The 108,981-nt window shown below is 46.9% G+C and overlaps 1 protein-coding gene and 2 long non-coding RNA genes across 6 annotated transcripts; all 3 read right to left on the bottom strand.

The window, feature by feature from the left end:
* Positions 1-32,331: 32,331 nt before the first annotated feature.
* LOC138846561 (uncharacterized) lies at positions 32,332-51,522 on the bottom strand. 4 transcript variants are annotated; one of them, XR_011384065.1, is made up of 3 exons: positions 50,646-51,522; positions 44,549-47,419; positions 32,332-44,335 (listed from the first exon to the last, which is right to left on the bottom strand). It is a non-coding gene; the product is annotated as an uncharacterized lncRNA (long non-coding RNA). The 4 variants fall into 4 exon arrangements; XR_011384064.1 differs by having other exon boundaries at positions 32,332-44,888; positions 47,289-47,419; XR_011384063.1 differs by having other exon boundaries at positions 32,332-47,419; positions 50,646-50,857; positions 51,044-51,522.
* A 3,152-nt stretch (positions 51,523-54,674) lies between these two features.
* On the bottom strand, positions 54,675-108,467 carry CYB5B (cytochrome b5 type B). Its single transcript, XM_002711664.5, has 5 exons — positions 108,100-108,467; positions 73,902-74,030; positions 72,257-72,286; positions 60,788-60,816; positions 54,675-55,922 (listed from the first exon to the last, which is right to left on the bottom strand). The coding sequence occupies exons 1-5, from the start codon at positions 108,259-108,261 to the stop codon at positions 55,832-55,834; spliced, it is 441 nt and encodes a 146-aa protein (XP_002711710.1). The 5' UTR covers positions 108,262-108,467; the 3' UTR covers positions 54,675-55,831.
* On the bottom strand, positions 87,545-92,070 carry LOC138846564 (uncharacterized). The gene is made up of 2 exons (XR_011384070.1): positions 90,325-92,070; positions 87,545-89,953 (listed from the first exon to the last, which is right to left on the bottom strand). It is a non-coding gene; the product is annotated as an uncharacterized lncRNA (long non-coding RNA).
* Positions 108,468-108,981: the final 514 nt, after the last annotated feature.

The raw sequence follows: 108,981 nt of genomic DNA, 5'->3' as shown, positions 1-108,981 counted from the left end.
TCGCTGCTTCTGTGGGGCCGGGGGCGTCTCCCTCGTGCCTTCCCCACCTGAAGGGAACCAGGGGGACAAGGAGTGTGAGAAGCAGCTTTGTGGACGCTCAGAACCTCCCTGGGCAAGGAAGTGAGTCAGCAGTGAGTCAGCCCCGCAGCCCTGCTTTCATTCTTGGTATTGTTCCATGTGGCTGCTCCTCTCTGTCACCCTCTCCTCTGAACCACATGTGCGGCCTGGAGGCGGCCCAGAAGGGCTCCCGGGTGCTGAGGACCTGCGGTGGACCGTGCGCGGCGCCTGCCAGTGGCCACCCACGTGCTCACCTCTCACCCTTGTGTCACCCACAGTCCTGTGGTACAGATGAGCACACTGAGACCCTGAGAGGTGAGAATTTGGCCAACAGCTCAAAGCTGGGAATAGGTCTGGACTCCCCCAGCGCTCTGTCTCCCGGGGCTGCCACGCGACAAGACACGTGCCCATTGCCCTATACTCCTGGTGACTGGGACCCCAGTGCAAACTGTTCCCTCTGTATAACACATGGTTGTGGAAAAGAGCCGGAGAGTCCGAGCTCAGACCCTGATGGCCAGGCCTGAACCTAGGCCCATCTCTACCCCTGCAGGAAGGACTGGCAGGTGAAGCCCCTTTTCAATGACAATGTCTGTCACTGGGAGATGGATGGGGGCGATGTCACCAGAGGAGAGGGGGCGCGCATTCTCAATTCTGCTCCCTCCTAAACCAGACCACGAGCCACACAGCCAGCCATTCAGTTTATTAGCAGGGTGGGTGGGACAAGTGCCAAATGATGCCACGGTGGGGGGCTCACGCCCAGGGATGGAGCATTTTTCTGTCTTTGAATCTGGCTGATTTTTGGTAATTTACTGTTCTCATAGGTAATATGTTCACATGATCCAAAAGCTATACACATCATGCATGCACGCATATGCAATCATTGTTGAAGCATCTTTCTCCTGCTGTTTTCAGTTTCCTGTGCATCTTTTCTTGATAGACAAAGAGGTACACACATACACACACACACACACGTAGACACACTTCCTTATATACAGAAGGCACAGGCTCCTTTGACAAAACAGAAATGTTGGAGAGAAGACTGTGTTGTTGCAGACGCTTTAGTGAAAAGAAATCTGTGGGGATTTTCTCCCTTAGGGGCACCTTTTCCTTCATTTTTGTGTTTTTTTTTTTTTTTTTTTTTTTTTTTAAGAAGTCAGGTTTAATGAGGCAGAACTTACATACAGTCAAGTTCGCCCTCTTTGGTGTTAGACTTGCAGGATTTTTAAAAATTATCTATTTTCATTTTTATTTGAAAGGCAGAGAGATAGACAGACACAGAGAGATCATCCATTGGCTGGTTCACTCCCCAAATGCCTGCAATAGCCAGGGTTGGGCCAGGCAAAAGCCAGGAGCCCAAAACTCAATTGGTTCTCCCTTGTGAGTGATAGGGACCCAAGGACTTGAGCCATCTCCTGCTGCCTCCCAGAGGGCAAATCACCAGGAAGCTGGAATCAAAAGGGGACTCAAGCCCAGGCACTTGGACGTGAGATGTGGGCAGTTTTGTTTTGTTTTGAAGATTTATTTGAAAGTCAGAGTTGTAGAGAGAGAGGGAAAAAGAGAGCGAGCGGCCATCCTCTGGTTTACTCCCCAGGTGGCTGCAATAGCCGGGCTGGGCCAGGCTGAAGCCAGCAAGCAGCAGCTTCTTCAAGGTCTCTCACATGGGCAGCAGGGGCCCAAGCATCTGCACCATCCTCCGCTGCTTTCCCAGGTGCATTAGCAAGGAGCTGGATCAGAAAAGGAGCAACCGGGACAGGAACTGGCGCCCCTATGGGATGCTGACATCACAGGGGGCTTACTTGCTCTACCACAACACCAGCCCAGAAATATAAGTGTCTTACCTGAAGCACCAAACACCTGCTCCCAGTCCTGCAAATTTTGACAAATGCTACAGTTGTGTAGCCACTATCACAATCCAGATGAACCATCCTCCTTACCCCTGATTCTTCACGCCGCTTTGCAGTCATCCTCTACCACAGCCTCTGTGTCCCTGGCACCCACTGATATGTTCTCTGTCCTTCTAACTCTGCCTTTCCCAGCATGGTGCATGAATGGAGTCAAACAACAGGCAACCTTCTGAATCTGGGTCTTGTTCACGGAGCTTAATGCATCTGAGATTCAGCCCCGCTCTTGCTGGGTGTGCTGCAGGTGTCAGGGGTTCTGTCCCTGGTTACTGGAGAGTTGTCTTCTGTGACATGGATCTCCTACAGCGTCCCTGCATTTCAGTGAGGGACATCTGGGTTGTGTGCAGTTTGGGGTTATAAACATAAGGTTTTATGTGAGCAGACATCTTTATTTTGTTGGGGTGAACACCCAGGAGTGGGATTGCTGGGTTGTAAAGAATCATCCCCATTTCTCTCTCTCTCTCTCTCTCTCTCTCTCTCAAGATCTTAATTGGCTTTCTTTGAGATTCTAGGATTGGGCAATACTTCATTTCATAAAATAGAATAAGCATTCCTTTATTTCATTTTAAAATGTATTTATTTATTTTCATTTTATTTGAAAGGAAGAGATTGCCTATCCATTGATTTACTCCTCAAATGCCCGTAAGAGCCAGGAGCTTGGAACTTGGATTAAGGGACAACAGGGACCTGAGTACTTGTACCTTCTGCCTCCTAGGGTGCAAATAAGCAGGAAACTGGAGCTGGAAATGGAACTGGGACTCAAACCCAGGCATTCTGGAATGGGATGCGGGCATCCTGAGAGGCATCTAAACGCCCATCCCCTTTGTCTTATTTTTAACCGTTTCCATAGCCCCATGGCCCGCTCTCATTGGCCTCATTCCCAGAGGGCCGTGGGCAAGACAGATTCACGGGCCTGCCTCAGACCTCGCTCCGCAGATACGTGACAGAGGCGGGATTCAAACTCAGGTCTGGGTGGCAACAAACCTGCTGGGAGCTGTGATGTGATACTGTCTTCCTGCCAGTGAGACCCACCGCACAAGGGCTGACAGTGTTAATAAAACACAAAGCTCGCTGTCTTTCTAACTTTGGCTCCCTTACAAGAATTCAGCCTTGCGCTGGGAGGAAACCCTGGCAAGGGCCTCTGTGAGCTGGCAGCACGCTCTGCTGCCCGGAGACTACCAGCCTTCCCAAAGGGAATGGTGCCTGATGTTTATGAGTGGGTATGGAATGCGCTCTGAGCCGTGTGTAGCTCACTTAGCATGCATCATCTCAGCAGAGAACCACTCCAGCGGGGCGGACCTGCCTCTCCCTGCAGCCCACCCACACGGCCGCCAACACCTGACCAGCTGCGTGCAGGCGAAGCCTACTCGTGACCCTTCATTCACGCTGTCTGAGCTGCACGGCCCTCCCCTTGTGTAATGACAACTCAGCCATGCTTAACGCCCTCCTGGCACACCTGGATTGGCAAGGTGGTGGCCTGGAGAGGGCATGCGCCTGGGACTCCAGTCCTCCCTTTGGGAGTTCGTGGAGACTCAGGAAGGCTCTATGGGGGCCTGTGTGAGGCCTGGCACCCAGCGGGCAGGCAGCAAATGTTGGTCCCCTTCACTTTCCCTAATAGAAGGGACAGGTGCTAAGCCAGCCATCCAGAGAGCAGAGGCCTGACGCTGTCGCCAGCATGCCATGTGCTTCTCTGAAGTCACCTCCCCGCTCTGCGTCTTCAGTCTGCAGTCATAAAATGAACCACGGCCAAGTTCACTGTATGCCATGTAATTATCAATACTGCCTTTCTTTCTGTTGAAAGTGGAGGAATTAAGGGGAAAGTTCCTCAGCCTCCTGGCTAGCGGGCTCTGCCCTCCCCCAGCAGACGTGAGATCTTACAGCCATGAAGAAGCTATTGGAAGCGGCAGGAGGCCTGAATCTTATCAATCCCACAAGGCCAATCCCCCAGGGGTGTGTGGGGGGGTGCTTCACTGGGGCCCAGAGTAAGTGGATTCTCTGCCTCACTCTTTGTAGCAGCTTGAGTCCAGTAAAATAGAAAAAGTGATGGCTCCTACATCCATAGGCTTTGGGCCTGGGGACCTGGAGCGCACAGAGACCCTGCTGGCGTGAAAGGAGACCACATGGGTGAGCCAGAGGTCTCACAGGAGTTCCATATGGCCTACATCTAGGGTGACCAACTTGTCCTGGTTTGCAGTGAGCATTCCACATCCCAGCAAATCCCTCATCCTAGGCAAACTGGAATGCTTGGTCCCTGTACCTCCAGGGTCATTTCGTAAAGTTGAACTCACAGCCAATATTCAAATTTTATAAGATTCTGCATTGAGCATTCTAAATGTCCAGAATCTCTTAAAAGACGAGAGGACCAGGGTAGGAGATCGGCTGAGCCATGAAGACATTCGTGCTGCATACATTCGAGTCCTGGCTTTGGCTCTCGACTCCAGTTTCCTGCTGATGCACACCTTGGGAGGCAGCAGTGACGGCTCAAGTAGCTGGATCCCTGCCATCCACGTGGGAGACTTGGATTGGGTTCCTGGCTCCTGGCATTAACCTGGCAGGGCCCCAGCAGCTGTGGCCATCTGGGGAGTGAACTAAGGGATGGGAGCTCTATTTGTCCCCCTCTGTCTCTCTGCCTCTCAAACAAAGCAAAACTGGAGGATCTGGTCACTCGGTGCCTACATTTGAACCTGGCAATAAGAGGCTGGGGCTGGTGGTAGCTCCTCTGAGGTGGGTCAAGTACTCACTACTTTGCCACAGTCCCTATCACTCCTTCTTGTCTTGTACCCACCCATGTGCCTCACTCCTTGAATTACCTGCCAGGCCCCTAGAACACTGGAGTTTGCCACCTTCCACGTAGGGCCTTCAAACCTTCAAAGAGCTTACAAATCCAGGAAATGAAACTTTAAAAAGCTGCCCTTTAGTGGCTTCAAAGCACCATTAGTTTTCTCACTGGTATTATTCATTTAAAAACTAATGTAAATGATAAGGATCTTCATTGTTTATCATAAAACTTAAAATGTAAAAGTCAACTCAGGGGCTTTCCTCTCAAACTGACCCTCAAAGACAAATTTTAGTTGCAAGCCACGGAAAATGCATCTACAGGGGCCAGTGCTGTGGCACAGCAGATAAAGCTGCCACCTGCAGTACCAGCATCCCATATGGACACCGGTTTGAGTCCCGACTGCTCCACTTCCAATCCAGCTCTCTGCTATGACCTGGGAAAGCAGTAGAAGATGGCCCAAGTCCTTGGGCCCCTGCAGCCACTTGAGAGACCTGGAAGAAGCTCCTGGCTCCTGGCTTTGGATTGGCCCAGCTCTGGCCATTGCAGCCATTTGGGGAATGAACCAGTGGATGGAAGACCTCTCCTCGCCTCTCTCTCTCTCTCTCTCTCTCTCTCTCTCTGCTTCTGTCTGTGACTCTGCCTTTAAGCTAAATAAATAAATAAATAAATAAATAAAGGAAAAGAAGCCTAGAGTAGTTTAAGAAAGGAGAGAGGGAGGGGAAGGGATGGAGGAGGGAGGGGCAGGGAAAGACTGAGTTAATGACTTCTGCAATCAGATTGCAGACCAGTGGGAGTGGATGTCTGGATCCAGGGTCAAGTGGATTCCAAAACTCGGGGCTCTGCTCCAGCCAGAACTCGGTTCCAGCTTCTTTCTGCAAATCAGCATCATTGTCTCAAGCCGGTTTCCCCACACAGAGGAGGAAATGAGCAATGGTAGCGCTGAGCTCACACCCTTGTATTTGAAACCCCACAGTGGGGAAGGTGGTGGGGGTGGGGTGGAATGTCTTCTTTTCCGCCAGTTGGAAAAAATCCTAGGGAAGAATTCTGATTGGTGCAGCTTAGTTTTGTTTCCTGTCCTAAGTCAATCAGGAGTCTGCTTTCATAAGAAAGGGAGGCTGGATATCTGGCAGGCCCAAATCACAGCCACGAACAGGCTGCTTCGTCTCTGGGGTTCTAATGATCTCCACGTTGGGAAACTCATCTCTGCAGTCTAGATTTTTCTACCTAGCATGGCACTCATAATTGCCCACTCTGTGCCAGGAACTATCTTAAATGCTTTGCATATTAAATACTTATATAAACCATGGTGCCCCCCTTAGCATGGTTCACCTTAATTTTTCATCTTTTTAAAAAATTTTTTAGGAATTTTTACTTTTTTATTTGAGAGGTAGAGGTACAGAGAGAGGGAGAGACAGAGAGAAAGGTCTTCCATTCACTGGTTCACTCCCCAAAGGACTACAACAGCCGGAGCTGTGCTAATCCAAAGCCAGGAGCCAGAAGCTTCTTCCAGGTCTCCCAGATGGCTGCAGGGCCCCAAGGACTTGGGAAATCTTCTACTGCTTTCTCAGGCCATGGCAGAGAGCTGGATCTGGAGCCCATATGGGATGCCGGCGCCACTGGTGGAGGCTTAGCCTACTACGCCACAGCGCCAGCCCCAGTTCTTCATCTTTAAGATGATTTAGTTGCAGTATTACATACATTTTCAGTTCACGATGTTTTTGACTTCCCACGGGTCTGTTAGGCTGTAAGCCCACCCTACACTGAGGAGCATCTGTAAGTGCACATTATCTCACCGAGTCGTCTCAAGACCCCCGAACAGAGCTCACTGTTCCTGTTTCCCAAACTCAGGAAGTAAGGCGCAGCCATTAGGTAGCGGAGACCCTTGCCTAAGTGGCAGATGAGACTGTGCGCGCAGGCAGTTGGGCCGCGAATCACCGGGCCCAGTCCAGTCTATCACAGCTGCCGATCTGAGAGCTGCACACGACGCTGCAAAGGATGGGTCCCAAACACCCACGAGCTGGCAGTGCACAGAGCTGCGGCCACCAATAGTGAGGCTTTCCATCTGGGAGCGTGGGAGGGGGAGGGGTGAGAGGTCCCCCAGATTCCTGCCACGCTTGCTGCCTGGGCTGGGGAAGCGGCTCTGGTCTGCCGCGGAGCCACCGGGCGCGGCACTTTCTGTGTCTTGCCCTGCCAGGCACCGCACACCCTCCTGTGCTGCATTCTCGCTTCTCACCACGTCTGCCTCCAGTGACCCAGCCCTGCATCAGTAAGCAGAAAGATCGTGTTTTCTTTTTCCCTGTTTAGCGTTCCTGCTTCAGACCTGAATACGAACAGCAATGAGCTCCTTGAGCGTCTTGGGTTTTAGGGAAATTCAATTCAATTGAAAAAATATGCAGTGAGTTTCTACTTGGAGCCTGACTATGTGGCCTGGGATCATAACAATAAATGAGAAACAGACTCTGCCCTAAAAAATGGAGGCCATATTTAAAAAAAAAAAAAAACACCTCTTTATCGCTAAACTGCCCTGTTCTGGGTTAGGTAAAGGATTTCTTGAAGGCCTGAGTTCCCTCAGTTTCTAAACTTCTCCAGTGGCTCCTACGAACCCCAGGCAGTCTCACTACTCTAGAACGCGGCTGGCATGGACAACAGCCCCCCCCACCCCCAAGAGTAAATCAGGCTTTTCAAGTGGGCCCAAACAAGGGCTTCCTCTGTCACCACCCCCACCCGAGGGAGCTGATTTGTCCCCTGCCTTGTTCACCTGCAGGAATTCTGCTTGTCTGTTATCACCTCCAGGCCACAGCCATCCTCTGGACTGTTCTTTATCCACAGCTGTTTCATTTTTAAAAGTTGTTAATTATTTGAAAAGCAGAGAGAGACAGAGAGATCTTCTATCACTGATTCATTCCCCAAATGCCTTTTGCAGGGCTGGGCTAGGCCAAAGCCAGGAGCCAGAAACTTCCATCCGAGTCTCCAAGGCGGGTGGCAGCGACCCCAGTACCTGTGCTGTCACCTCCTGTCTCCCAGGGTCTGCATTAGTAGGAAGCTGGAAATGGAAGCAGAGCTGGGACTTGAACTCAAGCACTCAGATACGGGACACTGGTATTTCAGGTAGTTTTTTTTGTTTTTGTTTTTTTTTTTTTTGACAGGCAGAGTTAGACAGTGAGAGAGAGAGACAGAAAGGTCTTCCTTCTGTTGGTTCACCCCACAAATGGCCGCTATGGCTAGCGTGCTGCACTGATCCGAAGCCAGGAGCCAGGTGCTTCTTCCTGGTCTCCCATGTGGGTGTAGGACCCAAGCACTTGGGCCATCCTCCACTGCCTTTCCAGGCTACAGCAGAGAGCTGGACTGGAAGAAGAACAACCGGGACAGAACCAGCACCCTAACCGGGACTAGAACCTGGAGTACCGGCACTGCAGGTGGAGGATTAGCCTAGTGAGCCGCGATGTACCAAATGCAGTAGCCTTAGGCAGCCATGTTGTTACCACATGATTCGCCTCCTGAGCACAGCTGATTGGTTTTGAGTGATCACCTGACCCAGGGGTACCCATCCATTGGCTTCTTCCTCCTTGAGATTCCAACCTGAAAGTTCAGAGGCGCAGTGAGGATGGTGGGCCCTCTGCCCCAGGAGGTCTTTGTGCCCCTGAGGTAGGTGTCAGGATGGCCCGAGGATGCGGGTAAGAGAGCATCAGGAGGCACTGCCTCAACTGCAGGGGAGGACAGGAGGCGGCTCAGAGCTGGAATTGAACGCCACGAACGCCACTCCTGTCCTTGGATGTCTGGTACCTTTCAGTCCACCTTGCAGCGAACTCCCAGTTCACTGGAGCAAGTCTGACATGGTCTCATTTAGCTTCTGGCAACCAGCCAGTGACTGGAGCCTCCAACTGTTTCACCCACACCATGGTTCTCACATCCTGCCTGTCCTCAAAACGCCGCGCTGTCCTTTTGGCCCCCTCCCTCTCCCCTGGACTTCCCCTGGGCCTCTGGGCCCAGCGCAGGGCCTCGCACTCCGAGGCGACGTTCACCTCCAGACTCCACTGCCTGGCTCCCCAGCCTTCCCCATCGGGCCGAGCATCTAACCTCATTCCCCACTACTCCTCACTCCACACCCTCCAGTGTGGTTAAACCAGTCTCACCAAGACATCCGGCTGTGTCTCGGGGCCTTTGCTCACGCTGGAACGCCCTCCTTCCTCTTCTGCCCCGCTTTGTCCTTCGAATACCAGCCCCTCCTTCTCATTCGTTTCTCAGGCCCTGAAGACCCACTATGCACCACCCACGGTGCCCAGGCCTGGGTTACAAAACCCAGGCACCACCACCTTGCCGGTGGCCGGGACCTTCTGCGAGAACCTCTCTGGTGTTGGTCTTGCCCACCCCACCGCCTCCTGCCACCTGGATTGTCCTCATCTCCGGGGCTGGACCCCCGAGTTGTACTTTTGAGAATTTAAATTTCCATGGTGGAGCCCTGGGGACGCGCTGGGCACCTCAAAAATAACTCTTCGCCGCCTGCCTGCCCCGCTGACAGTGTCTCCCGCCCGGCGAAACGCAAGGACAGAGAAGCGCTTGTCTGCCTTCGCAGGCCCGGGGATAAACACTCAGCCTGGGTTTCAGCTGATCCCAGTAACCCCGGCCATGAAGCTCCATCTAAATCCAGGGGGGAGATGAACAAATAGAGGTTTCGTTTGTTCTGTGTAGTCCCGGCCGCTCCGGGGGAGGCCTCCCCGGCCCGCCTCGCCACAGACCCACGCTCAACAAACAAGGCAGCCACCTCCGGGTCCCCTCCCTTGTCCCCAGCCCTCTGAAAGACACCTTTCAGCGCCGTGCCTGTCCTGGGTGGCGGCGGGCAGGACCCGGGGCCCCCCGATTTCATTCTCTCCCCAGAGGGTGAAGCCCGGTGCCTCAGCCCGGCCAGACCTCACCACAGAATTCCTCTGCACCGAGAAAGTGCGCTCTGGAAACACAAAGTCGCCCTTTCAACTCGGGAAGCAGAAAGAAAATCCTCCCCACCACCCAACCCCAAACCTGCGCTTGGCCCGGCGCCCGAGGTGGCTGGCAGGTTCCCAGTGAATCACTTCCCGCTGGCCCGTGATTGCATCAGCGCGGCCCAGTGAGGCCGGCGGGAGCTTCCTGGTCCCCTGAAGACGCCTCCCGCCGCCTGTGTGCCCGATTCTGCCTCCCTCTTCCCTTGTGAGCCCGGCTCTTTTAACTAACCCGGGCCAGGCCACGAACTGGGTTCAACCCAGCTGGCTGAGTCTGGAGACTGATAGTTCTGGAAAGTTCTCTGGCAGTTCTGAGGCAGGAGCTGTTGTACCCATTAGGGGCTGTGCCTCCGAAATCGAAAACTGGCTCCCTCCCTCTGTCCCCCACGAAACCTTACACATGAAGTCGCCGCTTGCAACTGTCCAAAGCCGAGCCCAGTGATAACAACTGTCACTTAAAAATATTTTTTTTGTTGTTTATTTGTAAGGCAGAGCCACAGAGAGGGACAGACAGAGAGAGACAGAAAGACCTTTCATCTAGCAGTTCACTCTCCAAATGAAGGCAACAGTGGGGGCTGGGCCAGGTAGAAGACGCAGACTCTGTGTCTCCCCCGTGGAGGTAGGTGCTATGATTAGCCCCATTTCACAGATATGGCAACTGAGGCCCAAAGAAATTAGGTGGTGGCTTGCATTGTGGTGCAGTGGGTTAAGTCACTGCTTACAACACCGGCATCCCATATGAGCACTGGTTCAAGTCCCAGCTGCTCCACTTCCAATCCAGCTCCCTGCAAATGCACCAGGGAAGGCAGCAAAAGATGGCCAAGTATTTGGGCCCCTGGCATCTGCATGGGAGGCCCATATGGGTGATGGCTTTGGCATGGCCCTACTTCAGCCATTGTGGTCATTTGGGGAGTGAATCAGTCAATGGAAGATCTCTCTCTGTCTTTCCTTGTCTCCCTGCAACTCTGTCTTTCAAATAAGTCAAATCTCTTAAAAAAGAAAGAACAAAGTTCGGTGGCTGGTGCATAGCAGGCGAGCGGCTAAGCAGGGGCTCAGAAGAAGCCAGCTGCTGCCTCCACACCGTCTCCCTCCTTCTCCCCTTTCTAAGGTCTCCCATCCTCTAAGGACGGAGCAGGATCCTACCCCTCCCAGACTTACCTGCAGCCCCCTCGGAGCTCTGCCGCGTCCGACTCCGTTCACTCTGTCTGTCAGCACCTGCCAGGCCATCCTGAAACGCTCACTCACTCACACACCGCATTAAACACCTGTGTGCGCCAGGCCCTGTGCCAGGAGACGCAAGCGTGAACACAGCAGACAAACGGCCTTGCCTTTGTGAGCTTTGCGTTCTGGTGGAGGGAGACAGAGGCGAAAGGATATAAATACACAGAAAGATGGATACATTCGGGGCGGGCGGTGGGCACGGCCTTAAGGCACAGGGTAGATGCCTGCATCCCACAGCAGCGTGCACGGCTCTGGCCCCCAGCTCCGGCTCCTGACTTGAGCTTCCTGTGAATGCTCACCCAGCAGCAGTGACTTAATACTTGGGTCCCTGCCAGCCACGGAGGAGACTCAGATTAAGGTCTCAGATCTTGGCTTGGGCTCAGCCCCGGCTCATGCAGTTGTGGACATTTGGGGAGTGAACCCACGCTCTCTGTCTTAAATAAATAAAAATTTTTAAATAGATGTACGTGTATTAGACAGCAATAATAGCTGAAGAGAGAAATGAGGCTGAGAAATGAGGGAGAAAAGACACAAAGAGAAGCCGGGGTGGGGGGTGGCGGAGGGGTGATGGGGCTCATTAGAAGGTGATGCCAGACTTCCAATCTAATGCAGGTGAGAGTGAGCCATGCAGGGGGAAGGGCATTTGAAAGAAGGGAACAGCAGCTGCAAAGGCAGAGACAAGGCGGTGGCTGGTGAGTGCTAGGAGTGACAGGGAGGCCAGCCTGGCGGGGGCAGAGTGACTGAGAGAGCAGCAGGGAGTGAGCTGGGCAGTGAGGCGAAGCAGCCAGGCCTTCGTGTTGGCGTGCTGTCTGTTCTGAGTAGACGGGATGCCGGCGCAGGCTTTGGGGCATGCTGACTTTTGAGCAGTGCCACGCAGGCTGATGTGTTGAGAGCAGCACACGTTTAGGAGGCTTCTAATGACCCCAGTGAGAAGCGCTGGTGGCTCAGATGGAGGAGCGAGGGAGGGGAGGGCACTCCCATTCTGGATGTATTCTGGAGTCAATCAACAGGATTTGCCGGCAGATTGGAGGTGGGAGGTGAGCAAAAGAGGGGAGCCGGGAGTGATATCCAGGTTTTTGGTCTGAGCATCTGGAAAAACGTAATTGCCATTTGCTGAGATGACTGGAGGAAGAGGTTTGGGAGGGCCATCAGGAGCTGGGTGTTGGCCTTGTGCCGTGGAGATGCCCAGTAGAGGGCTCGGTGGACAACAGCCAGATCAGTGAGGAATTGTGGGGTTGGGAGAGGCGGGGGAGAGCCTCTGGAAACACAACTATGGACGTCCTTAGGGTATGGACGCTGCTCCCCGAGCCACAAAGGTGGGTGAGATCAAGGGAGTGAAAGTAGCTTAAGAAGAGAGGCCTAAGAACCACGCCCAGGCCGCACCAACATCCAGTCCCCGAGAGAAGGAAGCAGCAGGAGACCAAGGGAGAGGGTGACAGGAAGAAACCCAGCAGCGAGTATCAAGGAAGAGAGAAACTTGCGCTGTGGGTCACGTAACAAGAGGACTGAAACTTCACCAGCGGATAAAAATAAGAAATGCTTCATTAAATGGTTCTCTTGGGGTGGGCTCTGAGGCCCAGAGGGTTAGGCTCCCATACTGTAGGGTGGGTTCCAGTCTCGACTGCTCCGCTTCCAATGCAGCACCCTGCTAATGCACCTGGAAGGGAGTGGATAACTGCCCAAGTGCTTGGGCCTCTGCCACCCATGTGGGAGACCCGGATGGAATTTCAGGTTTCTCGCTTCTTCCTGGCCCAGGGAAGGAACCAGTGGATGGAAGAGTGTCTCTCTGTCTCTCCCTCTCTCCCTCTGTATGTCACTCTGCCTTTTAAGTTGATAAAAAAGTGAAAATGTTTAAACATTAAAATTGTTCATGGTTCTTTTGCTTAGACTTCTCAAGCAATTGCGAGCTTGGGAGGCACAGGGATTGTGTTCCAAATCCTGTACCCTACCCCCCCCACCCCCGTTCCTTACCCCCACATACCCCAGCTTTGCTAGGGACTGAGGGTCAGCTTACCAATTAGGGACCCTTGGACTCCAGCCGAGCAGCCGAACAATCTCTTAGGCAAGTCATTGCCTCCCAGGTCCAGCGGAAGGAGTACACGGCCAGCTCCCCCTTAAAGAGAGGTTGGAAGGGACCACGTGAGGGCGGCGAGGGGGAGGTGCAGACATCTGCAGGCATCGGCGATTTACGAAGACGCATTTCACTTTTTACGGTGCCCGTGGTGCACAGGGAAAGAACAAGTCTTGGGGCTGCAGGGCTGCTGGTGTGGGTGGCTTGGGAGCTGTGTCTGGTGGGATCCATGCTGCCACCCACTCCGGGGTGGGGGTGATGGCAGGATTCCTCTGCTCTGGCAGGTGTCAGAGCCTGGGAACTGGGAGAAAGAGGGCTGGCAAAGAATCCCAGGGGTTCCGCTAGGCCCAGGGACCTGTTTTGGGAGCAGTGACACTGAACATGAAGTTCTTAACATTTCAGTCAAGTGTAGAATAGGGACCAGCAAGGCGTCTGCACCGCTCGCCCGTGTGTTCACCCGCTGAACGCACCCAGACAGCCCACATTCTCCGAGCCCCTCGCGTCCCCCTCCCAGCCACCACTCTGCTCCAGGGCAGCCGCTGCCCTGACTGCGAACCGCAGGGACTAGTTTTGCCTGTTTTGGGGCCTTCTGTGAATGAGGCTTGCCTTGCAGCGTCTGTCACTCAGCCTGTGAGATCATGCACGCTGTCACGTACAGGCGCAGCCCCTCACTTCTTGCTCCTCCACCATCCGATGATGCTACAACACGCTAGTCCCTTCTACTGGCGATGGACGTGGGAGCTGCCTCCATATGAAGACCATCGCTAACAGTGCCGTCCCAAGCACATCCAGACATGCCTAATGCTTGCTTTTTGCTCCCAACAGTTTATTTCGAAGTTTTTCAACCACTTAGAAAAAATGAGGGCATTGCACAGAGAACGTCTGGTCTGCCTTGGAGCCACTCATGTTCTAACAAATGTTTAATATATCGGCCTCCTCAATGATCTGTCCTCTCCACACATCCATCAATCCATCTTTTTCAAATAGATTTCAGAGTAAGTTGTACACAGCAATGGCTTTACCCCTAAATACTTCAGTATCACTGATGAAAGTTCAATATTTATGAGTTTTTCTTAGAGCAAAAACTTCTCCAAAATGAAATGCATGTATGTTCACTATATCATTTAATGAGGGGCCGGCGCTGTGGCGTAGTGAGTAAAGCGGCCATCTGCGGTGCCGCCATCCCATATGGGTGCTGGAAGAAGCTCCTGGCTCCTGGCTTTGGATCCGTACAGCTCCGGCCATCACGGCCAACTGGGGAGTGAACCAGCAGATAGAAGACTGACCTCCCTCCCTCTCTCTCTCTCTCTCTCTCTCACTGTAACCTCTCTCTGTAATTTTGCCTTTCAAATAAATGAATACTTTTTTTTTAAAAGTAAATTGTCTCAAAAAATCATTTAATGAGTTTAAGAAATTTGGGGGTGGTATCGTGGCACAGTAGGTTAAGCCACCACCTGTGACACTGGCATCAAATATGAGTGCCTGCTTGAGTTCTGGCTGCTCCACTTCTGATCCAGCTCCCTGTCTAGAAAAGCAGCAGGTGATGGCCAGAGACCGTGGGCCCTGCTGCTCATGTGAGAGATCTGGACAGAGTTCCAGGCTCTGGGCTTTGGCCTGGCCTAGCTCTGATCCTTGTAGTCATCTGGGGGTGAATCAGTGGGTAGAAGATCTCTCTCTCTCTCTCTCTCTCCCTCCCTCCATCCGTCCCTCTCTCTCTCTAACCCTGCTTTTCAAAAAAATAAACCTGAAAGAAAGTGAGAGAGAGAGAGAGAGAAAGCAAGAGAAAGAAAAAGAAAGAAAGAAAACCATGATGAGGACCCACTGTATCTACCAGAATAGCTTCAATTAAACACCCACTGTTGGCAAGGATGGTGAGCAGTACTCTCTTGGCTACATTGTTCTCATCAGGGTTTTCATTTGCATTTCCCTGACAACTAATGGAGTTGAAAATCTTTTTGAGTACTTCTTGGCCACTCATATGGAAGCTTTTGAGTTTTAACGTTTACACTTAGGTCTACAATCCATCTCAAATTAATTTTTTGTGGATAGTATAAGGTAAAGGTTGAGGGTGGGATTTTCAAATATTTGAAAGCACTTGTTCCTGTACCATTTGTTGAAAATACTTTTCATGTTGTCATCTTTGTCCAACACTGAATGATCACATAAATGTATTTGTGCTCTGTGTTCTGTCCCATGAGCCGGCTTTTTGATCTTTATGATAAAACCAGACTGCCTTGATTCCCATAGCTTACCAGCCTTGCAGTCAGCGAGGGTGAGGCTCTTCACTTCTTGCAGGATTGCTTTAGACAGCCTTGGTCTTCCACATGAAGTCTAGAATCTGCTTATCATTTTTTTCTTTTTTATATTAAACCTTTTATTTATTTTTATTTATTTGAAAGGTGGAGAGACAGATAAAGATATTCCATCCACTGGTTCACTCCCCAAATGCCTGCAGTACCTGGGACCTGGCCAGGCTGAAACCAAGACCCTGAAATTCAACGTGGGTCTCCCATGTGGGCTGCAAGGACCCAACTACCCGGGTCATCACCTTCTGCCTCCCAGGATGCGGTTAGCAGGAAGCTGGATTTGGGGGCAGAGCTGGGACTCAAACCCCAGGTACTCCAGTGTGGGAGGCAGGTGCCCCCAGCACGTGCTACTGGAGGATTGTTAAAACTATGAGAGCAGACTTGTGTGCTTCTCCCTTTAATCTCCTCATCCTGCCAGGTTTCGCTTCATGTATTTTGAAACTCTGTTATTAGGTGTAGACACATCCATGATACTTTCCTGGTGATATTTATGGTCACAACATTTCCCTTTTGCTCTCTGGTAACGGCTCTGTCCTGAAGTCTACTTGGATGGGCACCCACCTGCCACTGCAGCTCTCCCATGCGTACGGGCTGCATGGCTTTCCTTTCCACCTGTTTCCTGCAGCAGCTCTGACGTGTCTCTTGCTGCAGAGTACGGATACGCCATGCTTCTTAACCATTCTGGCAATGTATGTCTTCCAACTGAAGTGCTTCGGGCCATTACCTTTGAGGCAATTCCCAGCGTGGTTAGCGCTGAGCCCAGCGTTCCACTATTTCTTTTCTGTTTGTTCCCTGGGTTCTGCTGCTGCTCCTCTGTGGCCCCTCTCATCTGTGTTGGGGGGAATTGGATATTTTTTTAGAAATCACTTTCATCTATCTGTTAGCCTTGAAAATGTGTTAAATTTACATTTCTTTGCATTTTAAGTGGTCACTGTAGAAATTATAATATCTATCAGTGATGGTTCATAGTCCATTTAGAATTTATATTGTATACTTTAAAATATGTATCATGTATTATAGCTATATAAACTATGAACCTCACAATGCAAGGTTAAAGTTCTTCTTTAAACATTCATAGAATTCTAAACAAAGAGGCAAATTACTTTCTATATTTGCTTAGATTTTTCAATTTGAAAGCCCACGTTGGAGTGCTTGGGTTTGATGCCGGCTCTGGCTCCCGACTCCAGCTTCCTGCTAATGTGGACCCTGGGAGGCAGCAGTGATGGATCAAATGGTTGGGCTCCGGCCACCCACAGCGGGGCCCGAGATTGAGTTTCAAACTCCTGGCTTCTCTTTCAAATAAATAAAAACTTTTTTTTTTTTTTTTTTGAAGGGGAGAAAGCACACTTGCCTCAAGTACAAAATTAAGGGGGTACGAGAACTCAGCAATCAAGATAAATACTATTTTAACACAATATACTTTTTTTTTTTTTTTTTTTTTTTTTTTTTTTGACAGGCAGAGTGGACAGTGAGAGAGAGACAGAGAGAGAAAGGTCTTCCTTTTGCCGTTGGTTCACCCTCCAATGGCCGCCGCTGCAGCCGGCGCACCGCGCTGATCCTGGCAGGAGCCAGGAGCCAGGTGCTTTTCCTGGTCTCCCATGGGGTGCAGGGCCCAAGCACCTGGGCCATCCTCCACTGCACTCCCTGGCCATAGCAGAGAGCTGGCCTGGAAGAGGGGCGACCGGGACAGAATCCGGCGCCCCACACAATATACTTTTTAAAAACAAAGTGTAAAAAGTCAGCAGTGAACAAAATGCTAAACTTTTACATAAGACACACTGACTGCACTGTACAACCCACACCGCCTGCCGCCCCCTCATCTCAGCCCTCTTGGATCCTGCCTTTAATTGAAACGTTGGTGTCTTCCTCATTGCAGAGGTAGTTTTGCTTTTGAAAAATATTGCATAAAATGGCATTTATCTTGATTATGGGGGTTCTTGCCACTCCCTTATATTTTGGACTTGTGTCACCCTAGTCCCAGCCAGGGGCAGCAGCGTAGGCCTCTGATATCTTCCCTGGGAGTGTGTTGTGCTCCAGGGGCTTAAATTGCTGCTAGGGATGCCTGCATCCCTTAGAGTTGGGATTGAGACCTGCCTCTGCTTCTGACCCCGCTCCCTGCTAATGTACCTGGGAGGCAGTAATGACCCAAGTACTTCGGTCCCTGCCACCCACAGAGACCCAGATGGAGTTCCCGGCTCCTGGCTTCATACTGGCCCAGCCCTGACTGTTATGGGCATTTGGGAAGTGAACCAGTAGATGAAGGAGATCTTTCTCTCTCTCTCTCTCTCTCTCTCTCTCTCTCTTTCTCCCTATCCCTCTCCCTCTCCCTCTCCTCCCTCTCCTGACCCCCCCACTCTGTTTTAAATGTTGTTGTTGTTGTTGTTTTTTAAATCTTCTTTGCAGTGCCAGTGCTGTGGCATAGTTAAAAGTTAACTGGCCTGCAGCACTGGCCTCCCATATGGGCACTGGTTTGAGTCCTGGGTGCTCCATTTCCAGTCCAGCTCCCTGCTAATGTTCCTGGGAAAGCAGAAGAAGATGGCCCAAGCACTTGACCCCTATACCCACGTGGGAGACCCAGAAAAAACTCCTGGCTCCTGGCTTCGGATTGGCTCAGTTCTGGCAGTTGCGACCATTTGGGGAGTGAACCAGTGGAAGCGAGACCTCTCTCTCTGTCTCTTCCTCTCTCTGTAACTCTTTCAAATAAAAAAAATAGATCTTAAAAAAAAAAAAAACTTGGCTACATCGCCATTCCGAACAAAAGAAATCCTGTCAGCATACTTTTTGATAACATAAAAATATATTTTTGATACATAAAAGTATAAAGCTGTCACCTTCCTGGTGACAGCCAAGGGAGGGATTTGGTAAGTTCTTGGCACAGTTAATTTAGCAGTTTTATAAATAGGAACTCTAACAGACTTCTGGATCCCAAAGTCAAAATTCATTCACTAACGCCCCAACTTTCCTTGTTTCAACATAAGAGACTAAGAACAAGGTTATGAAACACACACATACAAAAGTACATTTTGTTGTTTGTCACAATGCACACTGATGTATTTATTTTGTGTTTAAGGCTTCAGATGGCTCCAGTGATTAAATCTCAGATCTGATCCTTTGTGGCAAGAAAGGTCCCAGGGTGCTATTCAAAAAATATTTAAATATGAGGCCGGCACTGTGGCACAGTGCTGCCGCCTGTGATGCCGGCATCCCATATGGGTGCCGGTTCGATTCCTGGCTGCTCCACTTCCGATCCAGCTCTCTGCTATGGCCTGGGAAAGCAGTGGAGGATGGCCCGAGTCCTTGGGCTCCTGCACCCACATGGGAGACCCAGAGGAAGCTCCTTGCTCCTGGCCTTGGATAGGCCCAGCTCTGGCCATTGTGGCCATTTGGGGAGTAAACCAGGTGATAGAAGATCTCCCTCTCTTTGTAACCCTGTCTTCCAAATAAATAAACCCTTAAAAATATTCAATTTTAAAGAAAAAGGTTATTGAGAAGTCAAAAAATTTCAAATAAAATAAATCTTTAAAACAAAACAAAAATATTCTATCTCTTTTTTCCAATCCCACCTGCATGTCCAAAGAGGCAACACAGAGTGACAGTGAGAACCCCAGACTGAGAATCGCAGGCTCAGGACGTGTGATGCACTTCCATCTGAGCAGGTCCCCAGCTGGCGCCACAGTTTGCCTGAAACGCGGTGCCAGTGTCTCTCTGTCAACCTCCTTTTCTCATGCAAAATGATTATAGGCCATCTTACGTATCCTGTTTCTGAAATGATAAAAGTTAATTCCAAAAACAATTATTTATAAAGAACATTTTGAAAGAGACAGGAATACATAGAACCTGATTATATTTCTTTTTATCTTTTAAAATTTATTTGAAAGGCAGAGAGACAGAGATAAAGATCTTCCATCCCCTGGTTCACTCCCCAAAGGCCCCCAACAGCCTGCGCTGGGCCAGACTGGCCAGGAGCCATGAACTTGATATGAGTCTTCCACAAAGGTGGCAGGGAGCCAAGAAGCCATCATTATTGTCTCCCAGGGGTGCACATCAGCAGGAAGCTGGAATTGGGAGTGGAACTTAGACTTGAACCTAGCTACTCCTAAATGGGATATGAGCATCCCAAGGGGTGTTTTAACCACTAAGCCAAATGCTTGCCTCCAGATTTTATTTTTATTTTTTATGTTTATTTATTTATTTGAAAGGCAGAGTTACAGAGAGACAGAGGCAGAAAGAGAGAGAGAGAGGTCTTCCATCTGTTGGTTCACTCCCCAGATGGCTGCAACGGCCAGAGCTGAGCCAGATGCAGGGACCCAAGCACCTAGGTCATCTTCTGCTACTTTTCCAGGCCATAGCAGGGAGCTGGTTTGGAAGAGGAGCAGCCTGGACTCAAATCCGCGCCATACGGGATGCCAGCACCATAAGTGGAGGCCTAGCCTACTACACCACAGTGCCAGCCCCGGTTTTTATTTTTCATTTTATTAAAGATGTATTTATTTATTTGAATATCAGACTTACAGGGAGAGAGAGAGAGAGGGAAAGAGAGAGAGACAGAGAGAGAGAGATAGAATCTTCCATCCACTGGTTCACTCCCCAGATGGCCACAATGGTCAGAGCTGGGCCAGGTTGAAGCCAGGAATTTCATCTGGGTCTCCCACATGGATGGCAGGGACCCAAGCACCCAGACCACCTTTTACAGCTTTGCTTTTCCTAGGCCATGAGCAGGAACCTGAATTGGAAGTGGAGCAGCTGGGACTTAAACAGGTGCCAATATGAGATAGTGCCATTGCAGGTGGCTTTACCAGCTATGCCACAATGCCAGCCCCTAAAAAAAAAACTGTTTTTCAAAAGAGGCAGGAATCTGGGGCAGTTGTAAAGTCACCACTTGGGATGCCCATACCCCATACTGAAATGCCTGGTTCGAGTCCCAGCTACTCTGCTTTGGATCCAGCTTCCTGCTAATGCACACCCTGGGAGCAGCAGGTGATGATTTAAGAACTTGGGTCCCTGCCACCCACATGGGAGACCCAGATGGAGGTTCTGGCTCCTGGCTTTGGACTGGCCTAGCCCCAGCTGTTGAGGACATTTGAGGGAAGAAACCAACTGATGGAAGATCTCTCTTCACTGTCTCTCTGTCTCTGTGTCTCTCTACTTCTCAAACAAAAATAAAAATTTTAAATGTATTTTTAAAGTTTGAAAAAGGACAAAGAAACACTCAAGGGTCTTCTGTCAAGGCCAGGCATGACGGGGATGTCGCTGTTCGCGCACGCAGAGGTGAGGTGGCCTCCAGTGGTCCACACCACTCTAAGCTGCCCAAGGTGGCACCTCCTGGCCACTGCTAGGAAATCTGACATTAACCCAGGCTTTGCAGCTACTTCTGACCTGCAGCCAGCCTCTGGAAGTGGTCTCCAGCTGGTCAGGAGACACCTCCGTGGCTCCTTCGCGAGGTCCCAGGCCAAGGCATGCCACGACCCGCCCTCGCTCCTCAAAATGAGTGCTCCTTCTGCTGAGCTGACCCAGGAGCTTCTCCTCCACCCCAGCCCGTTCCTTCCAGATCAGAGTGGTCCTGGCCAGAAAGCCAGGTGCAAAATCCTCCACGCATCCAAGAGCATCTCACCCCAGCAGAGTTCAACACACGCCTTGGCGCTGACCTGGGCAGCACGCCCCCTCGCACCGGCCCCTCCGTGCCAAGTGCCAAGGCGCACACCTGGACCCCGTCCTCTGGGAGGGAGAAGAGGCAGGTGAGCGCTGCCCCGATCAGGGAGCAGAGAACGCCCAGGGTGAACACTTCGGCGCTTCGGCCTTCAGAACTCATTAAACAGGAACTCTGTGAACTCCTCCCGGTGCCAGCCCAGCCTGGGGAGCACCATCCGACTTGCAGTCAGCGGCGAGAGGAGGTGGAGAGGGCAGCAGGCCCTGGGGCTTCAAAGAGGAGGAGCGGGTCAGGGAGGCTCAGGAAGAGAGAATCCATCACAGAGACCGCATCAAGGACGCCGCAGGTCTTTCTAGTTCCCGGGAAAGCGGCTGCTAGACTGTGCCAGGCTCGCAGCCCAGCCGGCCTCCTCCTGGGGAACCGGACTTGTCTAGGTCCCCTGTGCTGAGGACAGGTCAGCCTCCCACCGATCACTATTCAGAGGACAAGGTTCTGGGACTTCCCGCGAACCTGAGCGCGGCCGTGGGAATCAACACAGCCCCAGCACGCGCAGGCTCTTCTCTGCCAACCTTTTCCTAGTATTTACCAAGTGCAGACAGCAACTCGGGGAATGCCCCATCACCCTGTGTGCCCGGTCCCATTATTATCCCAGTTTGACAGCTATGGCAACCAAGGCACAGAGAGGTTAAGGAAAACGCCCAGCGTCACTCACCTGGTAAATAATACAGCCAGGATTTGAACCCAGGCCCAGCGGGCTTGAGTCCATGCTTTGACCCGTTTCTTAAGCGAGGCCTCCCAGCTTGCTCTACCTCTGCTTCTCAACAACCCGACCTTGAGAAATCATGAACAGCCAGGGGACAGGCTGTGCAACGGTGCTGGTCAGATTGGGAAAAGGCACGGGCAGTGCCACCTGGCGCACGTACATTCTGCACCCCACCCTTCACTCATCCTCGGCTTCAGCCTTCCCTGTGCGGAATCAGGGGCCCATTCTTTGAAGGGGGGAAATCACAGGAGCACAGTTCATGCAGTGCAAGCTGACCAGGGAAACGTGCGGAGGGGGATTCGAGCTCGGCCGAGCGGTGCTGACGTCAGAAGCAGGGTGGGCGCAGGAGAGGATGATGCTGGCACATAGAGGTGAGAGGGCCAGGGCTCCAGGCAGCTCTCCTGGCCACTCCCCGCACGGCAGGTCGGGGCCTTCCGTCCTGCAGATCCAAGCCCGCACATAGCACCCCTCTTTTTAGCATTTCCCCCATGAGGCTGACAATTCCTGTTGGCTTCTGACTAATTTTTGTAACCCCAGTGCTAGGCAAAGACTCAATAAACGCAAAAGCCTCCAAGGTGGAGAAGCACAGGTGTCTTGGGTGGGGAGCGAGTAGGTAGGTTCACCTGCATAGAGAGGACAGAGCCCGGGCTTCTCACACCCCAACATGCATCAGAATCACTGCGGCTCTTGTGAACACCAAAGTCCTGATTGAGTAGATATGGGCGGGGCCCGACATTCTTATTCCAACAAGTTCACCTGTAAGGCCACTACTCCTGGTCCCTGGACCCCACTTTGAGAAGCTAGTGGCTCCCTGCCCCCTGCCCAGCACACACCACGCATGCTTCGTCCCACACCAGGACTCCCATCCTCCAGCCTCAGCCGCTCCTGACGCTGCTCCCGCAGCCTTTGCCAGCCCCTGCTCCCACTTTTCCTCCTCCTGTGCAGCCCCCGGTTGCAGGACAACCTACCTGACAGCTGCAGTGCCCCCACGGCGTGGCCTGCGGATCGCTGGGGTGGGGGCTTGGTGAGCAGGCTCCTGTAGTCAAGGATCACAGCCGGCATTATCTCCAAGAAGCTCAGGGCTTGTCTGCAGCTCTGAGAACTCCTGCAGAACTGTGTCTGAGCTGGGGCAGGTGGGGCAAGGGAGAGACTTAGTGCCTCTCGTCTCCATCAGCACCTGCAGCAGCTGAGGTCTAAGTCAAGGACAGGGTTTGCCGCCCTCTGCTCACAGAGACTGCTGCCCTCAGACTCTGGGGGTAGGGGTGGAGCCTCCTGAGCGGCCCCTCTGTAATCCAGGGAGGGGTAGTAAGAGAAGCGACACCCTCTTCCCCACCCAGTGAGGCTCTTCTCTTCAGAACCTTGGTCCTTCCCCTGTCCTTAAAGACACTTGCCTCTTTCTGGGCAGGAAACTGTAAAAGGGGAGATGGAGCCTCCCGCCCCAGAGGCCGAGTGTCCCCCACGCATATTCTCTGCCCCCAGGATCCTGGGGGACTGGGCATGACCACAGGGACATTTCACAGCCTGGTGCCCTGGGCAGGGGCTGCACCTCCCCAGCCTCGGAGCCCAGCTTGGCTCCCCTGTGCCAGGGAGCCGACAGCTGCCTACCTCGCAGGGCCCTGGGCGCCTCCTTCCGCCCCCCTGTCTCGCTGCAAATCCCTGCTTGCTCTTTCGCTTTTCAGGGAAACCTCCTGAGTGCACCTTCTATCAGGACTCAGACTGAGCCAAAGGATTTCCTCTTTACCAGGTACCCCGTTTGGCCTAAGCCAGGGATTTAAGCTTTAATCACAGACGCTGAGATGCCGGAGAGCCAGAGAGGCAAGGCTTTCTGTAGGGGGAGGGGAGGCAGCAATCCCAGGCCCTGGGCGGGTTTCTCATTCATTTCATTCCCTCCACCACTAACTCCTCCGCAGACTCAGAAACCACCGGGTGCCAGACTCAGCGCTCAGCCCTGTGGGGACCGAAGACCATGAGGAGCAGGCCACAGCCTCCCTGGCAGGCCTGTGGGCCTAGGGCAGGCTGAGGGCCCTGGGATGGCACTGAAAGCGACAGGCGCGAGATAAGGGCCCGATGAGAATGCAGACAGAACAGCCTGAGAGCCTCAGCCTGGCCTTGCTCCAACACTGGGGACCCGGGAGGACCTTGGTGTAGGGCTGAGGTCACACAGCACCCTCAGAGCAGAAGCCAGGGCAGCCCCTCCCTCTGGCTCCTCGCTGGGACTCCTCCCTCGGGCCCATCACCTCCAAAACCCCCACCCCCACCCCAAGGGTCTTCCTGGCTCTGCCCTGTGCTGGGGCTTTGCTCACAGGAGCTCTGTCCACCCTCCCAACCGCTCTTGGACTAAGCTCATTGCTCTCATTTCATAGCTAAGTAAACCCAGGCTCAGGTCCCCGACTTGTCCCAGGTGCCACCAGCAGACACTGCAGGCATCCTACCTGCCCGCTTCCCAAAGGCACAGCCCTGCCTTTGACCTTTCACAAGGAACAGCGTTGTGTACAGACCACCAGGGAGGTGTGAGGCAGCATCTCATTTAACCCTCACAATGGCCCGGAGGGGGTGCCCGGCTGGAATGTCCCCACTTCACAGAGGAAGAAGCTGACACCACGAGGGGACCTCACTCTTTGAAGGGCCCACAGCTGAGGTGTGGGGAAGCCAGAGTTTGAACCCGGGAGACCAAGTGAGTTTATACCCCTAACCCCCTAGGACCTATATTATTATTTTCTTTAAGTGGGCTCCTTGGTAGAACCCTTGTAGGTTTATAGAAAAAATACAGCTTCCATATACCCTATGCCCAGTTTCAGGACTAGCTCTATCTTTTGTTAGTCTGATAAACTTGTTACAACTCATTGAATGTATCAATATCGATACATTGTTACTAACGGAAGCCCACAGCTTATGCCACTTCCTCAGTTTACCAATGTCTTCTCTGTGTTCCAGGATCCCGCATTTCCCTGAGTACCCTATCTGCTTAAGGATCCTCTGGGCTGTGCCAGTTCCTCAGAATTTTCTTATTTTTGATGACTCAACTTTTTACAAAATTGTGGTAAACTATAATGTAAGATTTTCAATCCTTGCTTTTTAAAATTTATTTTATTTGCTTGAAAGGCACAGAGAGGGGGTCGGTGCTGTGGCACAGCAGGTAAAGGTGCCGCCTGCAGCACCGGCATCCCATATGGGCACTGGTTTGGGTCTCCGCTGCTCTACTTCGGATCCAGCTCTCTGCTATGGCCTGGGAAAGCAGTGGAAGATGGCCCAAGTGCTTGGGCCCCTGCATCAATGTGGGAGACTCAGAGGAAGTTCCTGGCTCCTGCTCCGGATCGGCCATTGCGGCCAACTGGGGAGTGAACCAGTGGATGGAAGACCACTCTCCTCTCTCTGCCTCTGCCTCTGCCTCTCTGTGATTCTTTCAGGTAAATAAATAAACTCTCAAAAAGAAAGAAAGAAAGACACGGAGAGAGGGAGAGAGGGAGAGGGAGAGAGGAGGAGTGAGGAGAAGAGAGGGGGAGTGAGGGGGAGAGAGAGAGAGATATCATCTGCTGGCTCAAAAATGCCCACAACAGCCAGGACTAAGCCAGTCCAAAGCCAGAAGCCCAGAACTCAGTCTGCGCCTCCCGTGTGGGTGGGAGAGACCCAACCATTTGAGCCATCAGCCTGCTGCCTCCTAGGGTCTGCACAAGTAGAAAAGTGGAATCCAGAGCAGAGCTGGGACTCGAACCCAGGCATTTCCCATGAGCTTCGTGAAGCCCCCGTCCTGCCCCACATTTTCCCCTTTTCGCTGAGCAGTGTTTGCTGGAACACATCTACTGTAACTTGACGACCTGTTCCCTTGCGGATGTACATGTGAGCTGTTACCAGTTTAGGCTCCTGTGACTAAAGCTGTCGCACACATTCTTGTGCACGGGTGTTTGGTGGGCAGATGTTCTCGTTTCTCTTAAGTAAAGAGTTTTTCGTACATTTCCATATCGACCACCACCTTGTTCACACTCAAAAAATGTTTGCTGTGGAGGAGGGCATTTGGCACAGCGGTGAAGATGCCACATGGGACACCCACGTCCTGTAACAGAGAGCCTGGACTTGAGTTCTGGCTCCACTCCTGAGCCCAGCTTCCTGCTAATGCATGCCTGGGAGAGCGGGTGATGGCTCAGGTACTAGGTCACTGCCACCCACGTGGGGGACCTGGATTAAGCTCTGGGTTCCTGGCTTCAGCCTGGCCCATCATTGGCTGTTGGCAGGTGTTTGAGGAGTGAACCAGTGCATAGAAGATCTTGCTCTCTCTCTCCCTTTAAAATAAATAAATATTTAAAAAAGACTTTGATAAAACAGAGTCACAGAACTAAGAGCAATACTCACCTCAAACACTGAAGTGCTACAGCTTCCAAAGCCGCCTGTGACCCCAACGGCAAAGGCCGAGGAAGAGAAAGGACGTCCAAGGAGACACTGCTTCAGTTAAGAGCACTGAGACAGGACAACTTTGAACAAGAGCCAGAACGTGGGAACAAGCAGGCGGCTCCTCCTGTGGGGACAGACACTTCTCTCCCACACGCTGGCTGGACAGGGAGTCCTGGCGGGCATCCCTGCTGTGTACAAACCAGGGACTCTGATGGTGGGGGTGGGGGCGGGGGGAGGTTGAGCGATAGCAAAGGTTATGATGGTTGTGGTTTATCAGTGAGATTTTTCATGATGTTTGGTAGGAGGGTACTTCAAAACTGTGGAATTAAAAGAGAAATCTGTCTTTGTGCCCAAAAAAGTTGAAATCCACACTTAATTTGTTTCATAATATGTGTTTTCCATAAACTTTTTTTTTTTTTTTTTGAGAGGCAGGGAGAGAAAGCCAGACAGAGCTCCCATTTGCTGGCCCATTCCCCAGATGCCAGCAACAGGCAGAGCTGGGCCACTGATGAACCGGGAGTCTGTAATTCAATCCAGCTCTCCCATGTGGATGGCAGGAACCTGAGGCATCATGGCTGTTTCCAGGGCTTGCACTGGCAGGAAGCTGGAGTCAGGAGCCGGAGCTGGGAATCAAACTCAGGTACTGGGACGTAGGACACAGGTATCCTGGCTGCTACGAAGGCAAATGCCGGCTCCATCTGAACTCCGGAGGGTTCTTGTATCCTGTCTGGGAACAGCATTAACACCCTTTCTCTCTGCCTCCCCACTGCTACTCCTGAATTGCCACCCTGAGGGAGGGGTACACCCTGGCCAGGGAAAATCCGGAGCAGGAGGCGATCCAGCCTTGGTTTCCCCTGGGCTCTGGAAGATGCCTGTGTGCAGTCAGAAACTGTGGGGTTTTAGGGGCCAGCGCTGTGGTGCAGCAGGTTAACACCCTGGCCTGAAGCGCCTGTATCCCACATGGGTGCCAGTTTGAGACCTGGCTGCCCCACTTTCGATCCAGCTCTCTGCTATGGCCTGGGAAAGCAATGGAGGATGGCAAGTCCTTGGCCCCTGCACCCACATGGGAGTCATGGAAGAAGCTCCTGGCTCCTGGCTTCAGATCGGCACAGCTCCAGCTGTTGCGGCCAACTGGGGAGTGAACCATCGGATGGAAGACCTCTCTCTCTCTCTCTCTCTCTGCCTCTCTCTGCATAATTCTAACTTGCAAATAAATAAATAAGTCTTAAAAAAAAAAGAAAGAAAGAAAGAAAGAAAGAAAGAAAGAAAGAAAGGGCTGGTGCCGTGGTTCCCTAGGCTAATCCTCCACCTGCAGCACCAACACCTGGGTTCTAGTCCCAGTTGGGGCACCAGATTCTGTCCTGGTTGCTCCTCTTCCAGTCCAGCTCTCTGCTGTGGCCTGGGAAGGCAGTGGAAGATGGCCCAAGTGCTTGGGCCCTGCACCCGCATGGGAGACCAGGAGAAGCACCTGGCTCCTGGCTTTGGATCAGCGTGGTATGCCAGCCGTAGCGGCCATTTAGGGGGGTGAACCAATGGAAGGAAGACCTTTCTCTCTGTCTCTCTCTCTCCCTGTCTAACTCTGCCTGTCAAAAAATAAATAAATAAATAAATAAATAAATAAATAAATAAGAAAGGAGGGAAGGAGGGAAGGAGGGAGGAGGGAAGGAAGGAAGGCAGGAAGGAAGAAACCAACCCTGGGGTTTTACCACAGACATAGCCGTGTGTGCTTTTGTCTCCAAAGGTCCTTTCAGCTCTGAAATATTATGACACAACAACGATGACGCTTTTTTTTTTTTTAATTTGACAGATAGAGTTAGACAGTGAGAGAGAGACAGAGAGAAAGGTCTTCCCTCCATTGGTTCACTCCCCAAATGGCTGCCACAGCCGGAACTATGCCGATCCGAAGCCAGGAGCCAGGTGCTTCCTCCTGGTCTCCCATGCGGTGCAGGGGCCCAAGCACTTGGGCCATCCTCCACTGCCTTCCTGGGCCACAGCAGAGAGCTGGACTGGAAGAGGAGCAACCGGGACTAGAACCCAGAGCCCATATGGGATGCCGGCACCGCAGGTGGAGGGTTAACCAGGTGAGCCACGGCGCCGGCTCCAATGCCTCTTTCTTCAGTACTTGTTTTTTCTTCTTACAAAGGTATATGTGTTCACCATAGAAAGTTAGGTAGATCAATAACGGTGCAGGAAACACAATACAAAAATCACTCACGATTTTGCAACCCAGTGCTCTCTCTTGTTGACGTTCACTCATTCATTTAACAAACATTTGAGTACCTGCCATGGACAGAGTTTGAAACATATCATGTTAGGCTATTTCGGCTTCTATTTTAACAAGATCATTCTGCTTTGTAACCTGCCTTTCCCTTAATAGACAATTGTGAGTGTATTCTCTTGGTGGTAAATATTTTTCTACCAAGTTCCACTTTTTCATGTTAATACCCTCAGAGCTGCATTTTGAGCAGATTCATAACCAGCTGTTTAGGATAATTCCTGGGTTGTTTAGGACTCCTGGGTTGATAAGCAGCACACTTAGAGGCTTTTGGAGGCACTGCCAAACCAGCCCACACCCCATCCTTTCTTCCTCCCGCTCACACACACTTCAAGAAAGGTCTGGGGCTGGTGTTGGGGCACAGCAGATTAAGCCGCCACTGGCGTCCCATGTTGGAGCACCTGTTCAAGTCCCAGCTGCTTCACTTCTGATCCAGCTCCCTGCTAATGCACCTGGGAAAGCAGCAGAAGATGGCCCAACTATTTGGGTCCCTGACACCCAGATGGAGTTCCAGGCTCCTGGCCTCAGCCTGGTCCAGCCCCAGCCGTTGAAGCCATCTGGGGAGTGAACCTGCAGATTGCAGATCTCTTTCTCCCTCTCTCTGTGTCACTCAGCCTTTCAAATAAATCTTTAAAAATAAAATATCTAGGGGCTGGCATTGTGGAGCAAAGGGTAAAGCCACCACCTGTGATGCCGATATCCCATATGGGCACTGGTTTGGGTCTTAATCGCTACACTTCCAATCCAGCTCCCTGCCAATGTGCCTGGGAAAGCAGTGGAAGATGGCACAAGTGCTTTGGCCCCTGCACCCATGTGAGAGACCGGAAGCAGCTCCTGGCTCCTGGTTTTGGCCTGGGTTTCCAGCCTGGGCCATTGTGGATCAAAGATCTCTCTCTCTTCTCTGTCTCCCTCTCTCTGTAACTCTTTCAGATAAATAAATGTTTAAAACAAAAGGTCTAGAAATGTGCTGTTCATTTCAGTTCCAGCCACATGTAGTTACGTATATTTAAATTAATTTACTTATAAATGTTTTATTCATTTGAAAGGCACCGTGATAGAGATCTTCCATCTGCTGGTTCACTCCCCAAATGCCCACAACAGCCAGGGCTGGGCCAGGCCAAAGTCAGGAGCCTGGAACTTCATCCGGGTCTCCCACATGGGTGGCAGGGGCCCAAGCACTTGGGTCATCTCCTGCTCCCTCCCAGGCACATCAGCAGGAAGCCCATTATCTGAAGTGCAGAGTAGCCAGGACTCTAATAGAATACAGGCATCCCAAGCAGTGGCTTAACCCACTCTCAACAGTGCCCATCTTTTTTTATTTTTTTTTATTTTTTTTTATTTTTTTATTTTTTTATTTATTTTTTATTTATTTGAAAAGCAGAGTGAGAGGAGAGACCTTCCATCTGCTGTTTCACTCTCCAAATGGGTACAACAGCTAGGGCTGGGCCAGGTTGAGGCCAAAAGCTGGAACTCCATCCAGTTCTCCCACATGGGTGCAGGGACCCAAGCACTTGGGCCATCTTCTGCTGCTTCCCAGGAGCATTAGCAGGAAGCTGGATCAGAAGTGGAGCAGCCTGGACTCGAACCAGCACTCCAATATGGGAATACGGGCATCTCAAACTTCGGCTTAGTCCATGGCACCACGGTGCACACCCCTTACATTGTTTTTTAAAGTGAGCCTAACTCAGGCTCTTACAAGCAGCCCTACCATGAGATCCACCCCCTGACAGCACACTCCAATGACCTCCCACTATGCTCGCCTCCTGAACACCAGCTTAGGGCTCTGGGGGTCAAACATCAGCATGAGTTTGGGAGACAAATCCTGTCCAAACTATAGCCGCTTCCCCAAAGGCTGTGCCTCACGTCCACTGGTCATCGCAGATAGGTTTGCTTATGGAGGTTCTTCACAGCCTTCAGCTTTGGTCACTGGATTTAAAGTCTAATTTTCTCCCTAGAGATAGCCATCAAAAGGGTAGTATTAAGAACCTTCAGGGGTAGGCATTTGGCCTAGCAGTTAAGGTGCTGCTTGGGATGCCCACACTGGAGTGCCTGGGTTCAAATCCTGGCTCTGCTTCTTATTCCAGCTCCCTGCTAATGTGCACCCAGAGAGGCGGCAGGCGATGGCTCAGGTAATTGGATCCTTGCAACCCATGTGGGAGATCTGCATTGAATTTCCAGCTCCTGGCTTCAGCCCAGCCCAGCATTTGGGAAGTAAACCAATGGATGGGAGCTCTGTCTCTGTGGTTCTCATATAAATAAACCTACACTTAGAAAAGAATCAGCATATATAAAATTCGCTTTCATATGCATGAGAGTTTTTTTTTTTTTTTTTAATTTGACAGGTAGAATTATAGACAGTGAGAGAGAGACAGAGAGAAAGGTCTTCCTTCCGTTGGTTCACTTCCCTAATGGCTGCTACGGCCGGCACGCTGCGCCGATCTAAAGCCAGGAGCCAGATGCTTCCTCCTGGTCTCCCATGGGGTGCAGGGCCCAAGCACTTGGGCCATCCTCCACTGCCCTCCCTGGCCACAGCAGAGAGCTGGCCTGGAAGAGGGGCAACCGGGACAGAATCCGGCACCCTGACCGGGACTAGAACCCGATGTGCCGGCACTGCAAGGCGGAGGATTAGCCTAGTGAGCCGCGGCGCCAGCCAAGAGTTCTAAAAAGACACACAGAAATGAGGAGCATTAGTTAGGCAACTTAGGCAGTGGGTATGTTAGAACACGAACGAGAGGCAGCTTTGCCAATGAATATATTCCTTATTTTAAAATAGATTCAACATAAATTTAAAAATAGACTTCAGGGGTGGGTGTTTTGTGCCGCAGTTAGGATGCCTCTTGCGACGCCCACATCCCGTATCAGAGTGCCTGGGGTTGAGTCCTGCTTCACTTCCAATTCCAGGTTCCTGCTAACGCACACTCTGGGCAGCAGCAGGTGATGGCTTAGGTGGTTGGGCCTCTACCACCCACACAGAAGATCCAGACGGAGTTCTGGGTTCCTGGCTGTGGTCTGGCATAGCCTTAGCTGCTGCAGGTATTTGGGGAATGAACCAGTAGATGGAAGATCTGTCTGTCTCTGGCTTTCAAAGAAAAAAACTTACATATAAACCCCCTGTCTAGACCCGTCTCCAGGTAACTGGGAGAGCCCACCCAGGCTGCCAGTCCCTGTCCGCTAACAGCCAGCAAGGAAGCTTCTGGGGAGGGCTTGCCTCCCACACACACACACACACACCTGGTGGGTGGGATCTTTCCTACCCTCCCCCTTCCTTGGGTGTCTGAGGCAAGTGACGGTCCACACCTTTCTGAGTCAATGGGGATGATGTGAGGAACGAGTTTTTCCAAAATACCACTCTCAGTTGCAAACCCACACCCAGCCCTAACCCTCCCCCCTAATGGACCCACTCCTACACCTCACTTAACTCCTTTGCATTCTGGGAAGGTTTGCCACCTTGACCTTGGAGAGCCCCTTTGTCCATAGGTGCTGCAGGAAACATATTCCCAGGACTGGGTGGCCCTGGGGCTGGCATCAGAGGGACCGAAGAACGGAGGGTGTGGGTCACCTGCAGGTCTCTCAGGTGCTCTTCAAAGTCCTTAACCCCTACCTGGACCAGAGAGAGAACTCCAGGCCTGGCCTTTGTTGAGGACGCTGGTTGGGCCTACCCCTTACTGAGAGGCCCAGGGACTGGTCTGGCTCGTAAGTCTTGGCCCAGGCCCCCTGGACTGGAACCAGAAAATCCATGGAGACAGGAAGAGATCAGTGATCATCAGTGGCTGGGCCGGGGATGGGGAGTGACCGTTAGAGGGTATGGACTTCCTTTTTGGAGTGATGAAAATGCGCAGGAATTAGAACAATTAGATAGTTTCTCTCTGAGTACACTAAAAGCCACTGAGTTGAACTATTGAAAAGGGTGAGTTTTATGGAATGTGAATCATATTTCAGAAAATTTAGAGACTTGCAAATTTATTGACATATAATTTGTATGCCATAAAATATACCCGTTTAAATGCAGAGTTCAATGACTTCTGACAAAATCCCCATGGCACCACACTCCCAGTCAAAATAGGGAACCTGGGGGCTGGCGGTGTGGCGTAGCAGGCTAAGCCTCTGCCTGTAGCACCAACATCCCATATAGGTGCCAGTTCACACCCTGGCTGTTCCTCTTCCGATCCAGCTCTCAGCTTATGGCCTGGGAAAACAGCAGAAGATGGCCCAAGCACTTGGGCCCCTGAACCCACATCGGAGACCCGGAAGAAGCTCCTGGCTCCTGATTGGCTCAGCTCTGGCTGTTGCAGCCATTTGTGAAGTGAACCAGCAGATGGAAGATCTTTGTCTCTGTCTCTCCCTCTCCCTGTCTATAACTCTACCTTTCGAATAAACAAATAAAATCTTAAACAAATAGGGAAACTGTCCATCACCCCCAAAAAGTTCCCCTGTGCCCTTTCAGCATTTTTTTCAACAAAGTTGACTAGGATAGAAAATACCAGTTTTCAGCACATTCAGTAAGGATTTGATTTCATAAAACTTGAATTGCAGTTATAGTTCAAGATGCACTGTACACATTACAGGATGAGGATGTGAGTCTCTGTCCAAAAAATCTGGGAGTTGCTATTGAAACACAGCACATCATAGAAGCCACTGTTTCAGTTACAGAAATGGCCTCACTCCTGATGGCTGCCACGTGCCAGCCTCTACGCAAAGCCTCATTGAATGACCTCACTGAATGATTGGGGCTACTTTCTTCAAGGCGCCTCGCTACCTCCATTCTACCAATGGAGAAACCTAAGCTTTGCCCCTGGGTACCAGACACATCTGATCCCAAACCATTATGTGGAATGCCTTGGTCTCCCTTTGGTGGGCTTAGAACTCCAGCCGAAATGGCAAATCCTGGGGACACAGACTGTCAGTCAATCTGAGTTAATTCATTTGAGTACAGCAAAAAGAACAGTAGCAAGAGAGAAGATAATAGTAAGGGCAAAGAAAATAATAGTGGTAAGACTTGTGCCTGCAGGCTAGCAGGGGGTGTGCGCGCCCACCAGTCAGCACCGAAGCCCCTGAGAGAAGAGCCAGTGTCGTACTCTTCTTTGTGACCCTGGGTGTGATCAGCACGCAGGTCATACCTGGAGGACTGGCTTTGTCACTGTGCAGTCACCAGTAATGTTGCCCCAGTCTTGCTCTGAGACAGTCCTGGCCACCAGACCAGGTCGAACCTGCAAAACCTCCTTCCTTTTGGACTGCGCTGTAAGGCTCGGAGGAGCCCTGGGTGACACGTTTGGTCCTGTGGCTGCGAGAAAGACGAGTCAGGGGACTGGCTGGAAACACTGGCAGACCCCGAGCCCTCCAGGGCCCTCCTGCCAAGCAAGTGGCCACGGAACAGCAGGGGCAGGACTTTCAGCCTGGAGCTGCTTTGGTCCCTGATGGCGCCTCCCTGAGAGATGGCAGCCATCCTCAGTCTCTCATCTCAAGAGTCCAGACTGATGGCTCAGGCTGTACCTTCCAGTTAGCCCTAACTGATGTATTGCTAGTTATTGCTAGTTAATGGGCCAGCTTAGCTCAGGACTCAAACTCCCTTTTTCTCTGTCAGATTCCTTGGCGTCGTTAAATCTTGACCCGTGGGGAGGATCTTGAAAAGCTGCACTTGAACTTCCCTGCACACCCCCACGGCCTGAAGAAGTCAGTGCACTCCCAAAGGAGAAGAGTTTTCATTCAAGGAGAAGTCCCAGGCACCCTTGGGACTTTATTTGGGTCTCTTCAATGTGTTAAACTGACCCCACCAGCCAGGAATGGTGTGGAAAGAATCGGAATCAGACAGACATGGGTTTGGATCCCGGCTCTGTCATTTGTTAGCTATGTGACCTTGGGCAATTTACCTAACCTCTCTGAACTTCAGTTTCCTCATCTTGAAAACAAAAACAGAACAAACCTGGAAAAAAAAAAAAAACAAAAACAAAAACCTGTGGCTAATAACTTGAGTCTCATTGGGAGATTCTGGAGTAAGATGAGATCAAGGTGGGAGTATGCAGTTGGCACTTAATACACATCAGTTCTCCTTCTCTCCTCCTGCCTGCCAAGTATATTAGCATTCTGCCGAGACAGGGTCAGCCAAGCAACTTTCTCCTAGGGAGGATTCATATTTTATTTTTGTTTTCCTGGAAGGGCAGGAACAGGAAACTTTGGACTGGGAAGAACACCCTGACTTTGGCCCTTCTAGGATGTGTTCAGTGCAGGTTTCCACGGGACCTTGACTGCCTGGCATTCGTAACATGGTATGCACAGGAAGAAGGGGTTGTACCCGCTGCGTTTGCCTGGAAGACAGTTCCCATCTATCTACAGTGCCACCAAAGAGGTCCCAGGTGCCATGAGCCTACTCACTGGGATGCTGATGAGTCTCTCCTGGGCCCTCGCTCCCACTCCTGCTTTGCCAAAACGCACTTCTCTCCGGGTCCTAAAAATGCAAACAGTCCCCTGCTCCACTGTCATCGCTGTTTTCCCATGGCACTTGGGATAAGATCCCAACTCTTTCTGGGTGTCCAAGCCCCTTGGGATCTGGCTGCCTCCTCCCCCTCCCTTTTCCTCTCCTGTCACCCTGCTCCGTGTTTCTGTTCCTCAAGAGGCCAGCTTGTTCCAGCCCAGGGCCCCTGCAGCAGCTGCTGCCCCTGCATGGAGGGCCCTCCTCCAAACGGCTGCTTCTTTTCCAGGACCACAGTACTGATCTGCAGGGGCCACACTGCAAGACCCCCAGTAGATACCTGAAACCATATAGCATATGCTATGTTTTCATCTATGACAAAGTCTGTTTGAGAGAGACAGACACAAGGAGAACGCATGCTCCCATCCACTGGTTCACTCCCCAAACACCTGTAACGGCCTGGACGGGGCTGGGCTGAAGCTGGGAACCAGGGACTCGACCCAGGTCTCCCACATGAGTGCCAACAACCCAGTCTCTGAGCCATCACTACTGCTTCCCTGTGCACCAGCAGGAGTCAGGAGCTGGAGCTGGGAATCAAACCCAGGCTCTGCAAAATGCAATCCATGCACCTCCACTGGCCTCCCCCCTGCCAGGCCACACAACCACCCTGAACATTTACTTTATAACTTGGACACATCAAGAGATTAACAATAATAACTGATAACTAAGCAGAACTGGCACAACAATATCCTGCAATAAGAGTCATGTGAATGTGATATAGCTCTCTTTCAACATAGCTAAGAGGGATTAACAGGTGAGTAGTATATACAGCACGGATACACTGCACACAGGGATGATTCATGTCCAGGGAGGGACAGAGGGGTGGCAGGAACTTTTATCAAGCTGCTCTGAACAACATGCTATTTAAAACTTAAGAAGCATTTATTTCTGGAAGTTTCCATGTAATATTTTCAGACCATGGTTGAACACAGTAACTGAAACCAGGAAAAGCAAAACTGCAGATAAAGGGGGCTCCTTATACATATATATTATATTATATTATATTATATTATATTATATTATATTATATATAATATGTATCTACTAATCTGTAAGTTAATATATATTATTTGTATATATACTAACACATAAATTAATATATTATCTTTTATTGTTCAAGAAGGACTCTGCCCTAAGTGCCACCCAACTTTGGTGCAGGTACTTCGTCCGTCCGGACCTCAGTCTCCTGACCTGTAAAACACGTGTGCCATCAGCAGGTCACTAGGCTCCAGTCCCCCCATCCTCAAGACCTCTCTGTCACATCCCCACCGTTGTCACAGTCACATCAGCCTGTTTTATGTTCACCTCTGCACTCGTCAGTATCTAGAATGATCTGGGCTCTCGTGTCTATCACCATGCGCCCCAGTGCCCACGACACGGCCTGGCATGTGGCCGGCCCACACCACACGTTTGTTGAATAATCAGCCCCCTTTGCCTTGCGTTGGCTGCGTAAATCAAGGCTCTCTGGGTCAGGTCCCTCTTCATGTTAGAGCTTCTAACGTGTAAGTGTCTAGACAGTCCTTTTATTTTTGGCATTTTTGGCAAAGTGAATCGCTTCTGGAATTTAACAAAACCAGACAACGCCTGTCTCCCTCGAGCCTCCGCCAACACGGTGCCACCTCTTCATGAATCTGCAGACTCTCGCTGCTCGCTGCCCAGGCCCTCCATGAAAAACAGGCGTGGACGAGACGCAGGTTCTACAAATCCCTCTGGGATACCCTGCTGCCAGGGAAACCAGGGCACCACCTTCCACCAGAGGCAGCCTGAGGAGGCGAGGGCCCCTGCTCGTCCACAGGCTGGACACATGGGATTCGCTCAGGCAGGAGCCAGGCGAGAAACGCTGGCCCCTGGGAAGTGCTGAAGAGGAGCAATTTTAAGATCCACGCTGAAAAGAAAGCTGATGGGGGAGTGAGGGTGGGGGGTGGGGGAGGCTCAGCTTCCTCCACCCTGGGGAACTTAACCTACTAGGATAGAGATCAAATGTTGAATTTGGGGTGTTTATCCGTGCGCTTTTGGGAACAAATCCACACTTTCTATGCAGGGTGCAATTGGGTTTGTGCCCCCAGAAGTTAACCTCGGTTCTGGAAGGCATGCCATCCGGCCAGCGAATCATCCCTATCCTAAACACGACCTGAGCCGAAGCAGTCACGAGAAAGGAAAAGTGTTTTGTGCTCCAAAGTAAACAACAGCCACTTCCAACAGGAATTGGCTGTCACATTCTCTGCAGTTGGGAAAAAAAAATCAACAGAGCATCCGCCCAGCCTGCAAAGGCCCATCCCTTACGCCCAGGTCTCCAGGGAGGGCAGCAAGCCTTTGTTTTCCAGTGTGTGGGCAACCAGCTGGGCACAGAGCCAGGGGGAGAGACCTTTATGGAAGAAAACACCGCCGTGTGCCCAGCTGTGCGAACAGAAGCACCCCGATGGCAGCTCTGGCTGACGCAGGCACACGATGGCCACGGCTGTAGTGGGAGCCCCCCGTGCCAGCTGCGGACGTCCAGCTCTCCGCTGAATTATCGACTGCACTCCAGCCAGGGGGCTGCACTGTCTCTCCCTCCCGGTGCTCACGGGCCCCGCTGCTTGTGCTGAGTAGACTGTGGACCCCTCACCATGGGCAAGCCCGTATTTCTCCCTGGGACCACCCCAGCCATCAGCTCCGAGCTCCTGCTTATACAAGGCTGTGTCCCATTTGGTGTTCGGCAGAGGCTCCCTTTCCTTGGCCCTCTTGCCTTTGAAAGGGGAGGACCTGGGACGTGGCAGAAATCCCAATAAACACTGGAAGGAGCCCCAGGAGCGGGCGGGCGGGCCTGGGGCCAGCGTGCTGCGCCAGCACTTGGTGTAGCCTCCAGGGAGAGTGCAGTCCACACTCGCCCTGGCTTCCGAGAGGCAGGCCCTGGTGTCAGCCTCTCCACGGGCCCCGGGGAGCCTCACTCAGTCTTGAGTTGCTCTTTTGCTGTGTTTGCATACAGTCTCTCTCCCAGAGGAATTCTTCATTTCCTCCCCCAAATCTGTCTCTCCTCCCAGCTTCCCTTGCTGAACGAACAGCACTTTCACCACCTGAGGGCTCACTGTTGGGGTCCTAACTTCAGCAGCAGCTCCCGGGACCCAGGCCCCAGGGCCAAAGTGTCCCCTCACTCCCCAACACCCAGGTGGCCCCTTCACGCCAGGCTGCCAACGGATCACACTCCGCAATTCCTTTGTCTCCTACTCAGTCTGTGAAGGTCAGGAGTCTGGGCACAACCAACACTCTCCATTTGCTTCTCCAAAGTCACTCCCACCCTGCTCCCCTCTGGTCCCTGCTTCAGGAGTCAACTGATGGGGACCCTGCCAGCTGCACCTGCAGACTCTCCTGGCTAGCGCTCCACAGGCATTTCATGCCTGCTGATTCCACTGCCCAAGCTCCCCCTCCCCTGGCTTGCAGTAGTGTCTCCTGTTGGGAGGCACAAGGAGACAGGAGGCTGCCTTCCTGCCATGGCACCTGTCTGGAGCTCTCTGCCACAGCTCTGCTGGGATCTGTAAGCGCTCTCTCCCTGCGCCCTCTCAGGCTGGGGTGGTCTGCCCTGCAATGCTTCCCCAGGGTTTCTCTCCCAGCCCCTGCTCCTCTGAGGACGGCCCCGCTTCAGCACACTGTCCTCCACGATCCCTTTGGAATGGACCATTTGTTACCTGCCAAGACCCCAACAAGGGCTCTGACCAATTCGGGGCCATGTCTGTGTTTTTATTTACTTTTTAAAAAGTTGTATCATTTTATTTTAAAAAATTTTTAAAGATTTACTTTATTTATTTGAAAGGCAGAGTTAGAGAGGAAGAGGTGGAGAGGGAGGTCTTCCTTCTACTGGTTCACTCCCCAAATGGCTATGATGGCCTGGTTCTGGGCCAGGCCAAAACTAGAAACCAGGAGCTTCTCCTGGGTTCCCCACAAGGGTTCAGGGGTCCAATCACTGGGACCATCTTCTGCTGCTTTCCCAGGCCATTAGCCTCTGCTGGATCAGAAGTGGAGCAGCCAGGGCTTGAACCAGCGCCCATATGGGATGCAGGCATCACAGTCAGCGGTTTTACCTGCTATGCCACGGCACTGGCCCCTTATTTACTTTTTAAAAAGTTTATTTATTTGAAAGAGAGAGACAGATCTTCTATCCATTGATTCATTCCCTAAACGGCTACAATAGCCAGGCCTAGATCGGGTGGAACCCAGGAGTCCAGAACACCATCTGGGCGTCCCATATGGGTAGCAAGAGTCCAAGACTAGAGCCATCACCTGCTGGCCTCCAGGGTGTGCATCAGCAGGAAGCTGGATTCGACTCCACCGCAGGCACGATATGGGACGGAGGCAATGTCTGCCCCAGTTTACATGTTTAAATTATCATTCATACACCATAATACTCAACAAAATTGAAAACATATAATTCAGTGATTTTCTGTGCATTCACAGACTTGGGGACCATCATCACTAGTGCATTGCAGGACATTTTCATCACCTCCAAGAGGAGCCCCATGGCCATCAGCAGCCACTGCCCTGTCCCTTCTGCAGGCTCCAGCAGCCACTCATGGACTTGCCTGATCTGGACGTCTCGGAACAGCACAGGCACGTTTCAGCTGGCTTTCTGTATCTGGCTTCTCTCACTCAGCATCACCTTTTCAGACCCTCCGGGGCTGGAGCACACGTTGGTGTTTCATCTCTTTATGGCTCAGTAATATTCCACGAATGAGAGAGCCCGTTTTGCTTATCCATTAGTTGATTTTACACGTGGGCTATTTCTGTGTGAATGTATGTTTTCAATTTTCCTGGGGTATACACTGAGGAATGGAGTTGCTAGGCCACATGATAACTCTAAGCTTAACTTTATTAGGAAGAACACTGTATTTTTAATTTCTGTGTGTTGCTACAAGACTTCTGGCTGTGTACAAGAGTTCTGGGGCTGCCGCCTGTGACACCATCATCCCATATTGGAGCACTGAGTTGAGTCCCAGCTGCTCCACTTGATTTCCCTGCTGAGGTGCCTGGGAAGGCAGCAGAAGATGGCTGCCCAAATGCCTGAGTCCTTGCCACCCCTGTGGGAGATCCAGATGGAGTTTCTGGCTCCTGGCTTTGGCCTGGCTCAGCTCTGGCCATTGTGGGCATTTGGGGAGTGAGTCAGTGGATGGAAGATTCTCTCTCTCTCTCTTTCCCTCCCTCCTTCTCTCTCTCCTTCCCTGCCTCCCTCTCTCCCTCCCTCCATCCTTCCCTCCCTTCTTCCCTCTCTCTTTCTCTGCCTTACGTTTCTGTGTACCCCACAGCACTACACAGAACCTTCTTTATCCTGTGGCCTCAGGTATTGGCAACTGTGTGGAAAGGATCCCAAATTGACAAGGACATAGAGCAAGAGAAGTCTCAAAACCTGGACAACCACCCGTAGGCACCCATCTGGGAGACATTCCACACATATGTACCCAGCTATACAAACAGGAGTGCTCATAATAGTTTGTCAGCCAAAAAATGCTAATAATGCAATGTCTATAAACAGTAGTTTGGATAACTACGTTGTGGTCTATACATCGAGGAAAACAAATGAACTACAGCTACGCATTGAAAGAAACAAGTCCCCAAAGAACACATACAGTTTGAGTTCATCAATATAAAGTTCCCAAACAGGCAAAATGAAGTTATGCGGTTTAAGGTTGCAAATGTAGATGGGAAAAGCCGTTAACAAGTATTGTAACTAAAAGCAGCGGGCCGGCGCCGCGGCTCAATAGGCTAATCCTCCGCCTTGCGGCGCCGGCACACCCGGTTCTAGTCCCGGTCGGGGCGCTGGATTCTGTCCCGGTTGCCCCTCTTCCAGGCCAGCTCTCTGCTGTGGCCCGGGAGTGCAGTGGAGGATGACCCAGGTGCTTGGGCCCTGCACCCCATGGGAGACCAGGAGAAGCACCTGGCTCCTGCCATCGGATCAGCGCGGTGCGCCGGCAGCAGTGTGCCGGCCGTGGCAGCCATTGGAGGGTGAACCAACGGTAAAGGAAGACCTTTCTGTCTGTCTCTCTCTCACTGTCCACTCTGCCTGTCAAAAAAATAAAAATAAAAAAATAAAAAGTAACCAAAAGCAGCACATTGGTCACCTCTGGCGGGGAGATGACAAGGAGACATATACAGGAAGGGTGCAGGAAGGTCTTGGGGCTGTCACCAATTTTCTAGTTCTCGTCTTGCAGGTGGGTACCTTGGGGATTATTCTGAATGCTGTGTAACTACACTAGTCCATTTTCCTTTACTGTAACAGAATGCTCATACAGCACTTGAAGAGAAAAGAGACTAATTCAGCTCACAGATGTGGAGGCTGAGGGTCCAAGCAGCACGGTGCAGGCTCTTGCAAGGGCTTTGTGGCAGAGGACATGGTGGCAGGAGTGCATGTGAGAGACAGATCACATGGTGAGACAGGAAGCCAGAGAGCTAGGAGGGGCCAGCTTTGCTTTTTTGTAACAACGTAGGGTTCCATGAGAACTCCTAACCCCTCCTGAGGGCAGCAACCTCCATGACCTCCCCAGGGCTCCCCCTCTTAACACTGCCACACTGAGGACCAAGCTTCCAACACGACCCTTTTAGGGGACACACTCAAATCCTACCCAGGTCATAGCAGGTACTTACCTGCCTGTGCTCTGTTCTGAGTTTTATTTCACAATTCAAAGAACAGACAGAACAGAACCTGGGCCTAGGCGCCAGAAAACCTGGATTCCAGAGCTGGTATATCACTTAGGAGCTGTGTGACACAAGGCACATTACATAGTCTCTTTGCCTCAACATTCTCATCTCTAAAATGGGTAACAATAACTGCTACTTATTTGGGACTTGCTGTGAAATGGGATGACACAGGCTATCAGTGGTCATTATTGTCTGCTGGGCACAAGAGATACGTAACTGAAGCCAGTGCAGGAAAACATCCAATAAAGACAAAGAAACGGCTTCAGAGGCAGCCAGGGAACGGATCCCGGGGACCCCATCTCTTTTGCTGCTTTTCTGTCTCAACCCCTGCATTTTCCTCTCTAGCCATGGCTGTCTGCATCCTGATCTACATGTGACAAAATAACCACCCACAGCTTCTGGATTTCTATCTTCTCCATCCAAGGCGCCAGTCACACGGAGCACGGAACTCCCTGGCACAAAGAAAGTACAAAGCTCTTTGGGGAAAGGATTCTTACTGCTCTCGTTTGGAGCAAGTGTCCACCTCTGGTCCAGTCAATGGCAGCAGGGGGGGCAGAGTCACATCAGGCACCGTGTGTGCCAGGGGTATCCACCATGAAACTAACTGGGGAGCTTGTACGCAGCCCGTGACACCCTAATTCTGTACAGACGCACGGTCCCTGAAGGGCACCTGCTAGGTCAGGAGGGGAAGAGAGAACAGAAAACTCACACCAACTGTGACTCAGTCTCGTCTGTGTAACGACCCAGCGAGCTGATGCTGACAGCTCCATTCTACAAAGAGGAGTCACTTCAGACCCAGGGTTTCAACATTCAGGGCTACCTGTCTCTTGGTTGTGGGGGTGGCGGGAGGCGGGCTCTGGGCACTACAGGATGTTTAGCAGCAGCCTTGGCCTCCACACACTGGACATCAATGGCATTCTTCCAGTTGTGACAATCAAAAATATCTCCAGAGGTTGCCAAATATCCCCTGGGGCTGAGAACCACTGAAACAGGCTGAGTAAATTGTGCAACACCACTCCATTAGTAAGCCAGAACCAAGACTCAGACCCAGGTTGCTCTGACTCTAAAGCCTGTTCTCCTAGTCATTGTCTCTTCTATGATAATCTCCAACTTACCTTGCAAGGACATAATGAGGATATAAACGAGACAGAACCTTGAAGAGCTAGGTGAAACAGAAACACAGGAATTAGGTCTCCTTCTCAGGCAATCCTACTTCCTTAGATCCATGGCCTGCTCAACAGAGCAGGGCCATCTCTAAAGAATTAGAATCCTTTGGGCCTGGCCACCAACCAATCGTACTCCCCGCTTAGTATCACAGCGTGACCCCTTCCCAGGTCCTCTCCCGCGAGAGGATTGGTATCCCTGGCCCCCTTCTTCACAAGTCTGATTCCACAAGAGATGATTTACGGAAACGTTTCTCAGCTGGGTTTCTTCCAGCACAGCCAGGTCTTTTCTCCAGAAACTTCGGTCCTCAAGGTCCATGTGTCCTCCTCCCACCAACGACTGACCAGCATGCCCCAGCTCTTCCTCTGTGAGCTCTCAGGACACCAGGCTGACCATGTGAGGTCATGGTAGCTTTCTTTCAGTCTCCCATAAAGAACATCTCTCTCTGAGAATGTTGCTGGACAAAGGTCTCCAGGTAGACTCTGCCCTGTTTATTTTTATTCTGCTTTTCAATATTAATTGTGACTAGATTCTAAAAAGAATAATGTCTGTCATTTGCAAGGCTTTGGGGCCTTTCCATGCAAACCAAAGTGGAAATTGTTTTGGCTGAGTGGGTTGGCCACCCACTAGTGATAGGAGAGCTTTGCCATGGGTTTCTGGGTGTTTATCAAGGAAAGCACATTCCCCCCACCCCACTTGGGTTGCAGAGCGACACAACTCTGATGTGCCATCGTATCCTTCTGTTCAAGATGTAAACAATTTGTTTTGAGGTCTGGTTACAATATAATATTAGTAAATAAACGTTTAAAATTGAAGTACAACTTACAGGCAGAAATGCATACAAATCATAAGCATACAGCTTGAAGGATTTATCCCAAAGTAAACACTCACTTAACTACTACGCAGATGGGGACATTACCAGCATTCCAGAAGCCCCTCTCGGGCCCCTCCCAGCCACCAGCCCTACCCTCTCCCTACAGGGAACCTCTATAATTTTGATCTTATGACCTCCATATTTTTATATATCTGATGGCCCAGATAATTATCTCTGGAGGCCAGAGTTAATCAGAAGCTGGGAGGATTATTTCCCTGTGAGTCATTTCTCTTAAGCAGAGTTTATCAGTGAGGATGCTTCCAGCTGCAAGGAATAGAAACCTAAACTTGAATGGCTTAATAGGAAAAATTAGGATCTCCATGTAGATGCAAGTCCTGCTGTCGGCCAAGCTTCAGCGTGAGTTGGGTCAGCAGCTTGGGTCAATCTCTGCACTTGGCCGTCCTTGGTGCTGGCTTCATTCTCGGGCTGGCAACAGGATGCCCACAGCAGTTCTTTCCTGTGGGTGTTTCTTTGGAGAGGAAACTTCTCCCTGAATCCTTCCTCAGATGTCCCATCGTATCCCGTTGGTGAGAACTGGGTCACATGTGTGACCAATCAGACCAGGGGTATGGGTGGGGCCCAAATGTCTGAGACTTATCATCTGGGGTGGGTGGATGTTAAGAAGTCCACTCCAAAGCTCCCCCACGGAAAGCCACGTAATTCAATAGACAATGCCTGCTAAAACCAACCTCTTTATACTGCTAAATGGTAACAAGGGTTATAAACAGCCGAGGCTTCTGGCTGAGCGTACTGTTGGAGACTCAAGGTTAGAGGTAAGGAAGTAAGTCTCTGTGGGGAAAGAATAAATTGACCATGACAAAATAAACACAGCAGTTCTTGCCCTCTCTCCCTCTCTCCTGTGAACATCAAGATCCTTTCTCTCTGCACTGTTTGGGTCCTGAGTCATAAACATATTTTTCAAAGTTACTGAGATAGTGTCTGTTACTGGTTATGTTAAGCACAGAACATAATGTTTCAGTATACACTTAGCACAAAGCCTACCTCTTTGCAAATCACATGACAGCACGCAGCGCACACGAGGCGTGCCACGGGAGTGCTACAGGATGTGGGAGCCACAGCTTCTCAGGTTCTCCAGATTCCTTAAGCCACCTCCATATAACCCACCAGCCACTCAGGTCTTCTGCACATTCGAATATTGTCTTAGATTCTCCTGAAGAATTTTATAAATCTGAGAGCCCCACATCTGTCTGTATGTTTGAACATTCACTTTCAGAAGGTGGCGGGGTACGTAACACGGACATTCCTTCTATCAGAGTGCCAGTCACGGCTATTATTAGAATGCTGGACGAACACTTTTCAGAAGACTGTGGCTGAAGAAGAGCTGGGTAGGTCAGATAAACTCATTAGTGGAAAGCAATCAAACTAATCGCGTACAATAGTGATGTTTTTGTGTTAAGTGCATGCATCCATGGGACAGGACACATAGTAAATGGATTTCAAAGGTGAGCTATCATTCTATTTATGTATATAATATTTTACACATCTATGTGCACGTATGTCAATAATTTTGTTTTGGTTAAAAAGATAGTCATTCACAGTGGATTAATACACAACTGAAACTCAGCACCAACAAGGAAGGATGAATATAAGGGCAATTCCAATTGGAGGGTCAAAAAGCTAGTGGATCTTCAGAAAAATATTTACCACGAAGCATTCCTGAGGACATGTTTTTCTTACAAATGTTTCCAATACTTTAATTGCACTACATATTTTAAGTTTTATTTATTTGAAAGAGTAGCATCCCTCCCAAGTCTGCCTTTCAAATAAATAAGTAAATCTTAAAAAAGGAGGAGGAGGAGAAGGAGAAAGGATGACAGACAGAGGGAAGAGACAGCTAAGACTAGGGCAGCCCAAAGCCAGGAACCCCATCCAGGTCTCCTGCACGGGTAGCAGGGACCTAAGAACTTGGGCCATCATCTGCTGCCTCCTAGGATGCACAGTAGTAGGAATCTCGATTGGAAGTGGAGGAGCCGGGACTCTGATATGGGATATGGGTGTCCCCACCACAAAGCTTGCCCTTAATTGTACTACATCGATAAGGCAACACACCATCCCAAACAGCATATACACCATTAATAATATGCACAGTTCCAATATGAGAAAACATCAATAACACACTTGATCTGGGTGGGCCTAAACCTCTGCACATTTTAAGAAATGTATTCCTTTTTGCTAAAGTAAAACTACAGTATCCTAGGATCATCAGTCATTTTAGTTGCTCTTATGATACCCAGCCATCATTCACTATCCCCTGGGTGTTTGGATTGTCATTCTCATTAAAATTCCAATTTTCTCCCAAGCAGAGTCAAAGATCCTTTAGCGAAGACCGTCACAGTCTGGAAGAAGCCTCTGTGGACTTGCTCTTTAGAGGATCAAGGTCACAGAGAATTTTAGAATGGTCTTTTTGACCATACCAGCAGAGGGCACATTTTTCACTTCTGTCTGCCCATTTACTACCCCAACCAAGCAATCCAATGGCCCTGAGCACTGACTATGTAGAGGGAGTTGTACTGGGCACAGTGAAAGGTCACAAATTAAGTAAACGACTCAATTCCTGCCCTCAGACAAACTCCAGTGTAGCTGGGAAGACTACCACAAGAACTGTTCAGGTACAAGGAGTGAAAACACAGCAGTGTGAGCGGCACTCAGAATGCAGAATGGAGTTGGAGCAGACTGGAGTAGTCTGAGCTTTCATGGAGAAAGTGAGGCTTGGGCTGGACTTTGAAGTCTGGGCATGACTCAGCTAGGCACACGTGGCAAATGTGCGGCCCATCGCCTATCATCATCTTCCTGCCTCGGGCAAGCATTGCTAATAAATGCCCATGTGGCTCCACTTCCTCCTGAACCTGACCCAACACAGTGCTCCAGGCCAACCAACTGGAAGCAGAAGTCATGACAAAATTCATTTGGTGGTAGGGATTAGGTGGGAGTGGGTGTTGGCTATTGACTCGTGTAAAAGAATTCTCAAGAGAACCAGAGGTAGGAAAGAGCAAGGTTTAAGTAGCAGAAAGGGGAAGTGGCTGGCTGGGAGTAGACTGCCGGAATAAAACCCAATGGGCAGTATTCAGTCAAATCACAGACAATACCAAAAACTAGGGAGGTCTTGAGTAAAGAATCTGGGGGCTGGCACTGTGGTGTAGTGGCTACAGCCCCAGACTGCAGCGTTGGCATCCCATATAGACACCAGTTTGAGTCCCAGATGCTCTACTTCTGATCCAGCTCTCTGCTGTGGCCTGGGAAAGCAGTAGAAGATGACCCAAGTCCTTGGGCCCCTGCACCCACATGGCAGACCCAGAAGAAGCTCCTGGCTCCTGGCTTTGGATCAGCTCGGCTTCAGCCACTGCAGCCAATTGGGGAGTGAATCAGTGGATGGAAGACCTCTCTCTCTCTGTTTTAACTTCTCTCTCTGTAACTCTTTCAAATAAATAAAATACATCTTTAAAAAAAATAAAAAAGAATATGTGTAATAAAGAATAACTTGGAAGGAAAATGCATACCAAATACAGAAAATTATATGGGTGCACCCACCTTAGTAAAATCTCATTTAGAAAAAAACCTCTGAACTGCTTAAAGAGTAATAATTCGCATAAAAAGAGATTCCTTAAGGAGCAAAACTGGGCTACTTAAAAATAATTGTGCTGCCAAAATGACTTCTACTTTCCAGGTATAAAAGAGGAACACCACAGCTGAGACTGTCAGCAAACTAAACATCCAATCCTACCTGGAACAGGCACCCTTAGTGGTGGGACTGTAAATGTGTGCCAGTCTTACCAGAGGGGCTTGGAAAATGGTATAAAGACTTATCAGAAAGCATATTCCTCAATTTCATAATTCCAAAGCAAGATATTTAACCTAAAGAAAAAAAAATAAAGAAGCAAAGGGTAAGGTTTCTAGCAAAGATTTCTTTGCAAACAAATGAAGAAGTACAGAATCTCTGGTACATTCTACAGAATAAAATAGTCTAAAATGCTATGAGCATTGAATTTATAACAAGGGGAAATTTTGATTTAATATTAAATGAAAAGAACCTGATACAAGATTGTATTTATACTACAAACAAAGTAATGCAGAGAAAAGCACTAGAAGAAAATACACCAACATACTAATACATCACAGCAATAGTTCATTGCTTTGAATGGAGGACTAACAGGCAACATTTTTGTCTTGCATTTTTTTTAAGTTTTTAAGGATACGGTTTTTTAAAAGTTTTTTTTTTTTTAAATATCAAATCAGCAAACTTACCTACACCCGATTCTAGTCCTGCCCAGCGACAAGAATATTCTGAATATAAATTCCCACTCATATCAATCTATAAAGTCTCAACAGCAACACAGACCCCAAAACAGGAGCAGGCTTCTAGCCTAGTGGTGAAGGTGCCCACATCCCATACCAGAGTGCCTGGGTCCCAGTCCCAGCTCCCAATTCCAGCGCACACCCTGGGTGGTGGCAAGTGACAGCACAAGTAGTAGGGTCCCTGCCACTCATGTGGAAGACCTGGATTAAGTTCCTAGCCCCTGGTGTAGCCTGGTCCAGCCCCAGCTGTTACAAGCATTTAGGGAGCAAACCAGCAAATAGTTCTCTTTTTCTGTCCCTCTGACTCTCAATTTTTAAAAAGATTTTCCTAAATAATTATTGTATCTGACCCTGAATGATTTCTCAATGAGAAACGGACTCACTATGTGTCCTCTAAAATGAGGACAGTAGTAGCATTCAGCTTGTCAGGCTGGTTGGGCATTAAACGTATTATGATGCATATACAGCGCTTAGCACAAATGGTGCATCACCACATGTGCTTAAAGGAAGGTTTCTAGAACCAGACAGCCTGGGTGCAATTTCAACTCAGTATTTACTTGCTTTGTGACATTGGGCAAGTTACATAGTTTTTATGCCTGTTTCTTTATATATAAACTAGGGATTATAAAGTCATTTATCTTATAAGATTGTTAAGAGGCTCAAATGAGGTAATATGGGGTTGGGCCTCCGGTGCAGCAGTTAAGATGCGGCTTGGCACGCTTACACCCATATGGGAGTGCCTTGGGCTAGTCTTCTGCTCCACTTCCCATCTAACTCTCCACTAATGCAGACCCTGGGTGGCAGCAGATGATGGCTGAGGTTGTTGGATCCCTGCCACCCACATGGGAGACCTGGATGAAGTCCTGGGCTCCTACTTTCAGTCTGGCCCAGCCCTTGCTGGGCAGGCGTGAGTGAACCAGCAGATGAAAGATCTCTGTGTCTCTCTGCCTTTCAAACTAAAAGTAAACAGGGAAATAGGAACAGAGCATCTAGTAAGTACTTTTATCACTAACAGAGTATTGGCTCAATTAATTCTCAATTCAAATGTAGGTCTGACTCCAGGACTTGAATTTCTTTCTAATGTGTTTCATATATTAACAGAGAGAGAAAAATGACAATGCATTTTTAAGTTTTGTATTTGCATTTCTTACAACTCTATTTTTCACCAGTAGGACACATTTAGAATTACTAAGTTGAACAGTGTTATAAATTTTTGCTGGGGAGACTGGCACTGTCCTATTCCTTGAGTTTTCCTGTGGAGGGCTTTGCCAGGCTCCTGCCCTTGACATGAGTGCTCTGATCTTACCAATGAGTTTTGGAAAAAGACACAAGATTTGACCTTCCTGGTCAACTCCTGTCTCTCACAGATGAACAGAACTCAACCTTGGGGAAGTGTTGCATTTGACCCTGGGAGACTCTAAGGAGCAGGGTTCTTTGGCCTTGTCTCTCCTATTCCCCAGCTGATGCACAAACAACAACAACAACTAAACTCTTATAGCTGTTTCTTCTGTTGTTCACCTCCATATGTCTACAGAACTCTCTCTTCAATGTTCAGTTTGGGACAGATCTGTTGAGCTTTCTTATACCGTGACTCCACCTGGGCTTCTCTCTTACAAGTAACTCGTTGATAATTTTTGTTAGGCATTTACATTAGGATCCTTGTAAGTTCAGTTCTGTGATCACATTTCCTCTCTTGTACATGTTTTTTTTGTTTGTTTGTTTTTGTTTTTGAGATTTATTTATTTGAAAGTCAGTTACACAGAGAGGCAGAGAAAGAGAGAGGCCTTCCATCTGATGGTTCACTCCCTAGATGGCTGCAATGGCCTGAGCTGTGCCCATCCGAAGCCAGGAGCCGGGAGCCAGGAGCTTCTTCCGGGTCTCCCACGTGGGTGCAGGGGCCCAAGGATTTGGGCCAACTTGGGCCATCTTCTACTGCTTTCCCAGGCCATAGCAGAGCTGGATTGGAAGAGGAGCAGCCGGGACTAGAACCAGATGCTGGCGCTTCAGGCCAGGGCGTTAACCTGCTGCGCCAGAGTGCCAGCCCCGTACATGTTGTTTTGATCAGAGCAATCATTGCCATTTTTCATATCTGGTTTCCTATGTTATATCACTAATTTCAAATCACTGGATTTGAAAATCAATCCATTCCACTTTTTTTTTTTTCCCCTTGGAGCCCGCCCAAGTGCTCTCCTGGAATTTCTCTTGAGTACTTACCACTGTGGGAATGTGGTTCACCTTTCCCCCATCAACCATCTTTCTCTTGGTTCGTTTCAGTCCCTCCTGTCTGTGGCATGTGTCTCCCGGAGGCTTGTGAGGACCCACACTGATGAGGCAATTTCTTGGTCTCTGGCCTGTCTGAACTGACTGAAGCTCGACTGGAAGGCTGCCAGGCCGCAGCACCCCACTGCACGCCTTTCACAGGGCTGCGGTTGGGAAGGTTTGATACCCGTTTCCTGATTCTTTGTGACCGATCTTTTCTCCCTGGGAGCTTTCAGAACAGTGGCTCTCGACCCTTACATGCATCAGATCCCTGAAACGGACCGATCTGTGGCAGGATGAGACACTGCTGTGTTTTGCAAGGTGTTCCAAGGTGATTTCATGCTAAACCATGCCGCGTGGACTGAGCCTTCCCCACGGCCCACTCAGCGCTCTGCAGTGAAAACATTCACACCCCACTGTGTGATGCCAGTTTTCCTTTAACCCCCCTCCCAGTCAAGCCTGAGGAATGGGTCCTCATGCCCTTCATGTGAACAGAAGTAGACACTCTCACCAAGGTACCACTCACCTTCTCGCGTCTAGGAATTCCTCTCCATGACGAATTTGGACTGGGAACTGTCCGCCTGATTCCTGCCGTCCTGCTGGGTCCTGGTTCTCACCCCTCCTAAGGGCAGCTGTGCTCTCCTCTCCAAGGGCCCCATCTGACAATCATTCATCACTGGTTCCTAACAAGTAGTTTCTTTTACCTCTGTGAGCTTAAATAGGTTTCTGCGTCTTACTCTAGGGCAGTAATAAATAATGTGTTTTAAAGTGAGGCATATTTCTTCTTTCCAAAGATACTGAGTGTACTGCCTTATGGGGGCTTACAGATACTCAGAAATACACAGCACAGGTATCTATTTAGTTAATTAACATTAGATTTTGGCTACCAATTACCAGCAGCTCTATAGACTGTGCATCTCTTACCTTTTATATTTGCGTAACTGGAATCACAATCTTCTATCTCAGGCTTTCATGAATCAGTCAAGATCTGTCAAGGATCTACCAAATACTCATCATCAGGGAAGAGTGCTGTGATAATGAATTCCTATTGGTATCAAAGATCAAACATTAGATTCAAACACTGTTAATAAGGATGGCATTACCCTCCCCTGCTCCTGCTCCTCAATTCCTGTGACTGTGAACCAACCACGCCCCAGTGAATGATCTTTCATCAGTAACATTACAAATGATGTCCGTAATGTTGGAAGGCTATCACTGGGGCTGGTGCTATGGCATAAAGGGTTAAGCCTTTGCCTGCAGTGGGAGTGAACCCGTAGATAGAAGCATGCTCTCTCCTTTTCTCTGCTTTTCAAGTAAATAAATAAAAACCTAAATCCTTTAAAAAAAAAAAAAGCCTATCAATATGTTTTAAAGGCAATTCATAAATAGTTTATTTCCCTTGTTCTTTTTTTTTTTTTTTTTTTTTTTTTTTTGCAGAGTGGATAGTGAGAGAGAGAGAGAGAGACAGACAGACAGACAGACAGACAGAGAGAAAGGTCTTTCTTTGCCGTTGGTTCACCCTCCAATGGCCGCCGCGGCCAGCGCGCTGCGGCTGGCGCACTGCGCTGATCCGATGGCAGGAGCCAGGTACTTCTCCTGGTCTCCCATGGGGTGCAGGGCCCAAGCATTTGGGCCATCCTCCACTGCACTCCCTGGCCACAGCAGAGAGCTGGCCTGGAAGAGGGGCAACCGGGACAGAATCCGGCGCCCTGACCGGGACTAGAACCCGGTGTGCCGGCGCCGCTAGGCGGAGGATTAGCCTAGTGAGCCGCGGTGCCGGCCTTTCCCTTGTTCTATTAACAGTCACTAGAACTTCAATCTCAGTGTTTAATTTCCCCCAATAGTTTAGATATTTCCAAGAAAAACAATCATTTGAAGACTAGCACTGCAGATAACAAAACATTGCATATTATCTTGCATTTTCTTTTTATCAGATTTCAGTAAAAACAGAACCCCCAACCTACCTGTTTTCCCTTCACATCCTTTAACATGGAAAAAGCTTTGATTTTTGCATCTCATAATTATTAAACAAGCAAGTCACCTCCAGCAAAGAGCAGCAGTAAGAATCCTGCACCATCACAAATTCCCCCCCAAGCTGCACTATGGTAGCACAGATACAGGTGACTTGCCTGCTTCACAAATTCCTCTCTTCCAGAACACCTGAAGTTCCAGAATCAACATGTCTACTTAAAAATATATATGTATATATTTTTTTAAAAAAGAACGAAGCCAGGGCAAGAAACGGAAAACAGTATCTTTATTGTGTGTAGTTCTAACAAACATTCACTGTGTGCACATTCCAGCAGAAAGAGACAAAGATCTTTGTTCAAAATTTGCTGAAATAAAATAGGTAAACAAACCCCATTACTGAATACAGAAAAGGAATGTTAATAATACTCTTTCGTAGTTGAGGGTGGAGTAAAAATGAAGTTCAACAGTCCAAATGTTTTGCTGAAATAGCAGAATGTGTAGGTGTGAGCGAAGAGCAGCTACTACGCTTCGGGTAAGACGCTGGGCCGAGTCGTTAACTGGACACACACATCTCTGCTTCCGCAGAACCCTTCTGCTAGTTATCCCCACAAATTCCAAACCCAGCTCTTTCAGAGCACAACAGTGAAATGCAACTAAATTTCCCATTACTCTGTGATATTTGGCAACAGTTTAAGTTTAAAAAAAAAAAAAAAAAGATTTCTTTTTGGGACCAGAGATGCCTGAATCCATTTCTCTGCGGGTAAGAGGTAATCAATGCTAATATTCAGCATTCCAGTCTCCTAAAATGGGATGAAACCAGACAGATACCACTTATGATTTTAAGTATGAGATATCATGATGATACACCTGATCTGTTATAAGCATTTTTCATTATTCTGCACTGGAACTAAAAGAGTACAAATTCAACAATGTTCTTACTTCATGAAACATGCATTTCTGATGGCTGCTAAAAGAAATTACAAGTTCCAGTGGATTTTTGTTTCTACTTAAGAGGTCACATGAAGAGATCTAAATACAAGATGAACTTTGCTTGTATCACAGTCTTATCTTTAAAAATGTGCAAGTCATCTGGAAACCAAAATCAATTCCTCAGTCAGGAGCTAGGGACACGTCGGGAAATGGGCACTAATGCCATCTACTCTGATGGCACAAAACTTCCCTTAGTGCTCACCAGCCGTGATGTATACACCATGGCGTGCAGCAGTAGCAAGCAGTCTTCCCCAGCAATAAACAACCACCAACTGAACCCCAGAGACCAGCCCCAGGGGGTCCGGTCAACCACAGGGACCTCACTGGCTCCCAAGAGGGGCTCTATGACCCAATAATGTCAAGACCATTTCTAGAATTCCAGCTACTTCTTAAACAAAAGTCCTTTCTGATGGATTTGGCAAGCACACTGTATTACTTTATTGTTCAGGAAAACCTCTGCAAACTCTCACACAAATGTACCTCTCACACCTGCCTGTTTATGTAGGTAGCAGAATCAGAGTAAATGAATCCCTAAGTATTTTTTTATAATACAAAGTGACATCATATTAGCAGTATTCAAAAGAAGCTCTGTGTACCTGATGGATTTCATGAACAGTACAGAGTCTGAAAATCTTTTTTCTCTGGCTCTCAATAAAAACATGCCAAGATATAAACAGGAAAAGAAAATCAATATGAAATAGAAAAACATACCTTTTGCACCAGTTTACCCTAAAAACATCAGAAACATCAATTTTACTTAAGACTACAGCTCTTTAACATCTCCTATCAGCATGCTGCTCTGAATTCAGTTTTAGAGACTGTCAACACACTTCTACAGCTGACTCAAGGTACCTTCTGGCTTAGTCTCCTTTCCAGCTCCTGGATATTCCTGTGTTCTTTACCTCTGTCCCAACATACTCCATGGACCTGTGCAAGGTGATGATTACAACAACGCTGTCTCTATCCTTATTTAGGGCAACGCTCCCTCGCTTTCAAAGGAAGCAGCACCGAGTCAGGCCTCTTTTGTTAAATAACCAAAATAAATTGTCCTAAATCAGCATCTAAGATACATACAAACATTCTCTACAGAAACAAGTTTGACTAAACCCATATCCTTGACATAAAAAGTCAGCCAGAAATCTCAAGTTATTCCAAAAATATCATATCCAAGTGTGCAAGTACAAGGTTAATATTATTTTTGATGAATTTTAAATTCATTCAACTGCTAAATCACAGGATACAAGACCTGGGTTGAACTTTTTCTTAAATAGTTTGCATGGGCAGACACTGGTTTGCTGGGCAGTTTCCTATCTCATCAGCTCCCTGGCAAGATGGGAGGGCGGGAGGGAGGAGATACTGAGCAGCAGGCAGGGTCCTTCTGGAACCAAGCTGCTCTCTGCTGGACAGGACAAAGGCTCAGCGCAGACTGGCAATCGCCACAGTTGCTGGCAGCAAACAGCCAGCGAATTATCCCCTCAGGTGCTTCCAAGGGGAAAAATAAAGGCAAACACACCAGAAAAGCCCTGAACCAGGGAGAAACAGTGACACACTTGTACTTTTAAGTCACAACCGATTTCTCAATGAAACACACATCTGAGGGATAAAAACTACCAGTATTATTTATTCTTGATGGAAAAACAGAACAAAACCACAAGTTGGAGCCATGGGGGTAAAATACAGATGAAATGGAAAACAGTCTCTTGTCACGATTTCCCTCTTTCAAATGCCATTCTGCATGGAAGTTATTTTACTGGGACAAACAGAAGATCAAATTGGAGTTTCTTACTTTTGTAAAATGGGGAATCAAAAACTTAATGATCAATAAACAAAAAAAGTAGCAAGAATCCCTGGTAAAGCTATTCTATACACATAATTATACGTTTACATTTTACCAGTAAAAGACAGCCCAGGGAGAGCAATGACTGGAAACTGGTACCAAACCAAAGTGAGTGCTCTGGAGCTTTTTCTAAACTCCTGTCCTAGACTAGTGTTTTTCAGTGTCTTTCGAAAGGAAGATCCCTCCGAATCATTCAAGTCTTAGCATCCCAATTCACTCCTCCTTTCCTTTGTCTCTTCCCATTAAAGGGAAGCAGAGTTTTGTCCAGCACCACTCAGGAAGAAAAGGGGTTGACATCCCCATCACGGGATGGGAAGAGCTGCCTGCTACAATGATTTGGGTGGAGGAAATGTCAACAGAGTTTCTCTATAGTTTTAACAAATATAAACGAGGAATGAGATCATTTGGCAGTTCTGTTTTCACTAATGGGTAGGCACCTTTACTTCATGAATTATGCTCCTTAGAATAAATAATAAAATTAAATCAGACTTTTAAAAAATTTGGTTAAAGAAAAATGGAAAGAGAAGAGCTTCAAAACTCGAGTACTGTCCTGTTAAAAATGTCTAATGTGCATTCGAAGTATTGGAAAGCAGGCATTTTTACCAAAAAGCAACTGTCACTATCACACATGAACCACAGTTATTAACAGAAAGTAATAAAAATGGCAGGGTGCGTGTGGAAACCAGAGAGGAAACGCCAGCAAGGACACAGAGTGAGCAGGTGCTGTGGGTGTAAGGCTCTGAGAGACGAAGGACTCTGGTCCCAGAGGTGGGTATCTGCCCGACCGTCTTGGCTCCAAGAAGGATGAATATAACTGGTAGGATCTGAGGAGAGGGCACTGCTGTAGACCCCAAAGCAGGCCTCTAGTTTTTGCTCCTAAGGGGACACGCTTTGTGGACTTCAGCAAGGTCTCCTCAGGAGGATCTGCTTTCCGACGTGTAGTGACGATACAGGAAACCTATGAGAACAGCGCCTAGGATGGGGAGAATCCAATATTTCCAGCAACTGGAGGAGGTGGGGGATAAGGAAGAGAAGCAACAGAGTTGTGAGTATTTTATGCCAGATGTTCACTCTCACTTAGCATTCACATTTTGATACTTAAATGGGCAAGAAATTTTATTTATTTTGAGAAATTTAACGACTTTTAACACACAGTAACCAGAAAAAAATCTAAATATTTGGATTGGAGTGACAATACTAAAAAGCAAATTTTTAAAAGTGAAACAAGTTACCTTTTAAAAAGTAATTTTTAACAAAAAGGTTAAAGCAGACTACAAGATGATACCAAAAAAGATGCACACTCATCTCTGAATGTATTTCTACAAAAACGTAGTGGGTATTTCTAGATCATGCAGTTATGCATAGTTTAAGATCATATCCTTTGTGCTTTTATTTTATACCTATTCCCAATGAGTAGTTTTAAATAGGAAGAAACATCATTATATAGGTATTTATACCATTCATATATATTATATATGTACCTTTATAAATTTGGAAGCAATAGTATGTAATGCAACTATCAACAATATTCTATCTGCTTCATGTATATTTTAAAAATTAAATCCTTTGGGGGTGGCACAGCAAGTTAATGCTCTGGCCTGAAGTGTCAGTATCCTATATGGGTGCCGGTTCTAGACCTGGCTGCTCCTCTTCTGATCCAGCTCTTTGCTATGGCCTGGGATAGCAGTAGAAGATGACCCAAGTTCTTGGGCCCCTACACCCGTGTGGGAGACCTGGAGGAAGCTCCTGGTTCCTGGCTTCAGAGTGGCGCAGCCCCGGCTGTTGCAGCCATCTGGGGAGTAAACCAGCAGATGGAACACCTCTCTATCTCTACCTCTCTCTGTAACTCTGTCTTTCAAGTAAATAAAATAAATCTTAAAAAAAATTAAATTCTAGGCCGGCACCACGGCTCAATAGGCTAATTCTCCGCCTTGCGGCGCTGGCACACCGGGTTCTAGTCCTGGTCGGGGCGCCAGATTCTATCCCAGTTGCCCTCTTCCAGGTCAGCTCTCTGCTGTGGCCCGGGAGTGCAGGGAAGGATGGCCCAAGTCCTTGGGTCCTGCACCCCATGGGAGACCAGGATAAGTACCTGGCTCCTGCCTTCGGATCAGCGTGGTGCGCCGGCTGCAGCACGCGAGCCACGGCAGCCATTGGAGGGTGAACCAACGGCAAAGGAAGACCCTTCTCTCTGTCTCTCTCTCTCACTGTCCACTCTGCCTGTCAAAATAAATAAATAAATAAATTCTTTTTAACAACTTGATGAAATAGATGCTATTATTCTGATCCTATGCATAGGAAACATGAGCTCTGCACCCCAAATCACAAAACAACAAGGGAGTCAGGCAGTCTGATTCCAAACCCATCCTCTTAATCTTTATTTAAGCCTGGAAACTAGCCAGGACACACACACACTCAAAGCATATTAATAGTTCAAACAGAGTTAAGCAAATGGTTGTAGGCTTACAAGGTACTGCAAGAGATTTTCCTGAGGAGTTTCAGAACACTAATTATTCTCCTTAAAATAATTCCTCTTTAATAGAGCTTATTAGCACTGCTAGTTTTTTTCTTTTTTTTTTTTTTAATTTTTTTTTTTTTTGACAGGCAGAGTGGACAGTGAGAGAGAGAGACAGAGAGAAAGGTCTTCCTTTTGCCGTTGGTTCACCCTCCAATGGCTGCCACGGCCGGCGCACTGCGGCCGGCGCGCTGCGGCCAGCGCATCACGCTGATCCGATGGCAGGAGCCAGGTGCTTCTCCTGGTCTCCCATGGGGTGCAGGGCCCAAGCACCTGGGCCATCCTCCACTGCACTCCCTGGCCACAGCAGAGAGCTGGCCTGGAAGAGGGGCAACCGGGACAGAATCCGGAGCCCCAACCGGGACAAGAACCCAGTGTGCCGGCGCCGCAAGGCGGAGGATTAGCCTAGTGAGGCGCAGCGCTGGCCCAGCACTGCTAGTTTTAAGATGTAATTCTTCCATGTTCCAAACGACCTGGCTGCCCTCTACTTAAGACATATACAAGTCTTGGTATTAAAAAGTTTTGAGGCCAATAAAACTAGCTGAGGTTCATAATAAAAATTATTTTCTTTGCCTAAACATGCCTCATATTTTGTATATTTAAGTACGGGAGAAAGTTACTCTAGACAAGTTCAGAATTTCAGCTAGGTAGGTGTGCTGAAAACACAAGCAATATGGCAATGTAACAGCAACCTGGCACCCGGGGGCACTCAAGTACTCTCCCCATAATGGCAACACTCAGACTTCTTAAGGAGTAACAACAAAAGGCTAGAGTCCCAAGGTAGTATTCCCGAGAAAACACTTGAGCACACAAATCTTTCAGTCCTCACAGAATCTTTCCTAGTACTTCACTGCCACCAATGAGAAAACCAGAGGAGACACATCTCCACTGCACCAAAGGAGACTCAGGTTTAACAATAATTTCCCGCCATAAAGCACAATTCTCTCCTTGGAGACTCATCTAGGCTATTCCATGTATTTACTGCATGAAGCTGTGACTCATTATTTTTATTGCCTTACAGCATTCTACTGTATGAATACATCACAATCCATTTGTTCATTTTATTAATGAATGGATATTTGGCAGTTTCCAATGTTTGAATATCTTCAATAATGCTGCTGTGAACATTCTTATTTCATGATAATTTCATGATACAATTGTGTACACATTTCTATTGAGTATTCCTAAGAAACAGAATTGCTAGGTCAAAGGTTCACAGTGTCTGGGGGCTGGCACTGCGGCGTGGAACGTAAACCTGGCATCCCATAGAGGTGCCAGTTTGTGTCTCAAATGCTCCACTTCGGATCCAGTTCCCTGCTTATGGCCTGGGAAAAGCAGCAGAAGATGGCCCAAATGTTTAGTCCCCTGCCACTCATGTGGAAAATCTGAATGAAGCTCCTGGCTCATGACTTTAGCTTAGTTCAACTCTGGCTGTTTCAGCCACAGGGGGAGTGAATCAGTGGATGGAAAACTTCTCTTTCCCTCTCTCTCTGTCACTCTGATTTTCAAATAAATAAAATCTTTTTTAAAAAAGTTTATGTTGCCAAATTCATTAGCCAAATAATTCTAAATTGTTTTCTAAAGTGATTGGGGGCCAGCGCCGCGGATCACTAGGCTAATCCTCCGCCTAGCGGCGCCGGAACACTGGGTTCTAGTCCCGGTCGGGGCGCCGGATTCTGTCCCGGTTGCCCCTCTTCCAGGCCAGCTCTCTGCTGTGGCCAGGGAGTGCAGTGGAGGATGGCCCAGGTGCTTGGGCCCTGCACCCCATAGGAGACCAAGATAAGTACCTGGCTCCTGCTATCGGATCAGTGCGGTGTGGCAAAAAGGAAGACCTTTCTCTCTCTCTCTCTCTCACTGTCCACTCTGCCTGTCAAAAAATAAATAAATAAAATAAAATAATAAAGTGATTGGGGCCAGCACTGAGGTGTAGTGAATACAGCTGCCTCCTGCAGTGCCAGCATCCCATATGGGCACTGGTTCAAGTTCCGGCTGCTCCACTTCCAATCCAGCTCTCTACTATGGCCTAGGAAAACAGTGGAGGATGGTTCAAGTCCTTGGGACCCTGTACCCACGTGGGAGACCCAGAAGAGGCTCCTGGCTCCTGGCTTCGGATCGGTGTAGCTCCGGCCGTTGCGGCTGACTAAGGAGTGAGCCAGTGGATGGAGGATCTCTCTCTCTCTCTCTCTCTCTCTCTGCATCTCCTCTCTCTGTGTAATTCTGACTTTCAAATAAATAAATAAATCTTAAAACAACAACAACAACCTGAAGTGATTGTATCCATTTACATTCACTAAAGAGCAGTTAAGTATCCTGGTGATCCATTTCCTAACCATCATCTTTTCAGAATTTTTAATTCTAACAATCTGGTAGGGGTGAAATATATCCAAAGTTTTATTTTGTATTGATAATAAAAAAGATATGTTTGTATATGCTGATATTATGTTTCCTCTTCTATAAAGTGCTTAAGTCTTCCTCTTATTCTACTGACTTATTTTTTAAAAATCGAGTTACACGAATCATGTCTGTATCCTGTATTGTAATTCTTGATCAACTTATGTGTACCATAAATCTATTGCAAGTCTGTGGCTTTATTTTCAAACTATTTATACAGCATTTGGCTGAGCATAAGGAAATGAAAAAGTTCACTCTTTTCATATTCAGATCTAATATTTTATATGAAAAAAACTACTTAATTTTTCTTTCTCTGAAATGCTGTGAGGTCTCCAAAACAGAGAACACATAGCTCTTCATAATCTTTATAATGATTCTTTTTTCACAAAGGTTTCCACAGTCGCCTCAGGTAGAGACACCTAAGAAGTAGCAATTTATACCTTCCAGACCTAACACTATGGTATTACTAATTTTACTGCAAGGGATGTACTGTAGGTAAACCTGAGAAAACCCAAATTCCTTAATATGACTGTAATGATGCTGATCTTTCTATAAAATATAAGAGCACGAACCTTACCAAGTGGCTATGAGGGTTAAATGAAATTAAGCTTTAAGTGGAAGTCCCATAGTGGGGCTGAGCTACAGTGGGGTGAGGGGAGGCGGAGATGAGAAGAGCCCTGACTGAATCATAGTTCCTCGTCCATACATGCTGGCCTCTTATTCTGACTCTAATTTATGTCACAACAAAATGTAAACATTACTCAAGGAATGAAACTATTAGATTACTCAAGAGTTGAAACAGTAAAACTTAATTTTGCTAATATCAACAAATTACTGAATTTACAGTAATTTGGCCAAAAAACTGGATTAGCTGCAAATTAAACTCTTACGTTATATATGTATATTTATGGAAGAACATCTTGCCAAACATGTTGCGCATAAGGAAGTCCATTACAAGGATACTAACCGTTTGCATGCATTCTTTCCCGAAGGGTTCTAAAGTAGATACATATTAAAAAAAAAAAAAGCAAAAAGAAAGATTAGCACAGCATATAAAAACCTTCATACTATTTATATAAACTCTGTAGCTAATAACAGAACTTCATCTTTTATGCATTTTAACATTTACAACTGTAAAAGCAATGAGTGGACTGGGAATTTTATTTCTGACAGCACATCAGTACTCCTTAGTGTAAACTCACTAAGGAATACACAGACATGAATCAAATTTTTTAAATATAAAAAGTACAAATGATACCAACTATATTGAAATAGACTAATTCCAGTCAAAATGATATGCCTTGGTCAGCTGGGATTGCCACTGGTAGTAGCTAAGACAGCATTTTCTGAAAACATTTTCAAAAGCCCCCAAAACTCTTGTAACACACAGACCAACTGTGAAAAGCTCTAGAAAAGATCACTGCTTTATGGCTTACCAAAATGAACTAGTTTACTCTTTAAACAATAATAATTATGACTAGACCTTAGGGTTTGTTCCACAGTGTAAAGGCAAAGAAAATATCAAAATAATCTTTAAAAAAATCTGCCAAAAAAAGTAATGAAGTACTGATATGTGCTCCATTCCACATTAAAACATTACACTAAGTGAAAGAAGCCAGACACAAATGATGAAGTTGTATAAGACTGTTTATATGAAATGTCCAGAATAGGAAAATCAGTAGAGGCAGAAAACAGATTACTTGTTGCTTAGGGCTGAGGAAGAGGAATTGGGGGAAAACACAAAATGACTGCTAATGAGTGAGAGGTTTATTTCTGGAGTGAAGAACTTGCCCTAAAATTGATTGTGAATATACTAAAGAGAACTGACTTACACATTTTAAATAGGTGAACTGTATACTATGTGAATTATATCTCAACATAGCTGTTATTAGAAAGTTTTTTATTCAGGGCCGGCGCCGCGGCTCACTAGGCTAATCCTCCACCTAGCGGCGCCGGCACACCGGGTTCTTGTCCCGGTCGGGGCACCGGATTCTGTCCCGGTTGCCCCTCTTCCAGGCCAGCTCTCTGCTGTGGCCAGGGAGTGCAGTGGAGGATGGCCCAGGTGCTTGGGCCCTGCACCCCATGGGAGACCAGGAAAAGCACCTGGCTCCTGGCTCCTGCCATCAGATCAGCGCGGTGCACCGGCCGCAGCGCGCTGGCCGCGGCGGCCATTGGAGGGTGAACCAACGGCAAAGGAAGACCCTTCTCTCTGTCTCTCTCTCTCACTGTCCACTCTGCCTGTCAAAAAATAAAAACAATTAAAAAAAAGAAAGTTTTAGCCAGCGCCGTGGCTCAATAGGCTAATCCTCCACCTTGCGGCGCCGGCACACCGGGTTCTAGACCCGGTCGGGGCGCCGGATTCTGTCCCGGTTGCCCCTCTTCCAGGCCAGCCCTCTGCTGTGGCCAGGGAGTGCAGTGGAGGATGGCCCAGGTGCTTGGGCCCTGCACCCCATGGGAGACCAGGAAAAGCACCTGGCTCCTGGCTCCTGCCATCGGATCAGCGCGGTGCGCCGGCTGCAGCGGCAGCCATTGGAGGGTGAACCAACGGCAAAGGAAGACCTTTCTCTCTCTGTCTCTCTCTCTCACTGTCCACTCTGCCTGTCAAAAAAAAAAAAAAAAAGAAAGTTTTTTATTCCATATAAGTATCAGATGAACAGATTCTATAATACAATGGGCCTGCTAATTTACTGCCAGAGGAAATAACCCACTAGTTGCTGCTCCCCAATATATCATCTTTGCAAGGATGTAGAAGTGTGCCAGTGATGAATACAGCATCAGCTGTACATAACCACAATATTCAATAATCTCTAAGAATTTCCAGAAACCACACATAAAGGTCCAGACGTACTTTAGAGCACTCCATGAAAAGAGTTTTAATCTTACACTACACTTACACTACACTGCCATACAAATGTACATATATGCCCCAAACCTGAAAATTAGCCTACAGACAAGTGAACATCAAACAAAAGGCTTTAGACAAACTAAATTAAAATACTAGCACATTTCTTTGAGACCTTCTTTCTTTTTCTTTCTTTCTTTTTTTTTTTTAAGATTTATTTATTTACTTAAAAGTCAGAGTTATACAGAAAGAGAAGGAGAGGCATGGGGGCGGGGGTGAGAGACAGGTCTTCCATCCGCAGGTTCACTCCCCAGTTGACTGCAGCCAGAGCCAGGTTGATCTGAAGCCAGGAGGCAGGAGCTTCTTTTGGGTCTCCTACAAGGGTTCAGGGCCCAAGGATTTGAGCTGGATGGGAAGTGGGGCACTGGGACTCGAACCAGCACCCATATGGGATGCCGGCACTGTAGGAGGCAGCTTTACCCACTATGCCACAGCGTTGGCCCCTTGGGACATTTCTGCCAGAACTTTATAGGTTGGGCTATGAGGAAACTGTGTTACGGTCAGTCTTTTTTTTTTTTTTTTTTTCTCTTTTTTTGGACAGGAAGAGTTAGACAGTGAGAGACAGAGAGAAAGGTCTTCTTTTTTCCGTTGGTTCACCCCCCAAGTGGCCGCTACGGCTGGTGTGCTGTGCCGTTCTGAAGCCAGGAGCCAGGTACTTCCCCCTGGTCTCTCATGTGGGTGCAGGGCCCAAGCACCTGGGCCATCCTCCACTGCCCTCCTGGGCCACAGCAGAGAGCTAGACTGAAAGAGGAGCAACCAGGACAGAGTCCGGCGCCCTAACTGGGACTAGAACCTGGGGTGCTGGCGCCGCAGGCGGAGGATTAGCCAAGCGAGCTGCGGTGCCGGCCACGGTCAGTCTTTGAGAAATACAAGTATTATTATCAAAGATTTGGTAGGCAACAGTGGTAGCAAAGGTGGTGCCTGCACCAAATTAGTTTATAACGCTGCATTGTCCTTTTAAATATTCCACTTCAGTAGCCAAGAAATTGAATCTTTTCAAGAAAATGTCTGTGACCTTTTATACTTTATCTATCTATCCACACCAATGACTTATAGAACAAAAATGTAGTTACTGTAAAAAGGAACATTTTCAAAATATATGTGATATTTAATCTATAATCATTAAAAGTCACACAGTTCACATAAATGGATTCTCTAGATTTCAAAGCTTTTATGTGCTAACTAGAATGTGCTAACTAGAATGAGCTTTAGACAATATAATAACCAACTGAGAGAAGAAAAGACAGAGATATAGCGATGGGGTGGAAGAGGGACAGAGAAGAGAAGAGAGAACCAAGATCATAATACACTGAAATTACTTTCTAATAAACAATAAAAAATTTAAGATATTTATGGTGTTTCTTAAGTAAGTATCCCACTATCAATCCATTCCTGGAGGCAAAAGAAACATGTATGCCTAACATATTAGAGGAAAAGTAGCACCTACTACCTTTAGGATACTGACTGCTAAGTAAATATGTCAAACTACCATGGCCCCATTTTTTTTTTTTTTAAACAGGCAGACTGGACAGTGAGAGAGAGACAGAGAGAAAGGTCTTCCTTTTTCCATTGGTTCACCCCCCAATGGACACTGCAGCCGGCACACCACGCTGATCCAAAGCCAGGAGCCAGGTGCTTCTCCTGGTCTCCCATGCGGGTGCAGGGCACAAGGACTTGGGCCATCCTCCACTGCACTCCTGACCATGGCCCCATTTTTAATCAACTATAATAAAAAAAAAAACTATAATAAAAAATAAAAACAGTGCTGTTCATAATAGGTTAAGGCTCCAGCCTGCAGTGCCAACATCCCATATGGGTGCTGGTTCGAGTCTTGGTTGCTCCTCTTCCAATCCAGTCCCTTCTGATGCACCTGGGAAAGCAGTGGAGGGTGGCCCAAGTGTTTGGGCCCCTGAACCCACATGGGAGACAGGAAGAAGTTCCTGGCTCCTGGCTTCAGGTCAGCTCAGCTCTGGCCATTGCAGCCATTTGGGGAGTAAGCCAGTGAATGGAAGATCTGTCTCTCTGTCTCTCCTTCTATCTATAACTCTGCCGCTCAAATAAATAAATAAATCTTTAAAAAAAAAAAAAAAGATGCTTAAGGCACAGCTCTTAGCAGCCAATTCTCTCAGCCAAGTTTGAAAAGAAGCCAAATAAGTTATTTTTCACTTTACAAAATTGAAAAGAGTTCTAACACATAACCTTCCTTCATCTCCACCCTTCCTCTATGCACGGCTTCCAGTCCTCATTTCCACACCAAAGCTCTGTGCTGAATCTAATGGATGCTTAAGTGAAACGCCTACAGTTTATAGCTAACTTGCTTTTATCCCTTTGGGTGCTCAGGCGTATCTTGCTGGTTATGTTCGTGCCCAGATTTTTAATGCTCTCGGCCCTTCACACAGAAAGTAGTAACTGTAATACTACAATTTTCGTTACAACACAGCAGATCAAATCCGAAGTTCTTCTCACATAAGCCCTACCAAGTAATTCATATTCATGTTTCTTTCTTCTCCAGGGAGTTTGGAATTTACTTGCAAACAACAAACTATTCTAAGACTACTCTTAGTTCAAAACTATAAAACTGCTTCATAAAACTGATTTCTAATGTCCAAGGTGTATTAAAGCTTTAATACCACCATAAAATAATTAAGTAAATAAACTTACTGATATACACAGAAGTACTAAATTTTATGTAAAGCTGACTATAACTGAAATTATATCTATAGGTTTCTTCAAGCTCAATGTCAAATCATTTTCTCATTTGCAAAATGAAAGGCTCAGATCAAATGAACTTGAACTCTAAAGCCACATTCAATTAGCACAATTTTTTTGAACCAAGCATACTTTAGCAAAAACTACAAAAGTAGCTTTCTGCAGGGCAGAGAGAAGGACACAGCACCCTCTCCTGTCTAGGAAGCCTGAATGAGCAGCACCACAAGCAGACGTCTCCCTCTTTCCTACCAGCTATGATAAATGAGAGCTTGCCTGGATGCTCTCCCGAGAAGCACTGCATACAAACTGAGACCTGACCCAGTCTGAAAATGGTTAAAAGAAAAGACAAAAAGTTGTCTCACATGGACAACCACGTGAGAAAGGATTTGGGGATCTGAGAGGGTGGATTTCATTTACAAGAAAACATGAGAGAAAAGCGGACACTTAAGGAATGTGGTATACTTCGTCATCAGGATATAAATTTAGAGAATGACCAGAATTATGACATGAAACATTAAAACATACAGACAGTGCACTGAAGTATACCTTCAGTCTACAGAGTTTACAACTAGGTTTTCAAAGGCTGAAATAAAAGGCAAATGCAAGGTATATAAGGAGCCTATGTTTTAATTCCTAAATTAGATGTTTGCTATTCCAAAAGGATTCCAAGTATTTAAAACTAGAGGAAGTGGATTTTAAACCACAGGACAACTTTGGCAGATTTCATTGGTATTTGGGTGGTCTAGGAGTTTTTGTAGCTTTTTAGTTAGAACACTTTGGTATCTCTATGGCCAGTAACTTCTGAAAACTTGGGAATTTTTGGCTTCAAATGCTACTGGAAAGGACCCCATGCCTAACAGCACGAGCTAATACTTAGGAATTTTAGTGTTAGGTTCATGTTGCCACCTAAACAATTTAAGTACTAAGGGTAAATGATTTCACCATCTTACAGTTTCACCTACAAAACACAGTGCCACGGAATGTACTTTGAGGACAGCCTTCTCACGAGGTTCATGCACACTAAAACATATAGATCACTAGGAAACATTTCTTTCTATAAGAAAACACAGTTTAAGTACTGTCTTGCAAAGCAGATATTCCTAGGTTCAACCAGCTTATGTAGAAAATATTTCCAGCCGGTGCTGCGGCTCACTAGGCTAATCCTCCACCTGCAGCGCCGGCACACTGGGTTCTAGTCCTGGTTGGGGCACCAGATTCTGTCCCGGTTGCTCCTCTTCCTGTCCAGCTCTCTGCTGTGGCCTGGGAGGGCAGTGGAAGATGGCCCAGGTGCTTGGGCCCTGCACCCGCATGGGAGACCAGGAGGAGGCATCTGGCTCCTGGCTTTGGACTGGCGCAGCGCGCTGGCCGTAGTCCACCTGCCGTGGCAGCCATTTCAGGGGTGAACCAATGGAAAGGAAGACCTTTCTTTCTGTGTCTCTCTCTCTCACTGTCTAAATCTGCCTGAAGAAAAAGAAAAAGGAAAAGGAAAAGGAAAAGGAAAAGGAAAAAGAAAAGAAAAGAAAAGAAAAGAAAAGAAAAGAAAAGAAAAGAAAATTTCCCTGAAGACAGGGCAACATTTAAAGACAAAAACACTCCAAAAACAAATTTGTATACTACACTGTTCGGAATCCATTGTGATAAGATATATATCACTGGAGGAAAAGAAGTCAACATAGTCACATGATGACCTCCAGTGGGACCAAAGAAGTAAAAAATTTGTTGTACCGATGGAGGACTGATGTGAAAACGATGTTTACTTTACCCCTGTGATCCCTGTTTCGTGAAACTACCTATCATTTCAAAATACAGCTTTTTCAGGAAAAGACAGAAATCCTTCAAGTCCCTCATCAAAGGATACTCTGTCTTGCATGAGTGACATTGCCATCAATCTGTGCTTTATTTCAAAAGATCATGTTACAAGACACAAATGTCAGACCAGGGAACAATGAAACAACCAAACAGAATTCTTTGGTAAACAGCAATCACTGCTCTTCTAAAGGGCACCTGCATCCACATTCCAAGCTTTAATAAATCAGATAGCAGATGACAAAAACACTAAATAATTATTCTATGTAATTTTTCATTTAAGATAACCACCTACTATATGACCTAATTATAAACAGTATATTCTTTTCAGCTGACCAAAAAAGATGCAAACTGTCCTGATACATGTATAAAACATGATACACAAGAAGCTGCCTCTATAAAAGTCAGTAGCATCTGGGGGAAAAAAATGAATCATCCACTGGTTCACTCCCAAAAGGGCCACAACGGCTGGAGCTAGGCCAACCCCAGATGGCTGATCTGAAGCCAGGAGCCAGGAGCTTCTTCTGGGTCTCCCACCCAGGGGCAGGGGCCCAAGGACTTGGGCAATCTTCTACTGCTTTCCAGGCCATAGCAGAGAGCTGGAGGAGCTGGGACTCAAACCGGCACCCATATCGGAAGCCAGTACTGCAGGTGCCGGATCTACCTCCTACACCACAATGTTGCCTCTGAAGGTACTTTTATTTTAAAAAACAATTCAAATCCTGGCATAGCAAATGTTATCACATCAAAACTTTTGTCTATGCAACACTAAGTATCAACTTAAAAGAATGAAGATCTTTATGAATTCACAAGGAATAATAATTAAAAATTTTTAAGTAAATAGAAACAAGATGAAACAGTTTGTTTGAGACTTTTTTAAAAAACAAGGGATTGGAGGCCGGCGCTGCGGCTCACTAGGCTAATCCTCTGCCTGCAGCGCCGGCACACCGGATTCTAGTCCCGGTTGGGCCGCCAGATTCTGTCCTGGTTGCTCCTCTTCCAGGCCAGCTCTCTGCTGTGGCCAGGGAGTGCAGTGGAGGATGGCCCAAGTGCTTGGGCCCTGCACCCGCATGGGAGACCAGGAGAAGCACCTGGCTCCTGGCTTCGGATCAGCGTGGTGCACCAGCTGCAGCGTGCCGGCCCCAGCGGCCGTTGCAGGGTGAACCAATGGAAAAGGAAGACCTTTCTCTCTCACTGTCCACTCTGTCCAAAACAAAAAAACAAAACAAAAACAAAAAACAAGGGATTGGGTCTGGCTTTAGATTGGCACAGCTCCGCTGTTGCAACCACCTGGGGAGTGAATCAGCAGATGGAAGACCTCTCTCTCTCTCTCTCTCTCTCTCTCTCTCTCTCTGCCTCTCTGTAGCTCTGCCTTCAAATAAATAAATAAATCTTTTAAAAAAAGGATTGTCTATCTGCTTTTCCATTAATCTGTCCATCCATCCATCTGCTCTCGTGTATAATATGGGAATCTCTTTGAAAGGCTAAACAGGAAAATGGCAACTGGTTACCTCCAAAAAGAGGAACTGACAGACCAAAGGTTGGGAATGGGAGGGAGGCTTTTTCTACAGTATACTTTTTTGAATGGTTAAATTCTTTTTATCATGTTCATTATATACTATCCACTCAAGAAAAAAATTTTAATGAGGCAACAGTAAAATAACTGGGTATACTTATTGTAATATTTGACTAGTAAAGCAGCTATCACCTAAAAAATACATAGATTAAGATTTATATGTACTTTATCTCCAGAACTGATTAGCTGATAGTTAACCAAGTAAATGCATAATCAAAAGAGAATTCATGGACAGAAAGTTTGCAAGTTATTTGCTTCAGAGTAGGTAGGCAGGCAAACTAGTACAGACAATAATACATCTATCTCTAAGGAATTTCCATAACCAAAAGCAGACCAGAAAAACAAGTGAAAGAAGAGCAGAATGATGTCTGAGTGGGATGGGGGGGCACGCTCATCCAGCAAGGAAGAGAGTCACAAAGACAAAATGGCTTTTAATTCTAGTTAACTGACTTTGATTGCTAGGGGGTAAGAAAAACATCTGGGGGCTGGCCCTGTGGTGTAGCGGGTAAAGCCATCGCCTGCAGTGCATGGGCACCGGTTCAAGTCCCGGCTACTCCACTTCTGATCTAGCTCTCTACTATGGCCTGGGAAAGCAGTAGAAGATGGCCCAAGTCCTCGGGCCCCTGCACCTGCGTGGGAGACCTGGAAGAAGCTCCTGGCTCCTGGCTTCAGATTGGCACAGCTCCAGCTATTGCAGCCAACTGGGGAGTAAACTGGCAGATGGAAGTTCTCTCTCTCTCTCTCTCTCTGCCTCTCCTCTGTCTGTGTAACTCTGACACTCAAATAAATAAATAAATCTTTAAAAAATAAAAAGAGAAAAACATCTGTTGCCAGATCTATAAATTTCTAAGCTTTTAAGTTTTAGCGGTACAATATTTCAGGTCTTCAACTTGGGAATTATCAATCTAACAAAACAATGGTGACCCTTGGTTATTTTTCTGTGTTGTAGTAAAAGCAATGTGAAAGACAGTTTCCAAAACAACTGCGAAGTGGCTCCTGATTTATAATCTAGAATGGTAACGTTCAGTGAGTGTTGAGGGGATTCTTCTAAGGGGAGGTCAAGTGATTAATTCAGACACGGAGGAGACAGAGGGCTATGAGGGTGGGAAAGAAAAAGTGGAGAGGGGCTGGGACCGGTGGCGCACTAGGTTAATCCTCCGCCTGTGGCGCCGGCATTCCATATGGGTGCCGGTTCTAGTCCCTACTGTTCCTCTTCCCATCCAGCTCTCTGCTATGGCCTGGGAAAGTAGCAGAGTAGGGCCCAAGTCCTTAGGCCCCTGCACTCATGTGGGAGACCCACAGAGCAGAAGTGAGTTGTGTCTTCCAGATGCAAGATGTATCTCTTATATAAATGGGAATATCCCTTGAATCAAATATTGAGCTCTGGGGCCAGCACTGTGGTGCAGTGGGCTAAAGCCCTGGCCTGAAGCACCGGCATCCCACAGAGGCACTGGTTCTAGTCCCGGCTCCTCCTCTTCCAATCCAGCTCTCTGCTATGGCCTGGGAAAGCAGAGGAAGATGGCCCAAGTCCTTGGGCCCCTGCACCCATGTAGGAGACCCAGAAGAAGCTTCTGGCTCCTGGCTTCAGATCAGCCATCTGGGGAGTGAACCAGCAGATGGAAGACCTCTCTCTCTGTCTCTACCTCTCTCTGTAGCTCTTTCAAATAAATAAAATAAATCTTTTTTTTTTTTTCTTTTGACAGGCAGAGTTAGACAGTGAGAGAGACAGACAGAGAGAAAGGTCTTCCTTCCATTGGTTCACCCCCGAAATGGTCACCATGGCTGGCACTGTGCCGATCCGAAGCCAGGAACCAGGTGCTTCCTCCTGATCTCCATGCGGGTGCAGGGTCCAAGCACTTGGGCCATCTTCCACTGCTCTCCCAGGCCACAGCAGAGAGCTGGACTGGAAGAGGAGCAACCGGGACTAGAACCCGGAGGCAATATGGGATGCCGGCGCCAGAAGGCCATGGCGCCGGCCCCATAAAATAAATTAAAAAAAAAAAAAAAAAGTTAAGCTCTGAGAGTCAAATTTTCTGGTCATGTTCAATATTAATCTTGCAAGGCCAAGCTCAGTTCAAATTTTACCTTAAAAACACAAATAAGGATTCAAGAATGGGTGGTTCTGGTGCAAGGAGGGGAAGACAAACTACCTGGCAGAATTTTTTACAAGGGACAATTTCAGTCCTCTTTAATAAATATTTCAATGTTCCAGAGTTGTAGAGTGTATGGAAGACTTAGTTCACACAATACCATGGACCACAGGGCAACAGCTGACAGATACTGTCAGCAAGCCATCTCTTGAGTTGGAAGAACTGCAACAAGGCCAATTTGAATTGCTGTGTTGCCCCTGTTCAGTAATACTGGCTCAAGGGGGAAAAAGGAAACAAAAAGCCAGAAGGAAGGAAAGGGGGAGGGTTTGTTGCTTCCATGATGTTCTAGGTAGCAATGAAACTGTTGTCCCTTTAAATTGGAGGCAGTGTAACAGTACAGTTGTCCCAGATTTCCTCACAGTAATACCTACCCATGCCAGGCACCCGTTACCACCCAGCTTGGAGGAAACAGAAAGGGCTCTCATATTTTCTTCCTGGTATGAAATTCAGTCACATTACGGTTTGCAAGGACTTGCTGTATCACTGAGAAACTAGGAAGAGTGTGGTCTATTTCAGCATACAGGATAAACGAATTAACTTTGCGAAATGGGAACTGAAAGCCCTTCATTTTACAGATAAGGAAGATGCTGCTAAGAAAAAGTCAACGTTCCACTTCTTTTTCCAACACAGAAACAATTCTCGCAATATCCTATTTAAGAATAAGATACTTTTCTATAATCCATAAACTAATTTCTTTCAAAACAATATGAGGGGGGGCTGGCATTGTGGTGTAGCGGGTAAAGCCGCCACCTCCGGTACAAGCATCCCATATGGGTGCGGTGCTCCACTTCGATCTAGCTCTCTGCTATGGTCTGGGAAAGCAGTAGAGGATGGCCCAAATCCTTGGGCCCCTGCACCCATGTGGGAGACCTGGAAGAAGCTCCTGGCTTCGGATCAGCGTAGCTCCAGCCGTTGCAGCCAATTGGGGAGTGAACCAGAGGATGGAAGAACTTTTTCTTTCTCTGTGCCTCTCCTTCTCTCTCTGTGTAACTCTGACTTTCAAATAAATAAATAAATCTTTAAAACAAAAAACAACAACAATATGAGGTACAGCTTTGGAGTTTACATTTAAGAAAGTAGCATACAGGCATATTAACAAAATGCTTCCTATTGTTCAAGATTCAGCTATTTTTTCCTGAGATGATACTGACTAAATTCTTGAAAAATAGGATTTCTGCTGGGCAAAAAGACATTTTAGCTTAATAAAAGGTAATTTTAAAAAAAGCAATTCTACTTGAGTAAACAGAAATCTAAAACACTTGTAACACACAAGACAAATTGGTAACTTCTTACCTGTCTGCCACTCCCAGGTTTAAGGTCACTCTGTTAAAAAGAAGGGGGAAACTATTTTAAGACATATCCAAACAAACTCTAGCTGATACAGGTGGAGAAGCAGCTAGTGAAAGAGGAGCTGAGGTTATGTTAGCACTGCCCTGCTGCCCTGACTGGCCTGCTGCAGTCCTGCAAACCCGTGCGGTCACAGCCCTGGTTGACCCACAGGACAGTTCTGGCTGGCCTGGGAGGAAACCCTGGCCAGCTGGCATGCCACTGCCTGATGCCAGTCTGCACTGTCAAAGCCTCCCTTCCCTGCAGTAGAAACCACAAGTTCTAAGCTTACAGCTTAGAACCAGTGCTAGCTGAAAATATCCAATATGGCTGCAGGCACACAACAATCTTCAGGTAAGAATAGTTATCATGGCCAACATTGCCGATCTTAACATGCATGCGACACTCCAATGCTTCCAAGATTTCAAAAAGGGCAAGGAAATGAGCGGTACTTGAGCCCCATCCTAAATTCCACACCCTCTGAATATTCAACTAAGGCCCCGTCCCAGACACCACTTCCTATGAATCCAGATGGTATATAAGATGGCCCCAAACTTTGAGAATTTTAGTTTTCTCTCACCAGCTTCCTCACCAATTCCTGAGTGTGTACTTTTGCTTTAAATAAATCTTGCTTCTCTGCTCACTTTTATTTGTGTGTCTTCCTTGGATTCTTTCTTAGTGGAGACAAGAAGGGAGCAAGCCCAGCCAGGAGCCCCTCTGACAACATCATTAAGCGCGTGTTTCTAATCCTGGAATAACAGACTACATCCTACAGGTTATCAACTTTCTAGAAGGCCTTTAGGGTCTGAAGAAAGCTACTAACTACTCCGTGCCCGCCCTCCCACCCTGACTCTGAGCTTATCAGGGTTCCCTGTTAGAATGTAATGTATGAGTAGTTCAAAAATAATCATAGGGGCCGGTGCTGTGGCATAGCAGGTAACACTGCCGCCTGCAGTGCCAGCATCCCATATGGGCGCCAGTTCGTATCCCAGCTGCTCCACTTCAGATCCAGCTCTCTGCTATGGCCTGGGAAAGCAGCAGAAGATGGCCCAAGTCCTTGGGCCCCTGCAACCACGTGGGAGACCCAGAAGAAGCTCCTGGCTCCTGGATTCAGATTGGTGCAGCTCCGGCCATTGTAGCCATCTGGGGAGTGAACCAGCGGATGGAAGACACCTCTCTCTCTCTCTCTCTCTCGCTCTCTCTCTCTCTCTCTGCTTCTCCTTCTCTGTGTAACTCTGACTTTCAAATAAATAAATAGATCTTTTAAAAATAATAATAATAATAATAATAATTACTACTTTTAGCAAGGAACTTAGAAAACAACCAAATCACTATTTTAGGTACAGATGCCATTAACTGCATCATCAAAAAATCAATCAATGAATAAAAAGAATAATCTACCATCAGTTCCTTTAGCTTTCCAGAGATACAACACCTGTTGCTTGGCACACAGGAGGCTGTATCTTAGCATGGTAAGGCTAGATGATTTTGGAGACAATTTTAGCCTGAGGGCTGGGCTGAATGAATTTCCACATGAGTAATTCCTTCCCTGATCCTGTTCTGTGGCTACAGCTTTCTCTGCATAGACACTCCCAGCTCTGACAGTTCTTACCGGGTGGACATCACCAATGTAGTACTGCTTTAGCATCTCTCTGGCATCAGAGGAATGGCCGACATCTTCAAAGCTCTCGCTTGCATCTACGCCAGCTTGTTCCAGCAGAACTTCCTCCCCACCAGGGTGCTACAAAGAAAAGAAATTTACTGAATTGATGGCTTCTGAAAAGCAAGCTCAGGTGTTTCTTTCCCATCCCTTTTCCTCTTTTTTCTTTTCTCCCTTTCATGACAGTTGTGAAAAAAAAAAAAAAAAAACTTATTATTTGCCACCAGCCAGGATGCAACAGGAAGAACAAAATATAACTTCTGTGGTAATGTGGTCAAAAATGCCTAACACGGATAGGTATTACTGGGAGGAAACCTAAGCTAACCACAAACTCAGAGAGGGACAGTCTATCTACTCCACTTCTGAGCCATCTCTCTGCTAATGCTCCAGGGAAAGCAGTGGAAGATGGCCTACATGCTTGGGCCCCTGTACCCAACTGGGAGACCAGGAAGAAGCTCCTGGCTTCAGCCTCGCCCAGCTCTGGCCACTGCAGCCATTTGGGGAGTGAACCAGTTGATGGAAGATCTCTCTCTCTCTTTCTCTCTCCCTCTCTGTAACTCTACCATTCAAATAAATAAATATTTAATAATAAATTCAATAAAAATAAAAATATGGAGGCCATGAAAGTCAAGGAGAAACTGAAACACTACTCCAGGTTAAGGGAGCCTTGAGAGACAGGACAACTGGGAACAATGTATGATTTGTGGTTGGTTCCTTTACCCCACAGTATTGAAACAGCTGTAGAATCCTAAAAGGGGGCTCCAGGCAAAGGGTACTTGGAATTCTTGCAACTTAAGCTTGAAACTGCTTCAAAATAAAAAGTTAAATACATAAATAAGTAGGTAGTACTTAAGTACATAAATAAGTAGGTAGGAAGTAGATTTTATATGGTAAAATAATAACTGGGTAAGTTATTAACAAACTGAGATGTCTGGGGCTAGCGTTGTAGCACAGCAGAATGAACCACCACCTGCAACACTGGCATCCTATGTGAGCTCCATTTCAAGTCCCAGCTGCTCTACTTCCAATCCAACTTCCTGCTAATGTGCCTAGGAAAGCAGCACATTACTTGGCCCAAGTATTTGCTCCTGCCACCCATGTGGGAGACCAGGATGCGGCCACAGGCTCCTGGCTTCAGCTTGGCCCAGCCTCAGCTGTTGTGGCCATCTGGGGAGTGAACCAGCAAATCAAAGCTCTCTGTCTCAATCTCTACCTTTCTCTCTGACTTTCAAATATAATAAATAAATCTTAAAAAGAAAAAGAAATTGAGATGTCTTGTTTTCCTTATTGTAAAATGGCAATAATATTAAGAGCCCTACCCTAACAACTATGGTATTAATAAGTAAGAATAAAAGAAAAAAACCTTGTACTTGAGACTAACAAAGTGCAGTAGGTGTAGTATACTTCCATCTATGACCCCAAAAAGCAGATACAAATATTCTTCCACACACATAATGTATCTCTGGAAACAATGACGAGAAGCTGGTGATTGAAAGGCAGTGGGGAAGGAAGACTCTTCTCTCTGTAACTTTTTTTTTTTTTTTTTTTTTTTGACAGGCAGAGTGGACAGTGAGAGAGAGAGACACAGAGAAAGGTCTTCCTTTTCTGTTGGTTCACCCTCCAATGGCCGCCACGGCTGGCGCGCTGCGGCTGGTGCACCGCGCTGATCCGAAGCCAGGAGCCAGGTGCTTCTCCTGGTCTCCCATGGGATGCAGGGCCCAAACACTTGGGCCATCCTCCACTGCACTCCCTGGCCACAGCAGAGAGCTGGCCTGGAAGAGGGGCAACCGGGACAGAATCCGGCGCCCCGACCGGGACAAGAACCCGGTGTGCCGGCACCGCAAGGCAGAGGATTAGCCTAGTGAGCCACGGCGCCGGCCCTCTCTGTAACTTGTAAAACTGTTTGACCAAGTATTACTTAACTCAGAAAATAAATCGCTTTTTAAAATTACATTTAACACAGTCCCTGACTCACTCAATAAACATTTACTTATAATCAGCAAATACAGAATTTATGTTACTCAACACATCCAAAATAGTATTTTTTAAATACTAGGTAGTGCTTTTTAATTACTTTTTATAGCAACCACTTAAGCAGGAATATTATCACTCCTATTCTGCAGGACTAATTCAGTGCCATCTCTCTGTCGTACTCACTGCCGTTGAGCTCCCGGAGGACGAGCTCTATTTTTGTCTCTGAAAAGGTCTCACACAGGGAGTGGACCTCCAATCCCAGCATTTAGGCACATTAATTTAAAGCGAAACAGCTACCATGCATTTGTTATTGCATATGAAACCTCGCAGCTGTATTTTCCGTCAGGGAACCAAGTCCTCAGATTTGGGATTGACAACCCAATTTGCTCTGCACAGCTACTTTGGAAAATATTTTTTTCCTTTTGATACATCTCAACTATTAAGCTACCTTTCACAGAAAAGGCTAACAAACCCTCTTAGCAGCTTAAGGTATTTCAGGGAATGAATTTATGAATTCGTACACAGATCTTTCTACAAAATAATTTAATTTTCAACAATCTCTCACAGCTTATAAATAAACAAGCAAATAATTTTTAAAAACACTTTTAGAAAATATATAGGGGCCGGCACTGTGGCGTGGTGGGTAAAGCTGCCGTCTGCAGTGCCGGCATCTCATATGGGCGCTGGTTTGAGTCCCAGCTGTTCCACATCCAATCAATCTCTCTGCTATGGCCTAGGAAATAAATCAATTTTGGGGGGCCGGCGCCGGTATCCCCTAAGGGTGCCAGTTCGAGTCCTGACTGCTCCGCTTCTGATCCAGCTCTGCTATGGCCTGGGAAAGCAGCAGAAGATGGCCCAAGTCCTTGGGCCCCTGCATTCACGTGGGAGACCCGGAAGAAGCTCCGGCTCCTGGCTTCGGATAGGCGCAGCTCCATCCCTTGCAGCTAATTAGGGAGTGAACCAGCGGTTGGAAGACCTCTCTCTCTTCCTCTCCTCTATCTCTAACTCTGACTTTCAAATAAATAAATACATCTTTTAAAAAAGAAAATATATAGAAGTGAAAATTATATATTAACTGTGACAAATTTGGAAAACACAAGAATGATTAATCAAGCACAGTCCTACAATAGAAATGTTTTAACAAACTGACAAATAAAATTTCATGTTTTTCCTGTATATTCCTTCATTTTGACCATAATTTTACAATTTTTGCTATTTTATGTTTTAAGCAGTGATAAGTAAATTTGTTTCTACAAAGTGAATTATACAGTCCATTTTTAAAAAAATTTTTTTATTTGACAGGTAGAGTTATAGACAGTGAGAGAGAGAGAGAGACAGAGAGAAAGGTCTTTCTTCTGTTGACTCACTCCCCAGATGGCCACCTAGGCTGGTGCTGTACCAATTTGAAGCCAGGAGCCAAGTGCTTCTTCCCGGTCTCCCATGCAGGTGCAGGGCCCAAGCACTTGGGCCATCCTCCACTGCCCTCCTGGGCCACAGCAGAGAGCTGGACTGGAAGAGGAGTAACTGAGACTAGAACCCAGTGCCCACATGGGATGCCGGTGCCACAGGCGGAGGATTAGCCAAGTGAGCCACAGCGCTGGCCCCCAACAGTGCATGTTTTATAGCCTGCTTTTTTTCATCAGGACAAGGACTTTCAGAGTGGTCACAGCAAACCTTTGGTTTAGGAACTTTCAGTCTAAAATGTGTTTTTTGTTTCTTTTTTAAAGATTTATTTATTTATTTGAAAGGCAGAGTTAAAGAGAGGCAGAGGCAGAGAGAGAGAAAGGTCCTCCATCTGTCCAGCAATAGTAAGCTCACACAAATATCTGATGGCAAATATCTGATGCTCAACTAAAACAGTCTTCAGAGAAAATGGAAACTGTATTGCCAAATAGTCTTTCTTAATATAAAAGTACCACTTCAACAACCCAGAGGATGGATTTTCAAAAAATCTAAAAGGAAAACAGGGAGGCCTTCTCCTATGACTGGTTACTCTGTTTCTGGACATAATGAATGAAAGGGAATGTATGGGGCCAACCCTGTAGTGCAGCGGGTTAAAGCCCTGGCCTGCAGCATCAGCATCCCATAAGGGCATCAGTTTGAGTTCAGCTGTTCCACATACGATCCAGCTCCCTGCACCTGGGAAAGCAACAAAGGATGGCCCAAGTGCTTGGACCCCACACCCATGTGGGAGACCCAGAAGAGTTCGAATAGGCTCAGCTCCAGCTATTGAGGCCATTTGAGAAGTGAACTAGCAGATGGAAGAACTCTTTCTCTAAGTCTTTTTTTTTTAAAAGGAATGTAAAAAATGTCCTCTCTCTCTGACCAGTAGATGAATCAACAACAAATTCTCAAGCTCTGTCACAACCAAAGTGGTCCTATTTCAACTGACCCCCTGTTTTGTTTTGTTTTTTAAGATTTATTTATTTATTTGCAAGGTAGAGTTACACAGAGAGGAGAAATAGGGACAGATTTCCCATCCACTGGTTCACTCCCCAAATAGCCACAATGGCCAGGGCTGGGCTAGACTGAAGCTACTGCATCCGGGATCTCACGTGGGTGTCAGGGGCCCAAGCACTTAGGACATCTTCCACTGCCTTTCCAAGTGCATTAGCAGTGAGCTGGAATGGAAGTGGAGCAACTAGGACTCGAACCAGTATTCATGTGGGATGCCAGCATAGCAGGTGGCAGCTTAACCTGCTATGCCACAATAGGAACTCCCCAAACCTCTGTTTCAAGGCTATTCTGTAGCAAGGAAGCAAACTAGTCACATTGGATGCATCTTGAGCAGGTTCTACATAATGGTACTACACTGCAGTGTATTTGGGTTTCACAGCGTTTACTGATCTGGGCCAAGATAATGGCAATGACTAATAAGAAATGAAATTGGAGCAGCCGTGCCCACAGACACCAACCAAGCTTCCAAGACAAAGTGAGAAGTTTCAGAGCTGATGGATCACCAGTGGATACCAGATGATGTCAAGAGTTCATGGCCCCTTCTATTTTGAAGCCATGTTCAAAAACAAAAAGAAATTACAGATCTCTGTGAAGACCAAAGATTATCTCTGCCAACACTTGGAATAGCCCTTAACCAGGTAACTTTCCTTACAACCGAAGCCTCTCTATAGAATAAAGAGGATGTATGGGCTAGGGGATGTGCAGCAAAGACAATTCTCACCTGAGCCAGGTTCCCTTTTAGACTTGGAACTAGCAAAAATGAGGAGGTAGTGGGCACTTTGCCTAATAGTTAAATACCTGCATCCATATGGAGTGCCTGGGTTTGAATCTTGGCTCCAACTCCTGATTGTACCTGCCTGGGAATGCAGACCCAAGTAGATGGGTCCCTGCCACCCATGTGGAAATACTATATTGAGTTCCCAGCTCCTGGCTTTGGCCCCTACCAGGCCACAGCTACACAGCCATTGAGGGTATTTGGAGATGAAATCAGTTTCCTAAATGGGATCGATCTCTCTCTCTCAAATAAGCTTTTTTTTTTCCATTTTGCTTTTTAATTTAAAAAGAATAGTGTATGCAGGATGACCTACAGGAAAGAGCCACTTAAGAAGTATTTTAAATTTTCTTCTGGTGACTCTAGATGAAAAGCAGAGAAAGGGGAAAACTCACACCAGTAATAATACATAAAAACTTGGCAAAAATTCAATCTTTGGAAAAAAGTCAATTATCACTAATTATTATGTGCAGTCTGACTTAACCACAGTGAACTCCTATTTTCTTGGGATCTAAATATTGCATTTTTTTTTTTTCAATTTGACAGGTAGAGTTATAGACTTCCTCCTGGTCTCCCATGCCGGTACAGGGGCCCACGCACTTGGGCCATCCTCCACTGTCTTCCCAGGCCACAGCAGAGAGCTGGACTGGAAGAGGAGCAACCGGGACTAGAACCCAGGGCCCATATGGGATACCGGCGCCACAGGCAGAGGATTAACAAGTGAGCCACTGCCCAGTATTGCAGTTTTACACATAATTGTGTTAGTATTTTATAACTTTCCAAAAAATAATTTTTATTACCTCAAATTAAGAAATTGTGAATAGGCAAAATACATCTCCTTGTATTGTTTATTTTGAACCTACAGAATGACATGAAATACAAGTGCATCATTATTTTAATCGTACAAACGCTATTCACAGTGAATACCCAGGGTCAGACAGACTGAGCAAACCCTCTTTATTTCTCAATATTGTTCAGGAAATACAGGTGACATGAACATACTGCCAGACCCACCAGTGCTTTCAGGATCATCAAAGATGGGATGAAAATAACAGATTCTTTATTTGGAGTTCAGAACCTGTCAAATTCACTTTACTGCATATGGACACTCAGCTGCAGAGTTTATGTAACCTTGTAAGAAAAGAAGGCAGCTGTTGGCAGACACATAGATGAAGGTTGCCCAGGAATTATTCTGCCTGGATTAAATGTCCCAGGGAAGTGGCAGGGTGCCATTTCTGTAACAAGAAGTAGATATAATTTGCATGTTGAGCATCAAAATCAAGAACAAATGACTCTTGACTCTAAAGGTTAAACCATTAGTTTTTCTCTAAGAAACAAATCAAATAGAAGAAAAATTGGAGAAATTGAAGTAAAATCTGTAGATTGTATCAAAATCAATAGCCTGGTTGTAATATTGAACTATAGTTTGCAAAAATGTTACAATTAAGGGAAATTTGGTAACGGGCACAAAAGATCTCTCTATTATTGCTTACAACTGTAATATCAATTGCAAATGCAATATGCACATGAATCTACAGTTATAAAAAAAAAAAATCAAGGGTTGGCATCTAGTATAGTGGTTAAAGATACCATTTGGGACACTGCATCTTATATCAGTATTTGGGTTCCAGTCCCAGTTCTGTTTCCAATTCCAGCTTGTAGCTTATACCCAAGCACCTGGGGCCAGCATTGTGGCCTAATGAATTAAGCAGCCACCTGTGAAGTTGGCGTCACGGCTGCTCCACTTCCAGTCCAGCTCCCTGCTAATGTGCCTAGGAAGGCAGCGAAGATGATCCAAGTCTTTGGACTGCTGCACCCATGTAGGAGACCCAAATGAAGCTCCTGGCTCCTGGTTTCGGCCTGGCCCAGCCTTGTCTGTTGGGGAGTCTGTAGGCCATTTGGGGATGAACCAGCAGACGGAAGATCTCTGTGTCTCCCTCTCCCTCTCCATTTAACTCTGCCTTTCAAATAAAATACATAAAATCTTTGTTTTGTTTTGTTTTGTTTTCTTGACAGGCAGAGTGGACAGTGAGAGAGAGCGAGACAGAGGGAAAGGTCTTCCTTTTGCTGTTGGTTCACCCTCCAATGGCCGCCGCAGTCGGTGCGCTGTGGGCCAGTGCACCACGCTGATCCGATGGCAGGAGCCAGGTACTTCTCCTGGTCTCCCATGGGGTGCAGGGCCCAAGCACCTGGGCCATCCTCCACTGCACTCCCCGGCCACAGCAGAGAGCTGGCCTGGAAGAGGGGCAACCGGGACAGAATCCGGCGCCCCAACCGGGACTAGAACCCGGTGTGCCGGCGCCGCGAGGCGGATCGGTAGCCTAGTGAGCCGCGGCACTGGCCTAAAATCTTAAAATAAAATAAAATAAAAACAAGCACTGAGTGGGTCTCTGCAACCAACATGGGAGACCCAAACTGAGTTCCTTACTCCAGCCTGGCTCAGCCCTGGCTGTTGTAGGAACTTGAGGAGTAAACCAGCAGTTGTGAAATCTCTCACTCTCTTTTTCTCCCTTTCTTCTCCCCTCCCCTTCATCTCTCCCTTAAAAAAAAAAAAAAAAAAAAAGGTGTGGGAGGAGTGGAGATTCCTGAAGCATATACTGAAGAGAAACATGTAACAGGTGTATGTACACACAAATGATCACAGCACCTTTATTCACTATGGCCCCAAACTGGAAATAACCCAAATGTTAATGGAAAATGTATATTATGAAAAAACTATTCATGGGGGGCCAGCGCCGTGGCTCACTTGGTTAATCCTCCATCTGCGGCGCCAGCATCCCATATGGGTGCCGGGTTCTAGTCCCGGTTGCTCCTCTTCCAGTCCAGCTCTCTGCTGTGGCCCAGGAGGGCAGTCGGGGATGGCCCAAGTGCTTAGGCCCCTGCACCCACGTGGGAGACCAGGAGAAGCACCTGGCTCCTGGCTTTGGATCTGCACAACGCCGGCCGTAGCGGCCATTTGGGGAGTGAACCAATGGAAGGAAGACCTTTCTCTCTCTCCCTTTCACTGTCTGTAACTCTACCTCTCAAATAAATAAAAGAAATGGGCCAGAAGATAAAAGATCTCTCTGTCTTCCCTCTCACTCTGTAACAGTTTCAAATAAATAAATAAATCTTAAAAAATAAAGAAAAAAATAAGTTCTCAAGCATTTGGAGAGTGAACCAGCAGGTGGGTTCTCTCTGTGTCACAAATAAATTTTCATTACAAAAATTTGTATGTATGAATGTATGTACTATACACATTAGTACATACATTCATTAAAAAGAATGTTTTATATGGAGGCTATATTATGCATAAAAGGCATTTGGAATTAAAAGTTAGGATAAAGTTACTGTGGGAAAGGAAAGAGGAGTATTAACTGGAAAGGAGTATTTCCAGGGTGCTAGCAACATTCTCTTTCTCAACTTGGATGGTAGTTTCATGCATGTTTTCACTTAGAGGAAATTTGTTGAATATGCTTTTTGGGCTTTGAGAATTTTTCAGGTATAGTTTTTAAAAATATGAATCATGTGATTGATATTTGTTAAAAAAAAAGAAAGACACACAGATATATCTAGATACATTTACTTATTTGGACACAAGGCAGTTTTTCAATTTTTTTCAGTTTCTTAACACTTTCCTTCAAACAATATTTTGGATGAAGCCCAAAACATACAGTCAACGAAAGGTGATTAAAGTGCACAGCAATTTTCAAGAAACAATTTGAAAACCACTGACACAAACAAAAGTTTGAGAAAGAACACCAGGCTCCAAATTAAGTAATACCAATGTCAGACACAAGGCAGTGGGTTTTACAGGAAGATAAACTTAATTTCAGTCCTGCTGCGTCTAAGATAATACCAGGTACTCCAAGTACAAGGAGCTAAGCTCAGAAACTAGGTCTTCAGAGAAAAAGCAATGCAATTTTCAAACTTTAAAATGCACCAGAGAAGGAAGAAATAAATTAGGATAATACATAAGAAATTGTATGCTTTAAATTGATTCAAATACCATTAGGCACAAGAGTATGTTCAAGGGGCCGGTGCTGTGGAGTAGTGGGCTAGGCCTCAACCTATGGCATCGTTATCCCATATGAGTACTGGTTTGTCCCAGCTGTTCCTCTTCCAATCCAGCTCTCTGCTTACAGCCTGGGAAAGCAGTAGAGGATGGCCTAAGTGCTTGGGTCCCTGCACCTGCATGGGAGACCCAAAGGAAGCTCATGCTGCTGGCTTTGGATCGGCTCAGCTCCAGTCATTGTGGCCATCTGGGGAGTGAACCAGTGGATGGAAGACCTTTCTCTCTGTTTCTCCCTCCCTCTGTAACTGCCTTTCAAATACATAAATAAATCCTTAAAAAAAAAAATGGGCCAGCACCGTTGCTCACTTGGCTAATCCTCCACCTGCAGCGCCAGCACCCCGGGTTCTAGTCCCGGTTGGGGCACCGGGTACTAATCCGGTTGCTCCTCTTCCAGTCCAGCTCTCTGCTGTGGCCCGGGAGGGCAGCAGAGGATGGCCCAAGTGTTCAGGTTCCTGCACCCGCATGGGAGACCAGGAGGAAGCATCCGGTTCCTGGCTTCAGATTGGCGTAGCTCCGGCTGTAGTGGCCATTTGGGGGGTGAACCAACGGAAGGAAGACCTTTCTCTCTGTCTCTCTCACTGTCTAACTCTATCTGTCAAATAAAAAAAAAAATTAAAAAAAAAAAAAAGATTGATGGGCCAAGATTCAATCTTGGAGATCTGCCTATCAACATGTTTGGCCCAACAAGTTCCAATCTGCAAGTACCGATAAATGAAGTCTTGGCTTAAAATACATAGCAGTAAATCATGACATTGGATTAGTCAATGGTTTCTTCAAGACACCAAAAGCACAAGCAACAAAAGAGGAAAAAAAAAAGATAAACTGGCCTTCATCGAAATCAGAAACTTTTGTACTTCATACAGCTAATAAGAGATATATCCAGAATATATAAAGCTCAACACAAAAACAACTCAATCTTTTAAAGGGGCAAGGGATTTGAATAGACATTTTTTAAAAAGAAGATATACAAATGACAAGTTAAAAGACACTTCATGTTATTAGTCACAAGAGAAATGTAAATCAAAACCACAGGTAATTCTACTTCAAACCCACTAGACTGGGTACAATCAAAAAGTCAAACAATCAAAGTTTTAGGGGGATGTAGAGAAACCAGATTCCTCACACTGCTGGTAAAAATACGAAGTGGTGTAGTTGCTACAGAAAACTGTTTGGCAGTTCCACAAAAAGTTAGACATAGAGTTAGCATTCTACAGAAAATCCAAACCTAGGTATATATACACCCAAGAGAAACAAACAAACAAAAAAAACACAAAAAACCTGTATATGAATATTTATAACAGTATTTTATTCACAATAGTCAAAAAGTAGAAACAACCCAAATGTCTATCAACTGGTAGATAAGCGACCGGCACACCAGGTTCTAGTCCCGGTTGGGGCGCCGGATTCTGTCCCGGTTGCCCCTCTTTCAGGCCAGCTCTCTGCTGTGGCCAGGGAGTGCAGTGGAGGATGGCCTAAGTGCTTGGGCCCTGCACCCCATGGGAGACCAGGATAAGTACTGCCATCGGATCAGTGCGGTGTGCCAGCTGCAGCGCGCCGGCCGCGGCGGCCATTGGAGGGTGAACCAATGGCAAAAGGAAGACCTTTCCCTCTGTCTCTCTCTCACTGTCCACTCTGTCAAAAAAAAAAAAAAAAAAAAAAAAAAACCTAGTAGATAAGCAAAATAGAGTATATCCATAAAAAGGAGTATTTTGTGGCAGTAAAAATAAAATATTGTTACACAGTACAAGAATGAGCCTTAAAAATATTATGCAAAATTAAAGAAGCCAATCACAAAAAGTCAGTTACTTTCTGACTCCACTTATACAAAATGTCCAGAGCAGGCAAATCTATAAAGAAAGATCAGTGGTTGCTCAGAGCTGAGGGGTGTGGAGAAAAATGGGGAGTGAAGGAGAAAAGGTTTTTTTTTCTTTTTTTAAGATTTTATTCATTTATTTTGAAAAGTAGAGTTACAGACAGTGAGAGGAAGAGACAGAGAGAAAGGTCTTCCTTCCGTTGCTTCACTCCCCAAATGGCCACAACAGCAGGAACTGCACCGATCTGAAGCCAGGAGCCAGGAGCTTTCTCCCAGTCTCCCACACGGGTGCAGGGGCCCAAAGATTTGGGCCATGCTCCACTGCCTTCCCAGGCCATAGCAGAGAGCTGGACCGGAAGAGGAGCAGCAGGGACTAGAACCCGACGCCCATCTGGGATGCCAGCGCTGCAGGCGGAGGATTAACCAAGTGAGCAACGGTGCCAGCTCCAAGGCTTTCTTTTTGAAGTGATAAAAAGTGTTCTGAAATTAGATTATGGTGATGGTTGTACAACCTATTTATTATACCAAAAAACACTGATTGTATACGCTTTTATTGGTTAAATGGATGGTATGAGAATTATGTCAACAGAGCTATTATTATAAAAAGTGAGCCCATGGCAAGCCATTTTGGAAAGGTTGCTAAATACTGCAGAAAATTCAGGGGGATGAAGGTAAAGAAGAAGTCACTGTGTTTATTGGTAAGGAGGCCAACTCTCTTAATAGTTATAATAAAATTGTAGGTTGCAAATCCAGGAGGCACTGGATTAAAGTCAGGGAGACTCATTTCATTCTAAGGAGAAAAAAAAAAAACTATTTAACAGAATAGAATAAGAGCAAGAGTCGCAGGGATATGAGGTTTTGTCCCAGCTAAAACAGGCTGTAATCAAGGGCCAACGCTGTGGAGTAGTGGGTAAAGCCATTGCATGCAGTGCCAGCACCCACATATGGGCACAGATTAGAGTCCCAACTGCTCCACTTCCGATGCAGCTCTCTGCTACAGCCAGGGAAAGCAGCAGAAGAAAGCCCCTGCATTCACACGGGAGACCCGGAAGAAGCTCCTGGCTCCTGACTCCTGGCTTCAGATTGGCCCAGCTCCGGCCACTGTGGCCATCTGGGGAGTGAACCAGGAGATGAAGACTTCTCTCTCTCTCTCTCTCTGCCTCTCTGTGACTCTGCCTTTCAAATAAATAATAAATCTTTATAAAAAAATAAAATAAAAAGGGCTGTAATCCAGGAAGTTCAAACAATTAGCTCTTCTTCTGATATAGCAGACAACAAAAGGGTGATATGAGATACAAGTTCAAACTTCAGGAAAGTGTTTACCACCTTCTTGTTCCCACCAAGTGTGGACAATATGTAAATATGAAATAACTGTTGTAAAAAAAAATGTGTGAGAGAGCCAAAGAAATGAAAGGAAGAGACAGGACATTTGTGCTGGTTTCACAATCTTTACAAGAACTACTTCACTGCACAGACAGCAGATACCAAGAGTGGACCCTTTCAAAGCAGGTGACTCAAGGTTGAAGACTGATAATGTAAAAATGAAAGTCTGAGGGGGCCAGAAAACACTTGTGCCACTAATAGTGCAGAATGCATTTAAAATTTCAAGAACTATACTTAGTTAAAAAGAACCTATCTGTAGTTACCAGAGGCTGCAGAAGAGTAAGGGAAAGGGAGGTATGGGGAAAGGTTGATTAACAGGTATTAGGTTATAGTCAGGTAGGAGACACAAGTTCTGATGTTCTGTTCCATAAGAAGGTGACTGCAGATAACAATAATGTTCTGTATGTGTATATATGTATTTTTTAATAAGTCAAAAGAGTATGTTTAATGTTTTCACCACAAAGAGATGATAAATGCTTAAGTGGACAGACTGGTTTATCCTGATTTGAACATGTCATGATTCATGTAACGGCACATGGCACTTCACATGGCACCCCATAAATATGTACAATTTTATTTCAGTTAAAATTTGAATTAAAAAGAATACTTGATATACCTTAAAATATTTAAAGAGTAAGAGTACCGGCCGGCACTGCAGCTCACTTGGCTAATCCTCCGCCTGTGGCACCGGCACACCGAGTTCTAGTCCTGGTTGGGGCGCCAAATTCTGTCCCAGTTGCTCCTCCTCCAGTCCAGCTCTCTGCTGTGGCCCGGGAGGACAGTGGAGGATGGCCCAAGTGCTTGGGTGCCTGCACCCACATGGGAGACCAGGAGGAAGCACCTGGCTCCTGGCTTCGGATTGGCACAGTTCACCGGCTGCAGCGGGCCGGCCGCAAAGGGGCCGGCCATAACGGCCACTTGGGTGGTGAACCAATGGAAAAAAGAAGACCTTTCTCTCTGTCTCTCTCTCTCACTGTCTAAGTCTGCCTGTCAAAAAAAAAAAAAAAAAAAAAAAAAAAAAGGAGTACCAACATCCTGTTGACTGCTTTTGAAAAAGATAACATCCTCATGTCAACTAAATGTTTATCCAATATTAATTATCCCTCTTCAAGCTAAAAACATTTGCTTAAAAAGAAAACTTTCTGGGGGCCGGCGCTGTGGTGCAGTGGCTTAAGCCTCAGTCTGCAGTGCTGGCATCCCATATGGATGCAGTTCAAGTCCCAGTTGCTCCACTTCTGATCCAGCTCACTGCTAATGTGCCTGGGAAAGCAGCGGAGGATGGTCCTAGTGCTTGGGTCCCTGCACCCACATGGGAGACCTGGATGAAGCTCCTGGCTCCAGTCTAGCTCAGCCACGGCCATTGCAGCCATTTGTGGAGTAAACCAATGGATGGAAGACTTTCTCTCTGCCTCTGCCTCTCTCTCTGTAACTCCACCTTTCAAATAAACAAATCTTTAAAATAAAAAAGCTTTCTGAATTATATTTTACACTCTCCATTAACTTCAATTATTCAAGAACCTCAAGAATCTCAAAAACCTTGAAAATTAAGATTTAGTAACAATAGTGTATTCTTTCTAGTTAGACACTGTACCCATTGATCAGACTACAAACTTGGGAGTGTCAAGAAATGCCTAACTCCTCCCATTTGACATCATCAGCCAACAACAGGTTCTGACAGACCAGAATTTTTAGAAGCTTAAAGCATATAACAAAGAGTACTAAAACTATGTACATATCTCTACTTCATTACTCAACCTGAGAAAAAGATATTAGATGAGATGTAAAAACCAAATTAGCTAATAGACACAGATATGCTTCCAGGATAGCAACAATCCAGATAAAATTTCTCACTACCAAAACACAAGTAAGCCAGGAGTGGAATAAGCAAAACCATCCTGGAGGCCAGAAACAACTATGACAGCTTCAGTCATTTGAACTTCACCTTTATTTTACATGTAAATTAAACCCACAAAAGTCATATCAACAACAATATTAGAAAAAAAGCAGCCGGCGCTGTGGTACAGCAGGTTAAAGCCCTGGCCTGAAGCACCAGTTCTAGTCAAGGCTGCTCCTCTTCCGATCCAGCTCTCTGCTGTGGCCTGGGAAAGCAGGAGAAGATGGCCCAAGTCCTTGGGCCCCTGCACCCACATGGGAGACCTGGAAGAATCACCTTGCTCCTGGATCGGTGCAGTTCCGGCCATTGCAGCCATCTGGGGAGTGAACCAGCGGATGGAAGACCTCTCTCTCTCTCTGTCTCTACCTCTCTCTGTAACTCTTTCAAATAAAGAAATCTTCCAAAAAAAAAAAAAAAGGAATAAAGAATACAGCTAAAAAGCTACTCAGAATAATCAATGCTCTTAGTACTGGTCCCAAGTCATGAAGACTTTATTTACTGTAGATTCTACATAATCTGGATTTTTTTTTCTATTTTTAAAAACTGGTAAAATGCATATAACATAAAATTTACCATCTGCTATGGTTTGAAAATCTCCTCCAAAATTCATGTACTGAAACTTAATGGCCAATCTGGTTGTATTAAGAGGTGATTAGGGGGCTGGCACTGTGGCACAGCAGGTTAAAACCCTAGCCTGCAGCACCGGCATCGCACAGGGGTTCTGGTTCAAGTCCTGACTGCTCCACTTCCAATCCAGCTCCCTGTTGATGTGCCTGGGAAAGCAGTAGAAGATGACCCAAGTCCTTGGGCCCCTGCACCCACATGAGAGACCCAGAAGAAGCTCCTGGCCATTTGGGGAATGAACCAGCAGAGGGAAGACCTCTGTCTCTACTTCTCTGTAACTCTTTCAAATAAATTTAAAAAAAAAAAAAAAAAAAGTGATTCAGTCATGAGGGCTCTTCCTCCTGAAGTTCTTAGGAAAGAGGCTTCACACACTGGCTCAGCTGCTTTCCTGCCCTGTCACCTGGGGGGGCCTTGGGGCTTTCCTCCCTTCTGGAAGAGTCAGCAACAGGTGCCATCTTGGAAGAAGAGAGCAGCCCTGACAGACAACCTAATCTGCTAGAGCCTTAATCTCAGACTATCCAGCTTCCAGAACTGGGAGACTATAAGTTTTTATTCTTTATACAAATTATCCAGACTTGAATACTTTGCGATACCAGCACAAATGAACTAGACATTATCATAACTACTTTAAAGGATACAAGTCAACAACAGGAGTCACTGTGCACTTGCTCCACATGTAAGACCTCTGTCCTTAATAAGTTGTACTAGAGTTAACAGTAAATTCTGTGTCAAACAGTACTTTATACTTTGTGTGTCTGTGTGGATGCAAACTGTTGAAGTCTTTACTTGGTATAGAGTTGATTTGTATATGAAAATAACTGAGAATGAATCTTAATGAAGAATGGGATGGGAAAGGAACTGCTATATTCCAAAAGTTCTACCTATGAAACTTATATTTATTAAATAAAAGCTTTCTTTAAAAAAAAAAAAAAGTGATGGGAGATCAGCACAGCACGGCAAGCTGCTACTTGGGATGCTGGCATCCCATATCAGAGTATAGGTTCAGGTCCTGGCTGCTCTGCTTCCAATCCACCTTCTTTTTTTTTTTTTTTTTTTTTTTGACAGACAGAGTGGACAGTGAGAGAGAAAGACAGAGAGAAAGGTCTTCCTTTGTCGTTGGTTCACCCTCCAATGGCCGCCGCGGCCGGCGCGCTGCGGCCGGCGCACCGCGCTGATCCAATGGCAGGAGCCAGGAGCCAGGTGCTTTTCCTGGTCTCCCATGGGGTGCAGGGCCCAAGCACCTGGGCCATCCTCCACTGCACTCCCTGGCCACAGCAGAGGGCTGGCCTGGAAGATGGGCAACCGGGACAGAATCCGGCGCCCCGACCGGGACTAGAACCCGGTGTGCCGGCGCCGCTAGGCGGAGGATTAGCCTAGTGAGCCGCGGCGCCGGCCCCAATCCACCTTCTTACTAATGCATTTGGGAAGACAGCAGAAGATGGTCCAAGTGCTTGGGCCCCTGCCATTCATGTGGGAGACCAAGATGGAGTTCCTGGCTTCTGGTTTCAGACTGCCCTGCCTGGGCTTGCTGCAGCCATTTAGGCAGTAAACCAGCCGATGGAGATCTCTGTCTCTGTGTATCCCCTTCTTTGTCATTCTTTCAAATAATATTAATTAATTTTTTAAAAAAAGTAACAGGGATAGACATTTGGCATAGTGGTTAAGACAGTACTTAGGATGCCCCCATCCCATGTTAAAGTAAATGGGTTCAAGGTCTGGTCCTGCTCCTGATTTCAGCTTCCTGATAAGGAGCACCTGGGAGACATCAGATGAGGGCTCAAATACTAGGATACTGCCATCTACGTGGGAGACCCAGATAATCTCTTTTCTTTTTTTTTTATGATTAACTTATTTGAAAGGCAGAATTACAGAGAGGCAGAGAGAGAAAGAGGTAAGTCTTCCATCCGCTGGTTCATTACCCAGATGGCTGCAATGGCCGGAGCTGAACCAATCTGCAGCCAGGAACTAGGAGCCAGGAGCATCTTCCAGGTCTCCCATGAGGGTGCAGGGGGCCAAGGACTTAGGCCATCTTCTACTGCTTTCCCAGGCCATAGTGGAGAGCTGGATCACAAGCAGAGCAGCCAGGACTTGAACCGGTACCCACATGGGATGCTGGCACTGTAGGTGATGGCTTTACCCACAACACAATAGCACCGACCCCAGATAAAGTTCTTGACTGTTAGCTTCTACCTGCCCTAGCCCTGGCAGTTGCAAGCATCTGAATAGTGAACCAGCAGATGGAAGATCTCTGTGTGTATGTCTCTCTTAGTCTCTCTGCCTTTCAAATAAAGAAATTTTTGTTTTCAAAAAGTGATCCATTGAACTTCATCAATAGTTAAGAATTGCTCTTTAAGAACCTAAGCTTCAGTTATCTGAAAATTCAACTCAAAGAAAAAATCTTAATTACATAAAGATTAATAATAATGGAAGGGGGGATGGTAACGTGGTGTGATGGGTAAAGCTACTGCCTGCAGTGCTGGCATCCCATATGGGTATGCCAGTTTGAGTCCCGGCAGCTCCATTTCCAATCTAGCTCTCTGCTATGGCCTGGGAAAGCAGTGAAAGATGGCCCAAGTCCTTAGGCCCCTGCACCCGCATGGGAGACCCAGAAGAAGCTCCTGGCTCCTAGTTCCTGGCTTAGGATCAGCACAGCTCTGGCCACTGCGGTCATCTGGGGAGTGAACTAGTGGATCAAAGACCTCTCTCTCTCTCTCTTTCTCTCTCTCTCTGGCTCTCTATAACTCAGACTTTCAAATAAATAAATAAATCTTAAAAAAAAAAAAAAAAAAAAGCAATGGAGAGGCCAGCATTGTGGCACAGTGGGATAGGCCACCTCCTGCAATACCAGCATCCCATACCAGCACTGGTTCAGGTCCCAGATGCTCTACTTCTGATCCAGGTCCCTGCTAATGTGCCTGGGAAAGCAGCAGAAGATGGCCCAGGTGTTTGGGTCTCTGCCACCCATGTGGGAGATCCAGAATGAGTTCCAGGCTCCTGGTTTGAGACTGGCCCAGCTCCAGCCATTGAAGCCATTTGGGGAGTGAAATCAGTGGATTGAAGATATCTCTCTTTCTCTCCTTCAAATAAATAATTAAATAATTCCAAATAATAATTAAATTCAAATAAATAAATAAATAATTTTTAAAAGATTTTTTTTGGCCGGCGCCGCGGCTCACTAGGCTAATCCTCCGCCTAGCGGCGCCGGCACACCGGGTTCTAGTCCCGGTCGGGGCGCCGGATTCTGTCCCGGTTGCCCCTCTTCCAGGCCAGCCCTCTGCCGTGGCCAGGGAGTGCAGTGGAGGACGGCCCAGGTGCTTGGGTCCTGCACCCCATGGGAGACCAGGAAAAGCACCTGGCTCCTGGCTCCTGCCATCGGATCAGCGCGGTGCGCCGGCCGCAGCGCGCCGGCCGCGGCGGCCATTGGAGGGTGAACCAACGGCAAAAAGGAAGACCTTTCTCTCTGTCTCTCTCTCACTGTCCACTCTGCCTGTCAAAAAATAAAAAAAATAAAAAAAAATAAAAAAAAGATTTTTTTAAAAAGAGTAATGGAGCATTATTGAGCTTACAAAATTTTTTTTTCCATTCAGAAATCTGTTTACCATAGAATTAACAAAGAAAAACAGGTGCCAACTTCTAAAGAGAGTAAAGCCTTCTCATTATTAGCCCATATGATTAAATTATTTTTAGTAATTTTAATTGCCACTGGGAGCAAGAGGTTGTGTAATAATATATTCCCTTTATCAGCAAGCCAAATGAAAGCCTTGAGACTTTCCCCAGGATCATATTACTCAATATTTGCCCTACAGGTGGCCTCTATCATTTAAAGCTATAAATTAACACACTTGTCATGTGATCCCCAAAACAAAAGTATTTTATTCACTTTGTTCCCAAGAAGGTCAGTGATGACAGTTAAAGTCAAAAGCTCAAACTTCAATCCCAACATATATAAATATATGCAAATAATGCTTACTGTAGCATTCTGAGTTCAGTATTTTCAGAACAGAATATACTGTTTCTCAAAGTTAAAAATTTAAATGCAGGGTCACCACTACCTCATGTGTGACAACTAGATTCTTAGCAGAACTGTAGAGAAGATATACGGTAAGTGTGTTGGGGAATCCTTTCCTGCTTGAAATTTTGAAGACTTGGGAAATTAAGAAGAGGAAAAGCCTATCTAGATCTAGAACTTATAAAAGTAGGGTAAAAAGATACACATCTGTACAATTTATTGAGTAGTACATTTTAAATTCCCTAATTATACATGCCACCCTTACCAAACAGGAACTTTTTAAATTTTTATTTATACATGTATTTTTTTTTTGACAGGCAGAGTTAGACAGTGAGAGAGAGAGACAGAGAGAGAGTTATAGACAGAGACAGACAGAGAGAAAGGTCTTCCTTCCATTGGTTCACCCCCCTAATGGCCGCCACGGCCCGGCGCACCACACTGATCCGAAGCCAGGAGCCAGGTGCTTCCTCCTGGTCTCCATGCGGGTGCAGGGCCCAAGCACTTGGGCCATCCTCCACTGCCTTCCTGGGCCACAGCAGAGAGCTGGACTGGAAGAGAAGCAGCCGGGACTAGAACCCAGCGTCCATATGGGATGCTGGCGCTGCAGGTGGAGGATTAGCCAAGTGAGCCACAGCATCGGCCCCAGGAACATTTTTTAAAACTCTAACTTAGTTCCACTGATCTATTTGTTGATTCCTGTGATTTAACAATTATCTGCGAGAGATTTTCCTCCTGCTGACAGTGGGCAGCAACCCCTACCCAAGCCCACATCCAGAATTCAAGGCACTTTCACGCTAAGAAAAACATGTAAATGACATTTTCTGTATTGTTTTTATGTAATTTTTAAAAATTATAGCCAAATCACTTTTTAGTCCTTTGACAAATGTTCTGAAATCTGATAGAACATTAAAAAACAAAGAAACAAAGAAAAGAAGTTCTTTTGGTGATTTAAGTAGGTGGACAGGCCCCACCCCATACCTATTGAGTCATAATATCCTGGGGTAATTAATTTTCTTTTGTGAATACCTATGTCAGATATTTATATTATGGATATTTGCTCTGTGGCTTGCCTTTTCATTTTCTTATCAAAATTTCTAAACAGCATTAAGTTCTTAATAATGTGATGAATCAAATTTATCCTTTTTTTTTCTTTTATAGTTATTGCTTTTGTGCCCTCTAGAAATCTTTTTCCGTCCCAAGGTTACACAAATTTTCTCCTTTTTCCTCTAAGTTTTATAACTTTACATTTTATTATTTCATATACATTTACAATTACGCTTGCAATCAATTCTGAAATAGTTTTTGTTTATGATGAGGCAGAGAAAAAAGTTCTTTTCCAGTGATTCCAGTGCCACTTGTTGAGAAGGCTGCCCTTCCCTCTGATTACTTAACTTAGCTGACTCATCTGCTGAGTCCTGCACTTTAACAACTATTCAACAGAGATTGACACCACTGTCAAACAGCAGTTGGTGGCCATGTGTGGTCTATTTCTGGACTCTATTCTATTCAACTGGTACATCCAACAGTATACCAATACTACATTGTACTGATAACAGTAAGTATAAAAACTCCTTCACCTTTTCCTTTTTCTTTTTATTTTTTTTAAGATTTATTTATTTGAAAGGCTGAGCTACAGAGAAGGAAAGAGAGAGAGAGAGAGAGAGACAGAGAGAGAGAGAGAGAGAGAGACAGAGAGGAAAAAGAGAGAGAAGAGAGAGAAGAGAGAAGAGAGAAGAGAGGAGAGAGGAGAGAGGAGAGAGGAGAGAGGAGAGAGGAGAGAGGAGAGAGGGGAGAGAGAGAGAGAGAGAGAGAGAGGCTTCCATCTATCCACTGGTTCACTCCCCAAATGGTCACAGTGGCCAGGGCTAGATCAGCCCAAAGCCAAGAGCCAGGAGCCTCCTCTGGGTGTCCCACACGGGTGCAGGGGCCCAAACACTTGAGCCATACTCCACTGCTTTCCCAGGTGCATGAGCAGGGAGCTGGATTGGAAGTAGAGCAGCGGGACTTAAATCAGTGCCCATACAGGATGCCGGCACTACAGGCGGCAGCTTTACGCGCTACACCACCGTGCCAGCCCTACTTCTTTATTAAAAAAAAAAAAAATTTTTATATATTTATTTTAGAGATAGGGAGACAGAGAGAACACCTATTCACTGGTTCATTTCCCAATGCCTGCAATGACTGGGGCTAGGCCGGGTCAAAGCAAGGAGCAAGGAACTCAATCCAGGTCTCCCACAAGGATGGCAAGAACCCTAATTGAGGTTTTCTAGTCCATAAATATACTATTAGTTTATTTAGAGAATTGTAATCTCTGCAGTTTTATTTTTCAGATACATGTCCATACCAAATCTTGCAGGTAATCACACACACATACTGTACCCTAAAGGTGATTTTTTTTAATGAAGATTTATTTATTTGAAAGACAGTTACAGAAAGAGGTAGAGACAGAGAGAGACGCCTTCCAACCACTGGTTCACTCCCCCTAGATGGCCCCAATGGCCAGAGCTGAGCCGATGTGAAGTTAGGAGCCAGGAGCTTCCTCCAGGTATCCCACGTGGGTGCAAGGCCCCAAGGACTTGGGCCATCTGCTGCTGCTTTCCCAGGCCATAGCAGAGAGCTGGATTGAAAGAGGAGCAGCTGGAACTCAAACCCGCACCTATATGGGATGCCAGTGCTTCAGGTAAGGGCTTTAACATGCTGCTCCACAGTGCCAGCCCCAAAGGTGATTCATTTTTAAAAAGCTTTGCCAGTGATTCTGAGGCATGGCTGGAGCTGAGAAACACTCTTTAAAAGGTCTATCATTCTGGCCAGCGCCCGCGGCTCACTTGGCTAATCCTCTGCCTGAGGAGCCGGCACTCCAGGTTCCAGTCCTGGTTGGGGCACCGGATTCTGCCCCAGTTGCTCCTCTTCTGATCCAGCTCTCTGCTGTGGCCCGGGAGGGCAGTGGAGGATGGCCCAAGTGCTTGGGCCCTGCACCCGCATGGGAGACCAGGAGGAAGCACCTGGCTTCTGGCTTCGGATGGGCACAGTGAGCCAGCCATAGCGGCCATTAGGGGGGTGAACCAACAGAAGGAAGACCTGTTTCTCTGTCTCTCTCTCTCTCACTGTTTAATTCTGCCTGTCAAAAAAAAAAAAAAAAAAAAAAAGGTCTATCATTCCGTACTGTGAAAAGCAATAGCTTTCAAAGCAGGGACCAGCAGATGGAAGATTTTTCTCTGTCTCACCCTCTTTCTCTGTAACTCTTTCAAATAAATAAATAGATACATATATATATATATATATATATTTTTTTTTTTTTTTTGACAGGCAGAGTGGACAGTGAGAGAGACAGAGAAAGGTCTTCCTTTGCCGTTGGTTCACCCTCCAATGGCCACCACGCACTGCGCTGATCCGATGGCAGGAGCCAGGTACTTCTCCTGGTCTCCCATGGGGTGCAGGGCCATCCTCCACTGCACTCCCTGGCCACAGCAGAGAGCTGGCCTGGAAGAGGGGCAACCGGGACAGAATCCAGCGCCCCGACCGGGACTAGAACCCTGTGTGCCGGCACCGCAAGGCAGAGGATTAGCCTAGTGAGCCGCGGCACCGGCCTAGATACATATTTAAAAAAAAAAAACATAGAAGTATATCATTATGACCTTGGATTTGGCAATGACACCAAAAACAACAGCAACAAAATAGAAAAATCAGACTCCATCAAAATTAAAAACTTTTGAACATAAAAGGAAGTGAGAAAGTACAAAAAGAACCCACAGAATGATAAAAAGTATTTGTAAATCATGTATCTAACAAAACACTAATATGTGTAATAAAGTACTCCAACTTTGGAACCCCCAAACAATACAATGTTAAAACAGGAAAAGAAATTAGACAGACATTTCTCTGAATGAGGTACAGATGACAAGCATATGAAAAGACACTCCATATTAGCAGTCATTAGGGAAATAAAAATCAAACCACAATGTGATATCATTTTATACCTGCTAGGACAAGCTATCAAAAGAAAATGAAAAACAGGGAAGAAGCATTTAGTCTAGCAGTTAAGTCATAGGTCAAAATGACCTGGCTCTGGCTCCTGAATCCAGCTTCCTGCTAATGCAGACCCTGGGAAGCAGTGGCGATGGCTCAAGTAACTGGGCTATTGCCACTCACTTGGAAGCCCTAGGGTATCTCAATCCCAGCCAGGGGCCACTGCGACATCTGAGGAGTAAATCAGCAGAAAAGAGCTCTATCTCTCTCTGCCTCTCAAATAAATACATAAATAACTTTTCTAGCATCCCATATGGGCACTGGATCGAGTCCCAGCTACTCCACTTCCTATCCAGCTCCCTGCTAATGCATCTGGGAAAGCAGCAGAGAATGGCCCAAGTCCTAGGCCCCTGCATCCATGTGGGAGTCCCATGGGTCTCCTGGCTTCAGCCTGGTCCAACCCTCAGCTATTGTGGACATTTGGGAAGTGAATCAGCAGATGGACGCCTTCTTTCTCTCTTTGTCTCTCCCTTTCTCTCTAACTCTGCCTTTCAAACAAATAAAATAAATCCCTGGAGCCAACACTGTGGGTAAAGCTGCTGCCTGCAGTGCCTGCATCCCATAAGGGCACCAGTTCAAGTCCTGGCTGTTCCACTTCCAATCCAGCTCTCTGTGATGGCCTGGGAAAGCAATGGAAGATGGCCCAAGTCCTTGGGGCCCTGCACCCGTGTGGGAGACCCAAAAGAAGCTCCTAAGCTCCTGGCTTTGGATCAGCTAAGCTCTGGCCATTGTGGACAACTGGGGAGTGAACCAGTGGATGGAAGACCTCTCTATCTCTCTGCCTCTCTGTAACTCTGCCTTTCAAATAGATAAATCCTTTTTTAAAAAGTGAAAAATTACAAATAGCAGAGTCAATACGGAGAAATTGGAATCCTGTTGTATAGCGGAGACTGTAAAATGGTAGAGTTGCTATGGGAAATAGTTTGGAAGTTACTCAAAAAAAAAAAAAAAAAAAGGCAAACATAGCAACTCCCCTTCAGACATATCCAAACAAACTGAAAACAGGGACTCAAACAAATACATGTATGCCTATGCTCTCTCCAGCACTGTTCACAACAGCTAAGACAGCCAGTGCCCATCAACAGATGAACACTACAGACAACCAAGGGTGCTATACACATTAAGTGAGGTCTTACTGAGCTTCAAAAATTAACACAATTCTGATATGCTACAACAAACATCAAAGACATTATGCTAAGTGAAATAAACCAGCTATGAGAGAACAAATACTGTACAATTCTGTTTATATGAGGTATCTAGAGTAGTCAAATTCACAGAAACAGAAAGGAGGATTATTTAACGGGGACAGAGCTTTAGTATGGGATAATGAAAATGTTCTGGAGATGGATGGCAGTGTTAGTGCCTAACAACATGAATGTACTTAATGCCACTGAACTGTATACTTATAAATGGTTAAAACTGTAAACATTAAGCTATGTATATTTTGTCACAATTTAAAAAAAAAAAAACACATATTAAATGAAAGAATTCAGACAGGGGCTGGCACTGTGGCACAGAAGCTTAAGCCTCTGCCTGCAGTGCCACCCTCCTATGGGTGCCAGTTCAGATCCCAGATGCTCCACTTCCGATCCAGCTCCCTGCTAATGAACCTGGGAAAGCAGCAGCAGATGGCCCAAGCCAAGACAGAAAGTAAATTAGGAGTTATGAGGAATCTGGGGAGAAGAATGTGGAGTTGCTGTCTAATGGTTACAGTTTCTTTGGATTGATAAAAACCTTTGGAAACAGATTGTGGTGACAGCTGCACAAAACTGTGAACATAATTAAAGCCACTGAAATGTATAGTTAAAAAGGATTAAAATGGCAAATTTTGGTTTTTATGTGTGTATAAACCCATAATAAAAAAAAGAAAATCTACATTTACATACTTATATTTAATATAAGCCCCACATCTGCTTTTGTTTGAATCATGGGAAAACAACACAAGTAAGACAGAAGAGTGTGGAAGTTTCCTCAGTAATTAGATCAGTTGTCCACACTACTCAAATCTATTAGACAAACAAAATTCTCCCCCACTTTTATTAAAAGAGATTCTTTTACTCAGATAACCTTTGTGTTTTAACACTAATGGGCGGTGTCTCCTCTTACATTATATAAGCAGTTACACAATATTACAAATAAAAAGTTTCAAATAAACTACATCACAACCAAGATTATAAACTCAAAGGAGATGAAACAATGACTGGGATTATTCACTTCTATTTCAGTCAAGCAGTGACAATCCAGACAAACACTTCACAGCTATAAAGGAAATTTTGTAATGTCCTCTTGGGAAGAATTTTAGTTGGTTCAACTATCCAAAGAATATGTGGTAGGGAGAAGGGGAAGCCTTTCAAGTTTTCCTTAAGTTCATTTGCTTCACTAAGTGCTATTGGGAAAGGACAGAAAAACGTATGCGTTACCAAAGAAAAGGAAGAGGACAAAGTACTGCCGGAAAAGAATACTTCCAGATCACTCATTCTATGGAAAGAACAGGGGACTGATGAATAGGAAAGAGGAGAATGTGAAGAATGACAAACAGTTACATAACAAAAGTGTAGGGGAAAAAATACACACCTTTATGGGTGGAAATTCCATACCGATGTAATAAAAATATTAACAACAGAGATCACCTGACTTGGAAAATGAAATCTAGAAACATTAACATTGAGGAAACTGCAAAATTAGGTTGAGTGACTAAAAAGAGGAACCTCTAGCCAAACCTATTACCTCATCAAAATAAAATATGGAGGTTAAAATTTTGGACAGGATAACAGCTAGCTTCTAAAAAAGCTCGACAGGGCAGAGAAAGATGAAAGACGTAGTTGGTAAACAGAAGGAAGCTGTGCAGGTCCCCAGGTATCTACTTTATAATAGAATGAGCCTGATAAGACCTGCAGGTCACAGAGGAGAGGCAAATTCACTGGCTGCCAGAGTCATCCCTGCGCAGGGTCTGCAGGTCAGGTCTGCAAGATTCAAACCTAACTTGATACCCTTTTCCCACTGTTAGAGATTTTCAAAACTCTTTAGATGCATTCATGGCAATTTTTTAAAAAGATTTATTTATTTGAAAGGCAGAGAGAAAGACTTTCCATCTGCTGGTTCACTCCCCCAAATGACCACAAGGGCCAGAAGTAGAAGCCTGGAACTCCATCAAGTTCTCCCACACGGGTGGCAGGGATCCAAACACTTGGGCCATCTTTTGCTGCTTTCCTAGGTACATGAGCAGAGAGCTAGATCAGAAGTGGAGCAACTGGGACTTGAACCAGCACTCTACTATGAGAAGCTGATGTCTCAAAACAGCAGCTTACCCTGCTGTCCCACAATACCAGCCCCCATGGTAATTATGTATTCACAGTTGGAATTATTTTTTTAATCTCTTTCTTCCACAATAGACTATAAACTCCAAAGGAACAGGGACCACAGTTGGCTTCTCCATGGCTGCTTCAGAATACAGCATGGTACCAGGAACTTGTGGGATCCAGGGAGTGCTTAGTCTGCTCTCAGGTGTGTGTACACGTGAGCGTGTATACAGCCACACGTAAAATGAGTAAGTAGATGAAAGTAGATTCACCCTCACCCAGGCAGTGCCTAGAGATTAAACTTTGCCTCATCTGAATTCTAATCTTCTGCTGGACTAATCACTTGGGACCACTCAAGGAAAGATGGTATTCATTCTGTAGATATCATAATTCCACCTGATGGGTAGCAATCAAATTGCACTTTCTTTTTGACTAGCCTGGGAGAACGTTAGTCAAACGCTGAAGTTTTCAGGGAACCTAGGGTTGCACTAAATGGAGCCTGAACTCCCAGTCCTTCAAGCACTTGCCACTTGGCACTCAAAAGATGCTGCAGCAAACAATATAATCTTGTATTAGTAACAGAAATAACCGCTAATATTTACTGAGCTCTTTGTGCCAGGTACCATTAAGTATTGACACACATTATTTAAACTGTCACAACACCAAGCACCCTGGGAAGTGTGTGCCATTGTCTCTACTTTATAGGTGGAAAGGAACCTTGACGGTGCTTATTCAGGTTAAAAACCCAACTATTGAGAGATAGAGAGAGAAACTGAACCAGACACTTGGACCGCAAAACCAGAACACCCAGACATGAAAAATAACACTTTCAGGGCAATAATCAGCAAATATACAATCCAATAAAAAGATGGGCAAGATTGAACAAAAAACAAAAGGTCAGTAAGCCCAGGAAAAGATACTGAACATCATTAGTCATCAGGAAAATGCAAGTTAAAACCACAAATTACATACCACGACACACCCATCAGAATGGCTGTAAGTAAAATGACTAACAAATACACTGTGTCTGTGAAGATGCAGAGAAATTGGAAACTCATGGATGACTAGTGGAGGTATAAAATGACGTCAACAGTCTGAGAAAAGGTCTAGCAGTTGCTTACAAAATTTAACAAACAGATGACCCAGCAATCTTACTACTATGTATTTAAGCAAAAAGCATGAAAACATTTGTCCATACAAAGATTTGAACGTGAAAGTTCACAGCAGCTTTGTTCACAACAGCCAAAAACCAGAAAGAATCCAAATGTCAACCAACAAGGGAATAGATACATAAATGTTGGTATATTCATATGATAAAATATAAAGGAATAAATTACTGATACTTATAAAATATAAATGAATCTCACAGATACATTAATCATAAGAAACTTGACAGAACAATACATACTTTTCTAAAGTTGAGGAATCAAATGAGGGGAGACAGATTTGTTGGACAATGAGTTAAGCTGCCACCTGAGATGCCAAATTCCCTGGGTGTCAGTTGGTGTTCTGGCTGTTCCACTTCCTATCTAGCTCCTTTTTAGTTAAATGTTAAAAAAAAAAAAAATCAGTGGGGGTGGAGCACAGCAAGGGATGGAAAAAGCCTGATCAACAGATACCAAGTAGAGTTAGGAGTAAGTTCCAGTGTTCTAGTGTACAACAGGGTGACCGTGGTTAATAACACACTGTAAATTTCTCTATAAAAAAAAAAAAACAGGGACTGGCCTTGTGGCAGTGGATGAAGCTGCCCACTGCAACACTGGCATCCTGTACGAATACAGGTTTGCATCCCAGCTGCTCCACTTCTGAACCTGCTCCCTACTAATGCACCTAGGAAAGCAGGGAAAGATGGTTAAAAGGCTTCGGCCCCGGCCACCTACGTGGGAGACCCAGATGGAGTTGTAGGTTCCTGGCTTTGGCCTGGCCCAGCCCTGGCCATTGTGGTCATTTGGGGAGTGAACCAACACATGGAAGATATCTTGCTCTCTCACGCTCTCTCTTTCCCTCCTATCCCTCCCTCTCTTTGTAACTCTTTCACATAAATAAATAAATCTTAAATTAAACAAAAAAAAGGACTTTGACCATTTTTAGCATAAAGAAATGTTATGTTTGGCCGGCGATGCGGCTCACTAGGCTAATCCTCTGCCTGCAGCGCTGGCACCCCGGGTTCTAGCCCCGGTTGGGGCGCCGGATTCCATCCCAGTTGCTCCTCTTCCAGTCCAGCTCTCTGCTGCGGCCCGGGAGGGCAGTGGAGGATGGCCCAAGTGCTTGGGCCCTGCGCCCGCATGGGAGACCAGGAGGAAGCACCTGGCTCCTGGCTTTGGATTGGCACTGCGCGCCGGCTGCAACAACCATTTTGGGGGGTGAATCAACAGAAGGAAGACTTTTCTCTCTGTCTCTCTCTCTCTCACTGTCTAATTCTGCCTGTCGAAGAAAAAAAAAAAAAAGAAATGTTATGTTTAAGACAGGTTTACCCTGAATGGACATTATACAGTCTACATGTGTCAAAACATCACATGTCCCCCATAAAGGTGTACAATTTTTTATGTGTCAGCTAAAATGTTTTAAATTAGTAAAATTCAGTGGACTTGACATTGAAAATCTGTATATTTACTGTCTGTACATTAGATCTCAATAAAGCTGATTTGGCAGGGGAAAAGTAGATAGAAAAATGACAGTAAAATATAAGAATGTGAATAGGAGAGGGAGGAGGAAGAAGGGTGGGAGTACAGGTGGGAGGAAGAGTTGGATGGGAACAATCACTATGTTCCTAAATTTATATTTATGAATTGCATGAAGTTTACATATCTTAAATAAAAGATTTCTGGGGAAAAAAAAGAGAAAAAATGATAAACCCAAATATTTATCAGTAGGAGGTTGCTTAAATAAATTATGATCCAGGGTGTTGTAGCACAGTTTATGATTCTAGCTTCCTGCTGAGGTACATCCGGGGAGGTAGGTTGGGTCCCTGTCACCCACATGGGAGACCTGAATTGAGTTCCCTACTCCCAGCTTCAACCTAGTCCAGTCCCAACTGTTGCAGGCATTTGGGGAGCAGAATGGGAGGTCTCTCTCTCCCTCTCTGCCTTTCAAAAAATATTAATATCACTTTTAACTACCCTGGTTTGCCACCATTCTGGTGCAAACCATCGCTTGCCTTAATTACTCTAACAGCTTCCTACCTGGGTGCGTCAGTGCTACCTTTGCCTTCCTTCAGTCTCTTCTCAACAGTACAGTCAGAACGATCCTAGAAAACCAGTACATCACATCAAGTCATTTTTCTGCTCCAACATTTCCAATCTCAGAACAAAAGCCAAAGTCCTTCCTAAAACCTGCAGAACTACACACAATCTGCCTGCCCTTCTGATCTCACCTACTACAGTCCAACCACCAGGGACTCCCTGACTATTCCTCAAACACACTGCACACACTTGTACCTTGAGGCCTTTGAACTTGCTCCTTTGGCAGGAATGTTTTTCCACAGCTATCCATCATTAACTCCCTAGATATCTTCTTAAAGCCACCTCTGGCCATCACACTAAAATTTTAATCCTTCATCTTTACTACATACTTTCCACAGTCCTCTTTCCTGGATTTTTCTTTTTAGCACTTCTGCTATCTAACATAGTATATCTACTCTGCTTTTTGGCTGTCTGGCGTAGATGGTAATCGCCATGAGAGCACTAATGTTATTCACAACTATACCCAGAGATCCTAGAACAGCACCTGGCATGAAGTAAAGGCTGAATAAACATTTGATTGAATTAATGAATGAATAAGGTTGGCATGAAAAAAACGGGGAAAGAGACTACAGAACAGATTACACAGGAATGGGTTAACTGCAGGTGAAGAACTGTAGCTCAAGCTCCAAGGGAAACCTTGGCATACCAGATGCCTCTGGCTATACTAGCATGTGGAGAAACAGATTAGTAATCACCACCTGAGACTGAATTAGTGCTCTCCATATGGACTGAGTGCTCCTTCCAAATTCACTATCTACTCTGAATCAATCAAGAAGAAATCTGGGGGCTGGCATTGTGGCATAGTGGGTAAAGCCACCACCTGCAACACCAGCATGTCATATGGGAATCAGTTTGTGTCCTGGCAGCTCTACTTCTGATCCAGCTCCCTGCTAATGGCCTGGCAAAGTAGCAGCAGATAGCCCAAGTCCTTGGGCCCCTGTATCCAGTGGGAGACCCAGATGAGGCTGCTGGCTCCTGGCTTCAGCCTGACCTAGCCCGGGCCATTGCAGCTGTCTGTGGAGTGAACCAGTGGATGAAGATTCTCTCTCTCTGTCTCCCTCTACATATGTAATTCTGACTTTCAAATAAATAAATATATCTTTAAAAACAAAAGTGGGGGGAAGCTGGCATTGTGGTGTAGCAGAAAAAGCCACTGCCTGCTTGAGTCTCAGCTGCTCCACTTCCAATCCAGCTAATGCACCTGGGAAAGCAGCAGAAGATGACCCAAGTAATTGGGCCCCTGCACCCACATGGGAGACCCAGAAAAAGCTCCTAGTTCCTGGCTTAGGATTGGCCCAGCTCCGGCCATTTGCAGCCATTTGGGGAGTGAACCAACAGATGGAAGCTATATCTGTCTCCCCCCGCCTTTCTCTGTAAGTCTTTCAAATAAATAAAAAGAATTTTGGAGGAAATGAAACCACAAATGAAAAATGGGACTGCCTTTCCACTATGAACTATGCTCTAACATAAAACATGGTTGTTGGCTGGCACCGTGGCTCACTAGGCTAAAACATTATTGTTATGAGGCAAAAACCAAGGGACACAGCTAAGACTAGAATTTTGTATTGTGGGTTTTTTTTAAAGATTTATTTATTTGAAAGTCAGAATCACACAGAGAGAAGAGACAGAGAGAAGAGGCAGAGAGAGAGACAGAGAGAGAGAGAGAGAGAGAGGTCTTCCACCCAATGGTTCACTCCCCAGATGGCCACAAAGGCTGGAGCTGCACCAATCCGAAGCCAGGAGCCAGGAGCTTCTTTGGAGTCTCCCAAGCAGGTGCAGGGGCTCAAGGACTTGAGCCATCTTCTACTGCTTTCCCAGGCCACAGCAGAGAGCTGGATAGGAAGTGGAGCAGCCGGGACTAGAACCAGAGCCCATATGGGATGCCAGCACTGCAGGCCAGGGCGTTATCCTGCTGCCCCACAGCAGCAGCCCCTGTTTTTTTTTTTTTTTTTTAAGACTTATATATTTTTTTAAAGGGCAGAGTTAAAGAGAGAGACAGACAAAGATCTTCCATCTGCTGGTTCACTCCCCCAGTGGCCACCAAGGCTGGGGCTAGGCAGGGTCAAAGCCAGAAGCCAGGAGGTCTTTCTGGGTCTCCCAAGTAGATGGCAGAGACCCAAGCACTTGGACCATCTCCTGCTGAATTCCTGGGTCCGTTAGCAGGGGGCTGGATTGGAAGTCAAGCAGCCAGACTTAAACTGGTGCCCGTATGTGATGCCAGCTTTGCAGGTGGTGGTTCATCCCGGTGCACCACTGCCCTGGCCCCAAGACTAGAATTCTGAAATAATCCTATGCAGACAAGAGAAACTGAGGATCTAAAGCAGACCTTGCCAACATCAGAACCTCTCTGAAGCTCTTTCCTGTATCTCTGTTAAAATGACCATCACTACCACCCAAAGTCAATCTTTTTTTTTTAAGATTTATTTTTATTTGAAAAAGTTACAGAGAGAGGTTGAGACAGAGAGAGAGATCTTCCATCTGCTGGTTCACTCCCCAGATGGCTGCAATAGCCGGAGCTGCACCAAACTGAAGCCAGGAGCCAGGAGCTTCTTCCTGGTCTCCCATGCGGGTGCAGGGCCTAAGGACCTGGGCCATCCTCCACTGTCTTCCTGGGCCACAGCAGAGAGCTGGACTGGAAGAGGAGCAGCCGGGACTAGAACTGGCGCCCATATGGGATGCCGGCACTTCAGGCCAGGGCTTTAACCCGCTGCGCCACAGCGCCAGCCCCCCACAGTCAATCTTAACAACTTGCTTTGAGGATAAAATAATGGGAAAGCATTTTCAAAAGCACAAAAGGTTATGCACTATACAAATGCATTGTTAATAAATTCTGAGTTTAACTTCCTATCCCCTAAAAACACTGTACATCTTTACCTGAAGTTTTAAGTTTTTCTAGAATTATGAATCATCACATAGAGATTTCTCTTCTAGCTCCCAAATTAACAGAAAAAATACCGGGGCTGGTGCTTTGACATAACGGATAAGCCACCACCTAAAATGCCAGCATCACATATGGGCACCAGTTTGGGTCCTGGCTGCTCTACTTCCAAGTCTGCTCCCTGCTAATGTGCCTGGGATAGCAGCAGAAAATGACCCAAGTCCTTGGGCCCGGCACCCACGTAGGAGATCCGGAAGAAGCTCCTGGCTCTTGACTTCAGATCAGCCCAGGTCTGGTCTTTGCAGTCATCTGGGGAATGAACCAACGGATGGAAGATTCCTCTCTCTGTGCGTCTCTCCCTCTCTGTGTCACTCTGTCAGGTCATCAAAGGAGGTACCTTTCTCTGAAGGGAGGAGAGAACTTCCACTCTGACTACGACCTTGTCTAAATATGATCAGAGTCGGTGAACTCAAAAGGGTTCCATAGCCTTGGCAACTCATGATAAGAGCCTAGGGTGGCTGGCGCCGTGGCTCACTAGGCTAAACTGATCTTCTGTATATAAAGAGAACTGAAAATGAATCTTGATGTGAATGGAAGGGGAGAGGGAGCGGAAAAGGGGAGGGTTGCGGGTGGGAGGGAGGTTATGGGGGGGGAAGCCATTGTAATCCATAAGCTGTACTTTGGAAATTTATATTCATTAAATAAAAGTTAAAAAAAATAGAAAAATATTTTTTTCAAAGAAAAAATAGACTTCACCCGCATGGGAGACCAGGAGAAGCACCTGGCTCCCTCTTTGGATCGGCGTGGTGCCCAGCCGCAGCACGCTGGCCGCAGCGGCCACTGGAGAGTGAACCAACGGCAAAAGGAAGACCTTTCTCTCTGTCTCTCTCTCACTGTCCACTCTGCCTGTCAAAAAAATAAATAAATAAATAAAATAAAAAAAGAAAGAATAGAATCAGATTATAGTCAATATAGTATGCAAGTTTACCATGAATTAACTACAAAGTTGTTAATCTATTACTCAAAAGGCTGTCCCCCCCCCCCCCACACACACACAGCCTCCAGCTAATCTTAGTGTGGCGGGGGAGAAACAGAGGAACGTTGCAAGGTGGTGGCAACGCTGCACTTCTTGACTGAGGCTGTGAAGACACGACTACGTTTACCAAACGCATCCCACTGTACATTTCAACAGGGCACAATCTACTGCATGTGCATGAAGCCTCCGCGAACTTAGCGTAAGTCAATGCAAACATCCATCCTCTTTCCTTAAATTAAAAAAAGAACCATCACTCAGCTGCGCCCTGGCTTCAAAGGGAATTGTGTCATGAAATACAACGGCTGGGCGATTTGGGGAATTCCTTCACAGGGCGGCCTGGCGAGGTGCAGGGCTGGAGCACTTCAGAACCAGTTCCAACCGGACGCAGGCCGTTAAGTGTGTGACCTTGAGAGTCCTCAGTCTCCCCTTCTGTACAATGGAGACAGTGCCGGCTTGCGCTCGTCCACACTAGCACACGGCACACCGACAGCGCTCCACACACCACATTATGGAAGGCACCAGAACTGGGGGCTGGCAGGAAATGCGCGCCGCCGAGCTCCCCGCCCCCCATCCGCCCCAGTTTCCCTGAGGCTCACGGTGCCTTTCCCGGCGTCAGCAGCCCGCACGGCCCTCCGCAGCCCCGCGCGCCTCTCGCCCCCCGACCCGTCCGGCTCCCAGGGGCCTCCCACCTCGTTGAGGAAGCGGGTGATATCGTAGACCCGCCCGTGGATCACCAGCCACAGGTCCTTCGGGGAGTTGCGCTTGGCCACCTCCTCCAGCCGGTAATAGGTGACGGAGGTCTCGCCCCCTTGCCCTTTCCCGTCGCTGCCGCTCGCTTCCGCAGTCGCCATTGGGCCCCAAGACGCCTCGGCTCCTCCACTATCCGGGTTTCTACAGCTAACTTCCTTGAGGCAGAGTCCGCGCGCAGTTCTCCTCGGCTTCCGTAACCAGGGCCCCGAAGGCCTAGCAACAGCCAATCACGCTCCCGATTCCGTCCTAGTGACTTTTCCTTTCGCCAATGAAACGAGCGGTTCAGTCCTAAAGTCCGCCCACTCGGCTCCCGATCCTTGGGGTGAAAGCCTGGTTCGAGGTCCAACGAACCAATCAGAGCCGTCGAGCCCTTCCAATCTCGCCTATCAGATAGCGTGATTTGGGGAGGACGGCGCCTAACGGGGACAGCGTTGACAGGTGTCACTTCAGGACAGGTTCCCTGTCCTCGGCCCAGCGGCCAGCTTCCCGCGTTGCTTGCCATCGCCGTGGGTCCCTCCAGAGTCGCGTTTTTCCCCGACCACTTGAGCGGCCTGCATCCCAGCCCCTGGGGCCCGCAGGCTTGGATGCGAGCGCTCTCGTCTCGCTGAGGGTGTCTCCTCACCAGTAAAACGGCCCGACAGCCGCTACCTTAGAGGGATTTGCTTGTGTCTGCCAGGCGCTCGGCTCAGAGGAGCCCGACAGCCAGCGTTAGAAAGGCAGAGCGGCTGGGCTGGGGTCTGCACTGCCCCACATTTCTACCACTGCTAGGAAACTGACTTGCGAACGACTTCTTCGTGATGGGGGCTACCTACACTAGTACC

The sequence above is a fragment of the Oryctolagus cuniculus genome, chromosome 18 (genome assembly GCF_964237555.1).
Source record: "Oryctolagus cuniculus chromosome 18, mOryCun1.1, whole genome shotgun sequence".
In the NCBI taxonomy this organism is placed as follows: domain Eukaryota; kingdom Metazoa; phylum Chordata; class Mammalia; order Lagomorpha; family Leporidae; genus Oryctolagus; species Oryctolagus cuniculus.
This window is presented reverse-complemented; position numbering and strand designations above follow the sequence as displayed.

Excerpts from the sequence above, each read along its gene's own strand:
- CYB5B (XM_002711664.5), bottom strand. The coding sequence starts at position 108,261 with ATGGCGACTGCGGAAGCGAGCGGCAGCGACGGGAAAGGGCAAGGGGGC. Across the intron at positions 74,031-108,099 it reads TCACCCGCTTCCTCAACGAG|CACCCTGGTGGGGAGGAAGT; the intron begins GTGGGAGGCCCC and ends TTTTCTTTGTAG. Across the intron at positions 60,817-72,256 it reads AACCTGGGAGTGGCAGACAG|AACCCTTCGGGAAAGAATGC; the intron begins GTAAGAAGTTAC and ends TATCTACTTTAG.